This window comes from Pezoporus wallicus, unplaced genomic scaffold, assembly GCF_028554395.1.
Source record: "Pezoporus wallicus isolate ANWC-B61680 ecotype Strahan unplaced genomic scaffold, APGP_CSIRO_Pwel_v1 contig_4131, whole genome shotgun sequence".
In the NCBI taxonomy this organism is placed as follows: domain Eukaryota; kingdom Metazoa; phylum Chordata; class Aves; order Psittaciformes; family Psittacidae; genus Pezoporus; species Pezoporus wallicus.
Window position 1 is genome coordinate 8,037,121 of NW_026641950.1, and position 144,179 is coordinate 8,181,299.

At 39.2% G+C, this 144,179-nt stretch overlaps 2 protein-coding genes across 4 annotated transcripts; both read left to right on the plus strand.

Annotated features, from left to right (window-relative positions):
• The first annotated feature begins 24,293 nt into the window (after positions 1 to 24,293).
• Positions 24,294 to 68,824, plus strand: PKIA (cAMP-dependent protein kinase inhibitor alpha). 2 transcript variants are annotated; one of them, XM_057426262.1, is made up of 3 exons: positions 24,294 to 24,341; positions 60,335 to 60,512; positions 66,300 to 68,824. In XM_057426262.1, exons 2-3 carry the CDS (start codon positions 60,362 to 60,364, stop codon positions 66,377 to 66,379), a joined length of 231 nt encoding a protein of 76 aa, XP_057282245.1. In that variant the 5' UTR covers positions 24,294 to 24,341; positions 60,335 to 60,361; the 3' UTR covers positions 66,380 to 68,824. The 2 variants fall into 2 exon arrangements, with proteins under 2 accessions (XP_057282245.1, XP_057282244.1); XM_057426261.1 differs by lacking the exon at positions 24,294 to 24,341 and adding an exon at positions 58,113 to 58,194.
• Positions 68,825 to 101,804: 32,980 nt separating this feature from the next.
• Positions 101,805 to 137,116, plus strand: ZC2HC1A (zinc finger C2HC-type containing 1A). 2 transcript variants are annotated; one of them, XM_057426259.1, is made up of 10 exons: positions 101,805 to 101,907; positions 113,444 to 113,517; positions 114,260 to 114,376; positions 114,584 to 114,719; positions 118,053 to 118,201; positions 119,232 to 119,331; positions 120,183 to 120,291; positions 126,211 to 126,333; positions 135,044 to 135,151; positions 135,956 to 137,116. In XM_057426259.1, the coding sequence occupies exons 1-10, from the start codon at positions 101,892 to 101,894 to the stop codon at positions 136,137 to 136,139; spliced, it is 1,116 nt and encodes a 371-aa protein (XP_057282242.1). In that variant the 5' UTR covers positions 101,805 to 101,891; the 3' UTR covers positions 136,140 to 137,116. The 2 variants fall into 2 exon arrangements, with proteins under 2 accessions (XP_057282242.1, XP_057282243.1); XM_057426260.1 differs by lacking the exon at positions 126,211 to 126,333.
• Positions 137,117 to 144,179: the final 7,063 nt, after the last annotated feature.

The following is a 144,179-nucleotide window of genomic DNA, read 5'->3' on the forward strand; positions in this document are numbered from 1 at the left end:
ACCTCCAGAAATATGCTTGCATATATTTAGTGAGTTGAACAAATGTCATTTGCCATGAATCCATGTTTACTTACATTAAACTGTGTATACTTTCACACAGAGATTCTTATTTTAATCAAAGGGTGGGGTTTTTTTTCCTGTTTTCTAATTATTTTAAATTTTCAGTAGAAAGATACATTAATTCGCAAGATAGACAAAGTCATTTTTTAAACAAACTCAAGTTTTGCAGCAATTAAAGGACTGCTGTCGTTGTTTATACTTCTTCACACTATGAGCTGAAAATGCCTGTATGTGAGCTGTGATAAATGTAAGCTGTGCATATACAATGAGGACAGTCCTTGGATTTCAGCAGTCATTTTCTGCATACAGAAGCTAATGTAATGGCCCTATTGACCTTAGGCAAGAAGGCGGCAACAGGAGGTGAATGGATGATAGAGACCCCTTTCTTTCAGTGACTGAACTTTGATCCTATACTGTAGCTTTAAAAGCATGAATTCAGCTCCACTAATGGAAACAACCTTGGAAAGATTATTATTTTGAATGAAGAACAATAATAAATTTTACTTAAGTATGAATATTGTATTGAAAAGAAAAGGAAAAAGTTTTTTCTTCATTCAGAGATACCAGATTCTACAATATGAAGCACCAGCAGATAGACATGTTCAAGGTTTTTACTTTTATAGTTTCTTAAATGACTGTCACACAATCTGTTTAAGAGATCTCTTTTCTCTTGTTAGGGCAAAGGAAAGCTTATGAAAATGTGAGTACCATAAATCTCTGGAAGGCTGGGCAGCTCTTGGTTGAAGGCAGCATCACATTTATTGACTACTGTTTAAGAGGATTCGGGAATCTGAGGTGCTGGTCAGGTTGATAAGGTTTCATATCGTATTTAGAGCTGCCGCTTAATATGAAGTAGGGATGTTAATAAAATCTGTATTGCATTTACAGTGGTAACTATCAAGGTTGCCTAGAATACTGGGGGGGGGAGGCAGAAGATAGGAACTGTTTGCTTTTCATGTTGTTATTTTCCACCAAAATGAACTGCAAAATAATTTCAGGTAGTCTAGCCATAAGACTGAAGGATACAGTTTTAACAGGACACCAGACAGGCCAGTCAACCCAGCACAGACTGGACATTACTGCCTTACCCAGGAAAGACTTTAGCACTGTGATTTTAGAGAATTATACTTTCTGAGCTGACCCAGTTGCACTCATTCATTGGTCACAGAAGAGCCCAGTGGCTCAAAGTGGTTTTAAATATAGTTTGCAATCTTGCTTGAGATAAAAGAAAGTGATTGCTAAACTTTGGAACAGGCCTTCTGAAAGCCCTGAAAAGAGTTGAGAAAGCTTTTTGGACAGTGATAGTCACCCTGGCCATAGTGTAGTCTATATTGTTTAGATACTCTGGAGTTCTATCCAGTGCAGGTAACTACTGCTGCAAGAAAGGTTTTAAAGTTGTTTATACAGTACTGAGAATAATATAGTTTATATTGCATCATAAACAAGCACTTGCTAAAAGATAATTATTCTTAAAGAATATAAATTACAAAACCACATTGTCACAAAATACATCTCCCCTTCCTAACTTATTAATCCAATTGTCCAATACTTGCTCAAATAGACCTGTTACTGAAATCTTTCCTGGGCAGACCTGTGGTTCTTTGTAACATGCAGAAACTTGTTTCAGGATTGGTTTAATCTACTGAGTAACTAAATTTAATTCCATTTTGTTTGCAAAATATTAAATTATATGCCTCCCAAAGCATTATATCTCATTAGTGTTAAACTTGGGGAAAAAAATATCAAATAATAGTTGGAACAGGCATTCAAAATTTTCCGAGCTAATGTTTCCACAGTATTGATAGAGGGCTATTTTATCACCTTTATCATTTTCATCATGATTCAATTTGCAGTTGCTTTTGACAAAAATTATGATGCTTTTTGACATTTTAAAGGAATGTCATCAAAATATACTTAATCACAAGTTCTTACAGTATTTTCGGTTATTGGCAGCATGTATATTTTTGTGTATCTATTCAGGAGAAATAGAGCTATCTGTATGTCATGTGATAAAAATGTATCCCTGTTTTCAGTAAAATGAATATATTAGCATTAATAATTTGAAATCATTCTTCCCTCACCAGGATATTTCAAGAAATATTGTATGACTGGTTTGAATCATTAGCTAATGTAAGCCTATACTATCTTAGGATGGGATTCAATAATTCTGAAGTGGAGGCATACAAGATCTAATATCAAGCAAAAGTGGGCAAATTATACACTGCTCAAAGAAAAGTGTAGTTTACTCTAGCTGAGTACGACCACATGCTTCTTATAGAAAATCAATCACAACATGGATTTCAGAAAGAAAAAATATTTGCATTACTAATAAGTCTAATAATTCAATAATAAGAACTTTATATAAAATAATGAACAAAAGAAGAAATATATTGCATTCATTATGCTGAGTAGGAGGAAAATTATAGGTCATTATATACTGCAAGAGACATCAATTCTTGAATTTAAAATGTGGTTTAGTGAAGAACTAGTGGGCTTTGGATAAAAGCAGAACTTAATGAAAGAATGCGAAAACCCATTAGCCTCAAATTTATAAATCATTTTCTTTTACATTTGAATATACCAACTCTGATCATATTTTAAAGTGCATTTGCCCTGAACAGTGAAATTCAGGCTGTTTGGAACACATCGTCTTGCTACGACATCAGTCATCCCTTTACTGGGATGGAGGTGGTCAGATGTAACTAACCACTGTGCTGTGGCAAGTGTTACCAGCAGTGGTAGAAAAAAGAGTTTTGGAAGAGTGGATTGGAAGCACCTGTATTCTCCACACCTGAAAATTAAACTTCTGTCAAATCTAGCAGTACCTTGGGCTTTAACCACCTATTTTTAGCTTTAGCTTAACATGAAACATTGAACAAAATATGTATAAGGAAAAAAAATTATAACATTTTTTCACTACTTTGAAATAAAATTGTTTAAAATTGGAGAAAACATTTTACAATCATACAAGCCCCTGAGGCTGCTACACTGCACCAGTTGCTGGTACAGACTATCACACTCTCTCTCACACATGGGTACACACACACTCTGAGATACACAGAGCTTGCCAGGACTCCCCCTGCTGACCCCCTGCTCTCTCCCACCTAGAGACACACAGGCACTCTCCCAGTCACAGACCTACTCACCCCTTGCTCCCAGACCACCAGCTCACCAGTTTATCCAGTTTGATTTTTACTAGTGAACATATACTAATTCACATACCCACACTTGCTCCAGTCACTGCGCAATGGACACATGGGACCTCCAACAAGTGGCCTCAATCCAGTTGCTGCACTCATACAGACAGGAATTTAATAAGAAGACAGGACAGACTTCACTGATAAAGCACAGGGTATGGATGGACAAGTGCACCAACCAGTCAAATATTTTCATTTTACCAGCCTTTTTTATTCTCTTAACCCTCTATTTCTCACACTTACTCCTCTCCAAGTCACCTAAATCCCTCCCTTTTTCACCTTTGGTTCCTCCCTGAAATGCCACACAGACTCCTGTGTGATTCAAAGATGCTCTTCTTCTGCATCCCATCCTGCGTCCCCTCCTTGCTCTGAAAGATGACTTGGAGAGCTGCTCCCCAGGACTCACGGTGATGAGTTTCATGCCTGGGCACTGGGGTTTAGGGTCTCCTGGGGCAGTCCTGGCAGGGGCTTAGAGAAGGTGTTAGCTCCTCCAGAGTGCTTAATCCAGGTTCCTGTCTCCCATTGTGCCTCTATGCTTCTCTAGGCTTGAGAAGATGGATCTTTGATGGGCTGATCTGATGGCTCCTGTGATGGGCCTTCGAGTAGCCCAGCAGGGTATTACTTGGGATCCCCCAAACATAGTCTCTCTGTGCTCCTCTGCAGGTGCACAGATGAGCATCTATCACATAACCTGACATAAACCAGCATAATGGGACACCAGGCCTCTTGGATCTTGCAGCCAGTGCATAACAATAGCCAGCTTCTAATACAGGTATATTTAACAAAGATTGGCTGATAAGAGGGATATGAAGCAAAAATAAATGAATAGATAGTTTATTAAATGGATTGCACTTTCTATTGAAGCATTAGTATTTGCTTAGAATCTGTTCAATTCTCTAGATGCTGCAACATTATTTTTTCTCACACTTCTGCCTGATTTGTGTTGCTCAGCAGTCACAGGAAGCTGGAGCAGCTGAGAGTTCTGCTCCACTTATCAGACACATTGTAAATGATGAGTAAATCATTGTAAATGATGTTTTACTTAACATACACTTCAGTGAAGTATTACAACTTTTTAATTGGTGTATGGCACAGGTACATAATTATGGTTCCTCCCAGCTTTCCTTACGTGCAATTTAGATTCATATAAGGCCTGTAAATTCAGTAGGGCCTGCTGTGACAGGACAAGAAATAATGGCTTTAAACTAAAAGAGATTTACACTAGGTATAAGGAAGAAATTTGTTACAATGAGGGTGGTAAAACACTGCAACAGGTTGGCCAGAGAGGTGGTAGATGCCCCATCCTTGGAAATATTCAAGGTCAGGCTGGATGGACCTTTGAGCAACATGGTCTACTGGAAGGTGTCCTGGCCCATGGCAGGGGGTTTGGAACTAGATAAGCTTTAAAGGTCCCTTCCAACCCAAACCACTCTATGATTCTATGATGATTCTATGATTTTATGAAATAATACTACCAAATAACAAATGCTTCTGACCATACTGCTAGCTGAACTAAAGTGTCATGTGCCACAGCATGGCCTGCAAAGTGCAATAACTATTCAGCCTTTATTTGAAGGACTTGTCCATATTTCAAGAAATAGCCTCTATATCCTTTGACGGTAATACGAGGAAAGGGAAGACTGAAAAAATTACAATTATGTAGGGTAGCATTATACACTAAAATAAGTTAGAGAAAATCAGCAGAAGAAAAGACGCCCTTAATAAATATCAACCACAAAGAACTAAAAAATGTCTTACTTTCATCTTGTCTTAAATATATATCTACATAAAATAAAAATTATTGATGTGGCTCCCTGGTTTGAAACTCTTCATGTTAGAACTTGATTTTGCCCTGAGGTTCTGAGGGGTTTTTATGTTTGTAACCAAGGTAAGGAAATTAGCACATAAAAAGAAAAATCTGAAAAGGTTAATTAATCACTGTGTAAACAGCTGATATGAGTGTTCATACATTTTACTACAAATGTTCAGTATCACATACAGGGTAAACCTTTGAGGAAGATACAGCGTAAATTGGACTTCAGAATCCTTTTGTGTAAGACAGTCTCCACATTCTTGTATAAAACTACTGAAGAATCAAAGGACTTCAAAACCAGGCACTAGAACCAGATAAGATATGGTGTTCCTTTGGGCTTACAACTAAGACTAAGTGTGTGTTACACGAGATTTTTGGAAGACAGTTTGAGGTAGAAGACTACTTCCCTCCCATTCTTCACAGTGGCAACTGTTTAAGAACTAAAAATCTGATTAGTGAATTAAAGAACTAGGGATGAATGATGTTGTGCATCTTCAGTGAGGCAGAGGTCCCTCTGACAGGCTGCACCTAGGCTATCTTAGCCAGTGACTTCATCACTATCCAGACAAATCTGGTGCTCAATATCAAGCGCTATCTGCTTGCTATTGAATATTTCACGTGCATACATCTCTAAGGGAGAAGGAACCTTCAATTTCTGTAGAATTTTTTTTCCATAAATTATTAAAGCCATCATTAAAAAATTCTTTTAAAAATACATTTCTGGAAATATTTAAGTAAAACACATTTCCAGAGTACAAAGCTGCCTACAAAGCTGTAGGTGGGATAACTGAATAGATTCAGCTAGCTAGTGAGTAAAGATTCCAGGTTTTGTATTTATCAAAGCATAAATGTTATCTAGCATAAATGTTATCTGGCTGGGGACTATCTCTCTGATATCAATCAATTACAGAGATTGGCATGACAATAAAAACCACGGTAGAGCCAGGTATTATTTATTTTTATTTGCTTAAGTTACACCACCCCATGGATCATGAATACAATGCTGATAAACTGTTATAAAGTCATACCCTAAAGAGAAGATATACTTCCAGGAGAATACACTCTGCTCTTTCATTAATGACAAATATTTTGTAATATGTATGGCTATACTTTCTACTACACTTTACACAGCAGTTGGGGGTTGTTTGAAGTAGGACAGCATGCAGGCAATGTAAATCCTCCAAATCTAATACAGCATCAAGAAACAAAGCTCTTGGTTTGATGTTTTTGTTGGGTATTGCTAACAAATGTGAAAACACAGAACCTCACAATGTGGCTGCTGCAAAAGCAAATAGTATACCATATCACTTGAAGTCATTCACATGAATTAGTTGACCGTAATAATAAAGTAGCATGGTTTTCTAAGAGCAACAATGTCTACAATTTGTATGACAGAACTTTGTTTATTGCTAGTTTTCTTTTAACTAAGAAACTCGGGAAAAAAAAAAAAAAAAAGCTCTCCTTTGTGGCTTTTTTTTGTTTTGGTACTTCAAACAATAAATATATACAAATAATTTCATAGTCCTACCTTATTAATACTAAAAAAAAACCCACAAACCCACCAAATCCACTATTTGATGGATTACTTTCTAAAAGACCAATGAAACTGTAACTGAGATTTTGAAAAAAAAAAAAGCACACTGTATTCAACTGGTCTGCACTTTAACAGAGATTAATCATCTCCAGTTGATAGTGTTAATATCAACTCTGTGAGATATTACACTGGAAAATTAATAGAGAATAAAAACAAATATTCACTTTTAGCTAATAGTCCATTTCCTACAGAGCAAAATACACTATAAGTCACAAAATAATCCTGCCAATAATGTCATAATACATTTCATCTTCCTCTCTCATCTTCCAAAATTTCATGATAATGGGAGCTACATCATTTTGTTATTTTTAGATGCTTAGAAATATTGTACATGCCCTTTTACCTGTATAGCTGAAAACAGCTTAAAATATTTTGTTAATTTCCAATATTGCACTTTTACCATGAGTAGAAACTGCAATTTTTAGTCTCTCTAAAGGTGAAGAAGATGAATTTGAAGAAACTCTCCATGACAGAGAACTATTCCTATTTCTTTAATGACACAATGCATTAATTGATTGTTAGGTATCAAAGGAAAAGTAAGGACAAATTATTATGGAGCCTGATGAAAAACTTCCTATGGATTGTTTCATAAGGAATATTCTGAGATTCAGAAGAGCGTGGAAATTAGGAAATTAATAGTTTTTCTATCTTTGAATCAGATTCGCAACTCTTAAAAAGTTTAAAATTTACTAAACCTATTCCTATCTCAAATGTAGTGCTCAAAATGATTTTCCTATTACATAGTCTTGTAGAAATTACTGAAACCTGCTAAATATTCTGTAAAGGTTGACCATCAAACTAATTTCAACTACATATTTAAGTTATTAAATATTCTGGGGGTTTAAAATTTTGAAATATATTAAAACTGGAATCCGTTTTAAATAGCAATTCGAGACATGCTGGCTTGTATATATAGAAGGAAGAAAACAGATACAAGAGAAAAAGTCTGAGCAGTCTGGAGGAAATGGCATTTTTTACATAATGACCTTTTAATCTACTTTTTTAATCTATTTTAAAAAATCATTAATAGATTAAAATTTAATTTTAATCTGTTATTCGGGGGAGTTGTATCATTTTGCTATGTTCACCATATCTCTGGAAATCTCCATGAGACCTCTGCAAGACCCCAGGTAGCTCTCACAGCAATTCCTAACAATCAGATACTGATTTTCAGTGTCCTGTGAAATCAGAATCAGTCAATGACACTTCATTACTGCTATACTGTAACTTAGCAAATGTAACTATAGATCGGAAATCTGATGTTACACTTTTTTTTTGTCTTCTTTAATGCCAGTGTCCACCAGGTCCCTTGATTGTAGGTAAAAGAAATGAGGATTTTACCACAAAAGTACAAGTTCGTTGCTTCTTTTAACCAATACAAACCAACCAATTCAAGTCCAGTTTTTCCCAAGGTGACATCAGTATCAACTCTGGCTTTGCCTCAGTTTCTGGCATATGCATAGGCCCTTAACAGCTGCTTTAGTATCACTGTCAATTCAATGTCACAACAGAAACACTACGAATTCACTTTTCAATCTTCAAGAAAGTTACAGGAATATAATAATCTCATATACTTTCCTATAACAGTGTAGAGATCTCCAGCCTTGGACTTTTCAACAAAGCCGCTGATAATATAAAGAGCTTCAAATGTCAATATGGGCCAAGACCATGCTAAGTGCTTTTGGGTTTATACCTCAATAGACAGCTTTTTTGTGTTTCTGACATTGCATAGGGTGTGTACTAAATCTTCCAATTTTTCACTTTTTTCTTTGACTATCACAAAGAGGGCAGACTACCCATTAGTTTCTGGACTACAAACAGGAAAACTCTCCTAAGAGCATGAACTGGGGAGTGGGTGGATTCCATCAGCTACACTTTGTATAAACAGCATTTTCACAGGAAGTCAACTACACTGCTCTTGCTAAGTCCTTTTGCACAAATTGTAATCAAACAGCAACTAAGGATTTGAGAGTCCAGAGATGGACAGAAAGGCATTTCAGGATATGCCCAACCAGCCAGAGAGGAATCTTGTGAATGAAGAACTGCTAAGGCTTTTGCTTTGTTTGAAAGTTAATTTTAATAATATAGTAAAATATGTACTGTTTTACATCTAAATTGCGCAAGAAAATATTACTTCCTAGACTAACAGTAAATTTTCTAAGGTGGTAAATGTTATTAAGAAGCAGCTAGCATGTTTCTATGCTGTCTCAATTTAGCCTTCTAAAATGCTAAATGTATCCTGTTAATAAGACCAAAGATAGGTTGCTATATTTTTATTCTAAAACTTCTGTTTACCTGTTTTTCCCTACCATAGAACTTCTTCATCATTATTTTTCCTTATATTTAGAATATAATATTTATCCATATATTTTATTTTAATTCTCCAATACTACATGTAACTCTACCACTATAACAGGCATAACTTAACCACAGTGAACTAAAAATGCATCTATGTTGGCTTTTTCACTTCTACTGCACACACTACATCTAAGGCAAATGTGTTTTTTCTAGCAGCATGGGCCTATTAATTAAAGATATATTTTTTTAAGCTAGTTTTCTAGTTGCCTTTTGCTGCACTGGTGCCATTCCTTCCAAGGTCTTTTCTGAGCTAGAATATTCTCTTTTGCTTTTGGTATATACATTCTGCTGACTCTTACAGTTGGTGCAATCCTTTGTAGTTATGCTATCATTTTACAGACAACAACATTGGCTGATCTTATGCCGACTGGTGTGAACTTGGCAACACGACTTTCATGGATGCCAAATTTGAGCTTTGATTCCCCTTTTTGTTTCAGATTCTCTTTTGTGGTTTGGGATTGGTTGGTTGGTTTTCATTTCCTTTTTTTGTATTCTCTCACACTCATGCTGCCTGAGAACTTAACTGTCTTCAGCAAGTTTTGATGTGGGTTGACAATTTCCCTTTGCTTGGCAAATTTGAATCTCTTCAACAAAAAATTAGTTCTTTGTGTTTGAGATCTAGGGCAAGTCACAATCTGATCTTTGATAAAACCCCCAGCATTCCTGCATCATTAGGTCAACTGGACCTTCTTTTTCTATCTTGTTTTTATACGGACTTTAAAAAAGTTATTTTTTTTATATTATGTATACAGTTCTAGTTTCTAAATTTACTGAGGGGAGCAGGGGGAACAAAGATAAAAAAAAAAACAACCAACCACACCAAGTGCATATTAACTGTTCTATTTTTCCATGTTAATCTACAGCATTCCTAGAGAAGTCAACAACTCGAAGTATGACAGATTTGAAATAGGAGCATGTCACAAATATCACTCTGTACCGCCCAACTTTTCTTTGCTGCTGCCTGCTCATTGTGCTCTTTCATACTGCAAGTTGGTATGATGGAAGCACCCAGTCTGTGTGAGTGAACAAACAGCCTCATGGTTCCAGACAGACTGAAACCAGCCCTACTGTGCAGTCAACAAGAACCGGGCTGGACTACATCTTCTCAGGAACCAAGGAGCCTAAGCCATGTCTTAGCAGGAGCTCACAATACCAGCTTGAGCTGGGACTAGACAGAACCAAAACTGCTACAGCTGCACATTACACTATAAAAGTCTGTAACTTCTCTAAGCCCATTAAGCACTCCTGTACAGCAGCAGGATGCGCAATGCCAATCTCCCCGTTGAGCAGGGCCACTTCTCAGGGTTACTCCTCGAGGTTGGGCGATCCCTTACCTGGCATCTGATACTTATAATTAAGCCTGAAAATAAGCTATATGCTAGTGACATTTGTATATAATCATCTACAGCTTCTTTATGGGAAGACTTCGACTGCTGTCTAAATCATTGCCTAATGACTGCCTAAATCATCATTTAAATCATCGTAAAATCATTCTCAATTGTTAAATCACTATTTAATCAGCATTAAAGTATTGCTTAATCACAATTGTCAGTTGATTTCCACTTGATCACTGATTGCCATGTGAACATCATTTGGTCATTAATTAAACCCTTTAACTGCATAATGATAATTTTTCTTGTCAACTCATCTGTGACGGATTTTTTTTTTTTGTAACAGAGTGATAATTCCACTTTTCTTACTTTACTAGATGTCCCAGGTGGAAAATAAATAAATAAATAAATAAATAAATAAACACACACAACCCAAAAAATCCCAACAAACAAACAAAAAGAAAACCAATACTTTAGCTAAAATACTAATTTTTTTTGTTATTTATGATTATTTTGCTCCTTTTCCCAAGTCTTATGCACAAAGATTAGCAATATAGATTCTGATGCACGTAAAACCAGCAGAATAATCAAGCAATGGATCTACAGAGTTCAAGACAGACAAGGCATCCACTGTAAAAATATTCATGCAAAGTGTTCAGACAATGCACATATTGTAAATCAAACAACAGAGGAAAGAAATAGAGCTGCCCAGTCCATTCTTAGAGAAAAAAAAACATGCTATTGTTTTCCTGTGGCATTGTTAGAGACAAAGAATGCTGAATAAGTGATGAACTTCATTTTTTTGTGATTAAGTGCACCAGCTGTATTTTTTAATTCTAACAGTCAACTGAAGGATTTTCAGTAATCTTTGTAATTAAACTTTTGTATGTAATTAAACTCTTCCATGATGTTCTTTCACATAATGTAGATTTGAATAGCCACATAGATACCTATTCTAGAACAAGTGAGAGTGTTTTAACGTCACGCTGCTTCAAATCAGAATCATTTGAGATTATCAGATTTCACTGAAATTATGCTTATGGAATATGACACACCATAAATTAATGCAAATCAGTGTTCTGAGTCTCTATTACATATTACTGGCATTATCAAAGTAGTCTAGGAATTTCCTATAAAATCGGCTGGAATATGCCTTCCCAAAGGACTATTTATTTCTCTGAGCAGTAAATAAGCGGAGAAAAGGAAGAAGACAAAGCTAGCTACACAGGAGAAATAAAATGCTTCCTACATAAACTCCCCTACAGGGAATGCTTCCTACATAAATAGGCTTTACAAATTATTCACATATACATGCACACAAATATTGCATAATATTAATTCTATCAAGACTATTTTTTCACTTGCTCAGTTTTAGTTTCCTTAGTTGAAGGCATTTTCTGTCAAAGGAAAAACAGAACACCATAAAGCTCCCTGGTAACTTGCAGGAAGAAATGTCTTTTCTTCAAGGGGAAGAATGGCTACATTTAATTAGCTGAAGGTATGCTGTTTCCAAGGTCTGTTTTTCATGTGCAGGATTGGGATAGAGATCCTTCCACTGTAACCCTCTTATATAAATGTTTCCTTCCCTGAGGCTGTATCCAGTTTAGAACTGGGCTAATGAAGAGTCAATACGGGCTTGACAGGGACAGACACACAGGGATAAGGTTTGCCTTATCAGTGTTTTATTTTTGGTGAAGCTTTGAGAAAACTTCAGGAAAAGCTTTAAATTCACACCTAGCCATCATATCTACCTCTAATGGCAAGCTGAGGCACTTTTTCAGCAAATTCTAAACCTTTAGTGGCTGAACCCCCATCAAAAACACAGAAGCAACATGAATGCCACTTACCTTTTATAAAAGTAAAGATTGATTCAGGTTTGCTTCTGCTTCCTGGGAGAACTTAAATATCTATGGCAAAGCTGAAGTGATGCATTTGAAAAAAACATCTCTGAATTATGGAAGACACTTCATTAGCAAAAACAAACATATGGATGGATAATGTGAGGACCTCCTGATTTGCTGTGCCACGAAATAACAATCATATTGTTTTATCAGAAATTCCTTACTTAGAATAAAATCAATTACCTAGTTCTTAAGATTTACTAACTAAAATTAAAAATCTTCATACATAATTGGATGATATAAGCTAAGTAAAATAAAAGAACTTGCTGCATATTCAAGTTTGGTTGCATTTTCCTAAAAATAAAATTGATATAAACCTATTCTGCTACTTAACCATATACTACAAGAGGGAATCTTGCTCATAGCAAAAGTCTCATCAAGAGATACTAATGTGCATTGACAAAAGTGATATAGAACCCACAAAATTTAGGCTTTTATTAGAAGATATTACAGTTCATAATTCTCCTTTTTGTGAAATTTGAGATTACATTGGTTTAGTACATTATAAATTTCCTTGTTAAAAACCAGCTCTCAAAGCCATGACATCTCTCTCAGAATGCCATTTGAACAGCCTTTTATGTCATAAGGAAGAAGAATTCAACAATAGTTTGATAAGTGCTTTCCATCTGGAAATGAAGACCAGATCCACAATATTGTCTTTGATTGCTGCAAAAACAGCAGCTGTTGAAAAATTTGAATTTAAACAGTAATGTAAACAGAATTTAGAGTGAAGGGAAAAAAAATCATCTTCAGATAATCATTAGAGTGGAGAAAAAACACCACCTACTTAACAGAAAATAGTGGCTAAGGCACTCAGAATTCTCAGTTCAATTTCCAGGTTTGTCACAGACTTATCTGACCTTGCTCAAATTTCAGGGTGCTGCAGTTCTCCATTTGTAAAGCAAAAAGGAAAGATTCCTTTTTCCTTTCTTTTATCCCTCTGTGCATTCATGATTCAGACTACATCTGAGATACACATACACACCTACATATACACCCTATGTACACTAATCACTTTGTATAGTTGCATGAGTTGAGTGTCAATTTATGCTTTTTAGTGACGCCAGTGCTGTCAACACCAGTTAGCTGTTTTCCATATTGTAAGACAAAATTACTTTAGGGCTTAAGTAAGCAGACACAAACTCTAGACTGAGCAGGGCTTATGCAAAAGCCAAGGATATCTGTGCTCAGTCTAGGTTTTTCCTGAGTATTCCCAGGTCCTAATTTTAGGTATACAAGGAATTCTAAGCACAATGAGGGAAGATAAGTGGTCTCTGGAGACCCTCTCAGACTTGAGCAAAATTCAGATACTGAGTGTAAGGCAGAATCCAGGACATTGTGGCATCCAGACTTCTCAGAACTCCTCACACTGCAAGAAATTAATCATTCTCACTACCAAAGATTATCAATGTACCTTTACTCTCTGGTGCATATTTTACCTCACTCACATTATGGATATATGGGGGATTTTTACTGCACCTCAGGAAACAAAATTTATAGCTTTGATTCTATAGATTTAACACAGACATTGCCTACTCAGAGTTTTATATGATATGTCAAAGTCTGCCCAACAGAGCTCTTTATCAATGAAGATTGCAACAATAATGGCAAATCTCTTGTTCTATCAATTTTTTCTGTTTCAAAAGTACAGCTAACTACCTAGCTTAATCAGGATTGTTGTAAAATTAACAAAATTGTGCTGCAAAATTAATAATTAACCACCATTAAACATTTAAGGTATAGAAATGTTGCTAGTTATCCACTTAATTAATCTATCTTTTATTGCCTTAAGATATCTAGCATACGCTGTTCAAAGGCTGTTTTCAGATGGAGCATGCTCTGCTCCACTGCCATCTAATTCTGTATTACCTCTGGAAGATATTGCCCATGTGGATATTCAAGACTCATTTTATAGAATTTTATCTGTCCAACTGTTCATATCTCTACAATTGCAATGAAATTCCACACATTGTGAAATGTCAGTGTTCCACCTGTTGTACAATTTTATTACCCTGTTTATCACAATAATATCTGAGCTCATTCAAACAGCAACTAAATCTCTTCCCTGTTAAGTTCTTCCCTGGTAATCCTTTCTTTTTTGACTGGACAAAAAGTGTTTGAAGAAGGATTTTGTAGAAGTTGTACCTTCCATTCAGCTCTTACTGAAATTAATGCCATTTTTCCAGACTCTTTTTAATTCCCATACTACAAAACAATATCCCATTAACCTATGGTTGAAAAAGTCATCTCCAAAAAATTGTTTCTTCTTTTTCAAGCTGACACATTTCACTCTAGGAACATAAACAGACCCAAAGAAACCCATACTCACAACATAAGATTGACTTGAAAGTTGTTTTCTTATGGAGTCATTGAGCTTGTGAGTGGGCAGGCACAAGGAGGAGTTACAGAATTTTCCACTATACACTCAGAAGTGAAACAGAAAAATTAACCCAAAAATTACAAGTCAATTACTTTTTACAAAACTATGGTCAGAAGGAAAAGATTCACTAGCATTGATACAGAAACACTATAAAGTACTTGGTTTGAGATTCTTTTTAAGTAGAAAACTCAGACACCCCAACTGCATTAATCAAAACCACTGACCAGCTTTGTGCACAGCACTTATCAGTAATGAGTTTGCTTCTTTTATTCTGTCAGATAAAAAGAAAAAATAAAAAAACATGAAATACACACATCTATACAATTAGAAGAGCTCTCAGGAAACAGGCAGATGTGTTAATTGTTGCAAAAATATTCGTAAGAATGACTGAATCAACCAATGTTGTCCTGACTGCACTGAAATCAGGAATTACACTTGTACAGGAAAGGACAGGAGCAGGAACATTAATGAAAGTATCAGTAGATGGTACCAAAAGAAACAACTGAGAACTGCAAATGCCTTGAAAACCAGAACTGCATATGCTTAACTGCCACCTACTCATCAACTTTAAAAAAACTACAAGCCACCCACAAACTTCTGTTATTTAGAAAACTAAGATTAGCCACCATCCAAAACTGAATGTATTTTCTTTTATTCTGAATTGAAAAATTTTGCCCAAGAATGCTTCACAGAATGGGATACAGAAAGAGAAACAGGAAGCAAAGCTAACATACAACTAATATACACTCTAATAGCTTACATACAATCAAAACAACTATTAAACGAATAAAAAAGTGAATGCTTTCAAAACAACTATTAAACAGAATAAAAAGTGAATGTTTTGTCTAAATTGCTTCAGACAAAGTTTTAGAGGTGCTATTACGGTACTGAGAAATCTGCCTAAAAAACTGAGTCACTGGTTGTGCTAGATGTAGGATTAGGAAAAGATGCATTTTCTCTGGTCAGACAGACAGGGGTATCAAGTTTCTTAGCCGGTGTTAACTGGTTTTGGCATTAAATGATAACTGAAAGTATACAGGATCACTGTGGCACATTTTGGCTGTGAAACTCTTTGCTTCTGCAAAGGCACCAGGTTTTAACAGCTCTCACGGTCTTTGCATCTCTCTTTTCCTGTTATGCACTCAAACATTTGGTAGCTATTTTTTAAATTTATTTTTTGAATTAAAGATCTTACCTGTGTTGCAAGACGCTCTCTGCTGCATTGCAAAATAAAGAGTGGAGAGATGAACCTTTTTAAAAGCTTGGACATAAGAATAAGCACCTGGACTCACTGACTCCAGTCTTAAATGGGTTCTTCCACTAACAAACAGGTGTAAGGGCAGAAATCTGGAAGGAGATCAGGACTGAAACTTTGCAAAATTTTAAATCTGTATCAATGACAGTCAAAGCAATGCAGACTGTACACTGAATGCTAAATATGACTGCAGGCTGAAATCCTGGGAGTTATTTAGTAAGGCAGAAAGACATCAAAGTAAAAATTAAATGAAGACACTGAACACAAATATATACTAAGAATATCCTATCCATTACAGGAGTTATTGGACCACTTTGGGCTGGACCCTTCTATTCTTGATTATAACTTTACAATTTTAACCATTTGATCTGCAAGTTTCAGAACTGTATGAGCTTCAAAATGTACTCTAATGTCAGAATTCTTTTTTCCAAAAATTGTCAGGGTAACTCCAACCAGAATAAAAATAAATCTGATGAGCCTCTCTTTAGTCCACATGCTTTGGATGAAGAACTAAATTAATTGTTCAGATTCAAACATACCCTGAAAACATGCTTAGAGAGAATTGGGGAGTTTTAGCAAAAACCACTTTTGAAAGCCCACTCTCACAAAGCATGCTTCAGAGCACACCCAGTAGAACTTTTAATTAACTGCTTAGCCTGCTGCTAGCCTGGGAAGTTTCCACCTCTTTTGTGCTGACAGCCAACTCCATCTATCTGGCACCATACTGCATGGAAAAGGAAGATACGAAGTTCAAATACAAAGGAGATATGAGCAGGGAAAGGGTTCTGCTAAGAGTACACTGGCTCAGGCTTTTCAGAAAGAGATTAAGGGATATGGTGACACACCAAAATGACACTTGGCAGTTGTGAAGACAAAGTAAGATTGAACTACAGAGCCTCTAGTTACTTGTTCCACCATATATTAGGAAGTGGAAAATCCTACGATCTAGAAAATTTGCTATGCTGAATGCTAGGCAGAAAGAAGGAAGAATGACTAACATCTGTGGGGTCTGTGGGGACTGGCACAAGAAACCTGAAGACAGGAATTAGACTGAGGATCCAAGAGGATGAAAAGGTGGAGTTAGAAGAAGGCATGAATAAGATATGTCAAGATTCTCATGTTTTTGCTTTGCCATTGCTGACAAATACTTGTGGAATCAAGAGGTGAAGTACTACATCTCACTTTAATATCACAGAATCATAGAATGGATTGGTTGGAATGGGCCTTTCTGGATCATTTAATCCACACTCCCTGCCATGGTCAGGGACAACTTTTACTAGATCACTATTTAGCCATTCACAGAAGTAAACATACTGAAGACCTTTGTAGGTGTCAGAATTGTTACATGGCAGTTTTGGTTTGTTTTTTTTTTTTCTTTAAAAAGAACATATTCCATATACTACATCTAAAAATCTGAAAAAATTAAGGTTGACAAGTCAGCACTCAGAAAACATTATGGCTAATGCCAGAATTGAAAATGCTAGTACAATCTTAATTTCCCCCCTTATGGCATATGCGTTATAACAGCATTATATTCCTATAAGCTACTTTTCCCACTTGGAAGGTTGCCTTATATTGCAATGCTAGTAATGTATTTTTAAGCACAGAAAATGCCACTATAGGACTATTACTCCTACAAAGTTTAGAAAATGTATAAGAAAGCAATGACAATGAAAATGTATAAGGTGACAGTGAAAATGAGAAAATGGAAGCAGATTGCTATTAAAGCGTTAAGAAAATCAGAATCCTTTGTACCAAGACAATGCTGGAAGCCCCAGGGGGGAAAAAAAGTAATACGTCTGTTCCTACTGATGTCAGGAGGCAAAGGGCCAGACACTACCCCTGTATACTTAGGGTAGAACTGGGTGCTGTACATAAAAGTCAAAACACTGTAGTAAAGATACAAGTGCCACAAATTATCATTAATGCACTTTGCAAGTGCCTAACAACATTGTCTAAACAGACAGTCCCTACCTTGAAAACTTAAGTTTCCTTGACTAAGAAAATATGCAACCAGCATTAAGAGAAGGATACTGACACACAATGGCAGATGAAGTCTGCATCGAGTTTGGTTATTCTAAACTGTTTACAACCAAATCATATTACTTAAAAATTCCTGTTGTTGAAGATTAGAAACTAATGTACGGAATGCAGTATGACCTGTTTAATTTTTAATTCATAGTATTTTGATAGTTATCAAGTAATCAGCAGGACTTTACTTAAATAATTATTCCTTCCCAAATTGTTTAGAAATTATTGCAAACACGTATCACTACTTTGAATATATTTCCTTCATGATGGTTTTAATTATAGAAAGTCTATTTGGGTATTGGTGGCATTGTAGTTCCTCTTGCAGTGCTCTTTATCATCATACTACTTTTGGGTCACTATTTCTGTCACAAATATTACACCTTATAAATACAACCAACTGAAAAAAATGTGTTCATTTACTTAATTTAGAATCACAGAATACTTAGGGTTGGAAAGGACCTTAAGATCATCTAGGTCCAACCCCCTGACATCGGCAGGGACACCTCACACCAAACCATGTCACCCAAGGCTTCGTCCAACCTGGTCTTGAACACTGCCAGGGATGAAGCATTCACAACCACCCTGGGCAACCTATTCCAGTGCCTCACCACCCTCACAGGAAAGAATTTCCTCCTTATATCCAATCTAAACTTCCCCTGTTAAAGTTTTAACCAGTTACCCCTTGTCCTGTCACTACAGTCCCTAATGAAGAGTCCCTTCCCAGCACCCCTATAGGCCCCCTTCAGATACTGGAAGGCTGCTAGGAGGTCTCCACGCAGCCTTCTCTTCTCCAGGCTGAACAGCCCCAACTTTCTCAGCCTATCTTCATACGGGAGGTGCTCCAGTCCCCTGATCGTCCTCGTGGCCCTTCTCTGGACTTGTTCCAACAGTTCCATGTCCTTTTTATGTTGAGGACACCAGAACTGCACACAATACTCCAAGTGAGGTCTCACAAGAGCAGAGTAGAGGGGCAGGATCACTTCCTTCGACCTGCTGGTCATGCTGCTTTTAATGCAGCCCAGGATTAGGTTGGCTTTCTGGGCTGCGAGCGCACACTGCTGTCGTATGTTCATTTTCTCATCAACCAACACCCCCAAGTCCTTCTAGGCAGGGCTGCTCTGAATCTCTTCTCTGCCCAACCTGTAGCTGTGCCTGGGATTGCTCCCACCCAGGTGTAGGACCTTGCACTTGTTCTGGTTAAACTTCATGAGGTTGGCATCAGCCCACCTCACAAGCGTGTCGAGATCCCTCTGGATGGCATTCCTTCCCTCCAGCGTATCAACTGGACCACACAGCTTGGTGTCATCAGCAAACTTGCTGAGGGTGCACTCAATCCCACTGTCCAAAAACTTACTTGAAGGCAGACCTATACATCACGAGCTATAACAGCAGCAAAAGAACAAAGAAAAAAAGAGTAAGGAATTGAAATAGAGAGACAGCTCAGCCAATTTGCTTTTAAAAAATATCTTCTGGAGCAATCCTTCCAACAGAAAATATTTAAAGTACTGTTTCTTCTTAGTAGAAAGCCTATAGCAATTTTTATTTGGTACATGATTTTTATTTGTGGGACCTGAAATTATTTCATCTAAATGGTTTCAGAGGGATTCAGGTGACATTAACTTATTAAGAGAGATAACTAAGGATTTTTATCATGCATTCTTTCATTGCATTTCAACATCAGTAAGACTGCTTTGATATACAGTAGGAACTGCACCTACTGTATTCTCCATGGGAATTGCAAAATAATGTCCAATATCTTACACTGCACTGCTGCTGACAACTGTTTCTTCTGTCATTTTTTGAATGCTTATGTAAACTTTTTACCTAGATCTGTTACAAAAACTGACAGAATTTTGTAAGAACTGTTTATTCACTGGCTTGCTTTTTTTAAAATGAAGTCTGAAGAAACAAAAAAAGAATACTGTTATTAAAGTGTACATTAGTACTTAGTTTAATACTAAAAGAAAAAAAAAGCTTATGGCAAACTGTAATAAATAAAGTGTTTATAATAATTATATATTGTTCTCCAGGAAACGGCACATTTGCTTGCAGTGCAAAGACTCCAAAAATATTAGAATTTTGGAACACAAGAAAAGAACCTAACACAAGTCCAGAGGAGGTAGGCTATTTAGGCATTAAAAAAAAAAAATTATTAAAAAGGGAATTGGAGATCAGAGTTCTTTCTTTTTTATACTCAGTACAACCAATTTTCCTAGTTTCAAGAATACAAAATTTATAGAAGTCTACCATCTGCAGTGGTCCTCACATTTTCTTATGTTCTTGCACTACTTCTGCCTGAGGTACAGTTAATTTTCTTCATAATAGCTAGCAAGGGACTATGTTCTGGATTTGTGCTGAAAACAGTATTGATAGTTCCGGGATTTTTTCATTGCTGCTGAGCAGTGCTTACACAGAGCCAAGTCCTCATATACTGCCCCACCAGTGAGCAGGCTGAGAGTGCACAAGTTGTTGTAAAGGGGGACAGATAGGACAGCTGAACCCAACTGACCAAAGGGATATTCCACACCATATGACATCATGCTCAGCATACAAAGCTGGGGGAAGAAGAAGTGGGGGATGTTTGGACTGATGGTGTTTGTCTTTCGAAGTAGCTGTTCTCTTCCCCATCCCTTTGCATGGGATCGCATGCAAGCAGATGAGTGGGGCTAAGCTGCCTATGTGGGCTAAATCACAACAGTTCTCCATGTAATACATGCCTTCATTAGTCAGACATCTTGTAAATTAGATCTGCTTTTACCAACCCTTGTGGTCTATACAAAATAGTTTTGAGATTTTATATTGTTATTTCTTTCCATTACCTTCAGATGGAGATTTACTCCTCTGACATGAAAACACTGTTAGTTTTAAGTTCACTGTAGAAACGGTAACACCCATTTATATATATTCATTCATTCTCCTTAATTGTTTCTCCTTCACTCCACTCTTTACTCCAGCCAGCAATTATCAGGAAAACTCAATTTGAGGGAGAGAGACTAGCTTTTTCACCCCATGATCACTAAAACAAAGCTCAACTACTTTATTTCAGAATTTCCTTACATTTTTACAAGTGATGCATATTTTACTGTTTATTATTTATTTTCACAATCTAATTTGATTTGAATGTTGACAAATCTCACCTTACCCTTGCTACTTCTAAAGCCACAAATTTCATTTGTTGCTTGACAGCCTACTTCTAGTATCTTGTTAGAACTCACCCCCTCTGCAGTTAAGTCTGGAGTTCTTCCTTATACATTATTCTTCTCATGTTGTTATACATTAACACCTTACACTAACCTTATGCACTGTTCTTCTTATTGTTCTTATTTCTTTAATAAAGAAATGTCCAAGCTTCCCCATATTCAGCTGTTGAACTGATTTCACTAACCATAGCTTACCCTTTTGAAGTTGAAATGCTTAGATTTCAATCAATTTGTATTTATAGTTGCATTTATTTTAAATGGATTGGATCTGTGATTAATAAATTGAATATTACAGTCTCTTAAGTAAAATTTGCTTTCTGAATGTTGCTAAATGATCCACACCTTTATGTTTTTCTAATGAAATCAAATCTGTGTCTCATCCATATGCCCTTCCTTATTTTTTCCTTTTTTTTTTTTTTTAATAGTACTAATTAGTACTCTTGAACCAGGAGAAGTTACTTCTTTTGACTCTGGAATATACTACTAACAAAGAAATACTAATACTACTAATAACAGTAGTAGTAACAATAATAAAGATGGTAGAAATAATAATAATTATTCTTGCTTTTGCTCAGGTCAAGGATTTTCTAGTATGCTAATAATTTGGGGGATTGTGTTAGAAGTGGCTGAACCATGCAGCCCAATAGAACAGAAGCTGCCATGACTCCATTTTCCTAGGTCTAGTCAGTAACAAGTCTGAGCACCTATTCTTAATAGGCATACACACACTGTGTATGTATACATAAATATAATTATGCACATGGCCAACCACACAGATCAACATAGACACAAACACTCAAGCAAACACAGATGGCATGAACAGTCTAATCCTATCATCCTCTCTGGCATGGGTCCTTATGACCTGAGGTGTGACTTGCTGCTGGGACTTACTTCCCATACACACACACAGAGAACAAGGAGCCCCCTCACCAAGTAGAATAGTTAGAAATAGAGTTTGATCAGGCATGGGGCATAGCCAGACAGCATACTGACCAGCAGCCCATTTACACAGGACAAGCCCTACTTACCTCCTCACCCCACTACTTTCCCACACTTGCTCATTTCCGTATCATCTTGATCCTTTCCTTTCCCCGACTTTGGCTCTTGCCCTAAACATCCCACAATAACCCTTGTACAATCCCCAAATGCTCTTCCTATTATGCATCCCATCATGTGTCCTCTAACCCTAGGCTGTAACCCCCCTCAATCTGCAACACACAGAGCTTTGTGTTTGGCTGCTAGGTGTGTTGTTCCTCCCACCCTGCCAAGCCTCATGGGGCTGAGGCTCCCTGGGACAGCCCTGGCAGGGGCTGGAAAGTGTCTGCCCTCCTCTGACCTGGTTATTGGGGTTCCCCTGTATGCTCACATGCCCTTGAGTTCCTCTGTGTATGTGGAAATAAACTTTTAATAACCTAACCTAACACACTGTAAACAGCAGCCCAAAATTAGTGCAGCTGTAGAACTGTACAGGTAACAAGGAACCAAATAAGAGACACTGGCACAGTTAAAAGCCCCACCATAACCACAGAATCACAGAATCATTAATGTTGCAAGAGGCCTATGGAGATCATCTAGTCTAACCCCCCTGCCAAGGCAGGGGCACCTAGAGCAGGTTACATAGGAACACGTACAGGAGGATTTTAAATGTCTCTAGAAAGGGAGACTCCACAACCTCCCTGGGTAGCAACCACTATAAAAAGTAAACAGAATGAATTTCCAAAAGGGAACTCAGGCTGCAATTTTTTATATTTACGTAAGAAAGAAAGATTATTACCTTTATGAGATTCCTCTCCCCATTTCTGCTTTCCTCTACCACTACAGAAAACCATCACATCTATGTCCAGGCTGCTGTGGCAGCTCTTCTCCTGTTTCAGACCTCAGCACCATGGAAACAATTAGCATTTACTGTTCAGGTCTACTGCAAAACCTTGCTGAGGCACATCGCTACCTGGCCAACAGAGCAACGTGCCTTGGAAACACCTGTGTTTTGTGTTTTCCTGGGAGCTCTTCCAGCAGGACATTTCTTGACCAGACACAGCCCTGCCTTGCTTGTGAAACATGAAGAGCTCTGAGGCTACAGTGATTTGGCAACACATGTTATCTACCTGAACTGGCCTGCCTGGCGTTATCGATGCAGCAGCATAGCTGTGCTTGCCCTGCATATGGGATGGGTTCAGGAGATTGTACACTGTGACAGGAATCCAAGCCTTCTTCACGAGCCTGTCAGTTACCGAGCACATGCACAGCACTCTGTAAGTAACAAAAATAGACCTGCTGCCTACTGGTGGTCTTAAAAATACCAGGACGCCCTTGGTAAGGGAGAAGTGTGTCCTGGTGACCTTGAACGCTGTGCCTTTCCTCTCTCTCCTCCTAAGCACAGAGCAAGAGCCACTGGCAAAGACACTCCCCCCCCCCCCCCAGGAACAGGTGAAATTTTAGGCGCACAGGCTGCGCAGAGCTTGCGCGCCCTGAGGCCGGGAGAGGAGGCGAAGAGCTGCGCTCCCATACATCAGCACGAGGGATTGTAGCGGATTTTCCTTCAAAATATACACACACACAAACACTGAGCCCTCCCGGAGGAAGGCTCTCTCTTGGTTCCAGCCCTACAGCGCTGCGGGAGCCAGTCTGTCCCCATTCTCCGCCGCTTAGCGCGGTACGGCCGAGCCGGGTAGGGCCTCGCACCCTCGTCACCTGACACAGGGATGGCAGTTGGAACGGGCCCGCTAACGGGAATCCCGAGAGGAAAAACCTGGCGCGGGGCGGAGCGGCCCATCCTGCCGCCGTGCCAGGGGAGGGACTCCGGACCCGCAGCAGCACCGACGAGGAAACCGTGCCGCCCCTCGCAGATCCTCAGGCAGCGGGGTGCGTGTAGAGCCATGGGAATGCTGGCCCCTCTGGTGAGGGTGGAGCGCCAAGGCCTCGCGGCGCTGCAGCGGCCGGGCGGAGGGGCCGTCTCCCCCTCCGCGGCGGGAGCAGAATGCGGCGGCCCGGGTAAGGGGCGGGGAGGATGACTTCATGCCGCCAGAGCGCTGTGAATTTAGGAGCCACAGCTGCTGCTGGCGCGATGTGGGGGTGAGGAGACAGCGCGAGCTCTTGCCGGCTGAGGGGGGGATAGCGCCGGGCACCGCGCTTCACCGAGCCCGGGAACTCCGGCCGCTACTGGCAGCGCTGTAGGACGGACGGAGGAAGGGAGGAAGATGCGCTGAGTCGGTCCCTAAAAGGTGAGCGGGAGCTGCCGGAGCCGAGCCGCGGGGGCTGGTGGCGTGCGCTGCGGCGCTGCCCGGTTGGAGAGCCGCGGTGCTGCCGCTGGGAGCCTGCCGCGTCGGCCTGCCTGGCTGTCCGCTGCCTGCCTGCCTGCCCGCCCGCCCGCTGTGAGCGCGGGGAAGGCCCCGCCGGGTCGGACTAACGGCTCGGGAAACAGCAGCCGTGCTACGTGTTTGCAGGAAGGGTCTGGAGCCGTGCTGAGGTACGTAGCTTCCTCCTCCTTTCTCCTTTTGTGGCTCCCTCCAGAAGCAGAAAGACTGCCCTCTCAGAAGCGCCAGTGTTGCGTTTTATCTTTTACTGCCAGGGTGCGCGGTCGCTCCGTGCCAGCGCTCTGCTCGGCAGCCCGAGCTGCTTTTCTTGCCCTTGTCAGGAGAGATTCAGTGGCGTGGAGGAGGCATTTTGTTTGTGGTGTGGCACAGGACGGGCGCGGAAGCGGGGAAGGAGTGTGCAGCGCTGCGACAGGTGGAGGGCCGTGCTCCCGCTCTCCTCCCACTCTCTAGTCCGGTGCGCGCTCCTCAGGTGGCGGGAAGACATCTTAGGGCAGAGGGGTTTCAGGGGAGCACAACCAGAGAAGGTTGTCGCCTCATTTATATTCCTGGATTTGGAAATCGCTTCGCTAAAGGGAGTAATGAAGTTGCAGAACCAAAATGGATTCTGTTGACTTTTTCGGGGATTTCTGTCTGTGGTTTTTCCCTTTTTCCGTTTTTATCATCTAGCACGAGGTTTGGGACAAAATAGCAAAATTAAAATGCCTTTGTTTGCGAAATGGAAGAACTAGTGAGCTGGTCTTCCATCATATCACCTGTAGAAGTGGAAAAATGAGTACATGCAGCATTTTAGCTTGGCCATTTACATTGCACATGATTTTGCCATACGTACACAGGTATTGGCATTAGATGAATCTTTTGGATTAGTGTAGAAGGGAAGAAAAATCTGCCTGGCCTATGTTTTTGAGTGTTATGTTGATGATTTTTGGTTTTGTTTTCCCTTTGTTCTGCTCTAAAAAAGGTTGGTCTAAAGAAGGCATTTCAGTGCAGGAGGCCGGGGTTATCGTGCAGAGGCAGATCATTACAATGGGTACTATCTGCATGTAGTAATGGTTAATGGTTCTATGTGGTTTGGAAGCAAAAACAATGATTGTGCCTCTTGGAAGAAAAGGATAGGATGTTAATCTGTTCTTAATGAAAAAAAAAGAAGGGTATTAGAAGCTGAAGGTTATCTTATTCAATATCTGTATACTTGTATGTTCATCTTAAAAGGTTATCCCGTGTGTTCACAGAGCAGCTTGTACAGCTGTGGGATTCCCATTTGTGGTTGAAGCCTCTGGTCATGGTGCTAAGAGTGATAGGGGCAATATTTAGGGAGGTAACAGGTGGTTGCTTGATCTATTGTCATTTCTGGGATATGCTTAAATACATGTATTTGTGTCAGTACTGTTGCAGGGTACAGAGAGGGCAAATGATGGCAACAGAGATGGGAAATGTGTATAAAAGACAATTGAGGCTTCATAAGGCTGAAACAGAGCATAACTGGTGAATTGTGGTGTCAGAAAATCAGTTCAACAGACAAATCTCTGCTCTGAAGAACAGTCATTAACTATGAGCCCAAATAAACTTTTCCCTTTTAAGCACTCTAGCATATCCAATGTATGCATTTCAAGCTAGAAAAAAAAGCCCAAAACCTCATTCCATCAAACCCGTCTTGTTTCATCTACCAAACATTTACTTTGTTCTTGTAAAAGACTTGGGAGTCTGAGTTGTGGTATGTCTACTGCTTCTTCCTTTCTTTTCTAGAAAGAAAAGAGCATGGCTGGCTTGCTCAGCTGCTGTAGTATTGTAGTCATTTGCCCATTTCTCCTCTAATTGCCTTTGGCTGAAGGAAAACAAACAAACAAGACAAAAAAAATCCAAAGCCAAAACAAACAAAAAAACCCAAACATGTAGCTGAGTTCAGATGCTTCTTGGATTAGTCCACCCATTCTATAGAAAGTCCATTTCCTCACTGAAAGGATTGCAAACAGCATAGTATAAGAACTTGCTAATGTTGATGGCAGTTAGCACAATAAGTTTGGTTGGTTGTGCTTCCTTGCAAACCTAAAAAAAAGAAGTGTGTTAAAGACTGTTAGTTAGTATGTTCTAAAACAATGTGGTGTTGGGGATGAAGAAGTATCTGCCCAAGAGCTGTACATTATCACAGATGTGAATGTATGTCTGATTGGTTTGACATGGAAAACTTGAATTGTTTTTGGTTTTATCTTGTGTGTACTGCAAATTCAGGTGGTGTAGTCATGTAAAATGAAAGAGTGCATGTGCCTGTGCCCATATTAAAAATATATATCTAATTATCAGTGTGAATTTAGTTTAGTGGTGCAGCTGATGTAAATCCACTTTCTGCAGACTTCTCTTCCAGAGCTCCTCTTCCTCCTTCTGTTACTGTGACTTCAATACCTCTTTCAAGAAAAGAGAAGCATCTTTATTATGGTTGATCTGAGGCAACAGCCCTGGTGACTGGAAGAACAGCCTGGTTGGCCAGCTGGTGATGCCAGACAGGCTGGGTAGCAGCTGAGATTTAGCTGCCTTTTCCTCAGAGGGTCTGCTATTTTGGAACTCTTTATCTGGGTTAGCTCTTTAAATTTGTAAGAGCTTAATTATCTTTGAGATTTCTAGGCTGCAGTCAGCTTTTGAACTAGCAGGTTCATTTGACCAAATTTATGAGTGAGGGCCAGAGGGGTATGATTGCGAAAAGGCTTGTTTCCTTAGAGCAAACTGGAAACCCCAGTAACCTTGAACACGCTTGCAGTTGCAGAGGTTTTATTTCACTTGTGGCCCTTTCCAAAGGCTGAAACAAAATAGTTTGGGTAATATGTTTTCTATATGAGAATGTTTAGAGCTGGTGCTTCTATGTGCTTTTTGAACTAACTGAAATAACCAGATTCCAGAGCAACCATGTAGTTTTTCAGTTATATTGTTACTAGGCTTTGAGTTGGATCATTTTCCCTAAACTAATAATTCTTTAAAGGAAGGCTTGAGCAGGGTGGGAGTGGATGGATAATACACAGTGAATTTAAAACTGTGTACTTTAGCATGTGCAAACAGTCAAAAGTGTTTTAACAGTAGTGATGCAAATTCTTCCTCTGAAGAACAAATACATTGACACTTTCCAAATGCATGCCCTTTATATGCAGTAGATAACGTTTCTTGGTGAGAAAAAAAATCCATATGAGAAATAAATGTCAGGCGTACTTTTTCTCCTACTACGCAAATGGATTTCATGTTGGACTCTTATTACTGTCAGTAAAAGATCTTTATGTGAGTGGCCAGTCAATTGCAAAGGTAGCAATTGCTAAGGAGAACTGAGAGTTTTATCCATTTATAATAGATTAGTGGTGGGAGCAAGGCAGACATTGAGTATGTTTTCATCTTGAATTCAACCCAGTCAGATAGTCAGCACTTCACAACCCAGGTAGTGTGCACTTGAGTTTAATATCTGAAATATGGAGAGAGAAGTGCGGAGTTTGTGTATGCTTATTGCAAAGGCAAACTGATTCAAGCCTTCCTCTTTAAGAGGACTGCATGTGATGACACAAGCGTGAATCCATTTATATGTATTAGTTTCATGATGCATTGAGAGGCTAGTTTCAAGAAAGTCTTCATATTGTATACTCTCACAAAATGAGTCTATTAAAACAACATTGTAAAAGAAAGAATCAGATTGTACAAGAACTCTGTGCTTCCAGTGTATATCCCTGGATATGTGTCTTTAAATATAAACATATCAGAGGAGAAAGTAACATAAAATGGACTCTCATAAGGGAGTTGGTGCAAATGTCCCAGCCAAAGCCAGATCATATAAGTTCATTTTTCTTCCCTTAATTCTTACCGTAGAATGAATAAGCTATAGTAGTATTATTTGTCCTCCCTAACATACTGAAAATAAGCTGCATTTCTGAGCTGGTTGCATTTCTGTGGTGGTAAGATGATTCCAGGGTATCTCTCCTCTTCTTCCGTGGGTGAACCAAGTATAAAATATCAACTTGGCAGAAGAGCTACAGTGGAAGAATTTCTGTGCCAGCCAGTGTCTATTTCTCTCCAGTAGCATTTGTGTTTTTTTTCTAACTTTTATTAAAATGAATTTTAAAATTGGCTATGTTACTGTTATTTGGCTTTACAGGACTCATGGACAATTTAAACTGCCCTGCGTTCAGAAGTGTTTTAAAACAACTGGCTGGTCTTTTCACAGTTGTGCATCCCTTTCTGCACTAACGTCCAAATAATTCATCAGATGTAATAGGCAAGTAGGTCTAACTCCAACATACAATATTAGTTTATCTTACTTTAGCTGCGTTTTTTTGTCATATATTTGCTCTTGCAACGATTCCTAAAGACCCAGAGGGATATCAGAAGTTATCTTGGTAGCTGTTTGCTAGCCTGTAAAATGTGCTGCAGCTTTAATGAGATCACATACATCTTAGCATATCTATATAATTATATATATTATATAATATATATATTTGCTAACTATTCACTCATTTGCCTTCTACCACCTACAGAATTTCCACTTACACATATGGTGAGCACATAACTATGGTGAAACGATCTCACCACCTGTTGTTTTAAAATAGCACAGATACTTATTAATGGTCCTTCCATGATGCTGTTTATAGTACATGTTAAACCTCACTTAAAATACTGTGGATCATATTGGTAAAGGATATTATTACTTTAGCAGTAGCAGCCTTAAGGTGGTTCCTGTTCAGCATCTCTGCTCATTGATTTTTCATAGGTAGAAGTAAACTTCACAGGAGAGTCAAAGCTGTGATGCTTAATGAGAAAGCTGTTAGTGAATCCCTCACAAGGTGTTCAGTGAAAATGACTGCTGCTACATGTATAGCTGATCAACCTGAAGAACTGCAAAAAGCATGAGTGCACAGATTCTCTACAGAGAGCACAGAAGGCTTGAACTCAGTTAATGTGAACTCCTTCAGGCCATGACCCAAAAGCAGAATTGTTACACTGCAAAGCAAGGGAAAGGAAATGATAGCCTTCAACACAAGTATGTCCTAATTTTTATATTTTTTTTCATGGGAAAAATCGGTTCTAAACTGACTAAACCAAATTTAGGTAACCAAATGTTCCATCAGTTCCCGGTTTTCTTCATACAATCTAATGAGTGACTTGGATTCTCAGCTTTACTTTTAAAGAATTTCTAGAGTTCTGTCTAATAATTCTGTTCTGGAACTTTCCAAAGTTGCCTTTGATAGATTAATTTATTCATTAATAATTTATTGGAGATTTGGATAAGGCTGAGGTTCTTGACTTCTTTTCCTCAGTCTTCACTGGCAAATGCTCTGATCACACCACCCAAGTCTTGGAAGGCAGACGCAGGGACTGAGAATGAAGACCTTAGGGCCGCTGTAGGAGAGGATCTGGATCGAGACAATCTTAAGAACCTGAGCATACACAAGTCCATGGGACCTGATGAAATCCATCCGTGGGTCCTGAAGGAGCTGGCGAATCAAGTTGCTAAATCGCTGTCTATCATATTTGAAAAATCATGGCAGTCAGGTGAAGTTCCTGAAGACTGGAAAAAGGGTAATCCCCATTTTCAAGACGGAGAAAATGGATGACCCGGGGAACTACAACCAGCCAGTCTCACCTCTGTGCCTGGCAAAATCTTGGAGCAGATTCTCCTGGAAGGCATGCTAAGGCACATGATAAATGACAAGGTGGGTGATGACAGAGAGCATGGCTTCACTAAGGGGAAATCCTTCCTGACCAATTTGGTGGCCTTCTATGATGGGGCTGCAGAACTGATGGACAGGGGTAGAGCAGCTGACGTCATCCACCTGGACTTGTGCAAAGTGTTCGACACTGTCCTGCATGCCATCCTTGTCTCTAAATTGGAGAGACATCAATTTGATGGATGGACCACTCGGTGGATAAGGAACTGGCTGGATGGCTGCACTCAAAGAGTTGTGGTCAATGGCTCAGTGTCCGGCTGGAGACCAGTAACGAGTGGTGTCTCTCAGGGATGGGTGTTGGGAACAGTCTTGTTCAGCATCTTTGTCAGTGACATGGACAGTGGGATTGAGTGTGCCCTCAGCAAGTTTGCTGATGACACCAGGCTGTGTGGCTTGGTTGATACGCTTGGGTTGGTACGCTTGGGAGCCTTGGGTGAGATGGTTTAGTGTGAAGTGTCCCTGCCCATGGCAGGGGGGTTGAAACTAGATAATTTTAAGGTCCTTTCTCATGCTAACTATTCTATGGTTCTATAATTCTATTTTGTCTAACCTAATTAAAGTAGGAATTAAGATTGTATTTCTACTTTGAAATCATCTGTCCACAAGTGTACCAAGAGAATTTCTTGATGTTAAGTGGCAGTTCGCTATCATTGTCACGTAAGTGAGATGTCAGTTTAAAAGGGCAGTCAGGATAAACACTCTGCTACTCTAAACTTCCCAAGGTGCTTGCTTTAAGGCATAGAAATTTCTTGATATCTGCATTTTCCTAGTAAGTTCTGAGAAAATACTGCTATACACTGTTAAAAAAAAAAAAAAGGACACATTTTCATGTTTTTATAATGTAAGTTTTACCAAAAGCTCTTTGGAAATATTAGGGTGGGTGTCTCTCTTTTGGGTTTTTTTGCTTGTTTTTTTTTTTCTGTTTGTTTGTTTGTTTTTATTAAATACATATGAAGACTTTATTTTGTTCCCTGTGCTGCATGACAGATGGCATTGCTTGGGTTTAGTACAGCTAGTAAATAAAAAAATAGGTGTTAACAGTAGAATGGTAGCTGTCAAATATCCATTCAAAGTGTATAGAATGGACAAACCCCTTTTCTTGTTCAGCGGAGCTGTGTGGCATATTGTAGACATAGCCTGTAAGAATATAAATCAGTTATTAAAATCAGACCACTTGCAAAATTCCAGGAAAGGATGCTTAAAAAAGTAATGCATAAATTAAATGTAATAATCAGCTTTTGATGCAGTCTCCTATTGTTTGGTGCTCAGCATTGATTTAGTTTTGTGAGGATGAAGTCATGTTTGCACTATTACATTTCATCACAGGGGGCATTGTGTTCTCACTGAACGTGTTTGGTTGATCTGATTTGTAGTCCCAGCTTCCACAATATCCTTTGGCATGTGTATGATTCAGTACATGCAGAGTGTAGGGAAGTAAGTCTTTTTGTTTTGCCTTCAAATTTGTTGCCTAATGATTTAATTTCAGGCCCTTTTTATTGTCACGATGTTAGAAATCTTAAATAATCATTTCCTTTTCAGTTTCTCATAAGTCATGTTTTCACGTATCTTACTATCTTCTCTTTTTTTCCCTCAGGAATGGAGTTGTCTTGGTGTATTTATTCTTTCTGCATGCATGGACTCTGTTCCATACTCCATTCATTGTCGCTTTTTTATGTACTTCTTGCAGATGTATTTCTTATGAGCAACGGTCAGAACTTAGGAACTCTGTTTACTAGCGTGATAATTCCTATTTGTTCCATTCCTTCTTTTTTTTTTTCCTGTACTATGCTTTTTTTGTTGTTGGTTTTTTGTTTGTTTGTTTTTTGTTTTGTTTTTCCTCTTTTACTAATTACACGTTTCATTTGGACAAATCTCTTGTGTCCATGTTAACTTCATTTGCATTGTAAGATCAGTACAATAATACATTTGTATGACCGGAAAAAAACTGGTGCCATTAATGTTATAAGTTGATAGCTGGATATAAAAAGAATGTCTTTTAAATGTAAGAAAGAGCAAACTGTAGTGTGTAGCCTTATAGAGCTAGAGAGACTTGGTCATAAGCCTTTGTTTTGTGTTACCCTTTTTTTAAACTAGTGGGATGATGGCAGCTTTACAGATTTCGGCTAATGTTTGTGAGCTCCAACATGGCAAGCAAAAAATAAGAGAACAGGATTTATTAATGCATGTAAGAATTGGAGTATGTGGGGAAAAAAAAGTAGACTCTGAAAGGCAGGCATAACATGAAACTCTTTAAAAACAACAACAAACAATCAACTAAAAATAGACTGCTGCATTTTAAGTAACTGGTATTTATAAAGTCTCATGGAGTCAAAGTGTGATAAGAGATGTGAATGGAGTATGCATGAATATAGAAGCTGTATGACTTGAAAGAGACACAGCTTTTCAAAATCAATTATAGCACATCTTAAAAGCCAAAGGAAACCACAACTTTTTGTCAGTAAAGCCCGTTTTATCATGTATTTGTGTATATAAAGGCTACTAATGTTTACATTCAGGTCTTAGACAAACACAAAAACCTTTTGAAAAGCAGAATATTTATCCTGAATAAGGAGTCCTCTAAGTTATCCTGAGTAGTGAGAGGCCTTGTTGAATTTTTTTTGTTTGTTTGGGGGGGGGGGGGGGGGGGGGGGGGGGGCGGGGAGTAGTTATGATGTGTGTTTTGCCTGCAGAGGGATCAGGTGTTGATCTGTTGAGTGGCAGCTATAATATAAGGTAGTGAGGAATTGTATAATGACAGTGTAATTCACGATGCTGCCACCACCACTGTGTGTCCTTTTAGAATATAATTTTGTATATCTACTGTGGTACTCCTAGAGCCTGAGTGGGGCCATGGCATTATTCTCTTGAATTTTCAAAAGTAAACCCATTGATAAATGATGAAAACCAGGTGCAAAGTCTTTACCCATCCCCAACATGTGCACAGAGCATTTCTAGAACTAGTAAAGTCAGAATGGGTATTTATAGAAGATGAACATGTTAGCCATGCACCCAGCAGAATACAGATACTGCGTAAGAAATATAAGCATGTAACATCACTTCCTCACTGAATACTTTAGTATTCTTTATATGTTCATGTAACAGTAGGCTTTTAATATATCAAAAGCTAATAATGGGGACTGATTTCATTAGCATGTGAAGAAGGAATTGCATGAAGATAATTTTGCATGGTATGATGCATTAGCTAATTGTTGCTCTAGGAGAGCATACTTCTCAATTGTATTCTTTGCATATTTATGCAATTGCTATACAGACTAAATAGCAAGATTTGTTTCTGTTATCCTCTTAGATACTGGGGAAATGTATTACTTATGAAGAACCTTTCATCATGGAAGATCTTCAAAACACTTTACAGCACTCCCATTTTCAGTGATAACATTTGCAAGGGATGAAAGCTGTTACTTAAACCTTGTTTTCCCAAAGTTGTATGGCTGCTAAGACTGCAGATCAAGGCGTTATTTATGCTAATCTCTTGACAAAGGTACTGATTCCTGGTGACTGCTACAGCAAGCTGAACCATGCCTTCTAAGCGGAAAATTCTTTATCGCTTTCATGCCTCATAGAAGCAATTTTTGAAGGCCATTCATCCGTTACAGGCTGCAGCTCTTCTTAAGCAGTGTTTCCAGGGTACAACACACCATGCAAATGTTTGGGGTTTTTTGTATGCTTACTAGATCCTCCAAGCCCAGTCTTTGATAGCATTTTTGTTCTGTCTTCCTCTAGCCGTCTTGAGCTGGCTAATCCAGCACGGATATTTCTTTTGCAAGTTCTGCAAATACATTTTCTTTAGCTGAATTTTGTCAGTAAGTAAAGTTTGCGTTTATAGTTTGGTCTCTCTTGGTAGTACACTATTTTCTAAATACGTGTTCTTAACTACTCTCTTGTTCATTTCTTTGGAGACTAACAGATTGCATACCTTAAACAAATACTTATAATTTCCTCAGCAAACTCCAGGGCAGAATTCTGGAACGAAGAAAACTTTAGCACTGTTCTGGGATCGGTATCCAAATGACTGCCTATCTTCCTGTAGTTGTATGTTGCATTAATTTCATAATGCAGTGGGAGGAAAAAGCACCAAAAACATGCTAAGTTTTTTCTGCTTTCCAGGGTGTGTGATCTGAGCTAATAACTGAACACTGTGGTTTTTGAGCCTTAGGCACTACCTGTGCACCTTGTTTTGGTGTCTAGGTATGCTTTTGGCAAGTAAGTTCTTTGATCCAGCTCTTTGTGAGAGAGCAGTTGCCTGTGTCTTTGCACTTTGTAGTGATCCATTATATTCTCCTCTCAGGGCTGCTTTTCAGTGTCTTCTTCCACAAATCTATCTTGTCTGAATTTTGGTGACAAGTATGGGTTTTTTTTGAGGGGTTTTTGTTTATATGGAACAGGTATCAGTAGGATTAGAGTTGTACTCTTTGCTTTAAGTTAAACACTGCAAGTGCTGCTGAGCACTAGAACAGTTTCATGTATGACTGTTAAACTGTTGCCAAGGATTTTGGTACGTTTTTGGCTTGTATCAGCTTGTCCTGAGCAAGTCCAAAAACTTGGTCTGGGAATTGGTATGGGTTAGGTGCCACTTTCCAGTAGGTAATATGAATATTGTTTAAAAAATAAACTCTATTAGAAACTTTTTAGTTTACCTGTCTTTCCCTTGATGGGGTTGCTGTTGAGGCAGGCCAGATTTTCAGTTAATTTGTCTTTTTTTTCTATTTAAACTGATGAAAATGGTGGAAGCTTTCCTGTGAGATCTTTCAACTGCTGTTGCTTCCGTGACACTCTTCTTGAACACTTATCATATCTGTAGTTTTCTCTGTTGAAAAAATTTCAGCTTTCCACCCCCTTTCTGAAGTATTCCCGCTCTGCTTAGTGAGCAGTAATTCCAGTGAAGTGTTTTAATTTATCTCTATTCTCTGAGCACATTTGAAGGCCTTGTCAAGGAAGGCAAATATACAGAAATAATTGGGAGCATCATGGCTTTTGTAGTAACAATTTAGAGGCTTTCAACAGTGTTTGTTTTGTGTTAAGATGTGATGTGAAAATCCAAGGGAAGTCATAGTTCAGCATCTTAATTTTGTTGATTCTCCCTATTGTAGTGTTAATTTATAAAAGTAATTAAGGTTCTTACTAACAGTGGCCAAAATAGTAGGCTTTTGTTTTCACCAAGAGTTGTCTTAAGAGATTCTTGAATATGTAAGGACATAGATGTGCTTAGGTTGGAAAAGATAACGTAAATAGGAGTTAACTGTCATGAGAAGAATGGGAGGTGGATCTAGCGAAGGTCTTTCTGAATAAATCTCTGGAACTAATGAGTGTGAGACCAATATGGGGGAAGAAGTAGTTCCTTTTATAAAGATTAGTAAAGCAAAACTTGAGTGACCATAAGGAAAGGTAGGTGTGATCTGTGCTCTGAACTTTTCCTCTCCTTTTCCTTTTCTGCATGTGTATGCATTTGTGTGGTAGTCAGGTGCTTCTGTCTTACAGTTTGGGCATAAAGTTTGTAAGAACTTCTTACAAACTAAGGAACAAAAAAGATTCTGTCTTGGGTTTTTTGCTTTCTTTCGCTTTTCTTTTAGGTTCCTACTTTCCTCTTCAACTAGCCAGCTTGTTTAAAGCCAAAAACTTGGCATGAAGGCTGTTTATAGTCAACTCAGCTGTTGTATCATTACATAAAAAAGTGTTCAGGGAGGCATGAAAAGATTCACCAGGATTAAATAGTAAAGAATATGGGTTTCTGTCATACAGGAGTAGCCTTTGAAAGCTAAAAGCAACTGAAAAAAAGAGGCATTAATTGTGGGAAGCTAACATTACATGGGAATCAGAAGATTCTTAAAATCCTTTCAGCTACTGAAAGCATTGATTCAGAAGTCTTTAGTTTACAAGTGATCAAGTATATAAAAAGAGATCGAAAGGAGGCTGGTTAAGGATAAAGAAAAAATGTTGAGGTGGCTGTTACGTACCTCCCTGTAATCAGCTGCTTGTGAAAAGGGTCTCATCTCCTAACCTTGAGTGTGGTTTAAAACCTGTTTGACCACAATTGTTGATTATTTAAGGTGTCATGGATGTCATTCATGATGGCGAGACATAAATTGAGTATTCTTGTGCTTCTATAAGTAAGATTGCATGCAAGGCCATGCTGAATGCTGGCGTGCCTGGTCACTGAAAGGGCGAAGTGTTCACAAGTTTAATTCAAGTCATCTTCCTTCAGGTGCATTTCTGCTTTGGTTAGGTTTTGAGCAATACATAGGTCACTTTCTCAGTCTCTCTCCATCCTTATTTACTGCTTGCTTAGTGAGCTTCATGCAGATTGTAATGAAAACACCTTCTGGCTTTTGTACTCACTTGCTTGGTTTCACCTGGGGAATCTGCACACAGCTGTGTCTGACAATAACCAGTTACTCCTGAAGAATCCTTTGTCATCCTCTGAAAATCCTTTCCTCTTTGAAAACAGGAGGAATAAACAAAGACTGGAATAAGCTCTAAAATGCCAAGCTGAGTGCCTCATCATCAGCACTTGGAACATCAACACCACACCTACTTGGACTGTGCGCAAGTACACATCCTTTCTATGGAAATTGGAATGGTGATACAGAGAATGGGAATGCCTAGGTCTCTTTCTGACAGTCCTGACAAATTTGAATAGTAAGTACTTGTGAAACATGCAACTTTAACATAACCAGGATCTCTTTTTTTGGTCTCATTGGTGGGCATGTTTTGCTGTTCTGTTTTGGGGGATTTTTGGGGGGTTATTTTTTAGTTTCTTCTCATATCAAAATGACAGATGCTACTCTTCTACCTGCACTGAGCAATAGTCCAGCCCTTTTATTAGCTGGAGCAGCTCCAGCAAGGTGTCTCAGAAAATATGGCTTAGCTCTTGCCTTCTGATGAAAATGCTTGTTTTGGCAAGTAATTTCTTTTTCCACAGCTGCTTGGAAGAGGATGTACTTGGTGCTTTCTCATCAGTCTTTAGCAGAAAAAAAAGTATGTACTTACACATGTGAGGCTTGTCTCAACATTCTGCTAGGTGCTTTGAGGGAGCTAAAATCACATAACCCATTTCAGAAAGAAAGTAGCTCATCAATTTGTCATTTGTAGTCTTTGCTATGTGAAGTATCTTTCTGACAAGATACTTTGTCTAATAACTGAAATAATTTTGACTCCTTCCTCAAGCTTCTTAGGAGAAGACATAGGCAAAAAAGAATTTTTTCCCTCTAAAGAAGACTTTTCTATGACTCTTTTGAATTATTTTTTTTCTGTGTGGAACTTTCATGGCACCCGTCTCATCTAATGACATCTGTGACCAATTTGCTAGTCTGTGTTTCTGTTACTATGCTTATATAAGCTACCAAAAAGAGTGGAATTTGTTTATCCCACTTCGTGGAGTACAGCTTGCTCCAGAAAAAACTCAACAGTGCCACTTAAACTGTTCACTATTCCTTTTTCTATGCTCCCAGACTCTTAAGTATTTTGGAAAAGCAAGGAAATTACAGGAGTTAAGAGAAAGCTAATATATATTTTATAAAAAAGGATAAATATAGTGGCTTAATTATTGAGCTCATGAATCCCAGGTGAAACAATAGATTTGATACACCTTTCACTTGTAGCTTTGAAGGGCAGTGCTATAATTAATGCAACTCACAGATGGTTAATGAAAAACATCCCATCAAAAGGACCCTGGCTTTAACTGTTTTAAAGATTACAAGTTTGGCTAAAGGACATAGGCTTAATAGTGTATTCTACTCACTGAAAACTGAACTTAAGGCTATTTCACATCTGCCAACCCCAAACACTTCTTGTATGTTACCTGTCATGTTTGCTAATTAGTTTCAGATGCCAGGCAACACAGTGGTAGATAACTACAGCAAAACATACGAAGTGTTAAGCTCATACCTATGTATTATCTACTAAAACTTTTCCATACCTGTCATAGCTGTGATGAATGCCTTGCCAACATGTGTTAGATCAGTACTGGCCCAGGCTGTAAGTAGCTTCTCCTGGGTTCACTGTGGAAAGATTTCTGGAAGATGAAATAGTTAGAAGTCTTACCTGCTCATAAAATACTGGCGAGTATTTATCTGATGAAGAGTATCTAGTTTTCTTTCTTGCTCAGTCTCTGCAATGGTCAGCAATATTTGTATTGTGTTCCCTTACCTTTCTCTGTCCTCCCTGACCATCTGCTACATCAAGAAAGAAAAGCAAGGGAGCAGTATTTCCTTCAGTACAAAGTAGAAAGAATTCAAAAGTACTCTGAAAAGCTGTAAATATCTGGCAAGCCATGTGATTTTGTACGGCTTCTGTATTTTACCAGTGGAATTTTTTTTCTATTGATAATTTACTTAGACACACAAACATGCAATCTTTCTCTTAAAATGAAACTGAAACCAAAGAAATGCAAATTAAGTTTGCTTTTTCAAGAGTGTTGATAATCAGAATGCTGTTTAAATACAACAAATTTGTCAACAGTACCCTAAAATACCTATTCATAAGGCTAAGCATGTTTGTTGGATGAATTCAAAGTCAGCACACAAAGTATTAAGGGTCCTCCCAGGCCATATTAAAGATGTGTATGACTAGTGGGTTTTTTGTTGTTTATATGTAGTCCATCTGTCTTCATGTTCATTGCAAATTTATGTATTAAATCCACCAAAATTATTACTTTCTTGCTGAAAAACTATGAAACTGAAACACTGAAACTCAGGGACTCATCACTTTGTGTCACTAAAATGTTTTACACCTCATTAATTCCTTGTGATTACATTGTGTCTTGGTTCTTTCTACTGGGAAATATGAACTTTATTATTTGTCTTTTTGCATTTTGAACTTTGGTACATACTGTTCTCCATTGTAGCTCCTTCCTTCATCTATACCAGGGTAGGATTCTTCCAGACATCAGTATGTTGCCTAAAAATCAAGAGGGGGGCTTAATGTCACATTATCTTCCCTACTTCCTTTGTAGTAGATATAATGAAGACTTGACTGCTGCGAAAACATAAGACTGCCAGCTGTGCCATATGCATGTTATCTAGTAGCATGAAGAGAAAACTCTTTATATAAGTTGCAGACAGAGATGCTGACTGGTCTTTCAAATTAATTATTGAAAATGACATGAGAAACACAAGATGAAAACATGGAAAAAAAAGATCCACCAATTATAGTAAGCTCTCTTGAGGAGTCTCTGAGAAGGAGCTTTTAAAAATGTAAAACAGCAACAGAAAAGACACCTAATTTATAAAATTTCTTGGTTTTTAGTGCTGTGGCCAAAACTCCATGTGAGTGTTGCCTTTGTAGAATCCTTTGTCTTCAGCCTCTAGCAGTTCCAGTTCGCCCTGTTCTTGTACCTTCCTCTTTCTTGTTTTCTCTGAAAAAAGATCAGCATTGTGCTTGAGACCATATGTCTTAAGTGATTACTTCATGCTATATGAATCTATTGTTTTTTCTTAGTTTCCTTTACAAATTCATAGTTTAAGAACAAATTAACTCAAAGGCTTTAAAAGATCATAACTGCAATATAGTAATGAGGAAACCTCTCTGCAAATGTTTATTATAATGTCACTGCTAACAGATGGAATTTTGTACTACTCTTTTATTTTACTACTTCAAAAATTTAATTTTAACAGATGATCTTCTTTTAATGCCTGCTTGCCCTATGTATTCCTGAGGCTTTCTCTTCTATGTCAGCTTATAATGGAGATCATCGTTCTGCCTCCTGTGACATGCTACCCAGCTTGTAGATAAGATGTACATGTAAGATTTTATTAGATAGAATATGTGTATGTGTTAGTAGCAAAATACATAGCAGTGTTTCTCTTTCAGTGATTATCAATTTGAAGGCCAATGAGTGTGTATTCTTGCAGATTCAGGGGTTAAATACGCAAATCTTTTTCTCTTGAGAAATTAAATATTTTGACTGTATGGTTAGAATCTGATGAGAATTCAACCAGTGAACATTTTCCAGTAAAGTTAATTAAAGCTGGTATCTTGAGGACTCGTTGCTTTAATTTTATATCAGATTATACTTCTTTCTGCAACCTTAATTAATCGAATTTTGATGGTTAATCAATCTGTAGCAGTGGTTTGGGCGTAAAAATTGTCAAAGGATATGTTACTAATTGAATATTGGTATCAAGGCGGGGAGAAGTAGGTACAGGTCCCATGTCCCAGAGGTGAAATAGATTCTGAAGTCTGTGCAGGGAGAAGGGAAAGAGGTAAATGGCAGCTTGTCCTTCAGGACAGGAAATGGCAGCAGAAGGCAGACAGCAAAGTAATTAACAGGTCTTTCTCCAGAAGAGAAGGTGGCCTTTACTGTGCATAATTATACGGACTGTAATTTAAAACATGCTGTCTTGATCTCTTTCAGTGCCTGCTTCATGCATGCAGTCTGCCTATGTTTTAGACCTGTAAGCAGGTATCTATGTAGTCTACCTGAGACCACAAGCTGAGAGGACAGATTGCTTTGTAACGAGTCAGAACTCTCATCCTTTGAGGATTTATGTTGTAGATTAATCTGTAGATTAGTGGCTTTGGCCTGTAATTATGTTTTGAATCGCAGCAGGATACAAAGGAATATCAATTTTATTCTAAACATGGGCTGTTATCCTTCATCAAGACCTAAAATCTGATTTTATAAACTCTATGCAGATGTATGATTAAAAGGAAAATATGTAGTTACTTATATATCAGGGACAAGCCAAGTCTAGAGTAGGCCAAACTAATGCCAAGGAATCATCTTGTCAACACTCAGTTGTCTAAGTTGAGGGCTGAATTTCACAAATGAAATGGTGGTGGTGACAGATTTTTTTAAACTTGCGAATCATGATTTAAACAATATTTCTGTTAACCAATGGGCTTCACTTCTACAGTGCTTTTAATGAGACTGGGCTCTTAAGCCAAGAAGATACCTGGGAACTACGTGTACCTTTTAGGAGACTGAATTTAAAACTATAATCTTTTCTATTTTACTGAAAACTATAAGCATCTAGAACTGCTGGCCAGACCCTTTCTACATGCATGCCATCTGTCCCTCACCTAAGACTGTTCATGATCTGGTAACTAGGACTCTGATCCTAAACTGAATGAGGCAGCAGTGTGCCATTGCAGCAATTTGGACTGCTAGGTACATACTAACTCAAGGATGAAGAATAAAAAAACCTAATATGAAGCTTAACAGAGCAAAAATGGTCTGGAATAGTTGATTGATACTGTTATAACATCTCAAAGACATAAGACTATGTAGCTTCTTAAAAAATTCATGTGGTAACATTTGAGCTCTGGAGTTTTGATTACATACTTAATCATCAGAGCAAAACAGTTTGCCTTTGTTGGCAATGTAATCACCATCTGTGTTTAATCAGATTAGAGGTAGTGGTTTTGTTTAGCTTATCTGGGAAGGCTTTTTGTGTGGTGGTCTTTTTGTTGGTGGTTTTGAGTTTTTTGGTTTGTTTGGTTTTTTTTCTTCAAGCTTCATTTAACTGGAAAGTTGACTGAAGATGTTTCAAGTAAGCTTCACTGAGTAATAAGCATTTTTTTGGTGGTGTATGTGAACGGGAGAGGTGTGGTTGTTTCTTCTGGGAGTGAGGATTTTATTTATTTGTCTGTTTTTAAAAATCCCTTTATTTCTGTTTATACTCCTAAGTTGAGTACGGTGTCTGCCTATTTCTGTGCTGCTGTTTTTGTCATGAGGATAGTGCAACTCTTTGTTTTAATCCTGCTTTCAAATAATATCTTTTTATTGCCAGACTCCTAGAATCTGAACATGTCCTCTGCAGTGAAATTGTATTTGTTTTAGGAAAACAAAATTGTTGGGTTTTTTTGTTTGTTTGGTTTTGTGTGTGTGTTGTGGTGTGATTTGTGCTTTTGGTTTTGTTTTTGGTGGAGGTTTTTTTTGTGTTTTTTTGTGGGGAAAATGTGATTAAGTTTGTCTTTATTGAACTCATTAGCATTGGTAGTACCTTAAATGGTGTACCGAGATATGCCAAACAGGACTATGGTTTACTTAAAATTAATGTTTCTAAGAATCATCACATGTTATGTAATGCGTGTTTCAGGCAAATAGTGACATTCCTGTTGACTTTACAGATAAGTTTGCCTCAGTTGGCAGACAAGTCAAGTGTCTAGAAGATTTGTACTGATTTCCCTTAAAAAATCTTGGCACAGGTAGATCACTTTGGATGCAAATGTGTTATTCCAGTAATGACGTCATGCAAAGTAGTTTTGTGAAAAGGAGGGGATGCATGTCAATACGTGGATTTAGCAATGCTTCACACACGGATGCGGGGCCCAGCTGTGTGAGTCTTCATCCAAAGGTCAGCTATGGGCAGATAGTTTTCTATTTCAATTAGCTTTCTGATTCCTGACTTACTCTTTATTTTTCCTTTCTGTTTTGCAGCTTAAAACTTTTTAAAAGTTTATATTTAATAATTAATAATAGAATGTCCTGGGTTTGGCTGGAATAGCGTTAACATCCTTCCACAACATAGAATGAAATAGTTAAAATTTTGACTTGTTTTAATATTTGATATTGGAATAATTCCTGTAGGAGGGGGAGTGAAAAGAGTAGCAAAATATGAAAGGGGAAAATATTGCTTGATTCTGAAAATCGTATTTAAAGATTTTGCTAGCAGAGGGTTAACAAGCAAACTGCTTAGAGGGAGGTGGAGCATTTTAGAAAGATTTAAAACAGACACTGAGGCTGAGCCAGGTTATGGTTAAGATCTCTCTCATCTGGATGTTATTTCACTCGGACTGTGCTGAAAAGCTTTTCTGAAATGAAGCTTGTCTTCTCTGAAGCTTGTCTTTTCTGAAATGAAGCTTGAATCTTGTCTTTTAGTTCAGCTCTGATTTCCATGGAGTCTATAATGAAAGTAAATATGGAATGTTATCTGTTATGCATGTATGAGTACTAGACGTTTGAAAAATACTGGTGCTGTTTGTGAGGAGGATGTAGGTATAAGGTATGCAGTAGCAATGTAGTATTTCATTCAAAGGAAGGCTTGAAAAGATCATTTTCGGTGCCTGAGATGACAAATTTCAAAGATATTACACTAAAAGTTAAAACCTACTTACCTAAAGGTTGCCTATGATGTACATGTTTAATTCAGTGTTAATAGTCATGTTAGAAAATGCGGGCATTAATTGCTTACTAGTAGAAACAAAAAAGTCTTTGTCTCCTCCCTCTCACATCTTTTTTGTTTTTTTTACCCTTTGTTTTTTACAGTATGGGTGAACTTCCGACTTTGCTGAAATAAAAGTGTGTTTTTATCAAAAAACACACTTTTTTTTTCCTGGTCTTGAAGTTTGTACTATATCTTCAGATTTCATGAGTGGGGTCCCATATTTCAACATGACCTTAAACAAGAAGGGATAAGAGGCTTGTGCTTGCTGGTTTCTTTCACTCTTCATCCCAAGATACTTTTTAGAAGGTTGGTTCTTACTAATTCCTGAAGCATGAAGCCCTTTGTAGTATCTCATGTCACCTGAAAGTGAAAATATGAGTGTTTACATACTGTGTTCATTCACCTAAACTTGGTGTGTTACTTGCATATGGGCAAGTGTCTTCACCAGTTGTTCTTGTGGATTCTTGGGAGTAAACCCACAAGCAGAGATGTTACCTCTTGCAGTGTGCTTGCATCCTTGGCACTTCTTGCTCTTCCAAGAGACATTAATTCCACTGAATACTGTGGTGTGATCTTGAAAAAAAACTTGCGATTTATTTTTTTTTTCTATAGTGAACACTTTCTTTAAAGTAGCCTATGGGCTTGAAAAGCTGCTATATACTCCTCCTCTACCTACCTTGCTACAGAAACCTAAAAATGTCAAAGCTAATTTCATGTTTAAGGTATTTAAAATAACAGAGAAAAGATTCCTTGCCCACTCATCTAAAACAAGAGCGTCTGTCTTGGGGTGGGGGGGAAACACGTGGCTTATGGTGCCTGTAGAAGTCATGTTTACAGCGATCATGATCTTGGATAGTGCTGAGATTTTCTTGGTCTGTGATGGTAAGTTGGTGAGTAGAGAATAGTGCCTTATTATCTCTCTTTCTCGTGGTATTAATGTACTTGCACATAGCCTTTGGCTGGAAAGAGACAGCTTCATATCAGCTGTGAGTATTGGGGATGTGTGATGGATGAGATCGTTATGTGACTGATTTTCCAGTCTTTAGTGAAAGAAAGTAACAGAAGGGCCATTTCAGCAAGTACTGAAACTTAAGGGAGACACTCAGAATTACACTTGGGGTCATTTATATCCAATTAGTATCTTGGATAAATATGAATTTTATTGGTCATTATACTGGATATTGGTGTCCAGATGTTGGAAGTGAAGTGGGTGCAGGTTGGCCTCTGTGTGGAGGTGCCGGGGCTGCCCCATGTTGGGCACAGCCAGTTCTAGTTGGCTCCACAGCCCTACTGCAGGGTAAGCCAAGCCCCTCAGTCAGGATGGTGGTGCCTCTGGGAAAATATCTTTAAGAAAGGGGGAAGGGGAGGAGGAGGAGGAGGAAGAGAAAGCAGCCACACAAGTAGAAGAGGAAGAAAAGAGTGGGTAACAGCAGAGGGAACACAAAGGTTGAAGGAGGAGGAAGAAAGAGGAGGTGGTGCTCTAGGCACTGGAAAAGAGATTGCCTGTGGAGGAGACTATAGTGGAGCAGGTATTTGCCTGCCAGTATGTGCCACACTGGAGTTGCCTGATAGTTCCTAAAAGAGCTGCAGCTTAGGGAGCCCATGCTGCAACCTGTGGGAAAAGGCTGTGGAAAAGACCAAAGTGTGAGGAGGAAGGTGTAGCAGAGAGGAGCTCTTATGGACTGACCTGATTGCACCTTCCCGTCCCCTTGGGCTCCTGTGTGGTGTTGGAAGTACAGTAGCTGGGAACTGAAGGAGTGAAGCTGAGCCTGGAAAAAAAAAGGTGAGGGGGAGGGGCGGGATTTGAAACAATTTGTTTCTCACTATCCAAGCATAATTTAATTGGCAGTAAATGAATTTTCCTGAAGCCAATTTTGCCAGTGGTAACGGATCTCCCTGTCTCCATATCAACCTACTTTCACCTTGTTTTCTCCCCCTCCCTTACTGAGGGGGAAGGAGAGCACAGCTGGGTGGGCATCTGGCAGCCAGGTTTCTATGCACTTTCTTATCATGATTTGCCTATATATCTGTCTCCTTTTCATTGGTTCTCTATTACTTAATTCTTCTCCTTAATCTCTAAAGTTTATTTTTCTACTTGTACAAGGCACTTTTGTAGTGACCAAGATGCATGTGTGTTTTTTTCTGTTGCTTTAAATTTAGAGCAACACCTTTCATATAGATACCTTCCTCCGCTTTGAGGTTATACCTACAGTGTGCCTCTTGTGGGAAAAAAAAATGGTATCCAGAAGACTCGTTCTTGTGGGTGGTTTGTATTCTTGAGGGGTTTGTACCTTTGCCAGGATTTTAGAATTGGAAGTCTCAGGACATAGTCTGCCCACAGATGCATTCTTTCTGTAAGCAGACAGCTGGTACTTCCTTTCATTATCCACAATACACCAGCAGGTAGGAAAAAAAAAAGAGATTCTGTGCTTTATGTAGCCTCTGAAGGGTCAGGTAAGCTCTCAAGTATGGAAGTACTCATGTAGTTTTAACAACATTAATTCAGGAATTAATTGTGCAGTAGTAAGGGTTTCTGTGCATTGTTCAGCTTCTGCTATTACCTGTGTGTTTATGCTCATATCTAGAAAATAATTTCTTCTTTTAGATGAAGAGCTAGGACATTAGAAGGATAAGAACTAAGTATTTGAGCTTCAGTTTGGCTTGAAATCAAGATCAAAAGTAATATTTGACCCTCAGATTCAGAGCTACAACTAGCTCTGATTAAGTAGTTGTGGTTTGCAGAGTTTGTATCTTCCTTGGTTGTTGAGTATCATATTTATGATATGGAAACCTGGGTTTCACAGAATCACAGAATCCCAAGGGTTGGAAGGGACCTCAAAAGATCATCTAGTCCAACCCACCTGCAAGAGCAGGGCAACCTAGAGTACATCTAGAAATGCATTTAGATCTGTGTGTCAGGGATAAATTGTGTAAAGTAGCAAAATTGCTAATTAAATATTAGTATGTGCAAACCATCCTGTAATTTCAGGACATAGAAACTTGTTGGTATTAGGGACAGCTCTCTGAAGTGCAGGTTTTACAGTCCAAAGTGTTCAAAATGATCCTATGTCCCAAAGGATTATTAGGAACAAGGGTTGTTGGTTTTGCTTTATTCCTCTTTGCTTAATTAGATACTTTTTTTAAACATGGACATGCAAAAGAGATAAGGTTCTCCTTTTCAGTCTTAACGTGGCAAACGTGAGGATTTCTTCTCATGTTTTTATGTTAGAAAATATTTGACCTGTCTTTCAAGTCTTACAAGGTGTAAAATGCAAACTGAACATACTAAAGGATTTTTCCCATTATTTAAGATTTCCTCATTAATGCTTTTATCTTCTCCAGCAGATCGTGCAACATTTTCAGGTTTCAGGCTGTTGACATACTGTGCAGAGCAGCACTGTTTGGAAGGATCTCCTTTAGGTCTTGACCTCTTTGCTTTCAAAACACTATTGATACCGATTTGAGTTTGAGCTGTACTTTTTATGTGGTTTTAAAGAACAGAGACTTGAAATGCCTGATTCTGGGAAAGTAACACTCACTAAACCATGCTGAATCATATTCTTGGGCAGCTTGGCTACTATACGTGCATGTGGCTACACATATGCATATGGAAAACTGCCCCTTTAGACCACTTCATGTATTTAGAATCATAGAATAGTTAGGGTTGGAAAGAACTTTAAGATCATCTAGTTCCAGCCCCCCTGCCATGGGCAGGGACACCTCACACTAAACCATCTCACCCAAGGCTTCGTCCAGCCTGGCCTTGAACGCTGCCAGGGATGGAGCATTCACAACCACCCTGGGCAACCCATTCCAGTGCATCACCACCCTAACAGGAAAGAATTTCCTCCTTATATCCAATCTAAACTTCCCCTGTTTAAGTTTGAGCCCATTACCCCTTGTCCTGTCACTACAGTCTCTAATAAAGAGTCCCTCCCCAGCATCCCTATAAGCTCCCTTCAGATACTGGAAGGCTGCTAAGAGATCTCCACGCAGCCTTCTCTTCTCCAGGCTGAACAGCCCCAACTTTCTCAGCCCGTCTTCATACGGGAGGTGCTCCAGTCCCCTGATCATCCTCGTGGGCCTCTCTGGACTTGTTCCAACAGTTCCATGTCCTTTTTATGTTGAGGACACCAGAACTGAACACAATACTCCAGGTGAGGTCTCACAAGGGCAAGATCACCTCCTTCAACCTGCTGGTCACGCTCCTTTTGATGCAGCCCAGGGTACGGTTGGCTTTCTGGGCTGCAGGTGCACACTGCCAGCTCATGTTCATTTTCTCATCGACCAGCACCCCCAAGTCCTTCTAGGCAGGGCTGCCCTGAATCTCTTCTCTGCCCAACCTGTAGCTGTGCCTGGGATTGCTCCCACCCAGGCGTAGGACCTTGCACTTGTCATGGTTAAACTCCATGAGGTTGGCATCAGCCTGCCTCACAAGTGTGTCAAGGTCCCTCTGGATGGCATTCCTTCCCTCCAGCATATCAGCTGAACCACACAGCTTGGTGTCATCAGCAAACTTGCTGAGGGCACACTCAATCCCACTGTCCATGTCAGCAACAAAGATGTTAAACAAGACTGTTCCCAACACCCATCCCTGAGAGACACCACTCGTTACTGGTCTTTAGCCGGACAAAGAGCCATTGACCACAACTCTGTGTGTGCAGCCATCCAGCCAGTTCTTTATCCACTGAGTGGTCCATCCATCAAATTGATGTCTCTCCAATTTAGAGACAAGGATGTCCTGTGGGACAGTGTCGAATGTTTTACACAAGTCCAGGTAGATGGCATCAGCTGCTCTACCCCTGTCCATCAGTTCTGTAGCCCTTTCATAGAAGGCCACCAAATTGATCAGGCAGAGGATTTCCCCTTAGGGAAGCCATGCTGGCTGTCACCAAGCACCTTGTTAATTTTCATGTGCCTTAGCATGTCTTCCAGGAGAATCTGCTCCAAGACTTTGTCAGGCTCAGAGGTGAGACTGGCCGGTTTGTAGTTCCCTGGGTCGTCCATTTTCCCTTTCTTGAAAATGGGGGCTATATTTCCCTTTTTCCAGTCGTCAGGAACTTCACCTGACTGCCATGATTTCTCAAATATGATGGCCAGCGGCTTCGCAACTTCATTTCCCAGCTCCTTCAGGACCTGCGGATGGATCGCATCAGGACGCATGGACATTTCCAACCAGCCCTTCCCTGTTGGTGAGCATGAGGTCAAGCATGGCACCTCTCCTTGTCGGCTCCTCTATTACTTGCAGAAGGAAGTTGTCTTCCACACAATCGAGGAACCTCCTGGATTGCTTGTGCTTGGCCGTACCGTCCTTCCAGCAGATGTCAGGGTGGTTGAAGTCACCCATGAGAACAAGGGCCTGCGAGCATGAGGCTTTTCCTATCTGTCCGTAGAGTGCTTCATCCACAGCTTCTCCTTGATCAGGCGGTCTGTAATAGATCCCCACAGTAATGTCTGTTTTCCCTTTAACCCTGACTCACAAACTCTCTGTGGACTGCTCACCTGTCCCCAGACAGAGTTCCATACTCTCCAGCCTATCCCTAACATAAAGGGCAACTCCCCCTCCCCCCCTGCCAGGCCTGTCTTTCCTAAAGAGCCTGTAACCTTCCATTCCAACACTCCAGTCATAGGAGCCATCCCACCATGATTCTGCGATGCCTGTTATATCATACCCCTGTACACGTGCACGCATCTCTAATTCCTCTTGTTTGTTCCCCATGCTACAGGCATTTGTATAGAGGCATCTGAGCTGAACTCCACATGAAGCTGGCTCATTGGCTGGAGTGGCCAGAATATATATACACTGCTCCGAGCATCTATTATAAGTGTTGGCAACTGCCTGTTGGGATGGAATGATGCCCCCCTCCCCCAACACATCTAGTTTAAAGCCTCCTTGACCAGTCTAGCAAGCCTCCTACCAAAACTGCTCTTTCCCTTCTTTATCAGACCAGCTCCACCAGCCCCCACTAGACCTGGCCTACAAGCTTGGGTCCCATGGTCAAGACACCCAAACCCCTGACTATGACACCACCCTTTTAACCAGTTATTAAGCTGGCTAATCCTCCTAGGTTTTTTTAGGTCCTCCCCTGTTTCCTGGAGAATTGACGAAAAGACCACCTGAGCTCCAGAGCCCCTAACCACCTCCCCCAGGGCTCTGTAGTCTTTCTTTATGTTCCCCAGGCTAGTACTGTCTGTATCCCTAGCACCCACATGTATCACCGGAAGTGGCTAATAGTCTGTGGGACTTACTAGAGCAGGCAGCCTTGCTGCAGCATCCCTGATCCGTGCCCCTGGTAGGCAACACATCTCCCTTGAGACGGGGTCAGGCCGACAGATGAGTGCTTCTGTCCCTTTCAGTGTAGAGTCCCCTACTACTACGACCCACGGCTTTTTCCTGTCGGCACCTGTAGAGATTTGTTTTGAAGCCCATACCTGTGCCTACCACAACTATTCTGTTTATGAAAAAGTCATCTTTAAGACACAGAATCTTGCCAACATTATGGAAATGCTGCTGTCTTCCTCTTCCTTTAAAAGACTGCAGGTGGACTTGCCTCTGGAAGGGCCTCAATTTAAACCTGGTTCCTGTTTTCCCTGTGTCTGGGAAACATCCTTCCTCTCTCTACCTCAATTCTGGACTGGTACACAGCTCTCCATAGACAGAACTGCCACTGAGCATGCTAAAGAGAAGAATAGGAGGTAAAATATTTTCTTTCATTAAAATCTCCCTTGTTTGATCCCTTAGCCTGGTACATAGTAAGGTATTTGACCCCCTAGAGCTGATTGATGCTTTAATAAGAGCACTATGTTTATATTGCTCCCTATATTGTTACAGAAAGGATTCCTGAAGAATTCAGCAATAAGGAAACCAAGCACATTGGTCCACCGTTACACTATAAGGCTGTAACAAGAAAAATGCTGTTTGAGGCTGGAGAGATTGAATGTTACACAAGACAGTTTCTCAAGGGCTGCATGAAGGAACCTCAAAAAGCAAATGCAACCCTGGTTCATGTTATCTGTACTGTGATTTTAAAAATGCGCAACCTTGTCTTAAAAGAGTTTTGAAATCAGCTTATTTTATAATGAATTGCAACATGGAATATTTGTGGATATGTTCCTTATGTTGAGCTGGTTAAATTTATAATAGACCCGATCTAAAGAGGGTTTATTTTTTTTTTTTCTGACTGGTGGCACATTCTACCTTAAGAAGATAACTTTCTTCCCCTTGACTGAAATAAACAGTAAAAAAGATATTTCCCCCCCCTTATAAATATGTAGCTCTCATATACCTGCAGAACATCTGGCAAATCTACAGCAATATTAGACATGTTTACTCCTCCTGTGCTAATGCAGGAGTTACGTTCTGGATTTTGCAAGCAGTGTCGTTTTTTGTCATCTTAAGGTAGATACCAAAACTTCCCAGGTGACCACTGTCTAATATTGTGGTAATAATATTATTATAAAGAAACAGTAAAGTATTCCTGCTGGAAACAAGTCTAAAAAAAGCCCATTTGAGACAATTATTTCAGGAATCCGTAAGTAGGCTATGCTGTTGCATAGCAACAGAGCCAGGCAGTCCTTAGACTCTAAAGTAGTCAGTGTATACATGGGAACCGAATGCAAAAAATAATGGAAACCTTGAAAAATGTAAGGCTGAGACTAACAAAAAATCATATGCAATATGAAATGTGATTTTATTGTGTGAGGTGTAATAAATTGAACTGCTTTTAGGTTACAAAACTTGAAATTCTGTCAGCCAGATTGTGCTACGCTTTTTTTTTTTTTTTTTTAAGCTTCTAGATAGTAATTAGAAGGCAGAATGTCTGGTGGCTGGAAAAACTAATTCAAAGGTAAAGGACATGTTAAATGACTGCCAGTGACTGCCACAGGAGAAAAAAAAATATTATTGATGAGCCAAGAAGTTGACCCAGTACACCTTGAATTAAATACTTATTAATATATTGTGGCACAAAGAGGTTCAGATATTTACATTATTAAAAAGCTGCTTGTCTTATGTTCATTTGACTCCAGTCTGGCCCAGTGGTATTCATCTTGGCAAGTACTGAAAAATGCTGTGTCATTGGGTGTATTCTTGGCAAACTCCAAACTTACATGTGAAGTGTGAAATTTTAACAGAAGAATATTATACTATAGCAGCTCTGGTTTTGCAAGAGGTAATTGATTATTCGAAGCAAACATAGGAACAAATATTTAGTACTTGGTAGCATACAGTTGTGTGTGATCTTGCTACCAAAAAAAGGCAAATCCCTTCCTTCCAGTACTGCTTTTGCCACTGCCAAAGAAGAAACAGTAATAATCTCAAGCTCTTCTGTTCTGGATGCTGCGAGATGTACTTTCATGATGAGTCATGACTGCGTGATTTTTAAAAGGTAGTCACATGCAGACAGTTTAAGTTACTCCACCAGAAACTGCTGAAAAGCCATGTAATACAACAAATGGCACATCTGTCTAGTAACATAAAGTGTCTTAAAGATTTGAGGAAGGGGTCTTGGATGTTGTTTTTTTTTTAAATACTAACAGTTTAAGGATAGCTAAATTGTGGAGCATTTAGGTATGTTGAATACTTGGTAGCTAGAATACACATTGTACTGAAACGCTGAAGAATTGTAGCAAGTAAATACAAAGATGCCATATGAAGAATTAGTATATAATATTGTTAAGCACGTGACCAGGTTTAATCTTTACATTGTAAGATGTCCTAAGGCTTTCCCATCTTTCCCATAAAATGTCTTTTCAGTGAGCCAAACTTGTTCAAATCAGTGGCCCTGCGTGAAGTCCCTGGGTCCTGCTAACTCACTGGGTACCTCTTGGTAGAGCAGCTAGAGGGTTCCACTACAGTAGACAGTATCTCCCATTAGAAGTACAGGCTTAACTGGTTTCTCTAACTGAACTCTGAGTTCTCTAACTGCTTCCTCCCCATCCCCACCGTTTTTTTTTTTTTGCAGGTCTTGTGCTCCAGATAGAGTACCCTTTTGAATGATGTCTCCCTACATGAAGTCTGATTCTTCACACCCTATTGTGGTTTTGGAATTCTGTCATGTTCCCCCACCCCAGCACATACATGAATAAATCTTTGCAGTGCTAATACCTTCTTGCTAACCATTACCTTTACTGGCTTTTTAAAATGATGAAGAACAAGGCTCACGTTAGTTCTTACCCTAGCATAACAAAGCTATGTATTTTATCAGATTTGGCATATATTAATATGGAAGAAATGGTCTAAATTTCTTGGCTTATAACTAGCTAGAGATCGTGAATCTTGATGTTAGTTTCATGGTTCGCTGTCAGGAATTGCAGCAACTAAAATTAATTACTTAGGGATGTTTAGCTTTTAAAATCTATAGTCCATCTGAGTATTTCAGCGCTTACAAATGAGTGGGGGTTGCCTTGCACCGTGGAACTGTTTCTTAAGATACACTGCTGTTCCCATTTAACTGGAAAGTACCCAGCAATGTACTGCGTACTGTCTGTGTGCATTTCCTGTTTCACTTTTTATGAAAATGAAGTCTTTTTTTGTTTGGGGGTTTTTGGCTTGGTTTTTGTTGGTTTGGTTTGGTTTGTTTTTTTTTTGTTGTTGTTTGTTTTTTTTTTTTCCTTTGACCTCAAAAGCATTAGTACCAGTAAAGCAATACCTACCAAGATGTATAGCTGCAGGGGGGAGAAGAGACATTGTGGGGAAGAGATCTTGAGTGGATAAGTATTTTATATATGCTAAATTTAAGAATGTAATGGACCAGAATCCTTTTAGGTCATCTGGAGTAGGCTGTCACCTAAATTAATGCATGTGTAATAAAGATCTCTGCTCAACCCTCTAGATGGTTGGTTTTTTTTTTCAGTTCAGTAGGAAGAGGTAAGCACATTGAAGGTGCTCATTGCATTCATTCTATAATTAATGCTCAATGTCGATCAGATGAATCACCTCTTACAGGTACTACCTATGTATGTGTACACAGGCGTGAATCTCATTCGTGCCCCCTTTCATAGCATTAATCTTCTGTCAAAAATTGGAGATATGCTTGGTAGAAAACCCTCTATCTGAGTGGTTTCCACATTATTGCCTTTGTACCACTGATTGTTTACATGGCTCATACTAGTCTGCAAGTAATTCAGGGAACTGTTTTGCTGTCAGACCTTCAGTCACAAGTTGGCTAAATGTGTAAGGGTTTTTTCAGCTAAAAGTTGTCTGTAAGGATTACAGTGGTTCCTAACAGTTTGGCCCAAAACACTTGTAGGTTACTTATGGCTGTTAGTGATCTGTTCTTTTTTTTCCCACATTAAGCCATATAAATGGTAGTGTACGTAGCAGTGAATAGAGGAGACATTGTTACAAAAATAGCCTCTATAGTGCTCATTAGTTCTATAAAGAATAGGTATGAGAGACTCAGCTATGTTTTCTAATGAGTATTGTGTTGATAAATACCTTTAAAGTGCTGACTGTGCAGGCTGGTACTTGTTGATGGAAGTTCCTGAGAGAATGAACTTGCCTATAGCATGAATCCTGAATTAAGGGCAGGGTTAGAAAGATACAAAGATGCTTCATGAGCAAAGCCTACACAACTTCGCCTTTTCTCGACATCCTGATGCTAAGCAGACATCTACTTTACATTTCTGCAGAAAGTCTTTTCTCTTTGCATAAAGCATTCCTAAGCTGTCGGTCCGTTGTGAGTCCTCAATAGACTGGGCCTTTCCAGTAACCCAGCAGTTGAGGGAGAATTCCTCTTTCCTGTCAAGAGGTAAATTTTGTGTCTTGATACTCTTCTGCGGACTTGCCTCTCTGAAATCTCTTTGCTTGAAGAGATGTGCTGCTGGATTGCCTTATAGAGGTCCCAGTGGACAGACTTTCCCCACAGGCTGAAACCATCCCTTTTGAACAAAACATTGTACTTGTTCAGTATTGTGTAAACCCTGCTCTTTGGGTTAAAGCATCATACCTTTCTAAACAAATAAACTGCAGTGCTGCATACCTGCCTTCGTCTTTCCAGAAACCTGTGACATCAACCTCCCCACAACTTAGAGGGATGTGGGAATGCTCTGCAGGACTGCTAGTTGTGTGTCACATGGGAAGCTTGATAGCTTCCATCTTGCTTGAGGGCCTAATCCATCATTATGGTTATGACGTGCTATAGCAATGGATTTAGTTGCTCACAGAGAGTACTGGAGCATCCTGAAAAGTAATACTTTAACTTCCTTCTTCCTTTCAGAAGCCAGGAGGTCTGTTCACCTACTGCAGCTAAAAAAGTCACACAGCAATAGATGCCTCTTTGAAAGCACATTTTGTTTGCCATTCTTTTTAGGTCGAGCAGTGACTAGAGATGGTAGATGATAATTCACTCTCTTCCATTGCCTAACATAGAGTGCCCATTTGGATACTTAAATGTTGTGATTTGTTTCCTCCTGGTATTCATTTCAAAATATCAAAACACTTAGTGTTTATAATTACTGCCAATAATCTCACTACTGATCAGTGGGAATGACTGCCTGTGTGCTGTATCTTTCCAAAGAACCAAAGTTTCTGTAGTATTGCCTCATTGATTAGGTGGTTTTTTTTTTAGGTGGGTTTGTTTTTTTTTTTTTTGGTTGGTTAGGTTTTTTTGTTTGTTTTATTTACTGGTGTTACGTCACTGCCCGTTTTTACGCCATAGTGGAAGGTAAAACTGAATTTGTGAACTGAAATTAAGTTGTAGATGTGAAACTAAATCCTCATGGGCACGGGCATAATGGCATTTGCCTGAGCAAGGACACAGTGACAATTTAACTACTTGGCTTTTAGTTCTGTAGATCTCTTTAGGTAAAATATAATTTAGATAATGCAGAAGGAAAACCTGTCTTAGCAAATGATCTCTTTGTACAGGCTATAAGCTGAAGGATATCCAACTTCATAGTGCTTTTTTAATGCAATTTAAAACAGATTCTTAATTTTTTTCTAGTTAAAAAAGAATAAATTTCAGATACTCATTTTGTTTGTTCTGTTTTGGTTTTTTAACCAGTTGAATTGGCTACTAATTTCCATTAAGATCTTAATAGTACTAGGAGTACTGCATGTACTAGATTCACAGAAATATTAACTGTCAAAAAGGTAAGTAACCTGTTCTATATCACTATTTTGTAGAAGCGATCACTTCAGAAACATCAGGCAGACAAAACTACATAAGGGATTTTCAAAGTGCAGATTAAAATACTGTCCAGCTCACTGGCTGGCATGGATATTTACATTTCCTTTAATTGATTTTCAAGAGTTAATGCTATTTTCTTCTTATCTGTGTCTGTGCAAAAGCAGTACTGTTGTAAAGCACAACAGATACCATTTCCTGTGGAAAAATATCCCTTTGTTAAATTGTTCCTATGTTTCTGCTTTCAACATAGCAGACTATGCATGCATGAGGTAGGAATCTAGGAACAGGCTGCTGTGGAACTGAGCTATTGCCTCACTGGAAAGAGCCCTGTCTCTAAGCCAGGGCTACACTTGGAACCCAAGTGTATTTTAAAAGCATAATTACACACCACCTCTAAAACAGACATGTTATTAAATGACAAGTTCTATTTTTTTTTCTTCCCTTATGAAAGCTGAATATGGGTAATTATATTTAAATAATGTGCTGATCGTGATACAACGTTTAGCAGCCAAAGCCTAGGAGAGTTTTATTTTAAAAAATTCCGTATTCAGTGCCACCATTAAGCATATATGGAGAAGAGGGGGAGTAGATACTGAGGGGTAGCATCTCTTAGTCTTACACTGCATGTTACCAAGAAAATGGCAGCTCTCCTGTGCCAGCAACATAAGCCGAATCCCATAGACAAGTCATATGTCCAGGGCACATTCTTATTCTGTCTTCCTTTTAAAATGATAAATACTGATTAATGAGGGTACTTTAAAGGTGTTTGGGTTTCTTTTAAGTAGCTAGTCCCTTAAACAGGCTAAACAGTCCCTTAAACAGCACTTACTTTTAATTCATGCTGGTATGCCAACATAACTTCTGTACTCCCACTTCCAGACTCACGAGGACAATGACACTATAACGCCTGGCTTCACTGAATGATTATGGAACACAGTCAAACTGGGTTTTCATTTGTGAAGTCATCACTAACTTTTTAGGGGTTTATTTTAAGAGTACTTTCAATAAGACCGGAGTACATAGAAGGAGGAAAACAGCTGTAGAAATTTGACAGTTCAGAAACTTGGGGTTATGATTTGTTATATATAGCATAGAAATAGGAAATTTAGCTCAGAAATTAAATTGTGGAGATCAAGAAGCATTTTGGGAACTTTCTGAAATCACAAATACTGACTTGTTCTGTACATAATAAATTATATGGTTCTTGTCATCCCTCTTTTCTTCTGCATTCTCTGGATATTAATTCTACTCCTTATAATGCTTACCTGTAAAATCTGTTCATTTGCATAAGATATAGAAGTAGGCCTTTTGCAGGTGTAGCAGTATGTTATCCAGAATATTCATTAATAATTCAGAGATGTCTTGTTACACTGGTTAAAATCTAAGATAGCAACCATGCCTACCTACTTTACTCATCCTTCATAATTCTTTAAATGCTTTCCAATAATTTTCAGCACAGATTTCTTTGGGAGGAAGGAGTTGGGAAGCAAAAGAGGTGGAAGTCTGATACCCATACATTTCTAGTAGTTATGAAACTAAGAACCTGAGGAAAGGAAAGATGCCATATGAAAATACACAGACCTGTATTGCAAACTCTACTCACTACCAGGCTAAGTTGACTCTATGTGGGGGAGGAAGACAAAGCACAGCTCTGAGAGACATAAAAGGGGATAGTATCTGATCAGTTACCAAGGAATCCAGTCCTCCAACAGCAGGTTTCATTGGTCTTTATGCTCACAGAACTGCTTTGCTGGTTCAGTTGGCAGGAACAGTGAGGTTTGCAGCTTTCTTGTTTCAGCTGAATACCATATAGCAGAGTTTTGCACATATACTGGTTTTGCAACTTAGAAAATAACTAAATAAGCTGACTGTGACCCCAATTCTTAACATATCTGTTAATGGAATTAGTTGAGCAATTCAAATTATGTTTCACGGGATTATTAGGGAATTCCATTCCTTCCAGAGAGACTGAAGGAAAAAAAAGTTTTTTGAGTGAATGGTAATGCCTTAATGACTGGTTCAGTGGATAAGTACAGACTGCTGGGCACTGAGCCATACATTGGAAGGGGAGCTCTTGGGTGATATCAGTGAAGTTCCATATTTATGCAGTAGTGTCTGAAGATAATGCCAATACAAAATAGAATGGTGTTTGATATTTAGAAGAAGACGCAGACTGGAAGACTTGGAAGTGTTAATAAATGTATGTTTGGTAACATTCTTTTTTGATCAGATTGTTGTTATAGTAATGCCATATTTAGCCTATAGAAAATGAAGATTTAAAATAAAGTTCTCCACAAGCACATTTTCCTTGTTTCATAGCTAAAATTAAATAAGCTTGAGATTTCCCTGGCGTTTTCTCCGTGTGTTATGGAATGTTTCAAGAACGATGTAATCTTACAGAAGGGTATTCTGTGCAGTGCAACCTGTATAGTCCAGGGAGTTGCTCACAGAGTACAACATTGCTTACTTTGCCAGCCTCACAGCCTTATAGTTTGTCCTACCTCAGCCGTAGTCTTCTCTGCTTATTTGGTTCCTGATGCGCTAATATGCAGCATGCAAAGTAGCAAAAGAATATTCTTCTCTGGCATTTTTTTTTTCTGAGCTGTGAAGGAACTAATGTCTTTACAGGTGTGATAGCTATGATGACTTTGGGCTGGTACTGCACTAATGCTTTTTTTTTTTTTTTTTTGAGGTTTTGCACTTTCTTTTCTACAGGCCAGTTGCAATAACAGGCATGAACAAATGTAACTCTTGGAATTTTCACTAAGAATCTTTTATTTTCTGATGTTGCTGGATGTTATTCTTTAGTGAACAGGTTAGATAAGTCTGAAAAGCTTATATTTCTTACCTTATCATGACTGTCCTTGCTCTTTCCCTTCACCTTTGCAAGCTGTATGCTTCATTACTACATGGTTGGCATTGTGATGTTTCACCTTGGGCAAAGAACAAATGGTAGGCTTCTTATTCCTCATTTGCTTCAATATTCTTACAGAGTTTCAAGAAGAGGGCACTTCATGGAAGAAATGTACATGCTGTCATGCTCATGAAAGCATCTGTTAATTGAGAAGCGCTATGCTATTTTGTGTGTGTCAGGCAGGCTTTCAGTCGATGCTGACCTCTTTCCATGCTGTAGGTATTTGTTAGGTTTTGTAGGTTGTTTTCTGGTTCGTGTGAAGGAATTTAAACAATTTCCTGGTTCATAGTGGTTGTTCATAGGAGTAGAATTATCCTGTCAGCCATTCAGTATTTGGCATGGGACACCAAAGCTTGATAGGAATGAACTTAAGTCTGTCAGTCATACAATGATACTTGGTATAGTTATGTTTAGACTAAATAAAATATGGTGTAGAACCCTTTTCTTGGCTTCTCAGATACATCATTATTTGCATCCTCATACAGCTAATTGAAGTTGGGGGGGGGGGACTAGAATGAAGATGAAGAATGGACAGGATTTGTGAAGTTATTTGAGAGGCGTATGGGTGGGGAGAGGTTGCTTGTTGTCTTTTTATGCATCCGTTTTCAAGATAAAAATGTGTTTATAAAAAAAATTAGTTTTGGTTTGTATTTTTGTTTTTTTTTTCCTTAGAGAAACCTGTATCTCTTGCTGCTGTTAGTGTTTTTGATGACTTCAGGAGCTTATTCAGTGCCCAGCAATAGCAGTAGGAACTGATTAAAAAGATTTGTACATTCTATGCAAATGTGAAACTTCAGTAATAATAGCTAAAGCCTCTCACTGCATACAGCTCTGCAATGCTGCCCTTACGGCCACGTCCTCTCTGCAGTATTCAAAACCACACAATTACTGCTTAGAAATAAAGGAAGCATGCAACTGTGGGGGTGCTAGTTTTGTATTGTGCTTCACTAGTGGTTCTTTTATTTGGAGTAGTGCTCTAGGAAAAAGTTTCCCTTATTTCTCGACTTCATCCAAACACAAAATGTGAGGGAAGCTACATTTGAAGCAGGGTAGTCTAGATTTTTGCAGGAAGCCTTAGATGAGTGCAAATTCAACCAGAGTAAAAGTAATGTGAACACCAAGAGAAAGTGGCTCCCCACCCCTTGGTCTCTGGTTCTAATTCTATAAATAAAGAAAAATTTAAAAATGCCTGAACAGGTTAGATCTATAGCAGACTCCAGCAGGGATTCGAATAGTTCTCTTACTGAGGCTGAAAAAGGATTTTTCTTGTATCTTTGGCAAATCTTACATTAACGCATGTTGTCATGTTATTCCGATAAAACATGAGAAATATTTTTATAGCGAAAATAAGTTCCAAGTTTGTATGTAGCTTACAGAGTCCTGTTTTGTAACCTGTGCATTACAGTTTAGCTGTTCTGCTTGCTCTGTTAGCCTGTCTCCATTAATTTCAGTGATGTTATGGTAATACATTCATTTGCTTTGGTGCAACTACCACGCCAGAATAACGTAGTTGAGTCTGAAGAGGTCTATATGCAATGCCAAAACTAATCATACTAACAGAAAGGAAAATACACAAAGCTGTGCCTGTGTATGAGAACAGTGTTCTGCGTGCAAAAGCATTATCGATTTGTACTTTATTACTCCTTACGCTCTGCTTTTAGTGCAGAAAAGAACTTTGTTCCACCCCCTACCTACCTCCTACTTCTCAGCTAATATTAAAAGCAGAGACAGCTCTATAAAGAAATTATATTGCTGAGGTCATTGCTTTTATAAAGTACTCACTCGCATATTATGAAATATGAAAAATGAAGTTGTTTAAAATACTGTTGAATACAGGTTGCATAAAAATCCACACACTTTTTGCTTTCTACTCTATTTCTTCTCCAATTTCTCCAAATTTTAAGGCTGGGGCATCTTTTGCTGCTTACTGTTAGCCAATCTACTGCACAATGAGAACCCTTTAGTTTTCTGTTCCTATTCCATAATGTCAGGTGTTTTTCTGGTGGTAGAAGTTCTTGTCTCTTTTTTTCCTTTGTTCCAGGTACTGCTATGTGGATATTTGTTAGCAATGACTGATGTGGAATCTACATATGCAGACTTTATTGCTTCAGGAAGAACTGGTAGAAGAAATGCATTACATGACATACTTGTGTCCTCTCCGGGTGGAAACTCTAGTGAACTAGCCTTAAAGTTATCAGAGCTTGATATAAACAAAACGGGTGAGTACATCTTGGTCTTCTGTTATATTTATTTAAAAGTAAAATTACAAATGTAATTTTGCAACAAAAATGTTTTTTTCTGATCAGCAGGGGTTGCTTGCAATAAGAAGCTCAGATGTCATAAATGGGAAGGGAGGCTATTTGCAAGTACAACATATGACTGAAATAAAAGTCATTCTGCAGCGAGTGCCTAGTAGTAGGGTCCATATGAGGATAAATTTCATGGAAAATTGAGTATACAGAAGTTTTTATTAAGACGCAACTCATCATAATATCCTTCAGTGGAAGCTCTCTGGTTTGAAACCTTTAGGAGAAGCCATGTATCTGCTTGAAAGGTTATTGTGTAGACTGATTTTGTTTTCAGCTGCCAAAGGACAGAGCAATAGCACTGCACTGTTACTTGTTTTACTTGGATCTTTGTTCCTGGGTAAATTGTCTTTTTCCCTTTTCTGCTGATCCTTTGTCCTTCTTTTAAGGTGATTAGTACTAATGCAACCCTAAACCTTATTTCACCTCTGATATTACCAAAATTTTTAGCTGGTTGTGTACCCTCAGCTGACAGGAAGGAGGAACAGTGTATGCTGAAGGGCCTTAAAGAAAAATTATATAAAAATAGTAATATGGCTATGCAATTATTTTCATGTTATGTGGGTGGGGGTTAATGAATGCATCTTATATATATTTGAAAGCTCTTTTCAGATCTTAGGAAAGACATCTTATGCTCACTTCAATAATAGCAGAAGAAAACTAATGTGGCTATGGTGGGTTGACCCTGGCTGGATGCCTGGTACCCACCAGAGCTGCTCTGTTAGTCTCCTCAGCTGGACAGGGGAGAGAAAATATAACAAAAAGCTTCATGGGTTGAGATAAGGACAAGAAGGGATCACTTGCCAATAACCATCACAGGCAAAACATTCAACTGGGGGAAAATGAATTTAACCTACTGCCAAATCAAATCAGAGTAGGGCCATAAGAAATAAAACCAAATCTTAAAACACTTTCTCCTCATCCCTTCCTTCTTCCCAGGCTCAACTTCACTCCTGATATTCTCCACCTCTTTCCCCCCAGTGGTGCAGGGAAATAGCAGTTGTGGTCAGTTCATCATACTTTATCTCTGTTGCTCCATCCTCCTCAGGAGGATGGCTCCTCACACTTTTCCTCTGCTCCAGCATGGAGTCCTCCCACAGGAGACAGTCCTTCGTGAACTTTTTCAACATGAATCCTTCCCACACGCTGCAGTTCTTTACGAACTGCTCCAGTGTGGGTCCCCTGTGTGGTCACGAGTCCTGCCAGCAAGCCTGCTCCATGGGCTGCAGGGGCACAGCCTGCCTTACCATGGGCTGTAGGGGAATCCCTGCTCCAGTGCTGGGAGCACCTCCTCCCCTCCTCCTTTACTGGCCTTGGTGCCTGCAGAGCTGGTTCTCTCATGTATTCTTACTCCTCTCTCCAGCTGCAACTGCTCTTGCACAGTAACTTTTCCCCCCCTTCTTAAATTAGTTATCCCACCATCACTAATGGGCTCAGCCTTGGCCAGTGACAGTTCCATCTAGGAGCGGCTGGCATTGGTCCTGTGTGACATAGGGGGAGCCTCTGGCAGCTTCTCACAGAAGCCACCCCTGCAACCATCCTGCCACCAAACCCTTGCCGTGCAAACCAGTATAGTGGCAAAGAACAAACTGTTGATAAGCAGCTGACAGTTTTGTGCATGTATACTTCTCAGAGACAACAGCAGAAGTTCTGAGGGGCATTGTCATTGCTGGACAGTCAGATGGGTGGCTATAGTGCTGTTTGGAGGGCAGTATTTTTTTTTGGCTTTAAGACTAATGTACATATTAAGTTATTCCTTCTGCAGTTAACCAGTTTGCGGCTTGTAGCTTCTAGATGCATGCGGTTCTAGATGGGACAGGCCTTTAATTTTTTTTTCTTTTTGTATTAAAAAAGAAAAGCTTTATTAGTATGTGTGTAGGTGTGTCTATTTATTTTAATATGGGGATAAGTGTAAAATGTTGGAAAAATAGAAAGTAGGTGGCATTTGAAATGCATAATGCCAACCTTCCTTCTTGCTTCAATTTTCTTCAGTCTCAGATGTGCATTTATCAAAATTGTCTTTGATCTTGTACATTTAGAAGATACAAACAATCCCTATTTTTAAGTTAAGCTGCTGGAGTGATTGTAAGCCAGAACTGTGTACTTTTGTGAGATATAAAAACAATGTGACTTTGTGCCTGTAATATGTTGGTACGCATTTTGTGTGTGCTGTTAGCTCTGTAGTGATGATAATGGCTTAAGGAACTGTTAGCTTCATTTTTAATATATAAGTCAGGAGTTTAGTTTTTCTTGGAGACTTCTTTTGCAGCTTGGGTAATTATTGCAGAAAAGTGTACAGAGTTGCTCATAAAATTGCCTTAGGTAGTAGATGCACAAAGATGCCTGCATGCTGCTTCAGGAGGTTATGCAGTTTGAACTGGAAACAGTGAAAATAAAGTTTGTATTGTTAGTACAGCTAGGTGCTGGATAAAAGCCTCTGAATCACAAATACTGGAAAACATGTTGTATTATCATTTGTAGTAGTGCATTATCCCATCATGTCTCTCCAAACCAAAGAGAGGCTACAGAATATTTTGCATCCCATATTCCAGTTCAGAATATACGAGTGCTTGTGGGATGTATGTATGCCTCACACCTGACAGGATTAAGGGGAAAACATGTCTAGGGGTTGTGTCTTAACTTATTTCAAGTTGCATGTCAAACAGTTTATGCTAAGTGCTATCTAACGATACAAACGTAGACATCAAGTTTCAATTCTTTTGTCTCTTATTACAGCTGTATGCCTTCTCTTGTAAAACTGCGAGTACATTTGCTTTCAACTACATGGAGTAATGGGAGAGTAGGATAATGTAGATTAAAAAAAAAAAAAAGGTTATTATGAAACGTATGTAAATTAACTACCCAAGCATATTTAGTACATTCACTTTGAAAAGCCTGCAGATACATTTCCTGTAAAGAACAGGAGCAGCTTTGATCAGCACTAGGCAGTGAGGCCTTCTTTAAAGACCACATATTTTCTATCATGCACTATTTGATACCTGGAGTACTGGTTAATCTCCTCATTGGTAAGATGATGACAATCAAGAGTTTACTGCATAATTATGTGTAATACCTGTAATTATTGTATTATACTCTCCCTTCAAAACAACTGTTCCAGTGTTCTTTGTCCATAATAAGCAAACCACCTGCTATTATGTATGGAATGGCCGTATTTACTGAAATTTAAAACACAGATGCTAGGTCCTCAGTGGCAAGGCATTTTCTCTAAATTCAGTAAAAGCAACACTGTGTACATCTGTTAAGTAGAAAACAGCAACAGAAATCAGAAGGCAGAAGAAAGATTTTAGTAGGGAAATCAGCTGGTAGCTCTCCTGCTCTGGTTACTCTTTCAAGGTAACCAATGCAATTCCAAGAAACTTCATATTCAGGTCATTGTGAAGTAATGAAAGTAGTAAGGGAAAAGTACAATGAAGAAGGAGGACCAGTCTCCCCAAGACTAAGCTCTAAAACAAATTTCTGATTTGCAGGGTGTCTACAGATACGCCCTAGAACACAGATTCAGTGCAGAAGTAGAAACTTCCCTGTAGAAGTTGTGATGGTCAAATCATCTCCAAAATCCTGGGGATAGTGGAGGTGTTTGAAGTCACAGAGAAGTGGAATGAAGGACTGATCATAGAAATTTGTGATTGAAAGTAATTTTAGTTCATGGTAGAAATATTTTAAGTGTAAGCATTGGGAACACTGGTAGAAAAATGAGTTAAAAGCTGCATGTTAGCAGAACTAGTAACTGTTGCTAGCTTACCAACTCACACAACTGTATTATGGTTTACAGTAGATTATTTGGTTTGGGGTTATGTAATACTATCTGTTGGTTTCAAAATGCTGTGCAAGAATTGCAGCTCTTACTCTTAAGAGCTTATAGACATCATATTTTGAAGGAAGAATAGTTCAAGAGTGTGCTTAGGCAACTTGGAGGTTCTTGTAACTCGTAAGCAAAATTATCTGCAAATGTATTTTAAGGCCTTTGATAGGAAAGCTTTGCCAGCAGAAAGGCAAAGTCTGTGAGACGGTGTATTATACATTAAATGGATTTAGACTAGCGAGTTTTTTCAGTGAGTTGAGAAAATTTTTCAAGAAGTGGTATGTTAGAATCTTAGTGCTCCTTCTCTGAATCTTTGAGCAATATGTTTAACATTTAGATAGTGAAATGCTTTGTGTCCAGGATGATTTTTCTTTTAAACACAAATACTTTGCTGGAAACCTTGACTCACCCAGAGAGTACGAGGGATATTAAAGACTTGCCAGTAGTATGGAGTACAGAGCAGGTAAAAAAGGAATTAAAAAAAAAAAATCGGGTTCCACCCATCCGGGCATTTGCACTATCAGAAAAAATGTAGTAGGCCTTGCAGAAAATGCTTGGACAACCTGGGCCAAAGGGATTTCCATCCAATAGGAAATAATTGTATGTCCATCCATTCCTGATGGAATCCTTGTCAGAGGTAAAACTCAGAAATAATTTACTGAGAAGGTGCCTTGCAAACCAGATTTTTATTTATTACTCAATCCATAATGAGCAGAACAAACCTCAGTGTTTAACAGGTTAATCAGTTTATCATACAACTTTTCATCAGGTTGAATTTGATAATTGCCAATACTTCTTGAGGCATTTTGCCACCTCGATACTTAGTGCATGCAGCAAACACAGATGCCACATCTGATCTTTTGCAGTGTTCTTTGAAATGCAAAGAACTTCTTTTTTTTTTCCATTAGCAATGTGCTCTTTCTTATAGAAGAGAAAAAGTGTTTGTGGTGCAGATGTACAGTGTGATCTAAAATAGGGAAACGATAAGCATTTTCTATTGAGAACGATTATATTCTAAAGATCTATAGATTACATGTCAGAGGCACTGCTACGTCCCTTTATAACTTAGTCTATGGAATCTTGTTCTGTTAACTACTGTATCAAGCCAGTTCAGTACAAGTTACTCTGAATCCTTGCAAGATACAAGAGACAACTTATGACTTAACATTATTCCTTACCTAACTCTGTTCCTTATTATGTACCTATAGCTAATAGGTCCAATGTTTAGGGACTTCTGTCTCACTTAGCTTCCACCTGCCTGAACCTTTTAGGTCTTTAACCATTAAGTGAAATACAGTATTTTGCATATAGGTACTAATAGAACATTTTCAGTGCACTACTTAGCCTTCTTTAGACAGGCTTCATGGGTTGTCTGCTCATGTGCCACTGTAAGATGTTTTCTTTTCCTCAGATGGTTCTGTGGTTTGCAGCAAGACAGCTGGACTGAATGCTGTGGGGCATGGTACTGAAAATGGACACACAGAGCAAGCAGCTTTAATAAACTATTGCTTTTGCTGAAGTTGTGTCTCTTTATATAGTAAACTCTGATCAGACTTGGTGTAATGAGGCTTTTTTCTCTTATATTGTCATAATATCATAATGAAGAAATTGTCAAAAATACCCCACTATTTTTGTTAAATTCTTATGGCTACTTTAGGGTCTGTACTTAAAATGATAGTGGTGATTGCAGCTAGGAATTTGTTTTTGAAGGCCTCTCTTGAGATGCAAAGTATGGCTATCTTAGTAAAAGTTTTCATATTTAATGCAAGATTTCAGTTTCTCTTTACTTTGAGACTGGTGGCTGAACAGTTGGGGTTCTGGGAGGAAGACCTTTTTGGTTTAGGGTGGATCACTCATCCTTTTCTTGTCTGTTATAGAAGGAGAAGGAGATGCACAACGAAATCCAAGTGAGCAAACTGGGGAGGCCCAAGGGGAGGCAGCAAAGCAAGAAAGCTGACATCTGACTTTGACCGACTGAAGCAGCTGCTGGATGTTTTCAGACTACAAGAGCATGCTGGAACAAATTTGTTTCCATGAGCAAGCTGGTGGAAAAGAAAGTGCATGTGTCTTCACTGCTGGAACCCACTCAACACAATGCTAAAAATGGGGGTGCAAGCTGTGGCAGAAGACAGAATTTTCTCTACCTCTGTCATTAGCAATGGTTGAACATGTTTTGATTTTTTGGGATAGTGTCATCAGATGGATCCCTTCATAATGACTACTTGATGGGAACACTTTTAGAAAGTAGAACAGGTAAATCTTGTAGCAAATGGCCTGTGAAACATCAGAGGATCTAATTGTGCATCTTAAGCAAAGGCTTGTGTGATCCTCAGAGTTAAAATTCTCTGGCCAAAGCGTTCACCCATTAAAAGAACTGTAAAGAAAGCACTGTTTTTAGAACTTTGCGTCTGTTTTACAGCTCTGTTATTTACAATGGTTTTTGTATTGTATGACTTAGATGCTCCACACTGCCCCTTCTCAACTGCTTATGAAGGATATTTCTGTTACTGTGAATTTTTCTACCACGCGTTTTGAAAGGGCTGGGATTTTGCATAATGTGGTGATGTGCACATGATAGATTTAAAACGTCAACTGCTAAATTGATTATGCCTAAACTGAAATGATTCAGCATCCTTCTAATTTGCTATTAGATGAGCCTTCAAAATGATTTGTTAATGTGAATACTTCAGCGTGTTTTGTGTCCTTGGTACAGTTTTGCCACTTGCCTGTAGCTAGTTGCTTATCAGAGACTCAAATTTGAATATTTTATGTTCTTCTTCCCCATTTTTCTAATTTTATTCCCAATTTCTTAATCTTTCTCCGAGATATTTTTTTAAAATGTTAGTCCAAGTATTTTATTGTTAAGGTAGTTTTAAGAATACACTTATAGCCTTATATAGGTTAAAATTCAAACAGATTCCATGGTGCTAGAGATTTTCCTGGTTCACATCTTAAGGATGGGCCTTGTTTACACACAGGAAAATAACTGGCATAGGTTATTGCCAATTAACGTATTCTGGAATAAGTTTTAGATTGCGGGATAGCCCAGCTAGTGGATCATGGCCTGGATCCACGTAGGGAGAGTATTTTTTCTGTTCCTTGCCTTTGCCTCAGTTGATCAGGCTGTTGAGTTTGCAGAGCCAGTAGCCTGTTAACTGATGCACCAGGTTACAGCCAAGTGCTAGAAGCTGCCTCAGCAGCCTTTTGGCTAGGAGGAAATGGAAATGAGAGACTTCGCATCTAGCACCCAAAAGACTGGAATTTTCCCATTTCATTTATTCCAAAATGACAGTCCTGGACCTTCTTTGAAATACCAGGATAGCTTGTCCATCCAGGAGACTACTTGAAACATCTACAGATTAATAACCTAGTTTGCAGTAGCTATGCTGATTGATGTCCTCCCCCCATCCTGCCCCAATAGACAAGACCATATATGAAGCAAAATGGGCAGCCACACCTCTGTGTGACTAAGGTGAGTAAAGAGAGAGACTGACTAGTAAACCATGGCAATCACATAAGCACCAATCACAAAGTCAGAAGATTAGTTTTCTTTTATTAACAGGAGGTGATGTCACTTTATATATAGTATATATATAATATATATTTTTGTGTTGTTGTTGGTTTCAAATGTTATGCACTTTTTAATGTTTGTAAACTTTTACTAATGATAGTGTGATTGCTTCCTGAATATATTAGTCATCAGTTAACAAAACATCTTTGTGGCCACAGCTGTTTGTTTCTACCATATGTATCATAGTACTTGTCACCTGAAATTCTTTTGTGAGATGTGTGGAGAAAAAGCAAACACTTCTGATCAGTATTATGAGCTCATTTATTAGTGTTAATAAAAAACAAGCCAGCCGTATGCTTGTGGCTCATTAGTGTAATATTAACTCTCACCTTTTATTGTTTGGAAGCTGAATGCCTCGCTGTCTTATTAGCTGTCAAATGCCCTATCTTCTTGGCAACAGAAATAGTCCTTTTGCTTTGAAAATACTGTTAGCCTTAAACTAATTATTTATTTGTTTCACTTGATGTTCCTTTCAAACTTAAAACAATATTACTAATCTTTCTTTTTTAATTATTTTTCCCTCCCGTTGCTCTTGCATCAAGTCTTCAAGCTGAACTGGTTGCCCCTTTGTCATGAACTAGTTACTATCAATCTAGCACAAACACCAGAAGGAAATAAGATTCTAGGGTTTTTTATAGTGTTACTTCATTGATGGTCCGTGAAACATCATCAATAAATTGTCATGGGAAAAGGCAATAGTGGAATAAATAATTACAGTACATTAAATTGTTGGTTTTCCTTATTTTCCTTCAGTGCTTTTTATTTCAGTACACTTTCCTTCTTAATTCCTCTGTGTTGTGAAATAAAATTCATTTCAGCCTTTCTTCCTTATTTTGTGCTGGTTTCTTCTGTTTCTCTTCATTTTCTTTTGTTTTTAAAACAACTACGGAGTCCTTCGGTGCTGTCTAAAACACATCTCTCTGTGATGAAAAATAGCTTTGTTAATTTTAGTGGAGTAAAAGGCTGTTTATGTTCCTCATCCCCAGAGGGATAAAGTAAGCACTCATACACTTTTGGACTCTCCTTGCTCTCTTTATTCGGGATATTTCTATAAGCAGGCCACACTTCATGTAAACATGGGGTTAGTCTGTTCCAAATCACAGCACTGCACCTTAAGCACTGTTACCCAAGCAATTACAAAAGAGCTAGTTCAAGTACAGTCACACCTTTACTTCTGAGTAAGTGCATCATATAACAGGGACCCTAATGGTAGAATCAGACTTTGAATGGGTTGTTTTTCCCTTTGCTAGTTATCTTTTTCAGTAAGCCTGTTACTCTCGCTCCTGTTCCACTATCTTTATATTTTATTGTTTTCATGAAGGGTAAAATATTTAAATGTTTGTTTAATCCAGGATTATTTTAGATCTCTCCAAAAGCTATATAAACTCAACAGTTAGAGCTGAGCTATCAGTTTAATAGTCCCTAAAGGTCTGACTCATGGGGTTTGTGGTGGTGTGTTGTTTGCTTTGCTGTCTCTCTATTTGTATGTTTTCAGTGCTTCCTTCACCTGTCACTTCAGAAAAATAGTCTCTGGACTTACATGCTTCTTGCTGTAATAAAACGTATGACTGTGCTTGCAAGCATTGCACTTGCAGGGTTTAGATTATCCATCCACTTGAAACACAAAGAGTATAGAACAGGAGAGAGATATTGGCTTTTTTTTTTCTTTCCCTGCTTATTTCTATTGATGCTGTCCATGTGCTTCAGAAAGCTTCTGTTAAACAACAGCAAGTACACACATACCCTTATTTCATCAACTATCATTTTAAGTCAGAAATTCACCATGAACTTCCATACAACTATTGAATAAATATAAATAAAAGTCAGTATACCTGCTACTCATCCCTGTTGTTTCTCTTGCCATGTTTTTTCCACAATTTAATGTAGGAAAAATTATATCCTGCTGTGAGTGACAGGTCATGAGCAGTTAGATTTCATGCAAATGGATAATGAAATTATCGTGTGCCCAGAAGAAGGTAGCTACTACCAGAGTGGTTGAGCTGGAATTTCCTGTGGTGTGAATTCTTTCCTTAGCTGAATGGTGAAGAATTCCAGGTGTACTTAGTATTTATAGTTTGTTTCAGAAACATCAATGAATTTTGTACAAAAGAAAGACTGCGAGCTGCTGTTGAGACTGAGCACAGTACTATAGCCCCTACTTTGGCAAAGTTTACCTTACCTCAGTAGTATTTCTATGCTAGAATGCCATATTTTCGCTCTGACTTGTTTTCTTGCTCTGCTCTGACTCTCTTCCTGGTTGTTTGGGGGTTTATTTTTTGTCTTGTGCTTCCCTTGTAAAATAATACCTAGAAACATGGATATGTATTTGGGATACACATGGATATTGGATTTTCTGTATATTTAACTGACTGAAGTCTTCGGAGTGGAAAAGTTGTTTCTCTTCATCTTTTTGTTCAGTACACAAAGGAGGATCTGCTTCAAAGTTCTCACTCAGCATGAGAGAAGCAATAAAGCCTGGAAGAAAGTGTGGATTGAAGAAGATAGGCCAGCAATATAAGGAGGTTATCTTTTCTTAATAGTAAGACAGGTGCAGCCCAATGCAGAAAATAGCTTCCTCTATCATATCATGGACAGATTCGTTGGTCTTCACTAAAAAGAAGATAAATTGTTTAACTTGGGTGATATTTTGACTTAAGAACCAACTTCAGGTTTTCAACAGAGCTCCAAAACTGAAACACACATAAATCTATGCCCCTTTTCCTTGAGACAAATGAGAATCACCAGGTTCTAATGAAAAAGAATGAGATTTCTAAGATAAATAAGAAAGCAGTACTAGATAACTAAGAGAAGATACTCTTTGAAAAGCAGAAACTTTTAACAAGAAAAATACAGACATGGAGGTAGTAGCCAGAAAATTCTCACTATTCTGTACAGGCTCAAGCAGAATTCTATTCTTTCCTGTGGGAGAATAAGGACAGAGATGGTCAATATGAATGTTTGTTACATTTCCATTATTTTAGTTATGTAACATGCTGCCAGTATATGTCTGAGAGAAATAACGGTCAAACAGTGGTCTGTACAAATAGGATAACAGGTTCCTGTTGTTGTGTGTGAATAATTTATAGTGAGTTAGAATACTAATAACTCATAAAAGCAGAGAGCAAAGATAAACACAAATACAGTGCATTCATTTTATCATTCATTTTCAGTGGCGTTTTCACTGTTTCCTACTAGTTCATACCACTCACTTGCCTGTAACGTGATTTCTGTTGTCTGTGTTATTTTCAGTTTAGTGATTTAGCTGGCTGTTGATGTAAGAACATGTACTGTGAAAGTTTAGAAACTCATGTACAGTAATGATAACTATAGGATGCTTTAATATTTCTCTTTGTCAATGAAACAGGACATATATGGGTCATTGGGGTCAGGAGCTATTCGAAAATATCCTTGGCTGCTGTCACTTGGGGGAAAGAATCCAGTAACTACTGGAAAAAGCCATGCTAGCTTTTTGGTGGAATGATGTTATAGCTACAGATGAATATAAAAGACCAAGACTATGGGTAAATTTGGGGAGGGAGAGGTTGGGGTCAGGGGCATTAAGCTTGGGGTTTTACACAAGTAGCCTGAAAACCATACCCTTGGTGAACTATGACTACTAAATTGGATTGGGCAAACTTAAAAAGCTCTTGATGTTTTAAGAAGTTTGGCCATAACCCATACAACACACCATTGTACTTGGAAAACCTTTTCAGGCTGATTTCTCCTCACCAAGGATGGTATGCTCTTTATCAAAACACATGCTGATACAAGATGCAATTGGAAGCAGAAATAGTCAATCAGAATGTACAGCAACAAAGAAAGTGTCACTCCTCCACAGTGACTTCACTCACATACAGCATCTGCAGGTAGTGCTTGAGACTGTGGTAGCACATTGAATTTTACCTTGGTCAGAACAGGATTATCAGCAGCCCCTGTGGAACACATCTGAACCATACATCTTACCACCAGGCAGGGCTGATCATATTTTCTGAACTAATTATTTATTTTCTATCTGATGTTCAAATTAAATCACTCTAATGTATGCTTCTGAATATGCATATGGTAATGAATATGGTAATAAATAGGCTGCATTTTAATAGGATGTCTTTGAGTTATTTGGACATGGAGGACATTTATAATGTCCTATGGATCTGTATGTATTTTATGCCTATATTTACACTGAAAATATACTATATATTTTCTGATTAAATTTCATAAGCCAAATAGGAATATGCAACATGAAAGTACTCTATGATATTTAGCTTTTTATAGTATACATTCATCTCTTTTTACTAATCCTGAAAGTTGTACATAAGTGCAAATAGGATGCAACTCCCATGTTTCAGTAAAAGATCTTCATTTCCACAGCCTATCTTTGATCCTGCAATGCAGTCAAAATGTAGACTGTGTAACATCTGATTATAGTCATCATTTCCCTAGCAACAGACTGATGCCCTCAATACATTACACAATATACTTCAGAGAACAGGGCACGCTGTAAGGGAAGAAGATGGATGACTTAAAAGGTCTTTTTCATCTATAATTCTTTTCATCCAGGGAAAGAATTAAGAACTCTCTCTGGACACAAACACAACATCCTTACTTGTTTGGAAGTGCAAATAGCAACGCTGAGTAATAGCAATGATCCTGTAGAAACTATGACTGTGGCGTTGTTATGGAGCCCTCCTCTCCGAAAAATAAAATGAAAGCACCTCGGGAAGTAAGCAATAAACAGCACACGGACACCTCCTGGTGGCACCAGGCAGTATTTTGAATAGAGGGATTAGAAATTAAGCCAACCCGTAGAAGCACAGGCCCAACCAGCTATGGTGGATCTGTGGTGATTAAGGTGTTGAGAAAATTCCCTGGAAATCATGAAAGCAAAGTGTTGTAAATGCATCTTTGAGTTACAGCCGTGGCTTTTGACATTAATCTCTTAAAATACCTATTATTTTACAGAGCTTTCCCAGGATTTGCACCTATACCCCATCCGTACAGATCTCCATAATTGCTAGAAATCAAACTGGGGTTTTAAGTAGGCCTTGCAACTGATTCCAGCACATCTGCAGATATGCATTATTCTCTTGTCTTCATATGATCTCTGACTGCTATGATGACAGCCCACAGAATGCCAGCCTGCACTCACCAGTCTGACAGCATAGTCAAGCCAGTGTACATTCCTGGTGACCTGTACTATTAGGAAATTCAGAACCTGTGTCTAGCAAATAGGCTTTAAGTTAAAATAAATCATCATGGCAAACCCAAAGAATACTCTTCTGATACTTGTGGAAAGTTCGTGCTTACTGGAATTCCTGGGGTGGTGGGGAGGAACACCACATGGAAGTGTCATCAAAGCAAATTCAGAAGAAGAAGAAGAGCTATTTAAAGCCTTACAGGGTGCTTATGATAGACCTCTCTTTCCTGGACCTAATCCCATGAACAGGGCCAAGCAATGAGACGAATAATGACAGGATTTGGTGGCTTTTACTGTAAGTAGCCCAAGGTACTTCAAAGAGAAAAGGACCACAAGAGAGCACTCTTTAGTGCAGGAGACAAGAGATCATATGGAAAGGTGGATGAGAAAGCACTTCATTTTAGTAATTATTTAAACAAGACGGTCTCATTTCTTCATAGAGAGGCTTAGTGTTGGAGCATATGAAAGGGCACAATGGAGCTCCTGAACTATATCACTAATCCCAGGCATGACAGTAGGAAAGGCTGGTAAAACACACTGATGTGTTGCTATGCAGAAGTCTCAGAAAGCTGCTTTTCTGACGATTAACAATACTTTGTAGCAATTCAAGTCCTGCCACCTCTTCAGCCTAACCTGCCAAACTCTGTCCTGTTGCTGACAGTCTCACATCTAGGCTTGCTTTTTTTTTCTTTTTTCTTTTTTCTTCTTTTTTTTTCTCAAAGAAACACAACTTTTCAACATGTTCTTATGAAAGACCAGAACAGGCCTGAGATGGGATGCCACGCTCAAATGCCTAAACCAGACAGACACTTCAAAAATCTGAGAGAGAACCTTTTCACGCCAACATTGTTGCATGTTTATATACATACAGCTAAGAAGATAGGAGCTTTCTACTGTCTCCAGTCCAAAATAGCTCTCTAGGGGATCACAATCCATGATAACTGTCATGGTTTAAAACCAGGCAGAGGGCTCGTTCAATCACTTCCCCCTCTTCTTGCTCTCCCCCTACTCCCAGAGGGATGGAGAGGAGAATTGAAAAGAATGCAACTCCCACGGGTTGAGATAAGAACCGTTTAGTAACTAAGGTATAACACAAATCACTACTGCTACCACCAATAATAACAATGATAAAGGAAATAACAAAGGAAGAGAATACATCACTTCACCACCAGCTGACTGATAACTCGCCCCCCCCCGCCCCAGCCCGACCAAGCACTGACCAACCCTGCAATCTCCCAGCCCTTCTGGGTAACTCCCAGTTACCTCCTGGGCATGACGTGCTGTGGTATGGAATACCTCTTTGGTCAGTTTGGGTCAGGTGTCCTGTCTCTGCTTCCTCCCGGCTTCCCCTCCTCCCTGGCAGAGCATGAGGCTCACAAAGTCCTTGGCCAAACCAAAACATCCTTGTTATCAGCTCTGTTCCCGAGCTGAAAGTCAAAACACAGCACTGCACCAGCTACCAAGGAGGAGAAAAATGACTGCTACTGCTGAACCCAGGACAAAGCTCACTGCTTCTCTCTGACTCAGTGTTAGCTTCATCACATTTCAAGAAGGTTTGGCACGTGTTAGAAGCTCTGTAAAAGTCCTTTCTAAAGGCAATAGTTGCTAAACAAAAGATTGTCCATTCACTTCAACCACATAATGTTTCCTTATAACACGTAATCAGTATTGCCACAACTCTGGTGAGTAAACCTAGTTTCTACCATCCTTCCTGATGACTGAAAAGTGACTTAGTGCTGCACTTGGTTACATTTTATATCAACAAATTTCTCATTACAGTATCTATAATATGTTCCTTCTTCAAAATCAAGTTGTCAGATCAGTCATTTTTAGAACTATGAATCAGTTCTGTATGAAACAAAACCACACAAGGAAATTACATTCCCTCTGAAGTAGCCTATCTGCTTTCACATATTCAGGTTCCACAGAACATCATAATATTATGAATTATGACAGTGATGGTACTGAGTACTGGTACAAGAGTACCCTTCTTGTACAACTGTTGTCTTAAACATAGCAAAATGTTACGCTTGTATCAGTCAAAAAATAAAATTTACTATTTAACTATTCCAGACACAGTTCTGTCATGTGCACGGCTTTCTCCAGCAGAGTTACCAGTATACCTAGACATATGTAGCCACCTGTGAAACTCATCAATTGTGAATTCTGATTCTTTTGCTTCAGAACACATTCTCACTTAGAACTTCCTTGGTTTTGAAAGCTGAAAATGATAAAACTCCTATGTACTTTCCTGATATATATATATATTAATATACATATATATATGAATGCTCAAGGACTGGAAAAAACATTCCTTTCTTTGGTGTGCTCTGTACTAGTTACTGGCCTGTGAAAGTCAAAGCAAAACAAGTTCCCGTATTTAATATTACAGAAGAATCCACCCACTAAATAGCATTCTACCGAATTTTGGCCCTTAACTATCTAATGTTGATGTCAGCTCCTTGTAGTATCACTGTATTGCCCTGAAGACACTATTGTTTCAAAAGATGAAGTACTTTATTTATTCTACCGTAGTGGTTTGTAAAGCTTGTATGCAGATGCATCAACATAATATTTTTGTTTGAGCTGCAGGACCCCTGCTTTCATCTCAGCTACCTGCAAGGCCTAAGAGCTTCCTAAGAGCTCACAAACTCTTTTTGGTCCCTCCCTACTGTCTCTCATGAAATATTCAGGCTCTGTTCTCTCAAGTATTATTCTGTTTCTCAAAATTACCTCAGTAATTGTTATTCATGTGTTGTGAAGTCAGAAAACATTTAGAATTTACTACTTTTAGATATATTAAAACTGATTGTTATTTTTCCTCTGCTGTTTTTATTTCCTTAGGACAAATGATGCTATTCAGTAGATATTCCAGTTTGCTAAACATTTTCACAGTACTACTGGAGGTAAGTGAATGTAAAGAACCAATCAGTTAATTTCGAACTAGAAAAGAAGCAAGTAACTCCTTTGGGTTTTACACTACTCTACATATACACAAAGTAGACTGCTGAGTACATTCTGCAAAATAACATGTTTCTTTTAAAAGGGGGGGGGGGGAATCTCATCTTTACAGATTATAGTGCAATCTCATAAAAACTCGATTCACGGAAGACAATAGACTTGGATTAGTATAAAACTCATGTGGAGGTACACTCTGACTACCAGAAGCAGGTTAATCTGATAAATTTTTGGTGAGGGTTTCTGTCACAATGAGAATTAATGGAGTATTTTTTTGCCTTTAAGTTTCACTAAATAAATTGCTCCAATTTAAAACCAATGATTCCCATCCTTCATCTGACCACGTGTGCCAAGTGTACTCATTTTGGCTGAGTTAAAGTTAATTTTCTATGTGTGTAGTCAATAGAGAGAGAAGCTTCTGCAGGGGATGATTTAAGAAGCACAATCTAGTTAGGTTCTTTGAATTGTCCCTACAAAAAGAGTTTGGGGGACTATCTGGCTTAGTTACACAGTCAATTCTTTTCATTTTCTAACATGAATATTTCCTTACAGCTATGCACTGGAGAATCAGGACTCACAGACTCACTTGTCTTTTAATCTTCATTTTTTTTTAATAATTTTGCCATTTCTTACAAAGTGAGGGCTCATAAGAAAAGTGGAACAGCTATTCCAAAAATATGTACCAGTTTCACTACAGTCCATCTACAAACCATCATAGAATGGTTTGTGTTGGAAGAGACCTTAAAGATCATCTAGTTCCACCCCCCTGCCACAGGCAGAGACACCTTCCACTCCACCAGGTTACTCCAAGCCCCATCCAACCTGGCCTTGAACACTGCCAGGGATAGGGCAGTCACAGCTTCTCTGGGCAACCTGTGCCAGTGCCTCACCACCCACACATGGAAGAACTGGTTCCTAGTATTTAGTTTAAATCTACCCTTTTTCAGTTTAACATCACTTCCCCTTGTTCTATCCCTACATGCCCTTATACAAAGTTCTTCTCTGTCTTTCTTTTAGGCCCTCTTTAGGTATATCCTTATATAGGAACCATTTTAACTGGGCAAATGAGGCTCTGCAGATTCAGATACAAGATGATTCACAATGAGGTTGCAGTTGACAAACACACTGATACTACTATTCAACATATAATAAGCTAAGTAGCTGAAAAAGAATCCCATCTTGGAACTGGTAATCAAAGCAGTACCCCAAAAGACACTAATCTGACCAGCCATGCAAGGTCCTAAAGAAGGATATTAATAACCCCAGTAACAGGCATCTGGAGTTCATTTCAGCAACTGTATTGCATATGAAAGTGCATGACTGAGGTGACAATTAAGTGCCTTCAGTGGTAAACAGGCAGATACAAGTCTCCACTTTTAAACCTTCAGTGATATTTGTTATGAATTTGAAAATTGCTCTTACATGAAACCTTATACCTTTTTCATATATGAAAAAAATGTGTATTGGGTTGTGCCACTGATTTTATTTTCAAGGGGCAGGATGATACTATTGTGCTTCATATTATCTTCCTTTGTACTTACATGGTAGAAGGAGGAGGGAGCTATATGTCATCTTGAAGTGTATTTCCTTCCATGTACTACCATGTTCTTTAACACTTTTAGATTTTAAGAGTGCTTGAAACCAAATATAACAGAAGAACTATCATGTCTGTATCTGTATCTGTGTCTACACCTATACCTATATATCTTTATTTAAAAACCTGCCCCAGGGAGCGTGAGCAACCAGGAGCGCGGCGAACAGAGCGGGTCGAGGCAGTTCGCGTGGGCAGGCGAGCGGGATGGTGAGCACCCGTCGTATGATCAGGGCCCGGTCTGGGAGCTCTGCTCTGGCTGCCCCGGCGGTGGCCAGCGTAGGCACCCAGACAGAGCCGATGAGAGGGGAGGCTGCAGTGCAGAGCTCGGGGTACAGAGAGTGCCTGCACTGGTCTGGTGAGGGGAGGGTGCGCAATGGGCAGGGCTGCACTCGGTGCTCCCTGGTGGAGGTGCTCCTGCAGCAGGGGCTGAGCTGCGGGATGCTGTTAATAGGCTGCGAGATGTCAGGGAAGCTGAGAGGAAGCAGGAGTGCTTGCTCCCGGCCCAAACTGTGCAGGGGCCTCGAGCTTCACCTCTAGCTCATGAAGGAAAGAAGGAGGCCGTTAACCCGGGAAGCTGGGAATTAGTGACAAAAAGAAACAACAAAAAAAAAGAAGGAAAAGGACAACCAAAAGCGAGGGGCTTCCCCCTAAAGCCCCTGTCTCCACGCAGGACAGCTTTGCTGTCCTGCAGGGGGCTAATGAGGAAGCGCCCTAGAGCCAGAAACAGCCGGCTGATGCACTGCTAAAGAAGATCTCTACCGGTGCTGCCAGGAAAAAGCGGCGGGTCATAGTAGTAGGGGACTCTACACTGGAAGGGACAGAAGCACTCGTCTGCCGGAGAGACCCTGTCTCAAGGGAGGTGTGTTGCCTACCGGGGGCACGGATGAGGGATGTGACAGAGAGGCTGCCTGCTCTAGTAAGTCCCAGGGGCTATTACCCACTGCTGGTGATACATGTGGGTGCTAGGGACATAGATAGTAGTAGCCAGGGGAGCATAAAGAAGGACTACAGAGCCCAGGGGGAGGTGGTTAGGGGCTCTGGAGCTCAGGTGGTCTTTTCATCAATTCTCCAGGGTACAGGGGAAGGCCTAAAAAAGCTAGGAGGATTAGCCAGGTTAATAAATGGTTAAAAGGGTGGTGTCATAGTCAGGGGTTTGGGTGTCTTGAACACGGGACCCAAGCTTGTAGGCCAGGTCTAGTGGTGGCTGGTGGAGCTGGTCTGATGATAAAGAAGGGAAAGAGCAGTTTTGGTAGGAGGCTTGCCAGACTGGTCAAGGAGGCTTTAAACTAGATGTGTTGGGGGAGGGGGGGCATCGTTCCATTCCAACACACCCAGTCAGTTGCCAGAACCTATAATAAATGCTTGGAGCAATGTAGAGATATCCCAGCCGCTCCAGCCAATGAGCCGGCTTCAGTTGGAGCTCGGCTCTGATGCCTCTATATGAATGCCCGTAGCATGGGGAACAAACAAGAGGAATTAGAGATGTGTGCATGTCTATGGGGGCATGATGTAATAGGAATCGCAGAAACATGGTGGGATGGCTCCTACAACTGGAGTGTTGGAATGGAAGGTTACAGGCTCTTTAGGAAGGACAGGCCTGGCAGGCGGGGAGAGGGAGTTGCCCTTTATGTTAGTGATAGGCTGGAGAGTATGGAACTCTGTCTGGGGACAGGTGAGCAGTCCACAGAGAGTTTGTGGGTCAGGGTTAAAGGGAATATAGCTATGGGAGACATTACTGTGGGGATCTGTTACAGACCACCTGATCAAGGAGAACCTGCGGATGAAGCACTGTATAGACAGGTAGGAAAAGCCTCATGCTCGCAGGCCCTTGTTCTCATGGGTGACTTCAACCACCCTGACATCTGTTGGAAAGATGGTACGGCCTGGCACAAGCAATCCAGGAGGTTCCTCGATTGTGTGGAAGACAACTTCCTTCTGCAAGTAATAGAGGAGCTGACAAGGAGAGGTGCCCTGCTTGACCTCATGCTCACCAACAGGGAAGGGCTGGTTGGAAATGTGATGCTCCAGGGCAGCCTTGGATGCAGCAATCACGAGATGCTCGAATTTGAGATCCTCAGGACAGTGATAAGAGCGTGCAGCAAGCTCACTGCCCTAGACTTCAAGAGAGCAGACTTTGGCCTCTTCAGGAACCTGTTTTGGAAGGTTCCATGGGATACAGCCCTAGAGGGCAGAGGGGCCCAAGGCTGTTGGTTGATATTCAAGGATGACCTGCTACAAGCTCAGGAGTGTTGCATCCCAACCAGACGGAAGTACAGCAGGAGGGCCAGGAGACCTCCTTGGATGGATAAGGAGCTCCTGAGGAAAACTCAAATGGAAAAAGAGACTTATAATAAGTGGAAGCAAGTACAGGCGGCCTGGGAAGAATACAGGGATGTTGTCTGGGAAGCTAGGGACCAGGTTAGGAAAGCTAAGGCTCAGTTAGAATTAAACTTAGCTAGAGGTATTAAAGATAACAGGAAGGGATTCTACAGGTACATAGCAAATAAAAAACAGACTAGGGAGAACGTAGGCCCCCTCAGGAAGCTCTCAGGAGAACTGGCTACATAGGATTTGGAGAAGGCTGAGGTTTTGAATGACTTCTTTGCCTCAGTCTTCACTGGCAAAGGCTCTGACTGCACCACCCAAGTCTTGGAAGGCAGATGCAGGGACTGTGAGAATGAAGACCTTGCGCCCACTGTAGGAGAGGATCTGGTTCAAAACCATCTTAAAAATCTGAACGTGCACAAGTCCATGGGTCCTGATGAAATCCATCTGCAGGTCCTGAAGGAGCTGGCAAATGAAGTTGCGAAGCCGCTGGCCATCATATTTGAAAAATCGCGGCAGTCAGGTGAAGTTCCCAACGACTGGAAAAAGGGAAATATAACCCCCATTTTCAAGAAGGGGAAAATGGATGACCCGGGGAATTACAGACCAGTCAGTGTCACCTCTGTGCCTGGCAAAATCTTGGAGCAGATTCTCCTGGAAGGCATGCTAAGGCACAAGAAAAACAACAAGGTGCTTGGTGACAGCCAGCATGGCTTCACTAAGGGGAAATCCTGCCTGACCAATTTGGTGGCCTTCTATGATGGGGCTACAGAACTGATGGACAGGGGTAGAGCAGTTGATGTCATCTACCTGGACTTGTGTAAAGCGTTCGACACTGTCCCACACGACATCCTTGTCTCTAAATTGGAGAGACATCAATTTGATGGATGGACCACTCGGTAGATAAAGAACTGGCTGGATGGCCGCACACAAGGAGCTGTGGTCAATGGCTCAATGTCCAGCTGGAGACCAGTAACGAGTGGTGTCCCTCAGGGATCAGTGTTGGGACCGGTCTTGTTTAACATCTTTGTTGCTGACATGGACAGTGGGATTGAGTGCGCCCTTAGCAAGTTTGCCGATGACACCAAGCTGTGTGGTTCGGTTGATACCCTGGAGGGAAGGAATGCCATCAGAGGGACCTCGACACGCTTGTGAGGTGGGCTGATGCCAACCTCATAAGGTTTAACCATGACAAGTGCAAGGTCCTACGCCTGGGTGGGAGCAATCCCAGGCACAGCTACAGGTTGGGCAGAGAAGAGATTCAGAGCAGCCCTGCAGAGAAGGACTTGGGGGCATTGGTCGATGAGAAAATGAACATGGGCCGGCAGTGTGCGCTTGCAGCCCAGAAAGCCAACCGTATCCTGGGCTGCATCAAAAGGAGCGTGACCAGCAGGCTGAGGGAGGTGATCCTGCCCCTCTACTCTGCTCTTGTGAGACCTCACTTGGAGTATTGTGTGCAGTTCTGGTGTCCTCAACATAAAAAGGACATGGAACTGTTGGAACAAGGAGGGCCACGAGGATGATCAGGGGACTGGAGCACCTCCTGTATGAAGACAGGCTGAGGAAGTTGGAGCTGTTCAGCCTGGAGAAGAGAAGGCTGCATGGAGACCTCATAGCAGCCTTCCAGTATCTGAAGGGGGCCTACAAGGATGCTGGGAAGGGACTCTTCATTAGGGACTGTAGTGATAGGACAAGGGGTAACTGGTTAAAACTTAAACAGGGGAAGTTTAGATTGGATATAAGACAGAAGTTCTTTCCTGTTAGGGTGGTGAGGCACTGGAATGGGTTGCCCTGGGAGGTTGTGAATGCTCCATCCCTGGCAGTGTTCAAGGCCAGGTTGGACGAGGCCTTGGGTGATATGATTTAGCGTAAGGTGTCCCTGCCGATGTCAGGGGGGTTGGAACTAGATGATCTTAAGGTCCTTTCCAACCCTAATGATTCTATGATTCTATGATTTAAATCTGTATTACATGTATATCTACATCTAATCATATGTATTAGATATAGCTATATGGAGATACACTAGCTACATTTATACAGATACAATCATATAAATATATATACTACAGATATATATTACATATCTCTACAATCCATAATGAGTAGAAAAGTACAATTTTCTCAAGCAGAAAAATTACTTGACTCACCAACAACAATCATGTGGTAATTCCATCATTATCTTTACAGTTTCAGCAATAGGAAAAGCAGAACACATTTTTCTAGAGCATTATAATGCCTAACTAGTCCAGGCAGGCTGAGATTATTTTTGTCTTTGTTCAAATAGATGAACTATTTAATTCAAAGCTGTATGCTTTATTACATGTACATCACAGAGAGGTAAATGGCACGTTAGCATTTATATTCCAGTAAAGATAGTACACTAAGTCTTTTGCAGAGAAGTTACAGGACAAGTAAGCAATTTTATCTCAAAAGCTTTCATGCTGTAGTTTGACAGCTTGGGCTTTAAAACCTGGGAGTTCTATGAGCCAGTCTGTCAGGCTGCATCATAAGAAAGTACAAATGCACTGTACATGAAGTGGAGGTGCAGCATAGAACCTTGAAGCTCCACACATGAAAAAGGTAACCCCTTTCAGTTACCATCTTTTATCCATAAGCTGATACTCTCACTCATCCTTACCAGAAAGCTGAAATAAATGCTGGGGGGAAAGGGATGTCCCACAGAGGTTTTGATAAACCTCATTTAGTGGCTCATTGCCCAGGGAAGTGGTGGAGTCACCATTCCTGAAGGTATTTAAAAGACATGTAAATATAGCGCTTAGGGACGTGGTTTAGTGGCGGACTTGGCAGTCCTAAGTGTGCAAAGTTAATGATTGGACTCAATGATCTTAAAGGTCTTTTCTAACCTAAATGATTCTATCATTCCATGACTTTATGACAGCCAGTGAGTATAAGACTACCGAGGCCAGAACCGCCTCCTAAAACCTTGATTCTTTCAGGAAGTTCCTTCTTTTTTATTCTATTTATCCTATTCATCAGATTTGCCAGCTCATCCTTTAAAGTCAAAACTCAGTACCTTAAATAAGGGACCTAAACATACCTGAAGGTCCAAATGCTTTGTCCCTTTGTGGTTGAAGGTGAGATGTCCTCCCCTTTCCTACTGAAAGCAACAAAAACTTTGGGGCACTTTACTGCTTGAAGAATATACCTCAAGCATACATGAAACAAAACGGGTCAGGTGATCATGACAGTACACTGTGTCTTAGTCTAACATTCAGTCTTCCTAGGACACTACTTTATCAAAAGTTGTAGCAACTGTGCCTGTTTTCACACAGTTTGAAGATTAAAGCTTTCTTACATAACATCAAAGGTTCAGAATAAATCCCATCCTTTGTCTGAGGCTTTGAATATCCATCATCTACCTTCAAGGCAAGAAAGTATTCTGGTCCTGAGACCCTCAAGCCTTCCTTTTAAAGTGTTTCCTCACTCTGTAAAAAGAAATTAAAGGCCTTAATTTCTCCCAGGTGAATGCCCTAACCACTAGACTACCTGACAATAGGCCCAAAACTACACTTATTTTCTTTAAGGAAAAAGAGTAGGATTGATAAGCTTATCTTCAAAAGAAATTATTCAAAGAGATTTACATGCTTAATAACAGCAGTCAAGCCAAAGAAGAGAAAGGCAGCCCCCAAGCCCAAAGGGAGAGATTTACGTCCCTGACAAGCAGGTCTTAACCACCTCTTTGTGTTATTCTTTACAGGCTTATGCACAGGCACATGACTTCCACGCATCACATTTCTGTGCCCATAACCCAGAATCAGCCTAGACATCCTCAAAGCACAGAGAATTGCAATAGTTGTATCCTCCTCATGAACCCAGTCCCACATTTATTAACCCTCTCCGCTCTCACAGGAGAGATCATAAGACATGACTGATCTGAAATCTAAATATAACCAATTATTTTCTCTCCCAAAACAAGAATAAAACCTACTTAAACTACAACTATGCAACCCATCAGTCACATCTAGGTGCAGATTTGATTCTGACATTGATATTCTAGGTTAATCTTAGTAGAGGCTAGTGACTAACAACTGCTTTTGAAGCTGTCAGTTAACCACTGCTTTCCCATCCTATGATCTCTGCCTTCATAACGTAACCTGCCTTTTTCATGTATGATGTTGCTGGTTCATAAAAAAATCCCCAAACATCCTTTATTGAGAGAAATATACAACTAGGTGAATACAATTTGGAGGTTAAGGAAGAACAAAAATCGACAAAATCATCGTAGTTAGTCCTTTCCTGATCTGGGGAGATGCTTTTACAGTATTATGAGCAAGTATTTTGACACAACTTTTATAAATAAAGACCTGTTCTTCACTAAGAAAATAAACAGAAAAAAACAATAGAGCTTTTACAGCTGTGTATAACAGAAAGGTATGTCTGGTATACATAGAAATAGAATCATAGAATCATAGAATCGTTAGGGTTGGAAAGGACCTTAAGATCATCTAGTTCCAACCCCCCTGCCATGAGCAGGGACACCTTACGCTAAATCATATCACCCAAGGCCTCGTCCAACCTGGTCTTGAATATGAATAGGAATATGCATGACAGAAAAGTATACCATAAATCTATAAATAAATAAATTATTGAAGTCAGACACTGAAATTGAGCGGTCATCTGACAAAAGATGTCCCTTGACTCCATCTCTCTATAATACGTTGTCTCTGAGTAGATGTGAGGCTGTTAGAGAAAATTCAGTTCCTATGATGGAAATTTAGAGTAATAATGCTGAAGTAAGTATTGCACTTATTTATTGGTTTTGAAAGCAGGAATCAACTGTACTCTGTAATTTCTGCATTGAGCAGGACTAAAATCTGCAGGATTAAAATATGTATATAGATGTATTTATTCCCAGGGCGTGTTTGCTACATAACTGCTACTTCAGGTCCACCAGGGGGGGTTCCAACATTGGAGTTCCTGCTATACAAAATGTCTCTATCCTAAAAAATTATCCCTAAGAGAATATGGCAAAGATATTTCAGAGCTCAGTTGTTTCCTTGAACATATGAACACAATATTGTTACTTCTTACAGTGTTAGAACCATATGGCAGCATCTGAGAATAGCATATTGTTCTGAAAGTTTAGAAGTCCAGATGATAAATTTGAAACATAAACAAAATCCCAAACTTTTAAAAAAACCTTGACTATTTTTATTTCCCTCATATTATTTGCCATTCAGCTTTGATACTTGGGGGAGTCATGAGGAGGGGTGATGATGATGATGGTTATTATTATTATTATTAGGTATATAAAAAGTACTGTGTTCATTTTTTTCATCCTAGGGGGACTCTTCAAGACTCTCTCACAAAACAGTCACCCAAATAAAAACATGGTGTCATCAATATAAGGGTAAAAGGTAAAATCACTGCTTGTATATATTTAATACATGGCAAGTAATAATGTCACATAATGTATGTATCAGCCACAGACATCTACATAACTCCAAGTATTACCCTTAGGACTTATCCACCCTGGTGACTGCCATACCCATGAACCTGGATGATGCCACTTCTCTACTGAATGCTCACCTGCTTTTTCTAGGAGGGTAAAAGAGGAAGGTCTCATATGCTAAATCTTCTTTACCTGAGACTTCAGACTCAGGTAAAAGTTCCTTTCAGAACTTTTTAACTATATTTGCTGAGGTCAAGTGCTGTCTTAGGTACACATGACTTTCTCATTGTCTAAACCAGAGACTTCTTAGGCCAGCAGATGCACTTGCTATCTGGAAATCATCAGTGTGAGTAGGAACAGTGAGCCTATACACACAAAATTTCCGCTTCTCTGTGGGGCTGAGGGGCACAAGGGCACAAGCCTGGGTTCTTCAATTTAGATGTGCAATGCTTTGTCCTTGGAGGGTCCATCCCATTTTTTCTTCGTTCAAAATATGTAAAAAGGGAAATAACTTTGTCAATAACATACACTTCCCAGTAACACATAATAATACATGTGAGATCTGTTGAATGAATTCTTCATGTTTTGAATGCTTTCAGAGAGATCACAGAGGGCATTTGGAAATGAAAACATTTACAAGGACAGATAACACAGCTGACAGCCAGACAGTGTGCACAGAGTTTGCAAAAACTCAATGCACACCTCACTTCTGGTTCAATTTCTGGTTTACATCAGTATTGTTAAGAATAGGGTAGGATGGTTACATTTCTTCTGCAAGGACATATCTTACTCACCACTTCTGTGAATAGCTTTCCTCAGACTTTCCGAGCCTGGCTTTTCTTTCTGAAGTTTGTCATTAGCATATCTGGTTCTAGAAAAGCTGAGCTTTACCTCCAGTCCTGCTGATCATAGAATGTGTTACTTTTCTGCTCTAGCTGTGACTGGACCTCTCCAATAGCACACAGGCTTTTGAGTTTCTGTTGTAGCCCCTTGGTAGGTGTGAAGCATCCAGACATCCCAGACTGAAGCATCTTCCAAGAACTGTACAGTCACGTCAGAATTTCATTTTCCTGAGCAATCATGGATTGGTATTCCCTCTTTTAGATTTCACCTTGTCCCATTTCATGATTTAAGTCCTTCAAGGCTGTTATGGAGTGGGATACTTTTCCTTAAGAGTTTTAGAAGCCATATGTAGTCATCTTTTATGTAGTCACACAGCAGATGGAAGCAGCATAGAACAGCAAGCTATGAAGTCACATACCAGATGGATGCCTATTAAGGCAATCACAGATCATGACAGTCTCTTCTTCCCTTTTTTTTTTTTAATGAAAAACATCTATTTTCGAGGTTTTCAAGCATTTTCCTTGACTGTATTGCACTATGGAAAGAACACTTACAAAGCTTCTCCTATAAGACAGTTTTTGTACCCAAAACAATCGTGACTTACACTCCTGGGGACCTAAGTAGAAAGAAGAGGTAGCACTGCTGGTCAGGGAGAATGTCCTCTCTGGACACAGACTCTCAGATGCCAGAGGACTCCACAGTCATTGTGGTTATACAGGATTTACTGTTATCCCTTTTGTAAAGTCATTTGGAAAAGGCCGTCGTAGAGAGAGACCTGTTCTCCTCACACTTCCTGACCAAGTCACAGGCTAACAAAATTGGAAGGACTGATAATGAAAAAGCTATAATAAATTATTACAATTATGATAATTGCAATTGGTGATTTGTGCTTTTCAGCACCCTTTAGTGAGATTTTGATAAAGAATGATGAACCTTATCTACTAATTAAATCTTACTGGTTAATTAAGCAATCTAGAAACTGGAAAATACTATGCAGCACTCCATTCATGCATTACTAAAAAGCTCTGAGAGTGAACGTCTATATTGTTTAATTATAACAGCTTGCATAAGAAGGAAAAGAAGTACTGTACCTGGGCCTGCCTAGAATTTTAGGAGGGTTGTTAGGTAAACACCATTATTATTTTCAAAATGGCTTTTGACCACATCACTGTGTTTTGCTCTCTAATCCTACTTAACAAGTTTCCTAACTAAGCTGAACCTTCACAACTTTAGGAATTCATCTTTGAATAAAGCATAGGTGCATTTTGCTCAACTCCTTCAGGCAAAATCCTCTTTGAAATGAAGAACAGATTTGCAGAGTAACTATAAGAAGAAAGAATAATGTAAGAATGTGAGGTCAGATCTCAAGCTAATGGTTTTGGAAGCATATACTGAACACATGAAAGCATGAAAGCAACCTTTAGCATCTTCTAATAACAAAGGGTCACATTTTTTTGTACCAATTATGTGGGTGTAACCTCCTTTAGTCAGAAAGTCAAGCACTGAGGTCAACACCTTTTAAAAACCATTCTTTCAGTTATTGTTAACTAAGAAAAAAAATTGCATCCTGCAAAATGAAAGGCAAAGCCAAATAACAGATCGTTATTCTCATTCACCTCTTCAGAAAATTAAATAATTAAAAACCCTACCAAATATATTTACCAAACTCCACAGTATTTCTGTATTAGTAATAATAAATATATAAGCCCATTTTGTTCTTTTGTACAGAGCTAACACAATGCCATTAATAAAAAAAGAGCTAACTTAATGAAAAGAAAGACTTCTCACTCTTTCTTCCCTGTAGCAGGTAGACGAATAACTATAAACAGAATGATTAAAACATACAAAACTGATATATCTCACTTACTCTCAAGCATGGAGAAAAACCTACACCCTCTTATTATTAATGGTCCTGGAATTATGGAGATGCTGTGAGAAAAAAGCAGAATAAGCTTGTTTTATTGTTCTGATATTCAATGAAATGACAGCACATGCCCATATTGAGTCACCTAGTTTTGCTTCATGGTTGGACAGTACTTTTCAGTCTCTATTACTTAGCATCCAGCTGGACCAAGAAGTTCTTTCCTATGTTTAAGGATGTCCTTCCATTTAAAAGAACTGGTCATTTAAAAGAACCGCAGCTAAAAATGAGTACTGGAAAATGAAGAATCTTTCTGAAAATGAAGCCAAAATAGTTTTCTTGCCAAGTCCTATAATCATCTTGCATAGTTTCCTGCACCTGTAGAAAGCCTTGTTTCTGCCAATATCACTCCCCAAAGACTTACTGATAGCAAGATAAGGACATCAGTCATCTGTACCAGAGCAGCATAGAAGTTCAGCCTCTGCTGTTTTATAGTGGTTTAATGACCTGTAGGAGTAATAGGGATGTTTTGTAACTAAACAATGCTTTCTATTAAAATGGTGTTTCCTCAGACTGGAAGCTGCTGGAGTTTCAGAGCTGCAAACACAAACCTTGTGATGGGACCTGAAATAAATACTTTCTGTCAAGCAAGCAAACAAACAAACAAAAGAAAAAGGAATTCACTGGGCAAATAGGAACAATGCAGAGTTCCTAAAAAGTACTGTATCAAGCAGAATACTGCATGCTGATCCCTATCTCTGTAGATAAGAAACAGGAACCTCAGCCCTTCTACTAGAATTAAGAAATCTGTTACATACAAAAACAGCTACACACTAATTATAGATCATTGTCAAGAAAAAAACAGTTACCTCAAAGAATGTCAGTGGCAGCATTTGCTTCTAATTTCTGTGTCTGTTTATGGCAAAAACAATAATCATTTTGTTAGCAATTACCAGATGTTTATGCATCAAGCATATTAGCTGAACTGGCACACAACTATAGGATAAAATACACAAAAGATGACTGATTAAGATAATGGATGATTAAATACATCAGCTGGTGGAAATAACATTTGAGATTTCTAAGGAAGACTTACAGGCACAGAACTGGGAAGAGCTAAATGTTAGTTCAAATCCAAGGTCTAGGGTGCAAAATTTTTGGACTCTAAATGTTGAGAAGCTGAATGACCTAAATCTACTCATCCGTTAATACACTGTAGTTCTAACATGGAAGCACTAGCACAAGGGGATGCTCAAACTCTGTCAGGAACTGTGCTGAACTTGTATGTTTGGAATTAATTAAGAATCACAGAATGGTTGAGGTGGGAGGGGACCTCTGGGGGTCATCTGGTCCAATGCCCCTGTTCAAACAGGAATACCTACAGCCAGCTGCCCAGGACCATATCCAGATGGCTTTGGAATATCTCCAAGAGCAGTGACTCCACAACCTCCCTTTGCAATCTGTGCCAGTGCTCAGTCACCCACACAGTGAAAAAGTGTTTCCTGATGTTCAGAGGGAACCTCCTGCGTTTCTGTTTGGGCCCACTGCCCCCAGTCATGTTACCCAGCATCACTGAAAGGAGCCTGGCTCTGTCCTCATTGTACCCTTCCTTCAGGTATTTATAGATATTGATGAGATCTCCCTGAGTCTTTTCCTCTCCAGGCTGGACAGACCCAGCTCTCTCAGCCTTTCCTCATTAGCAGAGGTGTTCCAGTCCCTCCTTCTTCAGGGCCCTTCACTGGAAGTGGCAGTATGTATGTCTCTTGTACTGGGGAGTCCAGAACCAGACCCAGCACTCCAGGTGAGGCCTCACCAGAGCTGAGTAGAGCATCAGAATCAGCCTCCTTGACCTACTGGTAATACTTTGTTTGATGCAGCCAGGACACCATTTGCCTTCTTTACTGTAAAGGCAAATGCATGAGGCCTTGAGGTAATTTGATGTTGTAGGACTGGTCAGTACGGAGGGTATGTCTAAACAGGCTAAAGGCTAAACTCAGCACTTTTCCAGAGTGCTGACTTGTAAGACACGAATTGGACTTGCTTTACAGTGACTCAGCCACGATGCCATAGGCAGAACTCTGTGGTTGTCTGCATGTATAGCATGCACTTTAAAGCCCATTTAGTCACATATTCATCTGAACTGCAAATAGCCTGGCTCCCAAAGACTGGCTTAATAGTCTCCATCTATCCCAACTGCATGTGGTGATTTTATGTCTGACCCTGAACAGACATGATAATTTGAACTACTTTGAGGTGCTCAGGAATCTACTTCTACAAAGTCAAATCACATTTATATGCAACTTTAGCTGAAGTTATTTTGCAGGAAAATGTATGTACAAGTAAAGCCCCTACTGACTCTGCTCTCCCAAATTTTGTTTATGGTGTATAAATTGTATACAAGGGATAACATAGATATAGCCATCCAAGCCAGATCGGAGATGCAAATGAGGAGCTGGACTCATTTTGTTCTGCTTAGAATACAGAAATCAGTGAGGGGAATAACAGCCAGACGGCAGCAATAACCAGGAACAGAAACTGAAGCATCAGGAGGAATTCTGTAAGTAAAGCTTTAGAAAGAAAACCTTGAAAATCTGGACAGAGGACATATGAGACAGCACAATCTGAAAGACCCAGAGAAAGTCAAGTCAAGAAAGAAACAATGGAGACCAAGCTCAAGGTATTCAAAGGAATAATAGAATTCAGTGGGGTTTATACCTGGGCTGCTATTTTCAAGACATTGGTAAGAAATGTCTTTCTGTTCTATTGCTAAAAAATTTAGGTCCATGAAAAGAAAGAACTTCACACTGGTGGAAGACAAAGTGGTCCCTAGAACCAGAGGGAGGCAGATGGAGGTGTAGGAAAGAGAATACTGTATTGTGATTTTTTCAGGAGCTGTAACAAGTCAGTATCTTAGAGCTGTAAAAGATTTGTGTTGGTTTAGTGGCAGTTAGATGCACATAAAAATCATATTCAAAGATGCAAAATTGGGCTTGAAGCTCAGTTTGATTTCCTTGTTTTTCCTTTTCAGTTTTAACTAGAGCTTTCAAAGAACAAGTTCTTCAAAAGTATTTGAAGAAAAATCAAAGGAAGAAATCAATAATAAGAAGAAAAACAGCAGTGCCTGACCAACTGAAGAACCTTTTAATTCTCTCATTACTGCCTACAGTTGACCTCTGCATTTTAATTTACAATAGTTGGCACCATATGATACATCTAAGATCTAAATGGCCTGCCCAAAGGGACATAAAAATCTACTGAACTGAGCACTTAAAACATGTTCATGCATTAAAGACTAAGAAGAGGCATATAAGAGATGTGGATGTACACACATACAAAATAAAAAAATATTTATTAGAGGAATTTTGCCCTGTCCATTTTATATTAGTCTTATATATTATCCACTGAGAAAATAAAATTGAATCACTTTTAAAATCAAAAAAATTATCAGAAATAACATGAATAGGGTGTAAGGGCAAAAATACCCAAACCAAACGACACAACATCACCACACTGCAAACATAAAGAATGTTGTAATCAATGTGGAATACTGTCTTCTCAACATCTCCTTTGATTCCCCATATTAAATGAACACCAAACCCACATATTTAAATTTTTATTTTGCATGTATTTAGCTTTTTTCATGCTAAAGGAGGATGATTGTGAGTAAGAGTCAGGGGACAATTTCAACTCTTCATTCTGCTTGTGAATTTTTGTGTGATTTCACTTCCCCTTTCCATGTCTTACACTGCCAGTGTCAGTAACAGTTCGAGATCAAAAGATTCCCTTAGTCGCTATTATTTTCAAAAGTAATAGCTTCTATATACAAATAGGGTTTTTGAGACTGAGTGTCTTAGAGAAAAGATCATCTTAATCCAGATGATGAGTTCAAAGTGTGTCTCATGCTATTGGATAAACCCAGAAACCTTCATGAGTTTCAGTTTTGAGACCAATGTATGAAAATCTTTAAATCAATGTGAAATTTCAGTTAACCAAGGAAAAGATTGAAACACTAAGCTATGCTTAATCAAGTACTTCCCAGTGAATCAAATAATAAAGCATTTTTGCACTTCTAAATTCTACAGTTTGATCAAATAACACTAAATATTTAAGAATTTATTGTGAAAATTACTCTGAGCTGGCATGTGTCCCCTCTATTTCTGATTTCTGTGATTAAAAGTAGAAGCATGCCACAGCCCAGTTGTTGAATCAGTTCAGTATGATGCCATCAGTATGATGGGCCATTCCTCAAAGTGAAAGCATAGGCTAATATTTCTGTGTTTCCTGTTGGAGCCCATGTAAATTTTGTGACTTTTTATAACAATGTGAAAAAGAAAACTTTGTGCCAAACAGTAAATTCAATTTAAAAAATAAAATGCAACATTTCATTAGTTCTTTATATTAGAACTCTTTATATTATTAGAGTCACTCAACTATTCATCACCCTGAATAATGTCTTCCAATCTACTCTGCGCCAAACGTGTCACAGAGTAGACACATTTTCTTCCTTAAGTATTCATGTGAATCTGGAAGTATCAGTGGAGTTGTATCACATGGTGAAATTAATTTTTTATCCTAACATCTCACTACATTGCAAAACCAACTTGTACGGAGGAAGCCATCTCAGAGTAGCTCAGACTGAGAGCCACCACATTTACCACAATAGCTTTCAGTTTACTGATAACTTTCAGTCTACTGATCTATACCTAGAAAGCCATTTATTGCAATACCCTGTTGAACTGGAGACTGAAGAGTCAATTTTCTTGATACCGGAAAACAACATGGGGCATGCAGGTATCTGGCATTCAGGGAAAAAAAAATGATCGCAAACCATTATGAGACAGAAAGAATTCTCACCATGGCCATGCACAAAATGCCACTGGTAAAAAATAAGTGAGAGGGAGAAAGAGCAGATACACATGGACTGAGGTTATGGCTTTGGAAGGAAAAATAATAAAAGACTATCACTGGGACATCAGCTTCAACAAGAATAGGCCTACAAAATTCATTTATGGAGCTCTTTTTTGTTTAACTTAAGGAAAGCACATCCAATTTAAAGACACTAAATGTTAAACTAAAACTAGATAAAACTTTAGTGTTTTCCTGCTTTGCCAAATTAGTTTGTAAAAATGCTTCGGTTTACAGATTTTTACCACCATATCCATGGTTACTTATTCCCAAAGAGAAGAACTACAAATGTGCAAATTTAGTCACATTTTGCAAGTTGATATGGGATATTCACTGCATAATCAGTCCAGGCTTTTGTCTAAGAATAGAAGGACCACAAGATCACGTTCTAGGACAGAAAATGGCAAGAAGCTGAGTATCTTAAGTGGTACATAAAAATGGAAACAAATGTATCAGAATATTTTACTCTGAAATAAAATCTAAGTTCAGTCAATAAATTCTACTCTTACTGTGATAGAATATGACCTTTTTCTCTGTACAGTGAACACTATAAACCACTATAATCACTATAAAATGACAAGCCAGTAATATAGATTAAATTGTAATGAGATTTTAATTTCTCAATTAAAACTAAAACCAATTCTCCCAAAAGGCTGAAACCACCTCATCCAATCCACAGACCATGGGACATTTGTATAATTTTAATTTAAATTTCTATACAAGGCATTTGGAGAATTCCACAACAGTATAATATTTCACCAGCTGTGCGGACAATTTGTTTGTGCAATACATAGATGCAACCAATTTTTACGTGCCTATATAGCAAAGTCCATCTTCTAAGCAAACACTTAGGGAAGAGAAACATAAAGTCCTTTGTGGAACTCTCATATAAAATGGCTTTGCAAAATCAGCTTTGTAGCATTGCTTTCTCTCTCAGTAATCTCTCAGCTCTGGCTTGAGCCATGCCTTAGAAAACAAGATCACCTCCTAAACCAACAAGATGAAGAGTGTTGGAAATGAAACAAAAACAGTGCAGAGGATTTACTAAAAGTCAATCTGTTTGGTTTACAGATTTTCCTGTAACTCTGATTTTCCCACTCATCTTTCAAAAACTAACCTGCTAATAGAACTGTGAAAACTAGCACTCCAACATTTGAAGACTGTTATATAGGTTGCAAATGCCAATATATGGAAAACAAGTAAACAGCAGAGGTACTACATGCAGTGAAACTTTAACTATTCAGGACTTGGAAGCAGATTATATAGAAAAAAAAATGTGCATTGTATGATTTGGCATTTCAGAATAAAAGTGCTCCTGAACTGGAGCTGGGTAAGTTCCTAAACCACCTGAGCACATGAATATCTGGGCCAGCACAAGGAAGAGGAGAAGGAGGTCAGTGTAGCGCTGAGAAACCATGGTCACTGAAGAAGGACAACTGTTTTTGATGGCAATGGTGGTTTACTGATCATGAAGATATGGCATTACTCCAGCAGCAGAATGCGTAATGGGAAAACACCCATTAGACTCTCTTGTTTTTTGCTATCTAACTGAAGAATCGCAGCCTTGGACAAAGTCACAGTCCTTGGCCTCCTCCTATTCACTGGCTACTTGTCTTGAAAAATATACCTAATAGCATGACATCCTAGAATTTAAACTATTCTTTTATTTGTGTTTTGGGCATTATTACATCTCATTTGCTCTAAGGCTCCTAGTTTAGAATCAGCTTTATAAGTTAGGCAATTCACGCTGGGAGAGAGCAAAACTTGCTCAGTCCAGCACTGCTCACTAATTTTCATTGTGGCCTCTGGTCTTGTTCTCTCTAATTTGGAAGTCCCACAGCAAACAAAACTGTGAAAGTGTACTAAAAAAAACCTCTGGGTTGATAAAAAGATTGATAACTAAATCACAATACTCCAATCCTGAATATAAACTGGGACTATAACTCATAAAAGAACAAAAGGCATTCTTGTATTATTTCAATTGAGGAATTATTTTAGTAGGAGAGTAATCATTCTTGTCTGTAGACCTCAATTAGTGCTAATTGTAAAAAAAACCTTAATAAGAATATTTAAACTTTAAAGTCCCCTTGTGCAAACATATCTGAATTCCCAGAAGCTAGTTATAGTGCAAAGTGTATTACTTAAAATGCCACTTTGGGAAATCCTCTTTATCCAGTGTTCATTATTAACATGAAAGATAGCAAACAGGTTTTGATTTTCTATTAGGATTTTAGTTATCATGACAGGGATTCAAATGGTGAAGAAAAGCATCTGAAATGTTAATGAAATTCTGGTCATTTTACAGGACTTAGTAGTTTTATGACACTTCTGCCACAAACGGTGGATTTGCAGAACTTTGCAAGGATCTAGGGCGATGTACTGTCAAACTCTGGATCTGAGTCACTTTCTAAAGTGACTAAAGATTTGGAGCACTTCAGTTTAGGGATTTTTCTATACTGATATATACAGTAAGCCGTATTTATTCCAACCTTACCTGGGGTGGCTGTTGGCCAGAAAACTTTCCCTATTGCATTTTACTAAATATATCCTGTGATCAGTATGTGCCTTTCAGATAATCAAAATTCAGGTATCTCTAGCATGTGAGGAGCTGCATGACAAATGGTGCTTATACATGGGAGATGGCTTGCGTTTATTGTGTGACCAGTCAGGCTCTGCTGGTCACGCACATCACACCTAGGGAAAGAAACTACCTTATGTATCAGAAGTACAACAAGGACCTGTGAGTACTGTTAAGTTCAGTCCTCTACTTCTGCCTTCAGAGATTAAGGCAGGAAGATTTTGTATCTCTGCTTCCCTCTGCTTTGAATTCAGGACCTTTTCAAATCTTAGATCATGATGATGGTCATGAGATGGTTGAGTTCAAGATCTTCAGGACAGTGAAAAGAGCGTGCAGCAAGCTCACTGCCCTGAACTTCAAGAGAGCAGACTTTGGCCTCTTCAGGAACCTGCTTTGGAAGGTTCCATAGGATATAACCTAGAGGGCAGGGGAGCCCAACACTGTTGGTTGGCATTCAAGAATGACCTGCTACAAGCTCAGGAGTGTTGCATCCCAACCAGAAGGAAGTGCAGCAGGAGGGCCAGGAGACCTCCTTGGATGGATAAGGAGCTCCTGAGGAAAAATTTGAGGGAAGAAAGAGGATTACAAAGGGTGGAAGCAAAGACAGGCGGCCTGGGAAGAGTACAGGGATGTTGCCTGGGAAGCTAAGGACCAGGTTAAGAAAGCTAAGGCCCAGTTAGAATTAAATTTGGCTAGGGATGTGAAAGATAACAGAAAAGGATTCTATAGGTACATTTCAAATAAAAGACAAGACTAGGGACAAAGTGTGGGCCCTCTCCAGAAGCGCTCGGGAGAACTGGCTACACAGGATTTGGAGAAGGCTGAGGTTCTGAATGACTTCTTTGCCTCAGTCTTCACTGGCAAAAAGCTCTGACCACACCACCCAAGTCTTGGAAGGCAGATGCAGGGACTGTGAGAATGAAGACCTTGGGCTCACTGTAGGAGAAGATCTGGTTCGAGACCATGTTGAGAACGTGAATGTGCACAAGTCCATAGGACCTGGTGAAATCCATCCACGGGTCCTGAAGGAGCTGGCAAAATTTGCTAAGCCACTGGCCATCATATTTGAGAAATCATGGCAGTCAGGTGACATTCCCGATGACTGGAAAAAGTGAAAATGGATGACCTGGGGAACTACAGACCAGTCAGTCTCACCTCTGTGCCTGGCAAAATCTTGGAGCAGATTCTCCTGGAAGGCATGCTAAGGCACATGAAAAACAACAAGGTGCTTGGTGACAGCCAGCATGGCTTCACTAAGGGGAAATCCTGCCTGATCAATTTGGCAGCCTTCTATGATGGGGCTACAGAACTGATGGACAGGGGTAGAGCAGTTGATGTCATCTACCTGGACTTGTGCAAAGCGTTCGACACTGTCCCACACAACATCCTTGTCTCTAAATTGGAGAGACATCAATTTGATGGATGGACCACTCGGTGGATAAGGAACTGGCTGGATGGCTGCATGCAAACAGTTGTGGTCAATGGCTCAATGTCCAGCTGGAGACCAGTAACGAGTGGTGTCTCTCAGGGATAGGTGTTGGGACCAGTCTTGTTTAACATCTTTGTCACTGACATGGACAGTGGGATTGAGTGCGCCCTCAGCAAGTTTGCCGATGACACCAAGCTCATGAGGCATGAGGTGGCTTCAGTGTGTGCTCGCAGCCCAGAAAGCCAACCGTATCCTGGGCTGCATGAAAAGAAGCGTGACCAGCAGGTCAAAGGAAGTGATCCTGCCCCTCTACTCTGCTCTTGTGAGACCTCACCTGGAGTACTGTGTGCAGTTCTGGTGTCCTCAACATAAAAAGGACATGGAACTGTTGAAACAAGTCCAGAGGAAGGCCACGAGGATGACCAGGGGACTGGAGCACCTCCTGTATGAAGACAGGCTGAGAAAGTTGGGGCTGTTCAACCTGGAGAAGAGAAGGCTGCGTGGAGACCTCATAGCAGCCTTCCAGTATCTGAAGGGGGCCTATAGGGATGCTGGGGAGGGACTCTTCATTAGAGACTGTAGTGACAGGACAAGGGGCAACGGGTTAAAACTTAAAAGGGGAAGTTTAGGTTGGATATAAGGAAGAAATTTTACTGTAAGGGTGGTGAGGCACTTGAATGGATTGCCCAGAGAAGCTGTGAATCCTCTATCCCTGACGGTGTCCAAGGCCAGGTTGTACAGAGCCTTGGGTGACATGGTTTAGCGGGAGGTGTCCCTGCCTATGGCAAGGGGTTTGGAACTAGATGATCTAAAGGTCCTTTCCAACCCTAACTATTCTATGATTCTACATTTCTAGGCACTTTTGAAAACACTAACTTATGCAACCAAAGATCGACCCTAAGCTGTAACTTAGGAAAATAAGTCTTCATAATTTATCACACATTCATAATTTGCCACTCACAAGTTATCCCTGTGGGCAGACTCCTCTTTCTCACCAACTGAAACTGGAAAAACACTTCTTTACCGGTCAACAGAAAGAGACCCAAGTCTTTTTGGAAACTGTGTTTGAATCTTAAGTGGCATCTCTATACTCCCGCTTGTCTGATCTTACCTTTTAAGTCCCTTCTTTGGAATTCCTTCTGGAATTTGGCCATGTTATGTGAGTCACGTCTATGTGAGGGTTTGTATTTCAGTTCTTTAAAACAAGTGTGAGCAATGAAGATGTGACTTTTGCATTTAGGGCTGCATATTCTTGGTCTTTCTCAAAGACACTAAAGATTCTGAACTGAAGGTGTTTAGATTGTATTAGTCTTTAGAGGAAAAAAATCCTATCATCACTGCTGCCTCTGCAAAACAACTGATATGGAAAAGGACCTAAATATTTACTGGTGTCTACAAGCTTATGATAACATAGCAAATGTAACCTAAGATGCATTAGTAGAAATACTCCTAGCAGACGCAAAGATCTCTAAGTGATGCAGTAACATCACCTCTCAGGGGCAGTTTAAGATTCTGATTATGTATGAAATATGAATTAACATGGGAAAGGTGCAAAGGGCACCATGATAACTATGGAAACTGAAAGCATAGTTTCTGAGGACAGTTAGGAAGAGCTCTATTTTGTTTAGGCTAACAAGCCAAATACTGAAACAGCATGCATGCTAATTGCCTATAAACACATCAAAGAGGTAAACAATAAGGAAAATATTTAATCCAGAATCATTATTGGCACAAGCAGGCATGGTGTAAACTAGCAATTAATAAAATTAGCATAGAATTTGGGGGAAAAAAAATCTTAAATGTTACAGGAATGCCATTGCAGAATAGACTTGCATTTGTTGTAATAGGTCTACACCAGAATAACACAAGCTTGGGTTTTTTTCAGTATGGAGGTAAATTTACGAAGGCATTCACGTAGCACAACATAATAGATAATAGATAACAGAGGACTGGTCCCTTGTTCCTTGGACACAACCATTGAAAGACAGCTACTTTCAGTAGTCTTTCGGGAGTCTTCTGAGGTATGCTGTCCCTGTGCATAGTTACACAGAGAATATTCATACACCAGCCACAAGAACCAGGAGAGCCTTTTATCTGTGCAGCAGAACAGCCACTTGGCCATTCATTTTATAAGCCAGCTCTTATTTTTTTCACTTCTTAGACGAGTAAGGGGATGGCAGAGTCAAACAATGGCACCTTTGCAGAGCAAAAGCATTATCATCTGTTTTCAGTATGTGATTCAACCTGAAGAAATCTAGAGTAAGATTTGATTACTCTGGTGCAGGTGTTGGCTGTTTAATTCTCTCTCACCCTGAATCATTTGGTCAGGAGGATGGCACCCTCAGTCCTGCAGACTACATTAACTAAAGACAAATCTCCATTGATTCTACTGGGGAAATTGACAGGTAGCTCAGGTGTAAGCACCACATTGTAGACACTTAAAGACAGGTGAACTGAAGTTATCTCCTGCCTGAGTTTTTAACAAAAATAACCACAAATTTCAAAGAGAAACAATGAATCAAACCAAACAAAATGTTCCTCTAATACTAAATCTTTCACTAAATTGAGAACATAAGATAAAAATTATGTTTATTTTTTCATTTGGAAGGATTTCCTGCTGAGAGATGACGTTATCCTGAGCCTCTGTTTTTCAGTTTGCTGTCCAAGTACAGAAATACCACTCAAGTAAGTGCACTCTGACACACTACTTAATGGTTAGTTTAACAGCAAATGCTTTCTAGCTACAGGCTCATTTAAGTTTTATGTCAAAGATTTAATGGATAATTTGCAAATTTTAGGAATCTGCAACATGGTAGCAAACTAGTTCCTTCTGGCATGGCCTGTAATTTTATAAGCATAAACTCTACAGATCAAAGGCAATTTTGAAATGCATTTTTAGCATGGTTCTAAACTACCAAGAGAAACTGCAGCTAGAATTACCATGTATTTTCAAGTTTTTGGTCTCAAAAGATGATTTTAATCATACATTAATCATGGTTTACATGGTGGCTGTTTGGCATGCAGCATCTGGATTTATTTGTTCCATGCTAAGGACCTGCAGAAAAAACAGCATGATCATAATCTTCAATTTAATTTAGGTTTTATGCATTTATTTTCCTTTCTTTGAGTTGTATTCCCAGATGTACCGTGATTGAGACAGTAACTGTGATTGTATGGACAAGCAAATCTATATCAACTGACTTGTCTAGAGTGAGAAGAGAAATAATTTGCATGTGCCTGTAAAGACAGTAGTAATTTCTGTAAGAAATTAATTGTATTTTATACAGAAAAACTTTATTAGTTGCTCATGGCATATGGCCACAAAAAGGCAAATGAAAGATCTTAAGAATTAATTCTAAAATAATACCTTGAAGAAAAAGAAAACCAACCTTTAAATGATTCTGTTGCTAAAAATGTGGGGAGCTCTTGTAAAAGGAACAGAAGAATTTCAGTATGTATCAAGTATTATTCATATTCATTAGTCAACAGCAACTTAATAGTACTATTTTCCAAAAACATGCTTTATGCAAATATTATCCTGCAGTAGGAGATGCCCTCAGATACTAATTTTATAGTAGCACCTCTTTCCATTAAAAAAATAGAAGGGGGAGGAATCCGCTGACTCCCAAGCATTTTCAGGCCATGAACCTGGAAGCCATTTTTTGTGCTTTCCCTGTGGCTGCTCATCACTTTCCCGCAAGCACCTCTATGGCCACACATTGCGTTGCACCACAGCACGCTTGTGTGGGCTCACAGGTGCCAAGAGCAGCAGGATCCTGCTACCATTGTGGTTGCTGCCCGCACCCACTCAGGGACTGGTGTCTCTGGAGCTTTTCAACAGCACAGCTATTCCACCTCACTTGCTTGCCCTCAACACAAGAGGGATGTGGACCTGCTTGAGCGAATCCAGAGAAGGGCTACAAAGAGCCATGGGGCTGGAGCACCTCTCCTGTGAAAACAGGCTGAGAGTTAGTTTGTTCAGCCTGAAGAAGGGAAAGCTTTGGGGACACCTTAAAGCAGCTTTCAATAGCTAAGGCCTACAAGAAATCTGTAGAGGGACTTTTTATAAAGGCATATAGTGACAGGACAAGGGGGAATTGCTTTAAACAGACAGAGGGGAGATTTAGATTAGGTATTAGGAAGAAGTTCTTCACTGTGAGGATGGTGAGACAGTAGGGCATGTTGAACCCAAGAACTGACCAGAGAAGCTGTGGCTGCCCTATCCCTGGCAGTGTTCAAGGCGAGGTTGGACGGGCCTCGAGCAACCTGGTCTAGTGGAAGGTGTCCTGCCCGTGGCAGAGGGGCTGGAACAAGATGAGCTTTAAAGCCCCTTCTAACACCAACCATTTTGTGATTCACTTTGGTCATCATGTGCAAGGGCTGGTGCTGGAGGAAACAGATCCTGGCCATAGCGTATCCTCAACACCCGGCCTACAGGCCATGTCAGACTGTACCAGAATTAGGCTAGCGCCAGGTTTTGCACAAAGGCGCTCGGACCAGGGTCCCTGCTCCTTTCGATCGACCGACCGACCGACCGACCTAGCACGGTGGGGCGGGCTGCCGGGGCAGCGGATTTCCGGGCGGGCGGTGTGCTGCAGGGGAAGCAGCAGACCGGGCAGGGGGAAGACTCGAAGAGGAGTGGGGCGGTGACAGGCGGTGCTCCTGGCGGGGGAGGAGAGGCCAGCCCGATCGCTCGCCCCTCCCGCCCGGCCAATGGGAGCGGCGGTTGTTAGCGGGCGGGGAGCCGGCGGCGTTGCTACAGCAGCGGCGGGACTAAGGCTGTTGGTCAGGGTGCAGCATGGAGGGGCTGGAAGGTGAGAGGCAGTGGTGAGGCGTTTCTTCACCGGGTACAGTCGGCGGGCGCCTGGGCCGAGCTTCTGTGCTGTGGCGGGGCGTGCTTAGGCGGTGGCGGCGGTGGGACCTAGGGCCCGGGCGCTGCCTTCCCCGTTCTCGGACCCCTCTGTGGCGGCCGGGGGGCCTTGCGTCGCTCCGCTGCCGGCGGTACGAGGGGCGACGGGGCTGAAGTTGGGAGTACTGCAGGAGCGGGGCCGCGTGCCTGTGAGGCGGCGAACAAAGGCGGGTGGTGGCGGTTCCCTATGCGGAGCGCGGCGGGCCGGGCGGCAGGCGCGGCTGTCAGGGCCGGCCTCGCTGCTCTTTGTCTCGGACGCTCTTCGGTTCTCCCAGCCGAGCTGCGGGGCTGTGGCCCTGCGCCGCCGGCCCCTTCGTGCCGCGGCCAAGCTCAGAGCGCGATGAGCCTGCTCGGTGATCCGCCGCTGGCGGAGGGTACGTTGCGCGGAGTATGGCAGCGGGTCAGGCGGGTATTCTTACCGAACATCCTTTTTTTTGCAGCCAGATGGCTAACGTGGGTGTTAGGGTACGCTTATGATGCTAGGGAAATGTTCAGTGCAGTGAAGACTAGGTATGTATTTCCTGAGTTTATCCTTTGCAACTTTATCCCTGTGCCAGCTGCTTTAGTGAAGTCACCATCACTCCCCAGAGTAGCCATTATAGCATAGGTATCTATGATCAGATTGGAATTTATGAAGTTACAGCTTTCTGTCTGAGCATTTCGGTAGGCTTGTCATTACTGTGTTTTTGCAAGCTGCTTTAACCCTACTACTTAAGAAAAAACCACAGGCTTCTTCTGAGTAACTTTCCCAAAACAGTCATTAAGTCGATGCTGTGCTTCACTGGAGGTAACTGAGTGCTTAAATAGGGGTGAGCACAAGCTAGCCTTTGTTCTTTATCCCTTCCAGCACAGTTGGAGAAGTAAGCCTCCCTGAATTACTTTGTCTTCCTTCTTTGTCAGATTTTACAGTGTTCTTAGACATAGTGACTTTAAAGCTATACATTTGGACACGATTTGGCATTAAAATCCCAATAGGTTCTCTGATTTACTCATTATGCTTTGCTGACTATTAATGCATTTAAATTTGAAGGTGGTGTCCGGTGTTTATCTGATAGTGCTTTATCAGGCACTCTGATGACAGTCCTGTGACAAATCTATGTTGCCTGTCCAGAAGGAGAAAACTTGCTTTAATTTTGCATAAGCTGTGTCTTTGACTGCAGTTGGGACTGCGAATCATCTGCAGCCCATCCGTCAATTGATTTGACTGTGAGCTAACTTACCAAGGCCAGCTATGACAGCTGTTTTTGTATCAGCTCTAGCAGGTTCGTAACAGAGGGTGGGTGGAAACCTGAAACAATATGCCGGTTTTGCAGTAGAACTTGTCCAGCTTCTGATTTTGCTGGAAATAGTTTACATTTTGTGTGTGTTTTGGTAGGTACTAGGTGTGGTGGAAGGAAGAACTGCTAAAGCATGGGTGAAACCTCATGTTTACTCCGTGAACCTTTTCTTGAAAGTACTTTCAGAAGCTACAGTTTATCAAAACATTTTTTTTCAATGTTCCTTCTGAGCACTCAAGATTAATTTGAGAATAGCATGGGTAGTAAGCCATTTCTAGAACTTCAGATGGCATTGCATTGTGAACACTCATATCTTGCACTGTTATCCAGCATCCTTGAATGCTAAAGTTTTTGAAACTGAAGAACATAGTGGTTTTGTGGGTTGCTTTGTGCTGTGTTTTTCCTTCTCTGAACAAATCATCACAACATAAAATAGTTCCTTTTTTATGTCAAAACGTTTGAAGCAAGTGGCTTTGCTCTGATTTACAGTTTTTCAGTTTAAGCTGTCTCTTGATGCACATTAGGTTAGGCTCAAGATGAAGTTTCTGTAGAAAGGTGGCCATAAGACAGGAAAAATGTAAGCAAAACTAATAACAATAATAAATTACTTCATTGGGAATTATGCTTTTTTCCCAGGCATTGCTCCATTCAGAATAGTGTTACTGGTTGCCATTTTAGATTAAATTTGTGTTTAGAAGCACAGTTGCACAGTCATATCCACCTGACATGGAAGTATGGACTGCTCCTTCCCTGTATTAGTGCTCAGTAAAATCATTTCCCAGAGCTGATCTGTACAGCAGGTCCTGGCAGTTGTGTGTGCAAGCGATGTGCTTATGGTGGAGGGCGGGACTTTGTCTTTTGGCAGTCTGTTTTTATGACTGCGTAAGACCCCCTCAGGCACAGGATGCTTGGTCTGGACTTTCCTCCCTCGGAAGCCAATGCTTTGCTTTTCGGGAGCTCAGCACTAGAGATGCAAGATGTGTTTTACTTCTGTTTATTTGAGCATGCTATTAAATAATTTTATAATGATTCCTTCATACATGATGGAGAGTTCTAACTATATTCATGATTAGTTGGCTCATGGAGCTGCATTACTGACATTTAAAAAGCTAAATATTTTTGGTGTTGCTGTCACATTTTCTCACTACATGCAAGTTTAAATGTTCAGTGAAAAGGTGAAGTAGGTTTCTGTGAGACATTTTTTCTAAAATTTACTTCTGTTGCTTTATTATTTTATTTGTATATCAGTATCGTTATAGTACTAGATTCATACTGAAAGTGAAATACATAAAGTTTTGTAAAAGAAGTCGGTGCACACTTGTGTCATTACAAGTGACAAATTTGATGTAAAATCTTAAGTCACTAGTTCAGTATTTGTTACTTTGCAGCCTGTGTGCTGTTTGGCTGATTTTCAGTTTTCATTTAATTTACTAGCGAAATACTCAGAGCAATAGACCATCAATGTCTGAAAATGTAGTGATTTGTAAAGTGAGTTTAAAAATCCTTTCCTGAGTAGTCCACCGTGTGCTGACTCTCAGGTCTGTTTTTGTTGGGTTAGCATCTGCTGGTTGTGTTCAGTGGTAGATGGCAAGAAAAAGCTGTCATGTTTGCATGTCTGTTGCTCCCTTTTTTGCTTGAAGGAAATGGAGAAGGAGATCCAAGCAGAGAATTCCTGATTTCACATAAGCTGGAGCAGTCCGGTGATTGGCATTTGATTGGCTTCTCTCCAGTCTGTTGTTTTATCTGGGAAGATGCCGGCAACAGCTGCTTGATCCGACTAAATGATGGTTCCCACACTTGTTCCCAGCCCATCCCAGTGGGTCAAGACTCCTGCTGCCTAAAGCGTGAAGGGCAGAGGGGCAGCTGTGTCTGAGGGCAAAAGTCCAGCTCTCTGTGGTCAGTAATGGCAGCACTTATCCAGCCTCAGTGTTCTCCAGCCTGTGCTCTAGCAGCCAGAGAAGACTGGTTGTGGTTGGGAGGGGATGGGTGGCTACTTGCTCAGGAAATAGCCTGCAGTCTCAAACCCAGAACTTTCCCGTGCAGTTGCCAAATAGAGACTACTGTGATTAAGCATTTAGACTGTGAGCAGTCTCGGTGTGCCCTTGAGGTCTCGTAAGAATAAGGCTCGTGGTGTAGCATCTTCTGCTGAGATCTGTGCTGCAATAGCGGTTGTCCCTGGACCCTTCACTGGCACTGATAATGTCTAAGACACCCCACCCCAAACAGTGCAAGCGTTCTACTTTAGAGTTTTATATTAGTAATGCAGCTATTGAAAGCAAATGCTTATACTTGCTTTGACAGGATTTCTGAAGAAGCTAATGCCCAGTCCTATTTTTCCCTGATACTGTAGACATTTCTTTCTGTTTTGAAAAAAAAAGTAATATTAAGTCTTCCTTTCCCTTTTAGTATTCATCTTTCTCTTGCCTCACTGGATGCATGCAGCAGCTTCCTTGCTTTGGCAGCCATTTTCTTAAGCTCCATTTGAGAGAAGCTCCTGCCTTTTTGAAATACTTCAGCTTTTTCTTCTTTTTTTTTCTTTTAATTAATTTTGCTGTATTGTTCTTAAATCAAAAAATTGCAAACTACTAAGGATTGAAATGCAAAGCTAATATTAATGTATATCTTTTTAAGCAGTTGTTTTGCTTCCAGTAGCCGTTAAAACACTGATAAATGTGACTGCATTGAATTGATGTGTTTCACTAGGCATGTGTGCACCTCCCTTAAATGATTTGACATTTAATACACTGTATAATTGTGGTCAATGTATTTACTTCTTCTAAAGCAATAATGTTTTTATTTTTTGATTAATGGTTATGTTTTGGTGAAGCAACTGAAAGGAAATGTTTTACTTAAGGAAAATTCAGAAAGCTAAGTTTAGGCCATTATGATAGGGGAAGTGTGCTATCAGAATATGTTTTACCTTTAAAAGAACAAAGTAATATGTGTAGACAGTAGTTTGAGTGTTTTAGCTTAGTTTCTTCAGCATCTTAGAATGAGTAGATTTTACACCTTTTTCTACATTTTTCGTAGAATTCTTTTATTTTTAACTTAAATTGCAGAAACTAGATTCATCTAGTAATTGTATTCAGTTGGTTGAATATAGTAGGAAGATGAATGTATTTTACCTGCACACACACACATGATGTGGTTATTATAAAAAGCAGTTATTTAATTTCAGTAAAATCAAGTTCTGGGGCTATGTTAAACAGTTGACTGGAGGGAGCAAACTGGGAACTGATACAATATAAATGAAGATTATCAAAATTATCAGAATCATTTCTAAAACATTATTTTATTGTTAGCTGAGTAATATTCTGATAAGCAAGCAGGCTTAGGTTGGGATTGCTCTGTCCAATTACGTTTGTGTAGTAGAGTACAGAATTTGTTTGGGGGTCACTGGTGCAAAGCAGTTTTGGTTTAAGACTAATGTGAGAAAGCTCATCTTTGCTTGATTGCCTGCTTGTAGGTGGTGCTTGTAGCCTAATAGGGAAGAGTAGTGAGTTTATGATGCTAGAGCAGAATTGTATAACATAACCCTAGATTTTATAGGTCACAAGCTTTCTAGTGGTTTTAGTTAATCTTAAAGCTCATTTATAGAAGACCAGATAATGTATCTGGAAGTCAGATCGATCAGATGGTGCTGCTTATTTGTTGTGTTTCCATATGCATTACAGGGGAAACTCTCATTGATTTTTCTGGATAATCATCACAACTGAGTGCCTTTCTAAAATGTCTGCATATTAACCCTCACAATATGGGAAGAAATAGGAGGATTTGGAGGTCTGCATGCAGTTGGAGGGGTAGGATCTTACTGAGATCATGTGTAGGACAGCTCACAGGACTGCAGTGTTGAGGTGGATGAATGCAAGCTCTTCAGGAAGAACCAGCTGGGCCACAAGCAGGGAAGTTGCCCTTTATGTGCGAGAGCAGTGAGAATGCACTGAGCTCTGCTGTGGAGCCACCTGTGAGCTTATGGATCAGGGTTAGCAGGCAGACCAATGTGAGAAATGCTGTTCTGGGTGTCTTCTACAATCCACCTAATCAGGAAAAAGATGGTGCTTCCTTCAGATAATTCGAAAAGACCTCATATTCACAGGCCTTGGCCCTCATGAACCATTCAATACCAGCTGGAGGGGCAAATCAGCAAGGCACAAGCAATCTAGGAGGCTTCTGGCATGCACTGATGACAAATCCCTGACTCAGGTGATTGAGGAGCTGACAAGGGGATTCATTTATGGTGATGACATACCAACAAATGTTTGAGATGTGAAGGCCAGGGGCAGGCAGCCTTACCTGAAGTGACCAGGGGATGATTGAATTCAGGGTCCTGAGGCAAGGAAGCTGAGCAAATAGCAGGATCTCAACCCTGGACTTCAGGAGAGCAGGCTTTGACTTGTTTAGGGATCTGCTTGGAAGAATCCCATGAAACATGGCCCTGAACAGGAGTCCGGGAGAGCTGCGTATTTTTAGTGTGACATTGGTGTGTTTTCTGCATTAAAAGTTATGCCTCATATGAGGAATGGAGAAAAGACAATTGTAGAAAAGGGGAGTATGCCGTGATGCAAGTTGTCTTGGCTGCATGCAATTAATTTCTCAGTCACAAAAAAATCCTTTGCCAAATCCTCCTCCAGGTTGTCATTTTAGAGCAATGGGATGACTTGATATGTTATTTTCAAGGAAGTTACACCAGACTTGCCATCATCAGAGTTGTGTTCAATGGAATAACAGTAATATTGACAAATATAATGCACTTGCATTGTCAGGCTGAACAGCTAATGCAAAATGTGCAGAGGTACTATGAAAGTCTCACTCAGGCTTTTCAGCTTGAAGGAATGGAAGTTATGCTGCTTTTTATTATCTTTTGGAAGCAGAAGTGACATGTTTATACAAGATTAGACTGCATTGTCAATACAAAAGTAGAAGAGAATTCATGAGACTTTCCACTAAGATTAGGGGTAGGTAGATAAAAGTAGATTGGTTTCCTATTTGTTATACAGTTGTGAATAACCTAATTGTATAAATATTTCAAAGTATGTGAACAGTTGAATACTAAGAGACAGAGCTTACTTTGATTTTCTTCCTCTTCTTGCAAAATGCTGAATAGCATAGACAAGAAAGGATTTGCTTGGTGGAATAAGTCATGCATATTGTCAGTTATCAAGTAGACTTTACCAAAGCATGGCAAATACTGCCAGTTGCTAAGCAGTGTGGCATCTTTGTCTGAAGACTTCTGCTCCCTCTAGGTGTGGAGTTTATTTACACAACTGTTTAATTTGTAAACATGATAGCAAGAGCTAGCCTTATGCCTGTGACTGTCAGATGCAACTTGTATGTATTGATGGGTTCCACATATTGTACTGATAAAGATAAATCTGAGAACTGGCAACTTATGCTTTCTGCTGTAAATCAGTTGCTGTATGTGAACGTGAGAGGAGAGAGGAAAAAAAACGCAATAGTTCTGTAGAAATCTGGGTTTTGAGGAGATCTGAATTCATATGAGTATTGAAAGCAGTGGGCTACATCTGAGGGACTGACTGTACGGCTATGCTGTCAGACTTTGAGGTCCACCCAAACTTCACAGCTAAACTCCAACTTCAAAATCAGAAAGTATGGGTAACTAGACTGTGATCATATTCAAAAGGAATGTGTGTGATAACTTCTGTGTAGGTAGAAAAACATGATTTGGAAGGAGGTTGTACTCTAGAAGTGGCTGGAGGAGGAGCTCTGGCTGGGACAGTTTAGAAACACAGGCTATGAGATAACTATAGTGCTGCTAATCAAACTTCCAATCTAGTTGTTTAATTTGGATACCCATCATCTTACCAGGTTGTACTCTTGTGTTTTTATTTAGGACCTGGTCTCGAGCAGACAGTAGAATAGGGTGTAAAGCCATATATCATAGTTTTGGCATCACTTCAACTGAAATACTACTCCTTTCTTTGGTATTCATGTAACCATTCTGAACATAGTACTCTTTTCCCTAAGTGTGTTTAGATTAGATAACAGTAATAATTATGTCTCTCCCCTTCCAGGTTAACTATGTTCATTCAGGTTTAATAAAAGCATGCTAAGTGCTAGTGATTAGTGGTATTAAAGACAGTAAAAGGAGAAAGAGGCATAGCTGCTGGATCTTGAGTCTTCTGTGGTTTTATAACCAAAATGATAGTAATCCCTGCATTGTTGTGATAATTGAAGAAGGCTGAAGAAAATTACCATGACACTATTTTACTACCGGTTTCAATTATCAGATGCGTTTGCCAAGCAAATACTACTTCTGTTTCTTGATTTGATGTTCCTTCTTTTTATTTTATTTAAACCTCCTTCCCCCAACATAACAACCATTTCTACTAATTTCTGTTCCAGAAGTGGTGTGGCATTCGTGCATGATATCTAATGCATTAAAAAAAAAAACAAACAAACAAAATAAAGCAAAAAAGACAAACCCTGAACCAGAATCCACACAGAAAAAAATCCCCAAACCACAGTCCCACACCAAAACCGACTCTACTGCAACTTTGGCAATTTTATTTTTAAATTTATTTATTTTGGCAAATCTATTTTTAATTCAGATTTCATGTTGGTGGCTTTGCTAACCCTTCTGTTAGGGAAGGCTCATGGGCTCCTAGAGAGAAATATTAAGGTTTTATGTTTATTTTTTATTTAATTTTATTTTTTTACTTTAAAGGTGGGGAAAAATCAAAGTGGAATGATTTCAAAATTGAAAGGCTAGGTGTGCAAACCTATATGTCTGTAGGCTTCCCAGTTTCAACAGAACTGAAAGAGCTTATTTTTTCAAACAACTTCCTTTTGTGTTTTGGGTCAGTGGTTTGTGTTACGGGGAGGAGGTGTGGTAGTAGAAATAGCTCTTGGCAAATGTGATTGGGTAGCTGCCAGCAGCAAAGGAGGGTAGGAATGCTGTAAGAAAATCTACCTCGGTAACTGTAGCTGCAGTGAGTGCTAATTAGCATTTGTTATGTGATATATAAATACTGCTCAATCAGGTGAGCTTTTATCAAGTCTCTTTTTAATGGTGAATTTAAGCACAAGCTTGAATTCCAGAGATTAGTGAACAGAAGAAAATGGTGGAAAATGTAGCTTTTTTTTTTTTTTTTTTTTTTTTTTTTAAGAAGACAGGTATTTGAAAGAATCTTTCCCTTGGTCAAATTCTTAATCTTATACTATACACTTGTTTGAGATCACTAATTCTGATTTATTTCATCTAACAGATTTCATCTAATTTTTTTAGATACATTGATACATTATATGTAGTTATGAACTGATGATGAATGTCATTCAAGGAATTGAAAATGTAGAAACAGACCTAATGGTTACATATTGATACTGGAAATCTCACTCTGTTTTAATGTTTGCATTTGGAATAAAATGTTTTCAGTGGGAACCATGACTTCCTGAATCTACATTTGTTTGCCATAAAACATTTTTTTAAATTATTAATTTTCTTTAGGACTGATCTTGCACTTCATTGACAAGTATGTATGTTTAGATGGAAAATTATTTTCCACTGATTAACTGGAAAAAAGCCCTGATGAACGATCATTGAATGTTGCTATGTTCATAACTTCATTAGTTTAAGCCACTAGTTTGCCTAAAATACATGTGTCCTGGGTTCAGCAGTAGCAGTCATTTTTCTCCTTCTTAGTAGCTGGTGCAGTGCTGTGACTTTCAGCCTGGGAACAGCGCTGGTAACATTGATGTTTTCAGTTGTTGCTAAGTTATGTTTACTCTGACCAAGGACTTTCTGAGTCTCATGCTCTGCCAGGGAGGAGGGGAAGCTGGGAGGAAGCAGAGACAGGACACCTGACCCAAACTAGCCAGAGAGGTATTCCATACCACAGCACATCATGCCCAGTATATAAACTGGGGGCAGTTACCTGGAAGGGCGATATCGTTGCTTGGGTCGGGCTAGGTATCAGTTAGCAGGTGTCTTGTCTCTGCTTTCTCTTGGCTTTTTGTGCCCCTCCTCACTGGCAGAGCATGAGACTGGGAAGTCCTTGAGCAGAGTAAGCATTACTTAGCAACACCTAAAACATTGGTGTGGTATCAGCATTTTTTGGTGGGCTAAAGCTGAAATGCAGCTCTGCAACAGCTACTAGGAAGGAGAAAAATAACCGTTACAGCTGAACCCAGGACAATATGTGATATAAAAATATCCCAGTTATCCCTCTGGTGCAGTATTAAATACAATAGATACCAGTTACTGGGAGAACATGTAGAAATTTTTAGTCTCTGCCACGACTCCATTGCATAATGCATACTATATGAATATACTTGCTTGCATAGGCTTGGCTATTTTGATTTGTTGGTCTTTTATCTGGTTCTGTGAATCTGTTGCATGTAAGTATACCGTTTGGTTTTTTTTACCATTGCTTGAATAGCAACATCAGAAATGCTTTTGTAAACTGTCAGTGATACTCTGCATAAAATAGAGTAGAAATAGGATTAAATATTTTTTACTTTTCAAGAGAAAATGAAATAGTTTAACTTAAAGAAAAAATAAGTGATGGGATGTGACTGATACTGTAACAGGTGATTCTCTTCGAAAGACACAGAAATACTCACTAAATACCATTATTGTTGGTATGTATTTCGGCTGTTATTGTGACTTACAGTGAATTTGCCATTTACATATTGACATACAGGCATCCTTTTAAAGGTGCAGTGTTTTGTATTGTAAATTAGCAGAATTTATGGTGACACGTTACTGGGCATGTAACTTGTGTATCATCTCTTTCTGAGAAACGGTCTCTAGATAAAAACTTAAGCTCAGGTTAGATGCAGCAGTGAAGCAGCTATTTATTAATATTTTTGCAGAAAAGGGTGTCCTAGCAAATAGGCACACACAGCAAAAGGAGAACTATGATTTATATTTCCTCTCCTGGCCGCAGGTTCCCTCCCTTGTTTCCCCATTGGTTGGGCACTCCAAGTTTTACAGCTTATCCGACGTATATAATCTGCATGTTAAGTGTCTCGCCTCTGTTTACATCTCCCCTTACTCAATTTTTGTATGCCCCTTCCTCTTATTTATCTCCTTTTACAGTTTGATTTCATAACTTTCTGGCAGACATGTGGTACCCCAACTTACTGTTTAACCTGCCTGCACCTGCTTACTTTCCTAGGTTATACAAAGACAGTATTCTTTTTAACCATAGAGTGTATCTTTCATCCAGAGATGATATTGTCTTTAACCACAGAGTGTGTCTTTCTAAGTTATGGTATCTCAAATCCTTTCTTTCATTCCCTTAGTAACTTAGCCCCAGCCCCAGTATTGGAATATCTCAATATTGCAAAGCCTTAATATTGATCTTGAAGCTTCTGGGCTGCATCAAAAGGAGCGTGACCAGCAGGTCGAAGAAGGTGATCCTGCCCCTCTACTCTGCTGTCATGAGACCTCATTTGGAGTATTGTGTGCAGTTCTGGTGTCCTCAACATAAAAAGGACATAGAACTGTTGGAACAAGTCCAGAGAAGGGCCACGAGGATGACCAGGGGACTGGAGCACTTCCTGTATGAAGATAGGCTGAGGAAGTTGGGGCTGTTCAGCCTGGAGAAGAGAAGGCTGCGTGGAGACCTCATAGCAGCCTTCCAGTATCTGAAGGGGGCCTATAGGGATGCTGGGGAGGGACTCTTCATTAGAGACTGTAGTGACAGGACAAGGGGCAACAGGTTAAAACTTAAAAGGGGAAGTTTAGGTTGGGTATAAGGAAGAAAGTTTAATGTAAGGGTGGTGAGGCACTTGAATGGGTTGCCCAGAGAAGCTGTGAATGCTCCATCCCTGGCGGTGTTCAAGGCCAGATTGGACAGAGCCTTGGGTGAGATGATTTAGTGTGAGTTGTCCCTGCCCATGGCAGGGGGATTGGGACTAGATGATCTTAAGGTCCTTTCCAACCCTAACTATTCTATGATTCTAATATCATAAAGACTTAATATTGCAAAGCCCCATCCTCAATTATGCGAAAACACCACAGTTTCTCTCATATTTTCCTTTTTTATCTCTGCATAGTTCAAAGAATGTATACTTTTACAGTAATAACTTACTTTTGTGAATTATATGAGGTTACCAGTCTGGAAAGAAATTTTTATCCTGAATGAAAATATAAGTATGTTTTTGTTTGTTTTTGTTTTTTGTGTTTTTTTTTTTGTTAAGATGAGGTTACAGTGCAAACTGGAGATCTGCTGCCATGTAGGATTTGTGGAAGGACTTTCTTTCCAGCAGCCCTGGTAAGTAGTGTAAGTGAGCACTGTTGGCTTTTAGATCTGATAAGTTGATACAAGAGTTAAGCAATGGTCACTGTAGCTAAATAAAGTAGAAACCAAGTGATGCTTGGGTTTTGGTGTTTTTTTTTTTTGGTGGGGTTTTTTGTTTTGTGGTTTTTTTTTCCCCAAATAATTATAAATTCCACTTGTTTCAATTTTGAAGCTCCTTAGAAGGAATTTAATTTTATTTAAGCTTCCCATGACTTTCTGAAAATACATGTTTCTGAAAGCATCCTCTCTAGGGTCACAGAATTACTGCTTGCCTCTGCAGATGTAAGTCCTAGCATTATGCAGCCTCAGCTAGTAAATGGAGCGTTTTGTTAGCCATCTTCAACATACTGTGGTTTTCAGGCTTAATAGAAGTTGGGCTGTCCTTAAATATATGCATATGGATATCAGACAGCACTCAGTGCAAATGCTGCTTACCTATTATTGTTCTTTTTTTATTTTCAGGGGGCAAATACAGATGCTCCCTATTTTTCATTGCTCAGATTTTTGTTCCATGTGTGTGCAGTCGTGGATTCTTGTACTTCCGCTTTAAAAGTAATGGCTGGCATAGACGTTTGAGTGAAAGCAGCCTGATCTGATTTACGAAGAGCTGGGCCTTGTTTGCTGATTGGCATATTGAGAAAGAGGGAAAGAATATGTTAATAACTTATGTTGAAAGCTAAGTTCTGTATCCTCCTTGGTTTTCTTCTGTTTATAGAAAAAGCATGGACCCATTTGCCAAAAAACTTCTGCAAAGAAAAGGAAGACATTTGATTCCAGCCGACAGAGAGCAGAAGGAACTGACATTCCCACAGTAAAACCTCTGAAGCCACGGGTACGTTATTTACTCTGCATATGAACATTTTAAGAAAACTATGTATGCGTTATGATAAAACTTATTTCTGCTGGTGATTTGTGATAATTAGATAAATTAGGATCTAGAAGCAATAGAACTATAATGTTGTGTACTAAAATAAGGCACGTACTCAGCTTGAAGTAAGAGCTTCAAACATATAAAGCTCTTTCTTTTTTGGCTTCTTAGCCAGAACCACCCAAAAAACCTTCCAACTGGAGACGAAAGCATGAGGAATTTATAGCTACTATACGAGCAGCCAAAGGACTTAATCTTAAAGATGGTGGAAAACTGCCTCCACCACCTCCGCCATCATATGACCCTGGTATGTAAAACAATCCCGTTCTTTAGAGATTTGTGTTTTTTTTTTCCCGCTTAATTTATAAAAATTTGAACTGGAAAGGAATATGTTGGAATACAATAATCACAAGTTCTTGAAGATAACTTTCATTATCCCCATGCAGATGCTGGTTTGTGACTGTGGGTCTGGTTAGCTACCATCCTGTGAGCTTTCAAAGCCTATGACTGTTTTAACGAATCAAGAGATAGTTAAGGGCAACTTACAGCTTGCTACTGTCTTATAAATCATATGCTGGACAAACAGTTTCAGCACCTTGTTTCTGTCCACAACAGTGAAACTGCTCAGAAAGAACAGACTGCCTTTTTAATTAGATACTGGACACCAACAACCTACTTACATTGTAGGAATGCACATTGACTGTGTTCTTCAAGTATAGTGTCTCCCATTTCTTGCTGAACTCACATTTAGTTTCATGTGTACGGTACATGCTCTAGTGTGCATTTGATCCTTCCTCATAAGGTGGGGGTACTTGCATTTTGGACATGAGATGTGTGAGATTTGCATTAATAACGGTGCCTTCAGAACTGAGGCTGGATAAAGTGTCAATACAGTCTGATGTGAGTGAATAAGACATATACTTTTCAGTTAACTTTTGAAATGTTATAATAGGTTGAAGAATATATTTCTTGCTCTTGTCCTAAGAGCTAAACTACGTGATCAGTTCAATGGCTATTTTCAGAAGGATTGGGAAAACCAGAAAAAAGCATGTGTTTTGCTTCTGCCTGTGGTCAAGTGAGGATGGGAGTGTTCCCTACCTTGTTTCTCCACAGGAAACTCATTACCCCAGTATTAGGATTGTAATTGTGAATTCATAGTAAGAAGTGAAATCATAATATTCAGCAGTCATACATGCTATCTTGAAATGCCATATGCATTTTAAAGTAAAGTAAAACCAATAGCTGATGTTGTAGATAAGGAATATAAGGCTTAATCATGGAAAGGATCATTAATAATCTAGGCAGAAACAGCCAGAACTAAATCTAGCTTGGAAAACCTACTAAAATGGTGCTTCCTTGGTTCCAGACATCACAATGAGTTTTAAGAGAGGGAAGTTAACTCTGTTCAGGCCGTTTGAAAGCAGATAGGAGGTAGAGGGAAGAGAAAGATATTGTGCTGCTTCTTCTTCCTTCTGGTGTTTTACTTTTTCCAAGCTGAGTTTACAAGTTTTAGTCTCCTGACTTCATCCAGCTGCAGTGGGTAAAACTCAGGAGGAAGAATGAAGATAAGATGAATTAATCAGTGGGTTCTCTTCTTACAAATCAAACCAAACAAAATATAGGGCAAGGACAGCTACTGTTGCTCCTTTTCCACTTTACATGTAGGAGTGAAGGAGAATTATGCACGGTATCATGGAGTATATCCATCCTTTCCTACTTAGCTGACTTTGGCATGCATATTTCTAACTGGTCATTTTTTTAATTTTTTTTTTCTCTCCTGAAAGGAAAAAGTTCTGTATTGATATTTCATACTTAATTGCGTGCTTTCAGTTTGCAAATAAGCAATATTGCTGGTTCTTTGATCTCCAACCTTTTCTTTAGAAATGGAATAGCCTCATGATACTAAGAAGGAACTTATGTCACCCCATTTGCATTGAACTTGACTGCATATGTATATTGTGCTTTATTTTGATTAGTTTGTATTTTATAAAGCTTACATTGAATCCTAACAGTTCTTCTGTACAAACAGTACTTCCAGATAGCCAGGTGGCTGACTGGTGCTAAGCAGTTTACAAAATAAGGAAGATACAATCTCTGATTCTTGAAAAAGTCCATATTAATCCTCCACAGTCTGATCCATTTACTTAAGTGGGCTTTGAAATTCTTCTGTGGGAATTGAGCCGTAAGACAGCTGGAAATGTCTTTACTTATTATCTAGGGGCTTCCATAGCTGCTTTATTCATCTGTTCTGTTTTTTTGATTTTTTTTTTTTTTTTTTTTTTTTTTAAAACTTTGGCCCTATCTATCTCTAAAGGTTTAGTTTTATGTTTGAGTGTTCTGATGGTAGTGGAGTTTTACGTAAAATAAATAAAAAAATCCTTCTTGTTACCACATGAGATTCCCATCCTGTCACTTCTCTGATGGATTCCTGTGTTCTTCCTGTGTACTTTGCTCACGCTTCCTGGGTCACAGTTCGTGGTTTGGTGTCCACTATGTAATTTTAGTTACTTGAAGTAGTAAATAACTAATTTAAAAGGATAAGTAATTAAGCCAGATCTGCTGCATTTGTAGTATAATGTAATACAAATTTTATTTTGGATTGTATAATATCTAAATGTAATATTGGAGGCAGTGACTGAATCCTCATTTTCTTTGATATGTTTCTAAAATCACCTAGGAACATGCTGATTTAATCTGCTTTATCAGTGTCCAGTGCTTCTGAAGTTGTTTACATGGTTTATGATTTTGAATACTGTAAACTAGGGAATTCAGCATCCATATCTCTAGACACTAAAATGTCTGTCTGAAACTGCAGCCCGAACACTTTACTTTGCAAGGGCAGTGTATCTAAAGGGGTATACGTTGAGCATACAGATGAGGGATCTTTGAGTGCTTTAAACACTTTCATGGCCTTTCTGTTTTTTTTTCCCCAATGTTAGTAGTAATAGTTCCTAATGTGGCTAAATTAATTGTGAAAAATAATAAATACAGCCACCAACTGCCCTGTTTTGCGTGTCGCTGTAGTTGTCTCCTAATTTTGGAAGGATTTCCTATGATTTTTTTTTTTGTTGCTAGATTTCTGATTTTTTTTTTTCTTTAATAATAATTTGTAATATTGCAGTTAGTATTTCTTAGTCCTTTCAAAATTGCTAGAGGAAACAGGTTTTGTTGTCTTTTGCTGTTTGTATGGGAAAAGTTTTAATGTATTTTCATATCTTGAGAAAAATGAACTGTGTTTGTGATGTGGGGGGTGTTTTGGTGGTGCTTTTTTTTGGTTTCTAGTTTTGGTTTTGCTTGTTTTTTTTTATTTAGTCTCTACTCTTCTCCATTTCCTTCCAGCTGATAACCTTGCCACATCCATATATCTCTTTGGCCACTTTCTCTGCTGAATTGCATTTCTAAAAGCGTTTCTGATTTTGCTTAGGTTATTTCTGATCTTCAGCCACTCTTCTTGTTCTTATCCATCAAATAAAAAACATCTTTTGTGTTATATATGGGCAATGTTCTTTTCCCTTGCAACGCATATTTTTCATTTTCAGGTTCAAGAGGCTATAGTTTTCTCTGGGGGTGGGGCTGGTCTTTAAAAGACTTTAAACCAGTTTCTTTTAAAAAACATTAAAGTTAGTTTTTTGTTTTTAAGATTACATTCAGTGTCCATATTGTCAGAGGAGATTTAATGAAAATGCAGCTGACAGACACATCAATTTCTGTAAGGAACAAGCAGCACGTATTACTAATAAGGGGAAATTGGCAGCTGATACCAAAGGGAAGCTTCCTGCTCGAACACAGGTGAACAATGACATTTTCCTTAACTTGTAGATTGTATTCGACATCAAATCAAGTTTGTTAAATGGTGTATTGCTCTTAAATGTAATTAACCTTTTTATTCTGTAATGCTATTACTTGTGCTAGACTGAAATTGGACACTAAGCATGGAAGAGGTTCTTTCTTATGAGAGTTGTAGAGATCCATAAATCAGATGGCAGCAGCTGCAAAACCAAAACCAGTCATAAATGTAATTCAGAGACTTGTGAAAACAACAGGTAAGGGTAGCAGCAGGAGGTAGGGACACAATATTTGTTAAAAAAGAAAAAAAAGCTGAATTTCTGTTGTCCAAGTTTTGTGAACCCAGTTCAGGAGTCTTCATAAAGTGGACAAAGGTACATGTCCTACTGCAGGACAACTGGCAGCAATATTTTGGCTAATAAGAAACTTAGGAATTCAGGCATATTAAGGTAAGAGCTGCAGTAGCTAACTCACAATGGAAACAAATTAAGGGTTAAAGTGTATGTGTATTTTCATTTGGTGGCAGTACACTTTTTTATGGAAGCTGTGAAGAGTTTAAATAGACACTAGCAGTTACTCAGAGATTCTTGCACTGTATTCTGAATCAGTGCTGGGACTGGTCCAGAGAACACAGGTGAAAGTAAAATTTGACAGACAAAAATAATTGTGCCCTTGATTTTTTTGGGGGGGGGGGTTGTGTGTTGTGGGACGTTGTTTGTTTCTATTTTGTTGTGTTTTTGGGTTTTTTTTTAATTAATTAATCTCATGAGCAGCTATGGAAAAAGATGAGAAAAGCAGAAAATAGACATATATAAAAAATACATAACCACTGAGATAATCTTTCTTACTAGTATCATCTGTATGTATAATAAAGCAGACTAGTGGAAACCATTCGCATGATCCTCTACCAGAAACAGTATACTGAGTAGCTAATAGGTACCTGTTTTCCCACAATACCCGAGATAACTACCTATTGTGTTGTATAGATAGTTTGATTTAATTGCTTAAATTTCTAGGTTGTATTTTGTTACAGTACAAACCACCCGCAGTAAAGAAGATGCCTTCTGTAGGATCAACACCACCATCATCATCACGCTTACCACAGCCAAGTGGTGGTAGCAAAACTGTTCTAGGTATGAAATGAATGTTACAGATTTTCCAGTTTCTTTCCAAATATTCATTCTCAACCTATGCAGTAAAAGTAATACATTTTAATATCTGGAAGGATCTCTACAGCATTACCCAGCAATTTAAACTGATGAAGTAAAAATATTCATAGGAGTTCAGTGTTACACGAGCAGATAAGATAATGTCTGATTTTCATAACAGTATTTTAAATTTAACCAATGGTTTTGTGACCTGATATTTCTTGTTTTTACTTACATATATACTTATTGTTGAAATTGATATAGTGAAGTTGGAAGGAGCATTGATCGGCATCTGCCCAATGAGGCTCTTAAGCACATAGGATTATCTTCTGTTTTATCAGCTCAAATTGTTTTCTTTTCTGAATTGAACCTGCAGAATCATTCTGTGTCCTAATGCAAAATTTGAATACTGGTCTCTCACCTGATATTTTTCTGTTGATTAATTCTGTAACTAATCTGTATGCTGAATATGATTCTGATTATGAACATGAGCATAAAAGCCATGTATATTATAATTATGCTAACACTGGTCTTATTCCAATTTCAGATATCATTAGGTATCAGACATGTTCTGTCTGTACACACTTTGACATTCTAGACTTCTTTTCCTTCCTTTTTCTTTCTGAAGAAAGTAATTGAGGTGCAATATTTTTATTAGAATAGAATATTATAATTAAACAGAATATATGCAGAACAAATTTCTGGAAACATGCTTGCTTTTTTGTAGTATCTTGACACTTGTTCATATCTTGACATTTCTAAAACTCTTGTTTTGAATTTTGATATTAAAAAATTATAATGAGTTGTATCATCCTGTGCTTCCTTTCAACTGCAAGGTGCCTCTTCAGGTAAAGCACTATCCTCATCTGCATCCAGTGGGAGCAAAGTTCAGACATTGTCACCAGTTCATAAAAACTCATTTGGAATGGTGAACTCACAAGCAGGGTAAGTTTCCATTTAATGTTGTCATTTACACTTTATTTTATGTTTACGTTTTGCTAGTTCTGGAGGTCTTTGTGGTCTGTTTCACTTACTTTTTTGTTTTTGTTTTTGTTTCTTTTTGTTGCTGTGAGCTTCAGAAGTGTGATGTTATTAGTTTATCCTTAATTTATGAACACAATGCTTAAGGAACATAGAAGTAGGTGAAGATACATTTTCTGATGTTCAAATAACGGCAAAGGTGGTCAAGTGAGAAAAATAGAAAGTAGATTTAAAGGTTATAGAATATGCAGAAATAGTTGGAGCTGTATTTTTTTCTTTTTGTAAAAGCAAAAAGACTTTAAGGGGGAAACATAAGGCATAATTTCCTGCAGTTCATGGAAATTATAAAAGAGGTCTGTGCCACAGACCGCAAGTAAATTGTGACAGGATCTTCCCTCTTAGCACAGGAGGGTGGATACTTTCCCTCTTCCCTTTCCTGTTTTAAAATACTCAAGAGACAAGAAGTGAGTGAGAACAAATAAGGCAATGGATACCAGTGCTCTACAACAGCAACAAAAAGTGGCAGATGTATGTAATTAGAGTTCAGTGAAAGTGCTGGTGTGATCAGGGCTGTTACTGATACTTTGCTGGGGGTTAGTCAGTACACACTATCTCAAAGAATAAATGTCTGAAGAGATTGAAGAAAAGTAGTGCAATTTTGCAGAAATTTGAGGAGTACCGAGAGAAAACATACAAAACAGTGATTGCAGTTGTAACATTGGTGATTGAAGAAGGCTTATTCCTATAAAAATGAGTATCAGATTGGTAAAGGCTGTAGAAGGTGGAGAAAAACAATGACTTAAGTTTGTGAGGAAGAGGGACATTCTGAAAGAGCTCATGGGGATGGACAGCTTTATTAATCACACAAAACTAGTGATTTTTAGTTTATTGCCCTTAAGTCTTACAAGTTACACACACATATGAACTACAGCACCTCTTAATACCATGTCACATGAGGATGTAGTTCTGTCCCTCCTTGCTCTACCCACTCCTTCAGATATAGACTGGAGGTAGAGTCCGTGAGGTTATCAGTTATGATTATTATTATTATTCCCTCCAGTGTCATAGGAGCCTTTGGTCTATGGATCAGCTTTACTGCTGTTTGTAGGTATTTATGCTTCAACTGTCAGAAAATCCCACCCTCTGTTATGCACTGCCATATCTTTATATCTTATTTTTCCATTTTCAGAAGCTAACACCTACTGATGAGTGGCAAAAAGAGTAGTTCTGCAAACCACAGTAAAAAAGTCAGGGGAGATCATTTCAAGGCATGTTCCTGGCCCCAGTGGTGAATCCCAGCTGTTTGGAAAAGGCCTTTTCCTGCTGGAGAGTAAATTGCAGTCTGTGTTACTTACTGAGAGGTCACAGGTTTTGGTCTTAACTTCTTAACAAGGAAGTTCTGTTTAATTTTACTAGACAGTTGCTCATTGGACTTCGTATTCTGTAGTCTTCCATTTCTTCTACTGAAACTTTGAAGAATACCAACATGATCAAATCAAGTAGTTAATATCTGAAGACATGTTTGCGCAAATTCTCTCTGTTCACACGTTAACCACAAATAGATGGCTTCTAGTTGGCATAGTTCTCAGGTAATGGTCTCTGCCTGAGAGGCAGTTAATGTAGCTTGGTTTATAACCTCGCATATTTAAGAGTACAGATGAGTGTGTTTCTGCCTGAAGTCCTCGCTTTTCTGCTCTAAAAAACATGTGTTCTCATCTTTGCCAGCCAGTCCTTATGGTTCCTTGCTGGTTATGTATTAGTCTTCTTGCAGAGGGCTGTTTAAATGTGTTTTTCCTAGGTGAGACCTAACAATCTTTCTTTTTCTTATACCTTGTTTGTATTCATTTCTGAGGTTTGTCAGGAGCTACATTGAAGCAAAGAGGAGCAGTTACAACATGGAAGAGTTAGGTGACTTAGATTGGTTACTAGTGACAATTTTGGCCCTAATCATTTTAGCCCCAGGATGTGAGGGGGAAATAGGATTTCGTTGAAATACCTACAAAATTCTGTGAGAGCAGGGACTGAGACACTAACAGTCAATATCCTAAATTGGAGAGGGAGTTTGTTGTGACACAGATTTTCAACATTAAAACATCTTATAATATAGGCTATAGCTAATTGCAGCTAGAATTATTAAAAAAAAAATGAACACTTTTAAAAATCTATAAAAATAGCCTTCATTAGAATGGAACATGATGTATTTTTTTTGCTATGTTTGCAAGTTAACCAGTAAAATGAGAAGCCATAGCATGATATCTGCTCCTGCAGTTGTCCCTAAGGAAAATTTTATTTATTTTTTTTTACATTTTAATTAGTTGAAACCTAACTGTTGTCATTCCTGATCTGGCAGATAGAGCGGCTTAACAGTAGAATTAAGATTAATATTGGAGGGAGAGGGGAAGCAATTAAGTCAGACATTGGTTCTTTCTGTAGACTCATGATACCTGTTTGCTTTGCATAAGCAAAGGGGCAAGAAACGATTATCTACTGGCTAATGTTGGAACCAAAAGTGATTAAAATATACATGCGTGCAGTTTCCCTCTTGCTCTTTAGATGGCACTCTTGTACTGCTGCCTGAAACTGTTGGACGGGCACATGAAGCAGTTCCTGCTTTCATGTTAAAGGTGAAGACTAGAAGGAATTGGGTCTCTAAGGCATTTTGTTCAGTAAAGGAAAGATTCTTGACCTTAGTTTTATATGAAGTTCAACTTAAATATTACAGTATACATTTTTATTTTGTGTGAGAAGAAATGAAACCAAATTTATGAACTCCCTTGTTGTGAGTAATTTTTGCTATACTATTTCCTTTCTTAATTTGGATTTTCTTCTGCTCCCCAAGTAAAGGACTACTGAGAGAGCACACCACAGCATCATCAGTATAAGCTAGGTTGGTGTTAATGATGCTTACTCTGTATGCATATATCAGGATGTGTCATTTGAGCTCTGCAGTGAGAATTTTCTTCTTCTGCCTGGACAGAGTATCAGCACAGACAGTTATAAGTATTAATGGAAGTGTAGCAAAAGGGCATTATTTCTGAGTCCTAGAAAATCAAATAAGAGTGCAAGAGTAGCATGTGACTCTGTATTGTAGTGAGTAGTAAAACCTTCATTCACTTGCATGAAAGTAGGATTTACACTCTTTGATGCTGAAGAACTGGGAAAAAGGAAAATTAATTCTACCTAAATTGTGATTAGGCGTATATTTTAAGAGTGAATCATGTTAAGATCTTAAGATTGATACATATTTTGTAAGAATATGAAGCTTAGCTTTATCGTGCATTTCTTGAGGAGCAGGGCAGTTCTAGTAAACTGTCAGATGCAATCAGATTTTCAGAAACAAAAATTGGGTACATTCATCTTATCCTGAGGCTAGGCAAACGGGCAAACTCCACCCCCACGTGTAAACTGTTTTGCCTAGCAGAACCTGACACCACTGTTTGTGGTCAGTCAGGGATCTTGTGCATGTACAAATTAATTTTCTGTGCATGGCTCATTTATGAGCAATGGTGTTTTTTCAATTGGGACTTGGAAAATTATGTGATGTTTTTCAGTATAACAAATGAACCCTTAGAAATTACTTTGTCATTTTTGTTTTATTTTGGGGATGGAACATCCTGTTTAGTGTTAAGCTGATCTAAGTTAATCCTCCTGGGAATCGTGTCTATTAGTGATACATTTAGTACCGTCTTACAGCTGAAATGCAACGTGAATAGCACAGCTAACCAGTATCTGTAAATTTTAAATTCCATTTGTATATTTGCCTTACAGCATGTTTAGCCTTTAAAAATGTATTTTGTAAACATTTTATTCTTTTCATTAAAACTCTAACTTACACAGCTTCATTCAGTGAAATCTAGTAAATAGGAAGTTGTCTTCGTGTTCTTTGCATTTAGTAAGATTCTTCTGATTGTCCTTTTTTTTTCATTAGTACATGAAAGACCTGTCAGTTTGGGGGGTTTGGGTTTTGTTGAAGAGTGGAAGAATCCTGTAGCTCTTTATTTTTATCATAACTGTTTCTAGGTTATTGTCTGCAATATTCTGTACTGTAGGTGCCTGAAGTTACAGATCATGTTGATAAATTGTTTAAGGATCAGAAAAGAGCTAAGAAAAGTGTGATAGGTTGGAGTCCAGAGGAGTGCCACAAAAGTGGTCATAGGTTAGAGCATCTTTCCTGTGAAGACAGGCTGACAGAGTGGGTTTGTCCAGCCTGGGGAAGAGAAGGCTCCAGATAGACCTTATTGCAGCCTTCCAGTACTTAAAGGGGCCAGCAAGAAATCTGGAGAGGGGCTTTTTATAAGGGCATATAGTGACAAGACAAGGGGGAATGGCTTTAAACTTAGAGGGGAGATTTAGATTAGATATTGGGAAGATACTCTTTACTCTGAGGGTAGGAAGATCTCATTTAATGCTTTTGAGATGTGGATTGCAAGGTTCATACCAGAAGCTTCTGAAAAAAATTATGTAGCAAACTTGATGGGTTATTTCCTTTTTAATACGATGTTGTTGTAAGAGCATGAAAAGTAGTATGGTACAGGTATTGGAGATACAGCAGTACACAAGCACTTTTTTTTTTATGGTTGTATCTTTTATTTTAAAAGCTAAATTGAAAAGAATATGCTTCCTTGACAGCAATTAGCTGTTGCCTTGCTGGCATTGTAGTTTATTAAGGTTGTATGATAAGAATCAGAAAACTGCAGAGTAATTACAAGAAATTATTTCTCTTGGTGGGAGGATGCATTTTGTTGGTTTTGGTTCTTTGGTTTTGCCTTCTGATTTCCCTCTAGGGGTGGGGAGGTTGCAGAATAGTTAAGCTTCAGCTACCCAGATATTTCCATCAATCTTGCTTGGTTTGTTTCTTTTATAGTTCTTTAATTTCAGAAAGATCAATAAAAAATATTTTAAGTGTCATCATTTTCCAGTTCAGGGTTAAGTTGCTAAGCTTTCCTTGAGATGAAATTTCAGTTATATTATTGAGGTAGGGCTGGAGATATAATAGGCTTTATGCAGTTTTTAGTGTATGATGTAAGATGCTAGAAATGCAGAACTTTACTTGAAGATCTAATTTTCCTAATATAAGCTGTGGTTTCTGAAAAGCTACAATTTTTCTTTAAGCTGATATGTGGAATGGTATGGGATTTTTTGTTTAGTTTTAAACAAAACAAACAAACAAAAAAAAAAACCCCAAGAAAATGTTTTTAAAATTTGAGGTTTGGTTTATTCTTTTTGGTTTGAAAATGTTACCCATAATAATAGAAAAGTGTATATACTGTCTATTGTGAGTAGAGTTTTTTTAATACTAAAACAAAGGTGTTTTTCTTTCAGGCTTTCTGTTCTTTTCTCATCTCCATAAAAGAAAAGAGAATGGAAGGCATGTTATTCTCTCTGGGCACAATGTTCAGCCTTTACCAAATAAAGTGAAAAAAAAAAAAAAAATTTCCTTCTTGGTAATTCTAAAAGTCAAGGAGGCTTCTACTTACATCTGTTATTTCCTAACATCTTCATAAAGTTACTGTGGCTTGTAATTATGAGCCCCTTTTACTTGAGAAGTTTGACATTATGTAAACTATTCTTACAAGAAAAAAGGCCAAATGTGAGTGCATTGTGCAGATAGTGAGGATAACTGACATTAGTTTTTCGTTTTGTGTTTAAAAAAAGTATGTATTGGAAACCTAATCCAAATATAAGTCTATGAAATCCTGTCCTCTTCAAAGTAAAAAGCACCTCTTTGTTTGCTGAATTATTAAAGTCTGATTTCTACATTATTTTAGTCAGTGGGGATTCTTTGGGAATGTAAGTATTTAATTGTGAGTACTTTAAATTGTTTGCGATAACTTGAATAGCAATCTAGCAATCTCCTTATGAGTACCCCTTTATATATTTTAGTAGTAAGATGGACAAGTTAGGCCTACCGCTGCGAACTGGAAGAGATGTGCAAAGGTTTTATGACACTGATACAAAAACAGACAGTACCATCAAAAGACCAAATGAGTTGTTGCCTATAAAGAAGTAAGTATTACAAATCAATGTGGTTTATCTGTTTTGCAGAATCTTCCTCTAAAGCATTGGAATAGTGACAGTATTACCTTGGCAGACATCTGTCACCCAGGATGTCTGCCATGTAATGCTGTTGGAGAAGAATGTATAATGTAATTAGTATAAGCATCTGTTTTATGTTAAGTAAACAGCTTCACAGTAGAAGAGGAAATATTAAGACTTTTACCAGAATTGACTTCTTTTGTTACTGGTTATGAACTAAAAGTAAAGAACATCTATCTTTGTAAACCTGAGATAAAACTGTTGAATGACGTAAAGCTGAAGTAAGCATTTAAGCCTGATAACTATACAAATGCCTTACAGGCAGATATTTTATGGCAAAGTAATTTTATTCTCTGAAAGTCAAATACTTATCTGTCTTCTGTAAGAATTTGAATAGGGAAGACTTTGTAATAAGATGTTCAGCATTTTATTAAGTCCAACTTATTATAAAGACTTTTGAATATTCAGCTAGTTTGGAAGAAATCTAAGTTTGGAAGAAATTTTATTCTGATATTTTAAAAAGGAAATAGATACTATATAGTATCTTTATTTTAATTTGGAAGATGCCAAATTCAATTGGGTTGATTCTTCATGAACAATACCTTAAAGAATATTGCAAAAGAGAGATTAGTAAGGAATTATGGGACACATACATGGAATGTAATGCTTTAGATAGTAGAAATTTGATTAAATCTCTTACTGTTATTTTAGTATTGTAACTAAAGCTGAAGTATCTTTGGGACAGAGCTGGAATATTTGAACTTAGTTTTCTATTTGAAGAAGTAAAAGGAATGAAGGGGGGTGGTATCTTTTTAGATATCTTTTAGGTATCTTTTTTGGGGGGGGTGTTCTTCTTTTGCATGTTGGGCTAGAGCTATAAATCCTGTGAACGATCAAAAATCGGGTCAGTTTTTCATTTTATAGTACATTATAAGATGGCTGACAATTTGTCTGAGTAACTAAAAGTGCTTATAATAGCTCCTATCCATAGTGCAGTGATTTGATTTTTCTTCTTGAGAGAACTTCTGTAAGAGTATGGGTGCTTACTGCTCTTCATAACTTCCCTGTTGTTCTTATTTGAATGTTCACTAAGTTTATGAATTAAATCTGCCTTCTTTACAGGACATTATTCAGTATGTTACATGCTGTCCTGGGTTCAGCAGTAGCAGTCATGTTTTTTTTCCTTTGTGGTAGCTGGTGCAGTGCTGTGTTTTGACTTCCAGCCTGAGAACAGTGTTGGTGAAGCCGATGTTTTCAGTTGTTCCTAAGTGATGTTTACCCTGACCAAGGATTTTGTGAGGCTCATGCTCTGCCAGGGAGGAGGGGAAGCTGTGAGGAAGCAGAGATGGGGCGCCTGACCCAGGCTAGACAGGGAGGTATTCCATACCACAGCACATCATGGCCGGGGTGGGGGGTGACTGGGAGTTACCCCGAAGGACACGGGCTTCCGGGTGGGACTTGTTTTCTTGGCCAGTGGTATTGTATTCTCTTCCCTTGTTATTTTCCTTATCATTGTTGTCGTTGATAGTAGCGGTGGTGGTCTGTGTTGTACATTGGTTGCTGGACTGTTCTTGTCTCGACCCGTAGGAGTTGCACTCTCTTGATCCTCCTCCCCGTTCCTCTGGGAGCGGGGAAGGGGAGAGCCCCCGGTGGGCGGGGGGGGACACGGACCTCGATTGTTGTCAGCTCGGCACCACTCACTGGGAGTGAGTGAACAAGTTACCTGACTGGGTTTAAACCACGACAGTTCTTTTTTGGCGCCCAGCGTGGGGCTCGAACCCACGACCCTGAAATTAAATCTTCCATCTCCGATGCTTTCCCACAATATGGCAGGACCCATCAGTAAATAAGGCATACTGCTTTTCACTTTCTGACAGTTTATTATATGGTGGGGCCTCTTCAGCGCGCACCACCTTCTCCTCTGGTGACATTCCAAAATCTTTGCCCTCTGGCCAGTCCATGATGACTTCTAGAATGCCTGGACTACTGAGATTTCCTATTTGAGTTCATTGTGTAATTAGTGCAGCCCATTTACTCCATGTAGCATCAGTTGCAAGATGTGTAGAGGAGACCCTGCCTTTGAACATCCAGCCCAGGACGGGCAACCGGGGTGCCAGGAGGAGCTGTGCTTCAGTGCCAATCACTTCCAAAGCAGCTCGAACCCCTTCATAGGCTGCCAGTATCTCTTTCTCAGTTGGGGTATAGCTGGCCTCAGATCCTTTATATCCCCACTCCAAAAGCCGAGGGGTCGACCTCGAGTCTCCCCTGGAGCTTTCTGCCAGAGGCTCCAGGTAGGACCGTTCTCCCCAGCTGCAGTGTATAGTACATTTTTTACATCTGGCCCGGTCCGAACTGGTCCAAGGGCTACTGCATGAACTATCTCGCGTTTAATTTGCTCAAAGGCTTGTTGCTGCTCAGGGCCCCATTTAAAATCATTCTTCTTCTGGGTCACATGATAGAGAGGGCTTACAATCAAACTGTAATTTGGGATGTGCATTCTCCAGAACCCCACTGCACCCAAGAAAGCTTGCGTTTCTTTCTTATTAGTTGGTGGAGACATTGCTGTTATCGTGTTGATCACATCTGTGGGGATCTGTCTACGTCCATCTTGCCATTTTATTCCCAAAAATTGAATCTCCTGTGCAGGTCCCTTGACCTTACTCCGTTTTATGGCAAAACCGGCTTTCAGCGGGATTTGGATTATTTTCCTCCCTTTCTCAAAGACTTCTTCCGCTGTATCGCCCCACACAATAATGTCATCAATGTATTGCAGGTGTTCTGGAGCTTGCCCCTGTTCCAGTGCAGTCTGGATCAGTCCATGTCAAATGGTAGGGCTGTGTTTCCACCCCTGGGGCAGTCGGTTCCAAGTGAACTGGACACCCCTCCAAGTAAAAGCAAACTGTGGCCTGCACTCTGCTGCCAAAGGAATGGAGAAAAATGCATTGGCAATATCAATCGTGGCATACCACTTGGCTGCCTTTGACTCTAGTTCATACTGAAGTTCTAGCATGTCCGGTACGGCAGCACTCAATGGTGGTGTGACTTCATTCAGGCCACGATAGTCTACTGTTAGTCTCCATTCTCCATTAGACTTTCGCACTGGCCATATGGGGCTATTAAAGGGTGAGCGGGTCCTGCTGATCACCCCCTGACTCTCCAGTCTACGGATCAGCTGATGGATGGGAATCAGGGAGTCTCGGTTGGTGCGATATTGCCGCCGGTGCACTGTTGTGGTCGCAATTGGCACTTGTTGTTCTTCGACTTTCAGCAACCCCACAGCAGAGGGATCTTCTGAGAGACCAGGCAAGGTGGACAGCTGCTCAATTTCCTCAGTCTCCAAAGCAGCAATACCAAAAGCCCACCGGTACCCTTTTGGGTCTTTGAAGTACCCTCTCTTGAGGTAGTCTATGCTGAGGATGCATGGAGCCTCTGGACCAGTCACAATAGGGTGCTTTTGCCATTCCCTCCCAGTCAGGCTGATTTCAGCCTCCAGCACAGTCAGCTCTTGGGATCCTCCTGTTACTCCAGAAATATAGATGGGTTCCACCCCTTGACAGCTTGATAGCATAAGGGTACACTGTGCACCGGTATCTACTAGAGCCTTATACTTCTGTGGGACTGATGTGCCAGGCCATCTGATCCACACAGTCCAGTAAATCCGATTGTCCCCTACCTCCACCGGGTGGCTGGAAACATACGCTGTGCCCCATGCCACTGCCCGGAACACTATCCTGGGCCTTGAGAAACAGATTTTGTGGCGACACGGCACCCCAGAGAGAATTGAGTCAGACAGTGGGACTCATTTCCGGAATAACCTTATAGATATTTGGGCCAAAGAGCATGGCATTGAATGGGTATATCACATCCCCTACCATGCACCAGCCTCTGGGAAAATCGAACGGTACAATGGGCTGTTAAAAACTACACTGAGAGCAATGGGTGGGAAAACTTTCAAGCATTGGGATACACACTTACCAAAGGCCACCTGGTTGGTCAACACCAGAGGATCTGCCAACAGGGCTGGCCCAGCCCAGTCAGAACTTTTACATATTGTAGAGGGGGACAAAGTTCCCGTGGTGCATATGAAGAATTTGCTGGGAAAGACAGTCAGGGAGAATCCACAGTTCTCATTACCTCAGTGAATTCCAGCTTCTTCTTATCTTGCTTGCTTAAGCTTCTTCGGGCCTCTCACGGCCTTGCTGTATCTTTCAGGACTATTCAGAGTTTATGTACCAATTATGCATTCTCCCGTGAGAACACTGTCTCCACACTGAATTAATCATTTCTTGTGGGAAATAATTTTTGAAGACATTCTGTATGAATCTTTAGATATGCAAACTGAATGCTCAGATTGCAAAGATATTATTTTTTTAGGAAAGGAATAGAGACTAAAAGATTTGTCTTAGAGGGACAAGTGGCGTTCAGCCACCCAAGATCGAGCAATAACAGATCTGTGATGCCCTTAGATGTCCGGGGCCGCACGCGCGCTACACTGACTGGCTCAGCTTGTGCCTACCCTCCCCCGGCAGGTGCGGGTAACCCGTTGAACCCCATTCGTGATGGGGATCGGGGATTGCAATTGTTCCCCATGAACGAGGAATTCCCAGTAAGTGCAGGTCATAAGCTAGCGTTGATTAAGTCCCTCCAAAAAAGAACTGTCGTGGTTTAAACCCAGTCAGGTAACTTGTTCACTCACTCCCAGTGAGTGGTGCCGAGCTGACAACAATCGAGGTCCGTCCCCCCCCCGCACCGGGGCTCTCCCTTTCCCCGCTCCCAGAGGAACGGGGAGGAGGATCGAAAGAGTGCAACTCCTACGGGTCGAGACAAGAACAGTCCAGCAACCAATGTACAACACAAATCACCACCGCTACTACCAACTACAACAATGATAAGGGAAAATAACAAGGGAAGAGAATACGATACCACCGGCCAAGAAAACAAGTCCCACCCGGAAGCCCGTGTCCTTCCGGGTAACTCCCAGTTACCCCCCACCCCAGCCATGACGTGCTGTGGTATGGAATACCTCCCTGGCTAGCCCGGGTCAGGCGCCCCGTCTCTGCTTCCTCACAGCTTCCCCTCCTCCCTGGCAGAGCATGAGCCTCACAAAGTCCTTGGTCAGGGTAAACATCACTTAGGAACAACTGAAAACATCGGCTTCACCAACACTGTTCTCAGGCTGGAAGTCAAAACACAGCACTGCACCAGCTACCACAAAGGAAAAAAACATGACTGCTACTCCTGAACCCAGGATACATGCCAACAGCATTTGACAAATGTGAATAGCTACTGACCCTTGTAAAACTCAGCATAGCAATGTGGATGGTCACAGTTTATGATTTCTGGGCTTTGGTATGCATGCCATTAGTCATAAGGAACTTACTTATTATTTTGCACAGAACTATGAGCTGTTGTGGGTGACAGTGGTAACTGTCAAGAATACGTGAAAACGTCCTGTCTAGGGAGCAAGCTTGATACTTCAGCGTATTATTGCAAACTCCAACCAAATTGCAAATGCATAAATAGAGAAGGCTTTTCATTTTGCAAACAGTCGTAATTCAGCTAGGTGTACAACATGAGCTGAAGTTACCTTCAGTCTTATTTCTTTTGAAATTCAGAATGAATAATAAACATCTTTAAAGGTATGTCCAGATTTTAAGAATTCAGGGTGGCATTGTTACACAGCTTCATCTGTTGTCAGGCTCCATTAATACTTCACGTGGTACAACTTAGAACAGGAATTTATATAACTTTGCAAAAAAAAAGATAAAAAAAAAATTCAACCAAAACCCAAAAAACCAACAGAACTAGGCAAGTAAATAGAAGTGACAGAGGTTAGACAGACTGGAAGAGACCAAGCTGTGGTGGCAGAGGTTCATATAATCAAGAATGTCCAACTCTGTTGAAAAACATCTGTCTCAAGAGACTAGATTGCAATTTAAGGATGCAGTTTCAAGATTTGTCATCAAATATGCATGAAACCTAATGCTAATCATGTGTCTAGATCTGGGATGAATAAAGCTGTAGACCATGGTAGCCTGCTACTTCTGCTGATTTACTTATCAGAAATCTCAGAAAACATTGCAGTTAACTGTAAGACTCGTATTAAAGCTTCTAGTCTAAAAATATGTTTGGGGTTTTGTTTTGGTTTTTTTTTTTTAATTATTTTTAGAAAGCTATTTCAGGAAAAGAGTCTGCAGAAATTATGCAGTAAGATATCTTTAAATATTTAAGAATCAAGACATCGTGTTAAACCTTTAATAAATGACGTTTTATCTCTTTGTGGGACTCTGCCTCCCTCAATAGACAGGGTAAACAATGCACTTTCAATGTGGGTTTTCAATATTTGGTTTTTTTTTTTTTTTTTTCCTGGTTCAGTCAGTGGTCTCTGTTCTGTACTAGATGCCACACAAATCATGTATATAAGACACTGATTTCTGAGAAATTTCTCTAGTATATACTTAGCATTAAAACATCAGGTGAATTTTCAGAGTAATTAGTGGGATGAGGGTATATTACATATGTTTTAGAGAACTGAACAGTTGAAATTCAAGAAAGAATAGTGTTTAGTTTTTTTCATGTCAATTTGTGTCAAATATCTAGGACTCCTAGTATTATGTTTAAAAATGATTGAGTCAAAGTACACCTCGAAGAGACTTCAGTTTAAGAAGTTAATGCTGTTAATTGCAATGTGTTTGTCCCCCAAAAAAGTCCAGAGAAAACTGAGTCAATAATACTTTTGAAAAAAATGTTTTAAATTACTTGCAATTTTCTAAACAGGCGCTGAGACACAATTCTGTTCTTTGCATCATAGTCTGATCATCTACAATCCATCATGATCTGTACCATTTCTGTGTCTACAGCTGAATTTTTCTTTATATGCTTTTCCAGCTTCCTTAACAAAGTAACAGTACAGAATGTCCTTTCCCCTGTTGAGCTCTAATGACATTTACTCAATTATAAGCAAAGTTCTCTCTTCAGGGTAAAATCAGATGAGGGAAATAACATAAGATGGAGAATTTAATATCTATACTGTTGTGTATACTTGTAACAGTGTAATTTAGGTTACATTTAGAACTTTTATCCTGGAATTTTGTAATGTCTGAAAGACGTAACTTTTAATAAGTTTAATTCTGATATAACTTATGTAGCCCTTTTCAGGGTTTGGGGTTTTTTTTGTTTGTTTGGTTTTTTTTTTTTAATTATGAAACCATCTTTAGAATCTCTTTGCAAAAGAAGTTGGGCAGACAGGAAAACTAAGGGAGAAGGTTGGTGTTTTGCCCAGTGAGTCAGAATCTTTGATGCTTCCACTCTACCTGTTACATGTAGAAGCCATTCTTGTTAAACTTGAATATTTTAGTTAAATATAATATCACTTGATTTAATCTTAAATTTAGTTCCTGATTTCAACTTTCATAGTGAATTTGATCGCTTTTCCCCTGAAGTGTTTCCACTTAAGCTGAAAAGCCATCTTTAATCTATGCTCATAAACATGAAGGAAGAAATGCTTTATGCAACATGTCTAAAATTCAGGAGTTCTTACATTGTTCCTCAGTTGTGTCAGTGTTTCATTTGAAGTTACTGGAGTTGAATGCATTTTCTTCCATATACTTTGAAACCCAAACCAAGACTAAGTTGTTTATTGTTGTGAAATGAGCAGTCCCAACTTAAATTTCATTTATGCATTGGTGTTCCAAGAATGAGAACAGAAAAACTTGGTGAGTCATTCACAGGATATCAGTCACTAAAGCCTTGCTGAAGAAGAAATCCCAGTGAATGGTAATTCTTTTGAGCAGTGATGAAAAATTCTGTACTTTGTCACTGATGATAAAAGGATGCCCCTTCCAATCTTTCTTTTTTTAGTGCTACTCAGATTTTTCAGGGAATTCTGATGTTTCAGTAGTCATCAAGTAAGTAGTGAGATGTTCTGTATGTTTAGGATGTGTTGTTCATTGTATACTGGCTTCTCATAAAACCCACGATTCTGAGGAAAGCAGCTTTCATAGCAGTGTGGTCATACTATTGAAGCCAATTTCAAGAACACTGTGACAGGCTAGAAAAAAAAATAGGCCCTAATGCACAGCTGGATAGACTTTCCTCCTATTTATAAATACACTATTTATTCTTTGAAGAAAGAGGATCTACAGCATTATCTAAGAAGTGCGCATCCTAAATAAAGTCGGTGGCTATGACGAAAAAGAGTTTTGTGACTCATTTCATATTGCTCACAAAATATTGAGAATATGGTCTTCCTTCTGCATTTTTTTATTTTTTTACGTTTTTTAACTTTTAAGATATGCAGTCGGCTGCTCTATATTTCTCTGAAAGCCCTGCCAGTCCTAAAAAGTGACTCATAGTTCGTCAAGGTGACATTATATACTAAGCCACCAGTACTGCAGGATCTACCTGTATTTTGATGTGAAAGCAAGTAAAACACATGAATGAGAAGGGACTTGCTGTTCTGTTTTGTTTCTGATTCTAAGACTGAAGTCATATTCAGTCCAAACCATGCCAGTTCATGCCAGAGCTCTACTGTCTGCTCCTAGTGGGAAACAAGCTATATTTTTCATGCAGTTAATTGATGTGTAGATTGTTGAGCTATTTTTTTTTACCATTTGTAAATGTATGTTGTTGCATGTATTTTTGTGTATACATAAATGATCAGATGTTTTTTGTGTACTAGAGGTGCAACAAAGCCACGGACATCAACCCCTCCTAGTGTAGCAAGAACCGTGAGCGCAGGTGCTCTAACAAACAAAAGAAAAACTAGCAATTCCGACATTTACTCAAGGTACCTTTGAATTTTGTGGATTTTTGTCAGCAATAGAACCTTAATTAAAGGGGAGTACCTATTACAAAAGAAATTAGGGAAAATACTGTTCTCTGCAGTTAATAGATAACTCATAATCAATATTATTGAGCATGTTTAATATACTGAATATATCTTGCATATTTGTCATCTAACAACACCTTTGTCATCAGCTGTCTTGGGTGTGCATGCAAGACTGTTAGAAATGACAAAAACATCTTAGGAGAGCTGTTGAAAAAAAATAAGTGAATGGTCCTTCAAATGATGAGTGGTTCAGCTGAAAGTTAATTACATTGCATGCTAAGCATAGAAATTCTGTTGTCTGCCCTTTTAAAGGGTAGGATAAAAATTGCATTGCTGTATTGTATTTTAGCCTTTCTTGTTTTGACAAGCTGAGTTTTAAGTTTTCCAGCATTCCATTTAATCTAACTAGCAAATCAAATATCCTAAATTAGATACAATTAGATTAGATCCTAATTTAGAATAGATCCTAATTTAGATCTTAAATTTAGATCTTACTAATTAATAATCTTAATTTAGATTTCACTAGATCTAAATTCTAGATCCTAGTCCTAAATTTTTGGCATATTTTTTTTGTTTTCTTGCAGGGAAGGTGAATATCTGGAGATAAGTAGGGGAATCTGTAGTTATATGCCACTGTAAATAAACAGGAAGTGTAAGATCACAGTAACAATAGCAGTAATTCACTGCAAGGATTAGAATAATTTTGTATCGAGTTATACTGAACTGACTTACAGAGAATGTTCTTCATCTGGGCATTTTCAGGTCTGACAGTAAAATTGGATATGACAGTGGAGACTGCACATCCTCAGTCAATGGAAGTTCAAAAAGCAGCGAAGGAAATTCACCTGTACATTTATCGAAGTTCTGCCATGAATGTGGAACAAGGTATCCAGTGGAATGGGCAAAGTTTTGCTGTGAGTGTGGAATTCGAAGAATGGTTGTGTGAACACATTCTTAAACGTAAAAAGAAAATGAGAAATTGGAAGCATCTTCTATATACTGCTGCATGGAAAACTAGAGCACTCCTTCCAGTTAGACTTCATGCTGCAAACATGTTAAAACATCATAGTGTAATGTTCTGAGTGCAATCTTCTGGTTACACAGTTATTTATAAAGAAATATATATATATACACACTGTATATAAAAACAGCAGGTACCTAAAACTGTGCCATTCAAGGAAATACTCTTTAATCTCTGGAAATATTTAATTTTAAGGTAAAAATGTGTTAAGTAACTTAGGTAGCAGAAGTGGTTCAGTGTTATTTTTCTTTAAATCCTAATAGATAAGTGATGTAAATAATTCTTTATCTAGTAGGATAATACCTGTAGAGAACTAGCCATGGAAAAACTTGGGATTCAGAAGTTTCTCTGTGAAAATACTACCTTCAGATGTGACAGCAGCTTAGATGCTATGCTAAGTGACAACAATATGAGCAACTCCTTATAAATTCCTAGCTAAAAGTGCAAGTCTGGATCCTTTTAAACTCTTTTAATAGTAATATTCTAATTGGACTTCCTAGGATTTTTTTTAAAGAATCAAAACGGAATAACTACCTGAGAATTCTGTCCACATGTAAGAAAAGCAAGATTGTTTGTGGCTTTTCATGTTCTATTTTCAAATCAGAACATATAAATACTTTTATGTATTTATAAGGAAACATATGGTATCGTCATTTTGTTAAGTTCCTTTTGTTCAGAAATACTTGTCTTCCTCCTCCTGTGCCCCACCATGACTAGCATATCTAAATGTTTTGTGCTTTTTGCCTTTAAAGGTTTCCAAAGGTCTTGCTCCTTTTTTCTCTTCCCTCATTTCTTGAACGAAAGACAAAGCCTATGCTTGTCCTACCTAAATGATGAACTCTTGTTTTGGAAACAAGCCTTCTTGATGTATCCAATACAATAAAAAGATTTCTATAAAAAAATTGTGTTATTGGAGAAGTAGAACTTGATGCAAGCAGTGACTGGGTTTTATTCTTATTCCTGTTCAAGAAACACAGCTCAGATACGAGCACATGATGGAGAAACTGTGCTCCACAGGTTAATGTGTTAATACTTTACGTGGATTTTTTTGCTATTTTCTGTGTTCCTGGGCTCTGAATGGCAGTCTCTTGAAGTTAGTAATGGACTTTGCATTAATTCATAGAGAAGAAAGGTCCGGCCCTGGAAGTTCTTATTGTTGTTTTTATAAATTAAACCGGATATTAAAACCATTCAAGCCACATCACATAACTTGTATCTTAATGTAGTGAACTGTTTTGTGAAGTTTTGCTTCAAAGTACTGGCACCATCTTAGTCATGTGTGCAGGAACAATCTGAAAGAATTTGATTGTGCCTTTCCCACAATAAATACACTCAGAAATGGTTACTTTCAGCTCTCAAACACTTTTGGTATCTATTAATATAATTTCTTTGTAGCTTATGCAAAATATAACGTAGTGTTCCCTGACAGTATTAGGATCATTGTTTGAATTCTCAAAACTTGTGATTACTATCAATGGGGCCAATTTTGAAGAAAGCAAGATTGAAGAAAAGCATCTCCAAAGCAGGTTCCTGTCTTGGAAGCTGGGAGATTTGAGAGCCTTGACTAGTCATGTTGCAGGCCATAAATTATTGATTGTTTATAATTAGTTCAAAGGTGTGGAAATTTCTTACACTTTTTATAGAAAATTATTTTTAGAAATTATCCTTCATTAGCGTAGTCTTGTTTTATTATCATTTTCATTAACTGAGCATGATAGGTGGATGACTGGTAATGATACTTAGAACTGACAAATCACAGCTAAATGATGCTCTAGGTAGTTTAGGTTTTAGGATCAATATTTTGGCATATGCATATCTGTACTTGGAAAAAATGGAATCCTGCATCCTTTGTGTAAGTAAGCCTGCTTTAGAAAATTGGGCCATGGAGTTCTGCAAAGCAAGTGTCCATCAGCAAAGATAAAATCCAGAATAATTTGGATCAGTTAGTGAATCTACTGAGAAACCAAATCCCTTATCTGACTTGATGAACTTCCTAGTTCTTGTTTCTGCTGGAAAAATGCATTTTACTATTTATTGAAAATGCTTGCTGCGAAGGGAGAGTCTAGTAAGAAATAGATACCTTCTAGGTTTTCCAGGATTGCTGTAACTGTAGAAAAAACATTGATAGTTTGTCCTGTGAGTTGTAGGTGGCAAGTTTCTTAGTTTCAAATCAATCCAAAGACAGTTACCATAATTTCTGCTTTCTGAGCTGTTTCTGTAAGTCTCTGCTTCCGGTGTAGCATTTAGTAAATTCCTCCAGCGACGTATCACTTATGTTATTTACATTTCTATGGTTTATAGCAAGGACTAGAGGGGAGATTAACCTGAATTGAAAGGATTTTAAGATTTCCTGAACTTTTAATTTGTTCTTACAAAAAGGTCTAGTGAAACATAAATAACTGTTGATAGTAACATTGGATAATGTGTGTGTTTGAACCTACAATAAATACAAGCAAAGAAAATATGATTGACTATGCAGTTTACTGATGTACAGTGAAACTATCAGAAGCCTTGTATTTTTCCACTTTAGCAACTGGTTTTGTTACTGAATTACATAGGTTTCTGAAGCCTCTGGTACTACAGACCATAGACTGTATTACACAAAATATCAGCACACATTGCTCTAGTTCCATCTCAATGTGTCATACAGTTAGTGGTTTAGGGTTACTCAAAGAATTGCCATCAAAACTATTGTGAAGAGTAGCTTTAATATGAATTTATTAGAGTGTGACTTAACAAAATTTGATGGCAAGGTTCACTCCATTACTTACTACATGGATAAAACATACCAAGGAAAACGAAGGTAAAATCAAGCTATAAGTATTAGTACAGAGACCAAAGGCACAAAAGGGTAAGACTGAGTCAAGAGGTTCAGAGTGGATCCCCTTGCTTTGTAAACTGGTGTTGCTTAGGTGTAATTAAGTCTGGTCTTCATCACAGACTTGGTCAATGGTTTGTATCTGAAGATTTACGTGTGTGCCAGTTCACCGCAGATGGGATTTTTACACAGCTTTTACTGAGCAGCAGTCTGTGGTTTTAATATTTTGCACTGTCAGTAGGACTCAAGTGTAGTGTTCGCTACACTTGTTATGTGGTGTCTCAGTCAATTTACATGCAGATACAGAGACATATAAAGGTACCCATTAAAAATTCCCCTGAAGTTCAGTGAAATATGTCTTTGCGTTTCTAAATGGCAGAGGGTTGAGCCTTGAGAAGTGGGGAGTCTTCAGCCATCTCCCATTTGTTGTCTGTGATGGTCTTCTAGTTGTCACAAACTTGGGCATGAGCTCTGAGGGGCATCCCATTCAGAGAGAGATGCTGGTAGCAGCCCACTGCAGTCCAGGAGCGCTCAGAGGGCCTGGCTTTGGACCACTGTTTATATGGTCATGAAATGATTTGCTTTAGTCAGGAGTAAATTTCCATGTTGACCATAATCTGAGTTGGTAAGTACTAGATTTTTTTCAGCACTCCAGTAACAATGGTACCTGTTCCACTCAGGCTATGATCAAGGAAAGGAATATCCCAAGGCTATTGGGGATGACTGATTATCTCTGCCCTTTCTTTTTGACCTTGGCCAGGGAACAGGAGTGCCAGATATGGCCAGTGCCTCTCCTGCAAAAGTGCCTCATACAGGTGCTTGAGCACCCAACCCGTTACAGGAAGGCCAAGGCTTGATGGGAATTCGTGAAATTGTAGAGGAGCCCAGTGGGGAGAAATGTGCTACCACACAATGGAATGTTTGTTAGGAAATAATAGTTTTCATATTTTTTCATAATGCCACTGCAGAACTGAATATGGGGAACAAATTTGTTATATAGAGAAAAAGATAATCTGTTAAGAGACATGGACTCTGCATTTTGAATTTTTAGGTACATTAATGACCTAAAACTAAAACCTGTTTCCCTAGCCCTCCTTCTGCTTTTATACCTTGATTTTCATGGCAGGAGAAAGCAGGTATACTAAAAGGGGAGTGTTCCAAAATGTCTGAAGAGTCAAAATGTTGCTAATTGTGAAGATAAAACTGGTAGACAAACTGTGCACCACTGATACACTTCATTGATGAGTCTAAGCTTAGCTACTGTCATTCTTTGGATGCCTTGTTGACAGATATTTACCTTAAAAGCCCAAATTCCTTAGAGTTCATGTGTAAAATTAGGGTGATGTGATTACTTAATTTAGCATCTGTATTTCCAGTTCTCTGTGTGTGAGCAAGCATGTGTTTTGTGAGAACTGGTAAGTTGCACAAACGTAAAAAGTTGTTTCACTAAAGCAGAGTTTATACAAAACAGGAGTAAGTGCTACTGGAGGATTACGAAGGCTCGGGCAGTAGGCTAATGTAGTTACTGTCCACTTAAAGTGAAATTTATTGATGTGACTGTTTTAATGATTTCTGTACCAGTGTCTGACCCTATGACAGATTTACTGTCTGCCACTGTACCTTCCTAATGTGCTTACTAAGGTTATTCCTTTCAATTAAAAAAAGAGAAAAAGTCAAAGGTAAAATCCATTTAAAGGAACAAGGAGCAGGCTTGTTTGGGAGTCTGGCCTGAGGGTGTTTGCATTCCCATTCTGCTTTTGTGATGCCTGTTGTACAAGGGATATGTCTGTGCCTGAATAAGTGCAGGATCATTTGAACTGGTGTAAATGCAATGGAGTTATGCAAAATACCAGCTTCAGCCATAAAAACAACATAGCTTAAGGTTTAATCTTTATATGATGTGTCTTAACACAGGTTTATATTTATGCATGATATTCACTACCTAGGTAGTTTCAGAACTGGAATCTCTAAATATACAGCAAATTAATTGTATGGTTATGTGGATAGTTATGCCCTCAGTCTTACACACCGCCACAGGGAGGTGGGCATGGGGAAGCACTTCCCCATTTCAGCTCATACCTACAAAATGAACATATAGGCAGAGTTTTGAGGCTTGAGAAGTCGTTAGAGGGTGAGGGAAGTGGGGAGCTCTCCATGGTGCTGGTGTTGCTCAGCCTCCTGCAGCTCCAGCTCTTCCCTGGGCTTGCAGGTAGCAGGGTCCATGGGCTAATGGTTCTCAAATAGATTCCAAGGGCTGAGCAAGTCATTGAGCATTTACCTCACCATTGCAGCTGAGAGAGTTAGTGCCTGAAATGCAGTGTGCAAAGAGGACAGTTTTGTGATGCATACTGAACAAGCTAGTGGAAGGAGGTGTGGCTGCAGTAGTTTAAATGCTAATAAAGCATGTAGCAGCACACACTGATGTAGGCTATGTAATTAGTCTGAGTATAAAATGAAGTGGTATTGTCTATGTATCGCAAAGTTCTCCAGAAGTGTAGATGCCAGCACACAGACTTTGTATATGTGCAAGGAACAACTTGTTAAAAGTTTTCTTTTAATATTGGCTGACAAATCTGTTTTGTAAGAGCACTTTTTGCAACGTTAAGTTTTTCCAGTTTGATTAAGCTAAGAATAATTACATAGGTAGTATGACAGGGTAAACAGGTAAACAGGTTTTGGTGACTCTGGAGAAAATAGTGTTATTGCCTTTCAAGTACAGCTCATTCCAACTTTTGATGGTTTGGGGTTTTTGTTTGTTTTTTTCCAACTTTCTGGTAAAGTTCGAGTTACCTAATTATGTTGTTGAAGAAGTGTTTGGTTGATATTTTCTTCCCAGTGTTCACAGTATAAGTGATTACTCTTTCATACTAGTTCAGTGGACTGGTTTTTTTTTGTTATGCCATTCCAGAATGCAGATTTCTGGAGAATCCTACTTAGCCCCATTCTATTCCATCTTGCCAGAAAACAGCTTATTCATACTTTCTCTTAATTAGTGTTTCTTCTTTACAGAAATAATCAATTGAAAAAATCATATTTCGCCAATGTGAACATTAACTTTTGAGTCAGCAAATCAAATATTCAGTTTAATATAACTGAATATTGAACTGAAGTTTGAAATGGTAGTGCATGGTTTACCATAGTTCTGTATTTCTGGCGGAAGTGTGAATGGATTTGGGTCTGATGTGTACAATGTTGAGTATTCTAAGCCTGTTACAAACACCTATGTTGTATGATTGCTGTAACTCATGGTGTTCATCCTTTATATGATACTTAGTATGTATATTCATAAGTTTATTTATTGATGTTCCATGTTTATAAATGAAGTGTTCATTCATGTGTTTGAGGGGATTAATTTTGTTAGCATTTATTATGTTTGCCTTGCCCCTCATACATTGAATATTTGTGTTTATGACCATCCAGTGGGTTTGGGGTTTGTTTTGCGTTTTTTTTTTTCTCAGAATCCCTGGGTTTGTTAGCATCTTATTTGGTATATTATGGGTTTTTTTAAGTGTCAGTTCTGTTTAAATTAATAAATGTAAATCACCACCTAATGCTAATTTGCCGCTTGTTAACAATAAAGCAAATATACCAATAAAACTTTCTGTGATGTACATTTTGTTGTCAAATGTGAAATTGTCGTAACTAAAATGGCACAGGGGTAACACTATTTCAACCTAGGAATATTTTGATGTCTTTGGTCTCAAGTACACCAGACCTGATGTGAGAACCGTCCCGTCTTCTAGTGGCTGGGAGAGAGTATTTATTCTTTCCAAAGGATAGGGGGGTTTTATTGACTTATGAGATGAGATTCCTCAGTCACCTTGAAAATTACTCTATACCAAATACTTCAGTCAGTGTCATCTGACTGTATAAAGTTAACTGTATCTCTTCTTTTTCCCAACTTTTTTAAATAAGGCTGTAAGGTATAATATATAATACATAACCCAAACTTGATCTGGAGTTGTTCTTCTCCATGAGGTTAGAGCACTGTTTTCTTAATATGATTAAGCAGGAAAAATGCAGAAGTTACATTTTTTTTCTGTGAAATTCACTTATGTGAGCAGAAGTCATAGTAAGGGGTTGGTTTCCTGATATTGTGGGGTTTTTGCTAAATGCAGATGAGTAGAGATCAATTCCTTTTTTCATTCCTCATTTTAGGTAGGGGAAGGTTCCTCCAACTGGGCTTTTCTGTTTATTTCACCGCACCCTCTTCAGAGGAAGGCAGATATATTTTCCATTCATTATGGATGAAATTTAGTTATGTGCCAAGAATCTGCAGAATCCGTCACCTCTGAGTTTTCATGATATTCCACACACTGGTTTCCTCTTTATTCTAGTTCACCAGGAACCATTCCAATTAAAGGGCAGGAGGGAAAAAAAAAAAAAAAGAAAACAAGCCACCAAACAAACCCAACCCAATAAAAACCTAAAGCGCTGCTGAATTAAACCTGTTGTAATGCAAACGTCTCTTCTGTTCAGCATAAGCCTGAAAAGATGGAACTGGAAGGAAACATATAACAAGCCAGAAGAGGTTTACTTCTGCATCTTTAGCTAAAGAACTGCAGTGACCTTCCTTAACCTGGCTTCCCAACCACCAGAAATTCTTCCTTCTCGTAAACCACAGACGACCTAATTCATTCTTGCTGTTAGAAATGTGCAACATTTGCTTGCTTGCAGGGGTTAGTCACCCCTTTTTGCCTTCTCATAATCCCTTGCAACAGCTTTTTACTTATTTAAAAACCTAAGATTTTTCTCTGGACACCTTCCCATAAAACCCATGTATCTCTAAATCATGAATCTGACCTAGTCATATTCCTTATTTACTGTGGCCAAATAAATTAATATAAAAATGACAGTGGCAGAGGGGTAGGCACAGTGGTGATACCCTGCAAGGTTTTCATCACTTCACCCATTCCTGCAGAGCAGTTTATTGTTGTTAGAACTGTAGTTTCAGGAGAGACCAGAGATAGGTTTTCAAAAGGAAGAAATAAATCAAAAAGCACAAGCCACTGCACTTAGCATTTAGTCTTTGCATGTAAGTGGTGACTCAGAAAATTTGGCAGCAAGGATCAGGCAGGCAAGATATTCATTAAGAGAAGCAATCAGAAAAAAATCCACAGTTTCATAATCTGTCAATTTAAATTCCT

What these genes read in the sequence shown, in the direction of transcription:
- PKIA (XM_057426261.1), top strand. Translation starts at nt 58,174, where the DNA reads ATGTTATTCTTTAGTGAACAG. An exon ending in TGTTATTCTTTAGTGAACAG is followed by an intron (nt 58,195 to 60,334) that starts GTTAGATAAGTC and finishes CCTTTGTTCCAG; the next exon opens with GTACTGCTATGTGGATATTT. An exon ending in GCTTGATATAAACAAAACGG is followed by an intron (nt 60,513 to 66,299) that starts GTGAGTACATCT and finishes TGTCTGTTATAG; the next exon opens with AAGGAGAAGGAGATGCACAA.
- ZC2HC1A (XM_057426259.1), top strand. An exon ending in AGCTTCCTGCTCGAACACAG is followed by an intron (nt 118,202 to 119,231) that starts GTGAACAATGAC and finishes ATTTTGTTACAG; the next exon opens with TACAAACCACCCGCAGTAAA. An exon ending in TGGTAGCAAAACTGTTCTAG is followed by an intron (nt 119,332 to 120,182) that starts GTATGAAATGAA and finishes TTCAACTGCAAG; the next exon opens with GTGCCTCTTCAGGTAAAGCA.